At 36.6% G+C, this 139,003-nt stretch overlaps 9 protein-coding genes and 1 non-coding gene across 14 annotated transcripts; 5 read left to right on the plus strand and 5 right to left on the minus strand.

Moving 5' to 3' along the window:
- The first annotated feature begins 11,768 nt into the window (after window positions 1-11,768).
- LOC129242555 (uncharacterized) lies at window positions 11,769-17,653 on the plus strand. Its single transcript, XM_054879252.1, has 5 exons — window positions 11,769-12,320; window positions 12,380-12,519; window positions 13,199-13,580; window positions 13,653-13,789; window positions 17,318-17,653. Exons 2-5 carry the CDS (start codon window positions 12,400-12,402, stop codon window positions 17,405-17,407), a joined length of 729 nt encoding a protein of 242 aa, XP_054735227.1. The 5' UTR covers window positions 11,769-12,320; window positions 12,380-12,399; the 3' UTR covers window positions 17,408-17,653.
- Window positions 17,654-23,706: 6,053 nt separating this feature from the next.
- Window positions 23,707-23,778, plus strand: Trnaq-cug (transfer RNA glutamine (anticodon CUG)). Its single transcript has one exon. It is a non-coding gene; the product is annotated as a tRNA-Gln (tRNA).
- Window positions 23,779-26,831: 3,053 nt separating this feature from the next.
- LOC129241290 (gustatory and odorant receptor 63a-like) lies at window positions 26,832-37,858 on the minus strand. Its single transcript, XM_054877540.1, has 7 exons — window positions 37,608-37,858; window positions 31,484-31,630; window positions 30,852-31,034; window positions 30,626-30,769; window positions 27,696-27,809; window positions 27,168-27,608; window positions 26,832-27,041 (listed from the first exon to the last, which is right to left on the minus strand). Exons 1-7 carry the CDS (start codon window positions 37,812-37,814, stop codon window positions 26,832-26,834), a joined length of 1,446 nt encoding a protein of 481 aa, XP_054733515.1. The 5' UTR covers window positions 37,815-37,858.
- A 6,714-nt stretch (window positions 37,859-44,572) lies between these two features.
- Window positions 44,573-46,311, plus strand: LOC129242394 (hsp90 co-chaperone Cdc37-like). Its single transcript, XM_054879009.1, has 4 exons — window positions 44,573-44,786; window positions 44,849-45,052; window positions 45,106-45,765; window positions 45,833-46,311. The coding sequence occupies exons 1-4, from the start codon at window positions 44,754-44,756 to the stop codon at window positions 46,118-46,120; spliced, it is 1,185 nt and encodes a 394-aa protein (XP_054734984.1). The 5' UTR covers window positions 44,573-44,753; the 3' UTR covers window positions 46,121-46,311.
- A 4,706-nt stretch (window positions 46,312-51,017) lies between these two features.
- LOC129240374 (CLIP-associating protein-like) lies at window positions 51,018-63,118 on the minus strand. 2 transcript variants are annotated; one of them, XM_054876135.1, is made up of 2 exons: window positions 62,624-63,118; window positions 51,018-56,925 (listed from the first exon to the last, which is right to left on the minus strand). In XM_054876135.1, exon 2 carries the CDS (start codon window positions 56,833-56,835, stop codon window positions 52,366-52,368), a length of 4,470 nt encoding a protein of 1,489 aa, XP_054732110.1. In that variant the 5' UTR covers window positions 56,836-56,925; window positions 62,624-63,118; the 3' UTR covers window positions 51,018-52,365. The 2 variants fall into 2 exon arrangements, with proteins under 2 accessions (XP_054732110.1, XP_054732111.1); XM_054876136.1 differs by lacking the exon at window positions 62,624-63,118 and adding an exon at window positions 62,440-62,602.
- A 4,437-nt stretch (window positions 63,119-67,555) lies between these two features.
- LOC129240622 (all trans-polyprenyl-diphosphate synthase PDSS2-like) lies at window positions 67,556-79,577 on the plus strand. Its single transcript, XM_054876540.1, has 5 exons — window positions 67,556-67,877; window positions 77,397-78,256; window positions 78,317-78,506; window positions 78,566-79,112; window positions 79,169-79,577. Exons 2-5 carry the CDS (start codon window positions 77,937-77,939, stop codon window positions 79,438-79,440), a joined length of 1,329 nt encoding a protein of 442 aa, XP_054732515.1. The 5' UTR covers window positions 67,556-67,877; window positions 77,397-77,936; the 3' UTR covers window positions 79,441-79,577.
- LOC129240620 (probable asparagine synthetase [glutamine-hydrolyzing]) lies at window positions 69,394-71,629 on the minus strand. Its single transcript, XM_054876539.1, has one exon. The coding sequence runs from the start codon at window positions 71,373-71,375 to the stop codon at window positions 69,702-69,704; it is 1,674 nt and encodes a 557-aa protein (XP_054732514.1). The 5' UTR covers window positions 71,376-71,629; the 3' UTR covers window positions 69,394-69,701.
- Window positions 79,494-80,640, minus strand: LOC129240623 (methyltransferase-like protein 22). The gene has a single exon (XM_054876541.1). It carries the CDS (start codon window positions 80,472-80,474, stop codon window positions 79,614-79,616), a length of 861 nt encoding a protein of 286 aa, XP_054732516.1. The 5' UTR covers window positions 80,475-80,640; the 3' UTR covers window positions 79,494-79,613.
- A 2,220-nt stretch (window positions 80,641-82,860) lies between these two features.
- LOC129240477 (serine/threonine-protein phosphatase 6 regulatory subunit 3-like) lies at window positions 82,861-95,158 on the plus strand. 4 transcript variants are annotated; one of them, XM_054876300.1, is made up of 14 exons: window positions 82,861-83,021; window positions 83,964-84,180; window positions 84,508-84,587; window positions 84,731-84,850; window positions 84,921-85,245; window positions 85,319-85,632; window positions 85,715-85,853; window positions 86,280-86,398; window positions 86,471-87,041; window positions 87,107-87,171; window positions 87,240-87,569; window positions 87,642-87,675; window positions 88,450-89,372; window positions 92,174-95,158. In XM_054876300.1, the coding sequence occupies exons 2-14, from the start codon at window positions 84,121-84,123 to the stop codon at window positions 92,355-92,357; spliced, it is 3,264 nt and encodes a 1,087-aa protein (XP_054732275.1). In that variant the 5' UTR covers window positions 82,861-83,021; window positions 83,964-84,120; the 3' UTR covers window positions 92,358-95,158. The 4 variants fall into 4 exon arrangements, with proteins under 4 accessions (XP_054732275.1, XP_054732278.1, XP_054732277.1 ...); XM_054876303.1 differs by having other exon boundaries at window positions 88,540-89,372; XM_054876302.1 differs by lacking the exon at window positions 82,861-83,021 and adding an exon at window positions 83,620-83,801.
- Window positions 95,159-119,797: 24,639 nt separating this feature from the next.
- LOC129241951 (protein snail-like) lies at window positions 119,798-121,485 on the minus strand. The gene is made up of 2 exons (XM_054878502.1): window positions 120,804-121,485; window positions 119,798-120,699 (listed from the first exon to the last, which is right to left on the minus strand). Exons 1-2 carry the CDS (start codon window positions 121,483-121,485, stop codon window positions 119,798-119,800), a joined length of 1,584 nt encoding a protein of 527 aa, XP_054734477.1.
- Window positions 121,486-139,003: the final 17,518 nt, after the last annotated feature.

Genomic DNA, 139,003 nt, shown 5'->3' on the forward strand with positions numbered 1-139,003 from the left:
ATCGGATACTAATGAAAGTTATCGATTAATGGAAGTGATGAAGAAACGCATGCCATACCAGCCCGAATATTTGTAAATAATAACTCTAGATGGCATTGAATTCGTTGGCCAAAAGCAGAACCTCAGTATATAAAATCCAAACTCTTAAAGTCTGTCATCATAACCATTCATGCACAGGAAAATAGGCGATTTCAAACAAAAATAAGAATAGAATGGAACAAAAAACGAAGGAATACTTAATGATGGATAAGTACTCTTTAATGGCACAGATGTTGTATAGCGCATAAAAATATTCTCCGTTCCAAATATTTTAAAAACACTACATTCCACCAAAGTATCGGGAATGTTGAAATAAAACGAAACAGAGTTAAATATCACGCAAATTTTTTTTATCTCCTCCAAAATATGACCCGTCTGAAGCAACACACATGTGTCAACGTTCAACCCAGTGATGCATGCACTCCAGGTAGGCCGACGAAGGGATGGCCTTTAGCTCCTTCCTACCATTCTCTTTGATCTCCTCTCTCGACTGAAATCTCCTTCCACGAAGTGGTAAATTCAACTTAGGAAACAAAAAGAAGTCGCTGGGGGTCATATCAGATGAATACGGAGCTTTCACGATACTTAGTGTTTGGTCAAATAATCCAGCACAATTTGTGCTCAGTGCGATGGCGCGTTATCATCATGCGAAATCCGAGAATTGCTTGCTCAAATTTCCGGCCGTTTGCGACGTATAGCATCTCTCAAACGCTTCAAAACGATAAATAAATAATATTATTTATTGATTGTCTGGTAGGATGGAAGGTACTCATGGTGCACTACGCCTTGGCAATCGAAGAAAAGCGTCAACATCACCTTCCCGGTACTTTTTGATCAAAGGGTATATTAAAAAAAATTAAAATAAAACTTTGTTCTTCTACAGTGTTATTATCGCCTTCAAAGTACTCTTCACTAACAGCAACGCACTTATGCCAGCGTTTGATCCAGCTCTCGAAACATTTGTGGAATTCAAAGCCGTCTTCGACTTTTACATTTCTTTCTTCAGCTGTTAAATCATATCAAGTTAATTCGATGCCTGTTGGTTTCGTTCTTGGTTAAAAATTTACGGGTTATGATGGCTCTGTCCGCAAAATTCACTAGTTATTTTCCCACAAATCCTTTCTTCCTCAAAGCTGTTCGTTTTTCGCAAAAAATTCAGGTCCTTTGAGATCAACTTTGCAGCACAAGTTCAAATCATTAATACCAATGTCCTGAATGGATCCATAAGCAATATTGAAGTACTCTCACAGCTCTCTGATGGTTAATTTGCGATCATTGATCAACGTTTTCTCTCTTCTTTCACTTTATTGATGTTTTAATCGGTTTTCAATGTCGACGATTTGTTAGTAAGTTCGTAACCCTAGATCTTTTCTGAAGCGTAAACGGCTGTTTTTTTTTAAGAATTATTACAGAACAGGTGCAAAATTGAACCTATTTTTAATTCAAAATTTAGTACAAACTCGTTGTTTGCAAATTCAAATCCATTTTTAAAACTGTAAAAAATCGAAAACATGTGCAGAAGTAGATTTACTCAAGACGGCTTAACTTTTACAAATGACAAGCAATGGTGATACAATTTTGTTAGGAATGTGGCAATCTAAAAAAATAAAGCAGAACTCAAATCAGTTCACCTAGAGCGTCACCTGATGGTTGTTCAGAGAACTTTTTGATAAAGGTGGTATTGACAAATGTTTACTATTTATTTATATATTAATTTAAGTTATTTTATGTATATATGGGACATTCTTCGCCAACCGGACACCCCCATCTGTCCAGAACAGTTTTTATAAAAAAAATTTTTCCCTATGCCGAAATAAAAGCTTATGTCATGTACTTTAATTTGTCATGTGGCACTTTTTAAATATTCAAGATGGACCTACTTTTCTAAAGGGATTAATGCATCGATCTCTTTTCGATTTTCCCGACATTTTTTAGGCGATAATAGTTCTGAAAAGAACTGTTTGACAGGTATTAGATATTAATTTATTCTTTCAGAATTTTTTATAATAATCTCCAGACAGTTTAACGATTAAGACATATACAGAACTTGTGCTGTCAATAAAACTGTTAAACAATGTTTTACGAAGTTTAGCGATATCGACAACAGATGCGATAATAGTTCTAAAAAGAACTGTTTGACAGATTTATTTTTAATAGTTTATTCGTTTAGACTTTTCTATAATTTGTTCAAATTATTTCTGTACCGTTTGACATGTGAAATACATTAAGAACTAGTGCTGTTAATGAAACAGTCGAACGTTGCACCAGAATCTCTCTCTCTCTACTTTTCTTAACAAACTACTTCATTTTTTTTGGTGTTTTCCAACATATTTGTCAATATTCGTCGTCCATCTTGAATATTTAAAAAGTGCCACATGACAAATTAAAGTGCATGACATAAGCTTTTATTTCGGCATAGGGAAAAATTTTTTTTTATAAAAACTGTTCTGGGCAGATGGGGGTGTCCGGCTGGCGAAGAATGCCCCATATATATAATTTTTTTTTTTTGTCCATAATCTAAGTTTCGAACTTTGCATACAATTAATAAAAATTCGAGAAATTTATATCAAAATTTCAATCTTCTTAACTGGAATTAAAAAAAAAATGTGTACGCAGTTTTATAGCCCATTAAGTTTTAGTATACTTAGGTGCATATTTGAAGCGGCTCGAAATTCTCGTTGTTTTTTGATAATTTACCCCCTAGCATTATTGCGCAATTTCTCCATATAACGAATGCGCGCCATTTTGTTTTTAATGTCCATGTTATGCGTAAGGCCCATTATCGAGCAATTATCCCATCTTCTTTGTAATCGACAATGCATTTTTATAGATTTATTTTTTTAGTTACAGATCACTGGGAACCTGGAAACACAGCGCCACAAAGCCATTGCATCTAAATTTAATTGCTCCTGTGCTGCTTTATTGGATTGTTAGCGGAAACCAATGACTTTGTCCAAACCTTCCGTTTAATAAATATATAAACCATTATATCAACTACCTGTTGAATGTAATCAATTTCAATATCATTAAAATGTTATACCTTACCTTAGGAAATTCTTCTTCTTGATTGGCGCGATAGCCGCTTACGCGATTTTGGCCGAGGAAATACTTGAAAAATCTAAAATTGGAAACTTTATCAATCAGTCAGTGTTAACTATCAGGACTTGGTTAAAATTTTTTTGATGATTTCTTAATTGAAATAAGCAAAATACCCTCAAAGGTCCATTTAAAAAAAGGCGTTTACAAGCTAAAAAAAATATTTATTTTAATGATCTTTAAAATCAAGTATCATATAATCAAATGAATCGAAAATAAAAATGTCCTTAAATTTCTAGGAAGGCTTTTAAAGAAACTCTGTATATAACTTTAATTAATAAATATTTGCTAATTTTTAAAAATATACTACTATTTCGGACCACTCTGTACATAGGTGAATGTAATGCGAGTGACGAGATTAAAAATGGAATTGCGTCACTATCAAAGTGAATTCATATAAGCAGTATTCCTTCTTACATCTACCAAAAACTGGTTGTTTCATACAAACCTTTAATACTTCATCTGTGTCTCAATATTCTTACAGATTATAATACATAATTGGCTCGAGCCAATCGATATGTCTAGGTCTTCAGCAACTTCTCTAACGGTGATTCGATGATTGGCCAATACCATTTTCTTCACTTCATCAATTTTTTCGTCTGTTGTTGAAGTGCTCGGGCGTCCGGCACGCTTTTCGTCGTTCACATCTTCTCGGCCTTCTGAGAACAATTTGTACCACCGATAAACGTTGCTTTAGTCCAAATTAGCTTCTCCGTATGACACAGTCAACATTCAGAATGCATCCGCGCACTTAATTTCGTTTTGCACACAAGATTTGATACAGGTTCTTTGATCCATCTTTTTGAATAGGTAAAATCGAAGACGAGCCGAAACACGTGCAAGCAAAGCAGCTGTCAATAATTAACTAAACGTTCAAAATGACCGAACTCGTCGGCTCGACTGAGAGACATGAGTACCAACATATCGCCACAAAAAAAATCGAAATTGGAATATACGTAACTTGCGAAAATTCAAAACTCGAGATACTTTTTGAACACACATAGTTTGAAACTTTTCTTTACATAGTTTTTGTTGCAGTATAAACTATACATAGTTCTATAAAGAAAAAATAACATTAAAAAAATAGTAATAACACTAGTCTACAAGGAAAAGTATCCGAAATAATTTAAACTAATATCTGCTTCTCTGTCCATGCAAAATTCGGATTGATAACTAAAATTAATTTATTAGTTTGAGTTTTTACGATAATCGTATCTTTCGTGTTTAATGGAACTAGGCCGACAAAATTTAACCAACATTCAGACCCAGAAACCAGACTATATATTTCCGATGGTTTATGATGCGCTGAATCCAAATCTGGCCTCAGAATTGCTCTATCAGCTCTGGTTTTCGAGATATCCTAACCTAAAAGTGCAAAAAATACAAAAAAAACATGAAAATTTCAAAATGCGATATCTCTGCGAAAAAAAATGATATTTGAGCAAACAAAACGCCATTTGAAAAAAGAAGGATTGTATTTAAAGATGCCATCCTTTAATTTTGGTGAAAGAAAACATCTGCAAGGCTACATAACCTCAAATATGGCAAAAATGGGGTTTTTTGCACTTTTAGGTTAGGATATCTCAAAAACCAGAGCTGATAGAGCAATTCTGAGGCCAGATTTGGATTCAACGCATCATAAACCTTCGGAAATATATAGTCTGGTTTCTGGGTCTGAATGTTGGTTAAATTTTGTCGGCCTGTGTAATTACTCAAAACTTGTCAATATGTGATGTACACGTTCTTTTGACGCTGGCATTATATGTATTCCCTAATTCCGTTTGCACAATGAGTACCGAGAAAATATTGTACCACAACACAATCGCAAGGGCATAGAAAAGTGTTTTTTTGATATTAACTTCATCTAGTTTAACTCACACCCAGCATACTCTTGTACCGATTACCATTAACCTTTTTTTTAACAATTCAAGCATCACTATTTATGCAACCCGACCAGCTATCCAGCGCTAACAAGCATCATTTTACCGAAATGACATATCAATGCACACCTCCGAGGCATCAATACACACTGACATTATTCATCCGGAATTCGGTTGCAGTTGACTTCACAACTTTGCTACACAGAGATGGGAGTAAAGTTTCAGCCCCAGCAGTCAAGCTATTGCTTTGGGAATTTTTTTTTTTGCTTTGATGTGCATATATAGCTTTCCATTTGGTATTTTACAAGTTATTACAAAATTATTACACTTGCAGGTAACAAGAAGACGCAATAATATTGGTTGTTCATAGCGAGGAGGAACTACGAAATAAGCCTGCAAATATTTCAATGTTGCATTGCGATAATCGAAGCTGTAAATAAACGACTTGTTTTTGCCTTGACGATGTTTGCTTAATTTGTTTGGTTGAGTTTTTAATTTAAAAAGAATTATCTGCATACTTCAATCGATGTTAGTTTGATTTTTGTTTTTTATACTCTTTTTTTAATTGCTTGTTTATGAGATTATCTTGTTGTAGTGCATTTATTGGTTGCTCAATCAAAAAGAAATATTTGAGGATATACTTACATGCATACATATATACTTATATAAGTCACAGGGACTGCTAAGATGAACAGAGGGCAATTGATTTCATAATTCGGAGGAGATGCATCCATAAAATGTTTGTGAGTGTTGAATAAAAAAAAAACATTATAATATTATAAAAAGGCAGTCATTTATATGGGTCCTAACCAACAGAAAATGTTTTGTGAACCTTTTAATTTATTTTTGGCTGGTTTTTATCACTCAAATACTACAACTTTGTAGATCTACTTATATATCCAGGGCACGATGCCATCTTCACCGAGATCTCAATGCTGAACGACAACGTTGGCAGCAGTATTTACTTAGTGGAACTCTTACCAAACCTACGGCTTTCTGCCCACTGCAGCGTCTTTCAGGCTAAATCAACAGGGAAAAAATGGGTGGCTAATCCGCTCCGCAGAGTCTGAGACTTACTCTTAGCGGCCACCGAAGCCAAATAAGTTGGGGCGTAACTACCACTCGAAACCGCTGGCACGAAAGCCCATAGATAGAAAAAAAAGTTTTTCGTTATAACGGATGCCCTCGGTTTTGGCAAGCATCCGTGTATATTTCTGCATTGAAAAAGCTCCTCATAAAAACCATCTGTCGTTTTGTGTCGGCATAAAACTGTAGGCCCCTCCGTTCGAGGAAAAAAATCAATACGCGTACAACAAATAAAAGGAGGAACGTTTAAGGGTTTAACAACAAAGGGCTTAAATGCCAATTGTATCTAAATATATACGCTTATGTCACTTACTCTGACAGCCAATCTGCGCTAAAATCTTTGCAATGCAATCTCGTCATCAACAACATCATTTCCTAGTGTTCCAAGTTGGAGCATAGGACCACAATATCATCTTTCAATTCAGTGTCATAGCACCTTTTCAAAATGACCAAATAAATATGGATCTATAAACGAGCCTGTTGCAAAGTGTGCAATTAAGTTAGTAATGGTCACCGGACACAAAGGCAAATCTGGTTACAGCGCGTCAAATAAAATAGTAATGAAGGCAACTTACCTATAATTGGAACATTCTACCGAAAATATGAGCACTCCTCCATCCTCTCTTAAATCTTAGCCTTCATTCAACTAGGAATCAGAAGAGGAGATAGGGACCCCACTTGCTGAGCAGATTCTGTCAAGGATAAATTTCAAATGATCCCAATCTTTATCATCATTGCATTTGTTCGGTGGTAGGTATCTTAACAATCTGTACGCATGGTAAGCGAATAACTTTTAACGCAGTTTCCAAAATGAGATGATGGTGATTGTCCTGCTAAAACTAAAACGCTACCTCTTCTTCTTCTTAATTGGCGCGATAACCACTTACGCGATTTTGGCCGGGTTTCTCGTGCTAACCGGCGCCAATTGGACACACCAAGCGAAGCCAAGTCCCTCTCCACCTGTTCTTTCCAACGCTCGTACAGCTCATGGTTTCATCGCCTGCGATATTCGCCGTTGCCAACATGCAAAGGTCCAAAAATCTTGCGCACCAATCGTCGCTTCATCAGATGTTGTCATCGTCCACGCTTTTGTGCCATATGTTAGGACGGGCATGATGAGAGCCTTGTGGAGTGTTAGTTTTGTTCGTCGAAAGAGGACTTACAACTCAATTGCCTACTTAGTCTAAAGTAGCACTTGTTGGCAAGAGAGATTCTACGTTGGATAATAAACAGGTGGTAAGCGGAATTAGGCTTACTTATTCAAAGAAAATACCCTCAATTTGGGTTATCTACGCCAAAAACAGGTTTTGATTCGAAACTTCTCAGTTATTATTTTCAGCAATAAAATGACAACATCCTGTCCCAGCCTAGCGGGGATTAAGGTTGCAATTAAGAAACTGAACCTCAACAAAGCGGCAGGCGAAGATGGCATACAACCGGAACTAATGACTGTCGACCCTCAAATATCAGTGGAAATTCTTCATCCCCACATCACCGCCGTCTGGACCTACGAAAAGCTGCCTCCGTCCTGGACACAAGGCATCATAGTGAAGCTGCCCAAGAAAGGCGACCTGCGTGACTACGGCAACTGGCGAGGAATAACCCTACTTAACACCATCTACAAAATTGTAGCCGTAATCATGCAAAACAAGCTTAAAGATATCAAACGCTCCTTAAGAGACGAGCAAGTTGGTTTTCGCCCTCACCGAAGCTGTGTTGATCAAGCCAACACACTTCGGATTATAGTAGAAGAATCAGTTGAGTGGCGCTTCCCGCTCTAAGAAGAAGAAGGCGTTCGACACTATCAAACGAGACGCAATATGGCTGCCACTGAGTAGAAAGGGAGTTCCCGCCAAGATAATCCGACTCATCAAAGCCCTCTACGCGAACTTCGAACTGGCAGTGTTCCGCAAAGGCGATATCAGCGATCCATTCACTACCAACGCAGGCGTAAGACAAGGGTGTCCTCTGTTGCCTCTTCTCTTCTTCATCGTCCTTGATGACCTTATGAGCCAACTGATCCTGCACAAAAAAGGCATCGTATGGAGTTTCATCAGACATCTTGAGATCCTGGACTTCGCCGATGACATCTCACCAAAAACTCCCTCAGACTGGAGGTCAACATCGCCAAGACCAGGGCAATGAGAGTTAACCTCAATAATGCAAGACAGATATTAGTTGGCGGATGCCCGGTGGAATTCGTTGAAAACTTCTGCTACCTTGGCTGCATCTTGACGGCAGATGGGGGAGCAGATGAAGATGTCAACTGCTGACTAAACAAAGCAAGGGCAGCATTCGGGCGAATGCATACAATATGGGAGAGTTCGCAAATCCCCAAGCCCATTAAACTACGAATATTCGGATCATACGTGAAGTCCGTTTTGTTGTACGGAAGCGAAACATAGCTGGTCTCTAACACCATCACACAGAAGCTACAATTCTTCATCAACAAATGTCTCCGCATCATTTTTAAAATATTCTGGCCAAACACCATCATTAACGGCGCACTGTGGAGATTAACGAACGAGGAACCTATCCTTAGACATATCATACGCAGAAAGTGGCGATGGATAGGTCATTGAGAAAACCACCAGATAGTATCACGATAATGGCACTGGACTGGAACCCGCAAGGGAGTAGAGTTTGCTATCGACCAAAACACTCTGGGAGAAGGTCGATGCTGCGCGCACTAGCAGATGCCGCCATCTCATGAGACAGAACCGTGAACGATGGAAAAGTCTTGTCCAGGCCCTATGCTCCCGAGAGGAGTTAACAAGGTGAAAAAAAATTATTCTGGATTTCAAGTCGGGAAAATAATTCCGGTCTGACCAGTGGCCACCATGGTTGGAAATTTTTTAATTATGGTTTTTTATTTATTAAAAATATTTCAATGCCAAAATGTCATTCAATCTAGCGGAAAACCAATTCGATTTTTCTGCTGCCTCTATTTAAACGAAACGTAAGTGTAGGTTTCAAGAATCTCCAAAAATGTAAAGCACTAAAACATTAAAAAACAGATTAAGGTTTTAGTTTGGTCACCCTCTAGTCTAGGGGTCGGGAATCTTTTGAATCGGAAAGTCAAAAATTACAATTTACCAAATTTCAAAGTTTTTAGAGACCACAACATTTTTTCTAGCCAACAATAAATAGTACACCCCAAATTAAAGTTTTTTTGTAAAAAAAAATAGTTACATATTCATAAGAAAAAAAAGCAATTTATTCATAGGTAGTGTTTTTTCGCAGAAAATTTGATATTTAAGTTAAAAATTAAAAGAATTAAACCTTTACTTACAACGCCAACTTGCACTTCAATAACAACCATTTGAGTCAACAAATTCAATGGGAGTGTTGGCTTCGCATGGTTTTAGAAAGTTTGGATAAATTTGTCTCATTTGGCTTGTCGTTTTAAATTTCAAACACGACTCTAAATTTTCATTTGTTAGTTGGATTCGTACTTTGCTTTGTTGTTTGTAGGTATTCATGCAAGAAAACGCTTTCTCGTACGAATATCAACTAGCGCCATTTTGTTTTAAGTTGTCCACTTTTGTTGCGTTACGTACATACATTTCTGGACCTCGAACTTTTCCAACTTACTTTTCAACTCTGTAAATTTTCCACTCCACGATCAGTTGCACTTCTAGAGATCCAGTATCAATTCCAACCGACTTTCAACGTGGATCTCGTTCTTATTTGTGTTGAGGGGATTTTTTTTTCGTAGGGACAGACTAGCAAGTACAGCATTCAGACATAATTAAGTCCATTTTACCACACTCGGGTTCCCTTTTAAATTTTCTTTAAATCTATCCGACCTCCAACGAAATTTGAGTAGATCCAAGGAGCCAAGGTGGTCGCTCCTTAACTCATCAGTGTCAGAGATCTCAAACGAAGACCGGGCAGATGCATAGAAAGTGGTCGACGTCTCATCCTCCTCTCCACATGTTGGGCAGAGTGCACTGACTGAGATGCCTACCTTTTCCATGTGCTACCCATAGCAGTCCAATAAGCTGCCTACAGTCTCTTCTGCCTAATGACAGGACGATCTGCGACAGTCGGTCGGGTATGACAGGTAGTATCAGTTTTGTCCATCTGCAGCTTTTCTGGATTTAGAGCATTGAAGGGATATACTATGAGTACTAGAGTGTATTTTTAGGTTTTAAGTTGCTGAAATCTGTCACCACATTTATCTTTAATTTTTTTTTATCACTGTGCTAAGTAATTCAAGTCAACAGTTGCACTGGTTTTATAGCGATATTGCTTTAGAAATTGAAAATGAAGTAATTTACTACTCTGAATAAAATAAACAAATAATAAAATCTTATACTTCTGTTCGGGGTTTGGGCGAGCTCCTCCTCCTATTTCGGGTGTGCTTCTTGATGTTGTTCCACAAATAGAGGGACCTACAGTTTTAAGACGGCTCCGAACGGCAAATGGTTTTTATGAGGACCTTTTCCATGACGGAAATACACTAAGAGGTCTCTGAATATTTCTGCAAAATGAATATATTTTTCTTCGAAGCAAACCAATTCTTCTACAAAACATAGGCTAGGTTTCCCTTTCCTTGCAGTTTTAGATTCAGCTCATTTAATTTCGCTGTGACAACCACCATAAAATAAAATAAACCACCCTAAAAAAATAAAATGAGTACAAGAGGCTGGGGATAGAATCGGTGGCTGAGAAATAGAATAAACCTCGTTAATCGATTCAGAACAATTTTCAATTGTTTTTTTTTGTTTTTTAATTTGCATTATTAGAACTTCACAACGAAGTGGCGCAGCGGTTGTCGATCCCTGCTCTAGTCAATCTCACTAAGCTTTTATTAAATCTCTTATCCTCTGGTCCACAGAGCACAAGAAAACAAAATATAATATAAAAAAGGTCCAAAATGTTTAGAAATATTGTACATTTCATTTAAAGTGTGTTTGTTATAATTGAAACAATATCCTTAGGATCAGAGGAAGTTATAAAGCCAAGTAGTCTTACTAGAAAATATTAGTTTTAAGTTTAGTTCAATTATAATTTTGTTCAATTTAGGAAATAAATTTCTTATGCACTTTTTCACATTTTGCTGATTTGATGCCAAAATTATCATATACTTTCATTATGGGTATTATTTTTAGGTTTTATCTGTACTTGACTTATCCATTTCTCTCCATCCTTGCTTTTTCGCACAGTTTTATATACTCGTACACTTTGTTTTCTCGAACGACACGCTTTGCCTTCTCTTTTTACCGCGCAGCCTTTAGTAGCTTTTAAAAGCTTTCAAGAGAGTATTTACACAAAACATAACTGATGAAGAATGCGATAAACAGAGATAAAAATCACAACAAGGGAAATAAATATAAACAAACAAGCCGAGAATAGTATAATATTGTCCACGTATAAGTGAAAGCACGGTGAAAAGCTTTGCTGAGTAATACTTAACGCGCATGTCTTCAACAACAAAGTATTTCATAACATAAACATGAGGCTACGAACGTCAGGTAGAGTGAAGATTGTCAGTGGTGGTATTTTTAGGGAAGTAATGAGAAAAAATAATTACGCATACGACGCGCTGCTTCAGACTTCGTGCAATTGCACGACTGAGGCAGAGGCAGAGGGTAGGGCAGGAAAATTGCATTCATTCAGAAAAGCTACAGTCAAGCAACGAAAGCAAAAGTTGTCGATATGACAAATAGAAAGAAGGAAATGTAGAAGAGAAAGCAGTATACCAATAAATGTTGACAAAATCACTTACTAGCCAAAGTGTCCATGCACTTGTCGTTCACACATACTCGCTGTACAAAACCGTGTTAAGTTACAGCACAATACACTTTCTGACGAGAATGCAAGCGGTCTCCAACAAAAACATACACTAAGCTAAAAGACGCCAAACAAAGGAAATACTTAAAATCATAAAAGTGGCTAGTAGCAGCCTTGCAACGACAGCAATTAATTAAGTGCAACGCGAGCATAAAGGCGGCCACCAGACTTGTCGGTCAAAGCAATATCAAGCCAGTCATTGATAGCAATGACGGTCTAGCCAGTCCACATAAAGCAAATATATCGATTTATTATCAGCAGTGTGAGTAAACGGAACTTGTGCGGAACACAATTAAGCCAGCGCAACATCAGTTAAAACGGCAATGTGCACCGCTTTAGTAGTAGTTGACAGGATTTCGACAACAGCCACAAGTAATAGTGAAAAAATCAATTGCAATTGAATAATCAAGTTTTCAAAAGGTTTGCAAAAAATGTGTAATTTAATCTATTGTGAATTGATTGGTGATAAGTTTTAACAGTTTTAGCAAAATTAATTGAGATGTTGCTGGCTCAGAAGACACCCGCTGCGCATTGGCGGTCCTTTGTTGACCTAATGATGGCACCAGTGTCACCAAAGAATCTTCGTTTGTCGGCCATACTCATTGGCATTTACCAACTGGTGAGTATTTAATAAAGTAATTAGGAGTCAATTAAAGTCTCAAATTCGGTTTCATTTAGCCCATAATATAGTGCGAAAAACTTCAACTTATTTTGCCATCATGAGAAAATCGATATACTTGCATATACAAGTATAGGCGATACTAAAGCTCAATGGTAGTAAGTCAGAATTTTTAAATTCAACAACTGCATTTTTTAAGACTTCAAGCAAAGCAACAGTACAGCTCGTGTATATAAACCCACTAGAATCCAACTCGTATTCGACTTGACGTGGGGTACCGCCAATATCAATTATGGCACTATTTTGAGTGATCATGAAAGAACTTGGGGAAAATGTTCGTTCAATCGTCCTTTGGTTTTACTTTCTGTTTTTTTTTAATCTTTTAAAGTAATGACCATTTACTATACCCAAATCAGTACTACCAAAGTTGAGTTAACCGAGCTGGAAGGTTCTTTTACAACCCGTACATAAAAGAATATGGATACTATCCGCTTATTCCACACGAAAAAGTAGCATAAAATTGCTATGTACTAGTTTATGTTCTATGTGAGTGTGGTAGGTTGTTATACAGTCTCATATAAATCTCACATATTACACACGTATATAAATATGTACATATGTATGTCCATATAGCATAACCACTAAATTCTTATACTGCATTTCCCATTGGAATTTACAGCTTGTCGCCCATTTACTACTATTCCTGGTGCTTTTGGGCCTGGCACATGCCGAACAAATGAAAACAATGCTTGCCATGGACATTGAGGATCAGAAGGATAATGGCTTTTATGATATGTCACCATTTCGTAATCAATTGCGCCTGCGCACCGCCTCTCAGCTGGTTTCCGTTACCGAGATGTTACTTTACATTTTGACGGCAGTAGCTTCAGTATATTTGCTCAGTACAATCGCTCTGTTTGCGGGCATTTTTAAAAATCGCTCAGAATTTGTTCTTCCATGGTTGGTTGTTGAATTTATATTCATTGTATCAGCGGCGGTATTAGTGTTTTGGCTGCAGAATGAAAAATTTGTGGAGATTATTGGAGGCAAAGTGTACTATTGTGAGTCTGAGTAGTTTTTTTCATTTGAGTGTGCCATTAATTCATTGTATAATATTTTTTATAACAATTCAGTTATGATATGCTTCACTGTGCTGCTTTTCGATTGTTTGATGTGGTATATTATACACTCCTTTTACCAAAGGCTACGGACCATGAACAAGCTGCGAGAGATCGCTACGGTGGCAATACCTTGTCCGCCACCTGGATCGGTAAGTTATAGTTTAGAAGTAAGAAATTATGACGTTAGACGAGGTTTATATGTTACTATTTTTAATTTCATCAGAACTACACACATAGATTTGAGATATATATTGTAGCTTTCGCAAATCGAAAATATCAATAGTTTAAAATGTACATATAGGGAAGTATGTGAAGAAACGTTCACTTTTCACAACACTCTCCGCCTCACCATCAAAACCTCAATGAAGCAAAGAGTATACGTTACTAAAGAATCTGGATGGCTCCTAAGTAAGAGAATCCACGGTAGATGTATTACTTTTCAAGCCAGCACCGCTAAGTCCTGACTCATTTTGAAAAATTATATAAACGGCATAGTTAGGTGAAGTGCGATTAGGTTGATAGCAGAAAAGAGTTGATAGCAGAAAATCGCCGAAACACTTGTTTATGCCTTTCACAAACAAACTAAAGGTGCTATATTGCTAAAACCGTGAACATATCTTCGAGTCGAGAGTACCAACATAAAAAAAATAATAATCGGAAGTCGAATGTACGTAGCGTAAAGGGCTAGAGACAAGTAAATAAGGTAAAAAGTATGTTAAGAAAGAGCCTGGGTGGAAGACAGCTGCATTTTGATATTCAAGATTCACGGGGAGCAAATATCCAAATCTGATGGCTCTACACTGCAGGTGGTATTCGAAGTTATGCTGAGCCTGGCCGCACGGATATCCAATGGACAGTGTTTGGATAAGAATCGCCTTTAACTTATAGTATGTGGTTGCTGGTACACTCTGGCGTTCAAAGCAACAAATTAGCTGATGAATTGGCGAACTGCAGTTCTTTGAGCGTCCAATTGGGCTGAAGTCAATTTTAGGGTCAAGCATAGCGATAACAGTCAGATATTGGATCCTCGACGATCCCATTGTGTATAGTAGATATTGCTTGCAGGATGAGGACAGAACAGAGTATTATTTCCAGCTTTCGCCAAATTTATATGGTACAATTTTAAGTCGACTGTATTGAGAATGTATGAGCTGTCATCTCCGACAAATTGCTAAGATTAAAAAAATCCTTTAAATCCTATCAATAACCACACCCACCTCCCATATAAATGAATCAATGCGCGAATCCGACTTAATAAAACTCACTGGAACTTGGTACACGCATTGATCACCACCTCATTCTGATTCGACATTAAATGCAATTATATAAATTTTATTATATTGTAGAATAAGTTCGTAGCGTTTTTACCGAAGACTTTTATTTAAACAGAAAACAATAATTATATCAGTAAGTTAATCAATTACATATTCGCCCTGGCTGTTTACAACCTCTTCCCGCCTCTCGACCAAAGTCGCCTGGTCTGGTGTCAAAGAAATTGTTGAGCCAGATTTAAGGACCTCTTTGTTATCAAAGGTAAGGCCCTTCATATGGTTTGACAGGTAGTAGAAAAGATGGTAATCGGTCGGGTGCAAGGTCCGGAGAATACGCGGATGCTGTAGGGCCTCCCATTCGAGGTCTTGGAGTGCGGCTTTGACGACTTGTGCAACATGAGGCTTGGCGTTGTCCGGAAGGAGTATGGTTTGTCCATGTCCATTAGGTATTTTCAATCGAATAGTCTCATTCACGCGGTATAACTGGGCGATGTAGAGCTCCTTGTTGACCGTGACATTCCTTTCGAGCATTTCCCCGTGCACCATGCCCTACCAGTCCCACCAAACGCATATAATGATCCTCTTTGGATGAAAATCCGGCTTGACTTTCGGCTTTGGCGTATCTCCTGTAGTCAATCACTCCTTTATTTGCTTCATATTGATGCATAAGCACAATTTCTCATCTCCCGTGACGATTCGGTACAAAAAGCGCTATTTATGTCCGCGTGTTGCTCGATGGCGGGCGAGATGCCTGGAAGCAATTTGAAGGCGACTTTCTTTGTCTTTTTCGTTAAGCTCATGAGGCACCCAGTCTCCCAATTTTTCGGTAAATCCCTTAAATGAAGGTGATTGAGAGTCGTTTTATGATCGCAGTTCATTTTTTCCACCAATTCACAGCCAACAATGGTTTGGGACCGTTCTCCTTCAAAAGAGATTTGAGACGTTCTTCATGGAATTCAGAAGGCCTTCCACTGTGGAACGTGTCATCAACGTCAAAGTCGCCATTATAGAAGTTTGCAACCAATTTTCGTGCTGTAGACTCGCCTATGATACCTTCTCCATACACATCGCAAATGTCCCGCACTGCTCCGGCAGCTTTTTGACCTCGATGGAAAGCAAAGAAGAGCAGGTGCCGCAAGTGTTGATTTTTACGCCTAAAAAATTAAATAGCTCAAAAGTACAATTAACATATTGTAGCTTTCTAGAGCATAAAGAGTTCTATCGAATGAATACCTTTGCTAAATAACAAGCAAATCGTTGTAAAATAAAAAAAAACTTAAAAACTCTATGAATTTATTCACCAATCCAATATATTACGATCGAATAAAAACCTTACCAAATTTTTACACGTTAGGCTATGAGTTTGTTTGATTCTAAAAAGTGCTTCTGATTTTTTGGTGGAAATATTCGTTCGAATGATTAGGCAATTCACAGATTGGTAAAAATATTTTAAGAAACTGCTTCTATCGAGAATAAAAAACCGACTGGCAGACCAAAAACTGTATACTCTTTTGAAAATGATGCTGCTGTAACGTAAAGTATTGCTAAACAGACTTGAACATCGATATCTCGACGATCTAAACAATTAGACATTCATGATTTTTTCACATGTAATTCTTAAGTACTGTATTTTGATAGTGAAAACAGTGAAAATACATAGTAAATGTCTTATTTTAGAATAACATTTAGGCGCGTCTTTTGAAAGGCCGTTTATAAACTTTCTGTAAACTTCACATTTGCTGGGATAACGATAAAGCTATATGCATGCCATTAGTTCGAAGAGACACTAGTCATGCACTTGAATGCTGTACCCACATTCGATATTAGCGATAAGCTCTTAATCATGTTAAGTGGATATGGTACCTCTGCCCATGAAGGCAATGGCATTCCTCGGATAAAGACGAATTCATTCACCAGTTCCCTGAGGTAATGAGTTCGATTTTTCGGGAATGGTATCTAGAATAACTTACACGTACACATATGTATATCAATGAGTACTATTGGGCAAGGGTGGTTCTTGTAAACTTTATAAGAGTATAAAAACAACATTGATGATATTTAAATCTAAGCAAAACACACTTAAGGGACATTTCGACTTACGAATGGAGTATACATAAAGGATGTTTCTGCAAAAATGTAATCCTAAATCTAGTATTCAGGTACTTAGATTGACATACGAAAGAAACCTTTATAGAAATGAAAGCTATTAAAACCATTTTTTTTATTTTCATTTTCATTTCATACAAATATACTAAACACACACCTTGCGTATGTATAAATGTTCGTACTTGGAAGTAAGAAATTATAAATACAATATTATTTTTTTAACCAATTGAGTTACTTATATTATCTTTTCTTTTTAATTAGTGAAATAAATATTATATTAAAAAATGTTTGCTCCTACAGATACCCTTCCACTTCCGACGCGAGAATATGTATCTTGGCAGCAACGGGTACAAGCATATTCTCTCCGAGTCGCCAGATGGCAATTATTAAAAACCGTATTCTTTACAATTCACCGCTTAGAAGTTGAACTAGGAATACACATAACGTAGACAGCAAGGAAACCCAAGAAATCTCCAGCACCTGGGGATATGCAAAATCCCGTGATTCCTTAAGTATCAAATCGTTTTTGGCTCAGCTTCCGCCTCTGTTATCAGCAACTCAATAAAGCACTAAGATTTGTAAAAAAAAAACAAAAAAACACAATACACACACATAAATAAATGAATGAATGCAATATTTTCGGCCTTATTATCATTATTATTGTTGTTGCTGTTATTTATACACTAGTAAATGCACAGTTTGTGATATTTTGCTGAGAATTAAGTAAAGAAAAGCTTTAATGAATAAATATTTTTAGGTGCTCATTTAATTTAGTTTTAAGCTTTTAAGTTCATTTGTTTATAAATACCCAGAGATACTTACATTAGCTGTATGGAATTTTTTTATTGATGCTTAAATGCTTATTTATTTACGTAAAAGTATAATTTAAGTTTTTTAACTTATTTGGAACCACGTGTGCAGTAATTATGTACGTATATATTATATTTAGAAAAGCTATTTTATAAAAACCATTTATCTGCACTAACACACATTTATGTATCATATGTGAACAAAATGCTAATACAATACATACATATGTACATTTCTAACTGCATATAAGTACATATGCAAGTATGAAAAGTAATGTATTCATTATATATCTCCGCATCGTTACTTTAATATAGAAAGATCCTAACTCATATTTAGATCAAGTCGAGTTTTTAACGGATTTTGATGCATGACGCCTTCACTAAACAAAAATATAATGAATTATTATAACAACTAACGGTAATACGATCATTGAAAAAACTTAAAACAGAAAAACTTATCCCTATTCTGGTTAATTTTGTATGAAATTTTTTCTTTGTCCTGTAAAGTAACAAACTATTGTATGTTTACCCAAGAGTACTAATACGTTGTTGTTGTTGAAGTGGTTGAATATTTCCACAGAAATAAGTCCTAATTAGTGACCAGCACCGTTTTACTACCACTGTCTCGTGTGATGATGTCTTTTTTTTCCAAATCAGATACCTTTAGTGAGGTTCAAGTATAACAGCAAATCCTTTATCTCGATGTCTGAGATCTACTTAATTTGCTGTAAGAAAGGCTTACCGAGGGGAAGTCGTGCCCTATCCAGCCCCAGATATTCACATAAGTAGTGGAAAAGACTTTCCATCGCCCCTTCCGGTTGACAGCTTCTGCAGATGGGTTTAAAGGGGAGGTTGAGTTTGGCTGTATGCTCCCCTACTTTCCAATGAGCTGAAAGGGTTGCAGTGATGCGTGAGATGTTTAGTCAAGAGCATCCTAACAGGTGGTTCGTCCTTTGGATTTTGTATGACGGCCATGTGTTTTTTGTTGTAATGCATGTAGTTAGTTGCTTCCATCCTCCTTCGGCTAAAGCATGATAGTTTGAAGCAATGGATGCTTTTATTGTGTTCAGTGGGGTGGAGACTGCCACCGCCTCTGCTAAGTCTAGTGTCGAGCCTTTTCTTGCTAGCTCATCCGCTATCTCATTACGCCGTATGCAATTCCAGCTTCTCTCTACACTGTAAGACTAGTTTGGATGAAATGGAATTGGAGTCTAAGTCTTTCTTCTCTCCACATTACTTTTTTGCACTTAGTGCATGTAGACTTGGTCATTTGGTGATTTTTTTAATTTTAATAAAATCGTCTATTAAGCTTTTCTGAAAATCATATTTCAAACCTAAAATAACAGAACCACAAACAACAAAAATTGTTCAGCTCTAATTCGGAAACAAAATATTGCTAAAAAACGGCTGAGAGTTACCTGAATGTTAATTACTTATTAGGCGAATGGATTAACATGAACTCAACAATAACAAAAAAACAACACTCTCTTCAATAATAAGTATTATATTACAGCATACGAGTACATCAAAACATCGGCAACTGAGATTACACGAAATTTGAAAACGATTGGCGAAGTGAGAGAAAAACTGTACTACAAAATATTCGAGTCGACTAACTTGGAGTAACGATATTCATACATATACATGCATATTTAATCAATGCAATGCTAATACATGCATACGTACTTAGAATGCTAAAAGAATGCTATAGAGAATATAATTGTGTTAGGTTTATTTAAAAGAAGAAGAAAAACATTAAATAATATGCAGAGTGAAAATAATAAATTTCGTAGATATAACTAATCAGCTAAACTATGAAGAAAATTAAAAAAAATATACATGTAGATAATAGTGTTATTAATGCAAACGCATGTAAATGCTCGATTTATGCTATTTTACTCAACTCAATAAAGTTATCAGTATGTATTACAAAAACTTTTATAAATGTTTTTAAAATGTGTACTGCTCTTGAAAGTAATTTTTGTACTATTAGATCCAGAATGATAGAATAGAAGATTGCGTCGTCGACGTGCCGCTACCTTTTTTGGTTTAATGCTTGGATGTAAGGTCAAAAACGGACAGAAAACACACAAGATCAGTTCGATTTATTAAGATATTTCGTGCCACACGTTTCCAATTTGGCAACTTCTGATTACTTTTTGGTCATATATTGAAGGTATATTTATTTTTTTATTTATTATTTATTTTTTCGTAACAAACTTGTTTAATTTTTTTAAATTGTTTATTTTACCAGAGGTGGAAATAAAACTCAATAAAATAGGACGAATACCAAAATTTATTGAGGAAGTTGCGTTCAAAGAAATAGTCATGAAGAGGGTCCAATACTTATTTGAAGTGGCAGTGCTAAACCCCTCATAACGATAATAATGTGATTTTGACTAGAAAAAGTACGTCAATAGAACTTACAGGTTCTGTAGTAGGGTGGAAGATAAGACCGCCAAACACGTGCTGATATCGCGCCCATCATTAAGATTTAAGTGGGACAAACACCTGGGTAAACATATTTTACCAGAGGTGGACATAAAACTCAATAAAATAGGACAAATGCTAAAATTTATTGAGGAAGTTGGGCTCAAAAAAATACTCTGAATCTATGAAGACGCACAATAGATTTTCAGGTTGCAATACTAAACCCCTCATAATAATAATTTAATTTTGTCGTCAGAGCAAGTCTCAGGACATAATCTTCTATTCTATCAGATATGAAAGCATCAGTCAATCAATCATATAAAATTTACGCTGTATTATACAGAATGGGGCAAAAGTTAGGATGTCAAAAGAACTCCGTTGCATCGGAAACATCGATGTTTGCTATTCGATGCATCGCAAAAAATCGATATGATGACGGCATCAAATATACATACAGGGTTGCCCATATTCGATGGACCCTTGACGGATAATTCGTTGTAAAGTGGTCCGAACAATGCCCAACTGATGAGAACGGCGATTTTGTGATGTCCTTGGCGACGTCTCAACACTTTCCCGTACAAAAGCAATATTCTCATCCGATCGCCTTGGTCGGTTTTGATTTGGCCTCTTCCTTCGTACATACGTTTAATGGTGTTCTTAGAAGGCGCACTTTTGGCATTATTTAATTTATTATACGCACGTTGACTTTTCACAATTGACTTCTTTTGTTGGATGTAAATTTCAACAATTTGGGAGCGCTCGCGTGGCGTGTACTGTTCCATGGTAAAAATCTGCTTGGACTGACGCTTCCAACGCGGTATATCATTAAGCGATCTGACGTCTCTGTCAAAGGATACAGGGTTGCCAGATGGGTCCGTCGAATATTGACAACCCTGTATATCGATAGATCGGTGTGTTTTTTATGCTTACAATATGGACATTATTTTACATGCTTCAAAATTCTTTAGAGAGGAAATTCGGTAGTTATTTGTAGTTGTAAAAAGAATTTTAGAAAATGTAGGCGAATGACTTTTGTCGCAGCTGCAGGAACTAAGAGGAAGTTGAAATCTTTGAACATTTTACCTTCCACTGTCCCTCTTTTATTAGAACGCCCAAATTAGTGATATCACTAAGTGGACCCCCCTACACACTTATGGAACGTGTCAGCCACCGTAACTTGACTTAATCAACTGGAAATGCAATAGAAGTGAAGGAAGCGTATCGGACGAGCTATGTATATGTCTACTTAAGAGCAACTGTTGGTCGAGCAGATGAAAGCACATAGGAAATTTGAGAGGATTTCAAAAAAAAAAACTTAAATGTATATCATATTGATTATAAATATTTAACTATATCAACGAGTTCCGTACCTTCCTAAAGGCTTTTTTCGAGGACTTCACAAAATTTGCATGAGCAGCGCATCAAATAGCAAAGAAAATGTGTTCATAAAATTGTATTTTTACAAAGTTTGGTCAAGACAGACTGGGATTTATAATTCATGAAATCAATAAGTAGATTTCAATTGTGTGGAAATGCATACTTAAAAGATGTTTTCATTTGCTTGTGAATGTTTACTTACGTACATGTAATTGAAAAAAGTTGTTTTTTTTTCATTCGATACATCGAAAACAGCGATGCATAGTTTTTACAGGCATTCTACAAATTGCCTTAACAACCGCGCTTATCCAAACTGGATAAAGAGCAAAGCGAATGGGTCTGGTGGTGAACGATGACGTGTCGAGCAAGAAAATAATCAAAAATACATAATACCATATTGACCTTTTAAAGGAACTGCACATTCACCGGATCGCAATTCCATTGAAATCTTTGGTGTGAAATTGAGTACCGTCATTGAAAACAATGAATTTCCAACAACACATTAAGTTTTTTTCTCGGTAAATGCACTTTTAATTTACTCGCTTGAGAGGCTAAATTCGCGCCCAGCTCTTACTGATACTAGTTGCATGTACATAAATGAGTTTTATGAAAAAAGAAGAATATATAGTCGACTCTTGTTAAATCAAACCTGCGATATTTCGAACCTCTCATTAATTCAAAGTTATCACGAGTGCCCTACAAAATCTCTTTATATTTCGAATTATGTCCTTACATTTTTATGCACTCGGTAATTCATTGCTGCGACGCGGTAATTCGAACTCATATGGTCAAACACTCGACAATTCAAACTTGCAAAGTTTCTTGGTGTGTTAGTAAGAACTTTGAATTTTGGGAATCCCCTGAAAATATCTTTATCATTCGATAACTTACTATTGTAAGTTTTTGTCTACAAAACGACACTGATGAAACAACATATCAGGCACTGTTTCATCTTAAAAAATTATTGAAAAGTCTGAGCAGCAGCAATGTGCTTCGAAGCAAACCCTTATAAATGAGTTCTTTTCGAAGATTAATTTATTCACATTATAAATATGTACGACATTAGCAGTTAAATGAAAACACTTGATAATTCGAAGTTTCATTTATTTTCACTTAAAAATTTCAAACCATTTAATATTTCAAACACTCGCTAATTCGTAATATTTTAAGAGTTCCTCGAATTGCGAATTAACGACAGTCGATTACAGCGATATATAATCCCTACTTAGTAAACAACTTTCGAAGAAAAATGTTAGTTATCATTTAGTTTGCTAAGAATAAAAACTATGTCTCGGCATGGAGTGCTAAATTCGTGACCATCACTGTACTTATATGTAACATATGACTTTATTGACAAAATTCGGATGCTCGTAAAATAAAAGTGTGTTATTCCATGGGTAAATGGAAATTGGTACTGTAGCTTGTAAAATGGAAAAGATATCAACATTTTTTAATTTGAATTTTATCGGTTCATCATAAAAACAAAAAAAAAACCTAAGGGGGTACCAACGGTGCAATTATTTCTAGTACTTGTCGAAACTCAACACCTTATTTCTATTTAGCATAACTTACTTAATTAAAATAAAAATGCCGAGAAAATGAGTAATTTTGACGTAAATTTTAAGAAATTCTTAATATTATATCAAAGCAAATTACGATGCAAAATATTAAAAATCGCAAACAATTATTGTGTTTAAAAGCTACTCAAGATTAACTTACACTATATAATACAGTAATTTTTTATGTTCAGTATAAATTTAATTATACAATTTCACCTATTTTTGGCAATTTAAACAAAAAATATATTTACTTTCGACTAATTACTAACTCAAAATATTTAAATGGTCTCAAGTAAGAAAATCTTGAAACCTAGAAAGTAAGACAAAACTATGAATTTGTATCACCCTGCATTGCACTACACTTTAGTCACAATGTGCGTTGCATATAAACTTGTGTTGCATACTTTTAGGAGAGCGATGATAAATATTCGCTCTTGTTACGCCGGTTTCGTGTAGCATGCGCATAACTCAACTGCTGTGCTTAAGTAGCAACAAAATTCAAACTATAGTAGGTGGTTCCATGGTGTAATGGTTAGCACTCTGGACTCTGAATCCAGCGATCCGAGTTCAAATCTCGGTGGAACCTAAGAGATATACTTTTTATTCTTATAAATATTATATAACATTTATTTATTTTAATTTCCTACCACATCCTTACCTTTTTGACGAAGAAATCTGTACTACTTATATCTGTGGTCTCGAGTGCAAAGGCGATAAATTTGAAAATTACGTCTTATATGAAACTTATGAAATGTAGAGGAAGCAAAGAAAATGTATGGAGCAAGTTATAGAGAACACGACTCGTAGTGTGACAAGAGCTGTCCTTTGTTTAAAATAAATAAAATTAGTTTCTAAATTAGTAATAGCGCACACGTTATTGGCATGCTTTTGGTCAAATTTATGCCGCAATTTGTTTGGAAGTTTTTATGTTTGCCTAAAAATAAAGAAGGATATAATTTTATACCACCGCCGAGCGGCAGATGGCTTATAAAATTTATAATTTCTTGCCTATAGCTACATATACATATATTCAAGGTGAAGTCCAAAATAAACAAGACTGGCGTCATGAAAATGTTTTTGATGGCGCCGTATTTTTAATGAGTTAGTGCGTTAGAAGCTATTTACATCTCTAGCTGACTTCAAGTGAAAGCTTGGTGACATTCGGTTCAGTGGAAGCGAAGGTATTGCGTCTAAGTGTCGATATGTTGGTATCATCGGTACAAAAATGAGTTTAAAATCGGTATAAAGTTTACCGAAACATTTGAATTGATGAAACAAGTTTATGGCGATGATTGTCTATCTCGTGCCAGACCTCATGAGTGGTTTACACGTTTCAGAGATGATTGTGGACTCATAAATGGCAATGAACATACGGGCCGCCCAAAATTAGTAATCACCGAAAACTCCATCGAAGTTATTCGTAAATTTATCAAAAATGAACCGAAATCATCGTTGAAACTCATAGAATCGGAGTTGAATATCTCTAAAACCTCGATTTAACATTTAGCATTTTAACTGATGATTTGGACTTACGAATGGTCTCTGCACGTTTCATTCCACTCAAGTTAACTAAGGACCAAAAATTGCTCAGAATTTTACATTCGAAAGACCGCATTAAAGAGGCGAGAAAAGGCGAGAACTTCCTTTACAATATTGTAACTGGTGATGAAACGTGATGTTTCTAACATGAACCTAAAATTAAGCGTCAAAGTGCCGAATGGAAGATCCCAGAGGAGCCACCACCCAAAAAGTCGGGTTTGGAATAGTCAAAAACCAGGGCGATACTCATTTATTTTTCCGTTTCCAAGGGAATCGTCCACAAGTAGTTCGTTCCAACGGTCCAAAGCGTCATTGCAATTTTCTACCGTGGCGTTTAATGCATCGCATTCGTCGAATTCGCTCTGAATAACGTGATCCACACTTGTGACTGATTTTTTTTTTAACTAGAAATCTCATTTTAACTATCAACCATTCACCTGATACGACTCCCTGTGACTTCTACCTATTCAGAAAATTACATTTGGCCATGAGAAGAAAACGTTTTGCATCCGTAGAGGCCATCCAAAAGGCTTGTACCGACATCCTGAAGGACATTCCGGTCAATTACCTAAAACACTCTTTCGAAAAGCTTTTAGATCGCACAAAACAGTTTATCGCGGCCAGAGGGAACTATTTTGAAGAAATAAACTCGAAGTTATCAGAACAAAGCTCCTGTCGTTTATATTTTAATTAACTCAGCCTTGTTGATTCTGGACTTCACCTTGTATATGTAATTGACGCATACACCCTTTTTGGGTGTTTGGCCGTGCTCCTCCTGCTATTTGTGGCGTGCAGCCGACTCCGAACGGCAGATTTTTTTCATGAGGAGCTTTTTCATGACAGATATATGCTCGTAGGTTTCTCATTGCCTGCCGAGGGGCGGCCGCTATTATGTTTTCCTTTATTTTTGGTCTTTCGCCGAAATTCGAGTCTACGTTCTCTCTGAATTCCGAATGGCAATTACGCACCAACCCATTCGGCTACGGCGACCACCAATAGCTATAAACAAAATAAAAAGCATTTTTTTATAATTTTTATATTTAATACATTGGGTGTAAAAGGTAAAAGGGGTCGGATGTGAAGGTTTCACTTTCGACATGTCAGAGAGATATTTCCAAATTTACTGTCCCACTTCTTTCCCAATTCTGACGGAGTTAATGGTGTTCCCCATCGTAATTTTTTCACAGCCGAGTATCTCTTATCATCAAACCAAACTATCAACCATTAAATCCAACAGAGACTCGCCAACAAATGCTTTTTTGGACTAAGTAGACAATTCTAGCATATAGCAAATAATGTCCTCTCACCGTGCCCATCTTATTGTACGACGAGGAAAATGGATGGTGACAACATTAGATAAGGCTCACCTTTAAATGTACGATAGCAAGATTCTGGTAAAAGTCTTTGAGTATTGACGATGCACTATATCGCAGACGGTTTTGCTGCCCAGGTCCTAACGTACGAATTGATTCATATGATCTAGACCTGAAAGTATTCAATGCAGAGCAGGAGGAAGGTCTCTTTTGAGTTAAAAAAAAAAAACGAAAAGAAGAAGACCTTTGCTTCACTGGCGCCCGTTAGGACGTGAAAAATATGACTGGTGAGCTTTGTGGAACTCGGTTAAATCACAGCCTTCTTACTATGCCAATTAAGACGGCAGGAAGATGTAAATACATATGCATTTAAATTATAGATGATTTCCCTCTGGAAAAGAACCGTCAATATGGTAGAGACATCGAGATTTTACTCGGCCAATAATGGCAAACTTGGGATCATCAAAAAACCATCTTACGTTCGTAGGCGCCATAAAGTGCTAAGACGTCCCATTATTGAAACATATAAGTATACTCGTTTTTATAGACGCATACCAAAAACTAATAGAAGCTCGACTCAATAAAAAAAGAGGTTTACTGATTATTTTCTCTTTTCTTTGAATATTGACATTCAGAATAATTTATTGAAACTATTTTAATCACAAATCAATTTTTTATCGAAGATCGTCTTATCGACTGTAGAAGTAACTATTTTATTTAAGAAATTCCGAAATTATCAACATTTCCTTTTTAATTTTTGTTCATAATATAAAACTCTGTCTTTAATTTACCCTTTCCTACCCCGTGCTGGTGGCATTTTAGTCGTTGTAGTTTTTATTGTTGGTGTCGTACTAGTACTAGTCAACTCTGTAGTCTCCACGAACATATCAGTGACTAGCTCAGCTATTGAAACGTTCATTTGCTTACCGGAGTCACTGGGTATGCTGATCTGGAACTGCAGTAACACAACGAGATAAGTGACCATTGTAGTGAGCAACTGAAATAATAAAAAATCAATATTACTTGTATAGTATATCTGTCCTCTTAACTCTATAAATTTGTTTTTGGTACATATTTAAATAACTGTGTATGTACTTATGTATGTAATATACTTTGTACTCACTCCTTTGAAGAGGTTCCTATTTACATCGAAAAATCCGCCACAGTTAATGTTTGACGGATTCATTTCCGTAGCGCGTATAAACATATTTATCTCTGTTTGCGCATCAGAGTTCATCCAATTCAATTCAACCATTAGTAACTTTTTCTGAAAATTCGTACGCACATTGAAGGAGGCATAATGGGCCTTATCGCAAATGTAGAAAAGCAGGAATACATTCCAGATGGCTGTTATGGCCAAACCGATGTCCTTAATACCGAAACCTTCAGAAAGCTGAGACATTAGACCATAAACCGAAAGTGTGATAATGAAGAAGAGATATAGGTTGAGAAAAGTGAAGGTATAACAGGTGGCATTTCCGATATCACGTGTCAACTTGCTCAGGCGTAACCATAGGGCGCGATAATCGGCGACCATTGCGGCGGGGCCGATGTGACGTAAAGCCTTTTACCCGCCATCAGAGGGCAAAAAAAAGCAGAAACGTTTTAAAAAATTAATTTAAAATACATTTTTTTTACATGGCATGTTTACCCTTTGAAAACGTTCACCTAGAATATTTGCAGTCATACTGAGGCTTTCACAAATTATAAACCACCAGGCACCCAACATGGCAGTCAAGTTGTCTAAGATGCAGTAGGGAATTACCTAAGAAATTTATAAAATGCTTATAAATACTAAACTTGCAAAACTAATAAATATGCACACAAATTCCAATTTCTTCAAATGAGTTAACTAATATTATATTTACTTTAAAATCATGCGCTTTAAAAAGATTCCAAAATATCAATTATGCTTGCAAATTTATTTCGTTTCTCTCAAAATAGGTCCCTTAAAGTGATAGGCTTCTTCGAATGAACAATTTCATCATCATATTCCGCGATTATATTGAGTTCTTTCCAAAAATTCGCTTCCAAATATTAGTTTCGGGAAAAATAAATCTATTATTTATATATTTTATTTGGCGCAAATGGTTTAAAACTGTTTCGTGGACAATCTTTAGCTCCTGAGCGATGCTACGACTATTAACATGCCGATCAATTTAGAATATTTCTATGATTTTATCGACATTATCAACATTTTCTTTGACATCGAAAATGCCTTAACGGAATCGACGAAACCAAAATTGCACGCAATTAGCTGTTACCATACTCGGCACCATAAACACCATTTACAGTTTCAGCGGCCTGGCTTGCATTTCCCCCTTTATCATAGTAAATTCATTAAAATTTCACATTCATGCATACATATACTTACATACTTAGAATTAATTTATTCATCTCACAAGAAATAGTGTATTTGCGCATGCAATATACCGACGGCAAATAATCATGAAAGAAAAATGTACAAGTCTGCTGTTATTTTATTTTGCCTAACACCAAATCTAAGCATTTTACATTTCAATGCAAACCGTATATTTAATTCTGTTAACCACGCTCCGCTATGTTAACTCTCTTATGTTTACTTTTCCAAGGCCGTGGTGAAATAATACAAATTTCTTAGCCGCGTTTTGTTAGCATTTGACATTTAACCTGCTCATTCGTTCCTGAGCCTTCTCTATAAATTTACGTTCTCTGGTAAAACTGTAAAATGTACTGAATTTTCTCTTTCTTGACTTCCATTGTTAACATCCTGTAACTCACAACTGAATGGAACAAACAGCAAAATAATTTTTTTAGTGTGAAATGTTACGAGATATCGATCACTACAGCGATTTACCGAGAAAATAATGGATTTCTTTTCCCCCAAACTTATACATATATTCCATGCGGAAATTTGATGAATATGGAAATTGTGCGACGAATAAAAATTTAGCCAAAACTAAACATTATGTAACTTGCAAAATGGAGAGATCCTTTTGGTCAAGCATTGTGTGCTGTGTTGAACATTCGAACGAACCTTTAAGACTAACAAAGCTGTTAGCCTGTTGATTTTTTTATAATCATAACACATGGGTTGAAAAGTCTCGGGCCTAACAAAGAAAACACGTTTTTTTGTTTGTTCAAAATTAGCTTTATTCAACAACGTAATTTCCATCAAGAACAAAGCAATCATTCCAGCGCCGCTTTAACATTTCAATACCATTTTGCCTCAGTTTCAGCGATTACCTCTTCATTCGAGAGAAATTTCTTACCGGCGAGCATTTTTTTAGGTCTGCGAACAGCCAGTAGTCGCTGAGAGATAAATCTGACGAATGCATTGTTTTGATTGACTTGTGACACGGTCTTGATGAAACAACATTTTTTTCTTTGCCATATGCAGACGTTTCTTTGCAATTTCGGCATCCAAACGCTCCAATAATATTCATAGTATTTCCCATCTAAAGATAGTCGATGAATATTACACCACGCACATCCCAAAATACTGAGGTCATAACCTCTCCTACCGATTGCCGTGCTTTCGGGCGTTTTGGACGAGGCTCACCAGTTGCTGGCGACTCAGATGACGATCGTTTAATTCCAGAATGAGTGATGGATGCCTGCTTCATCCCTTATCACAAATTGATGCAAAAATTCTGGTTTTTTACATTTAAACAGCTAAACGCTGCCCAGAATCATCAACATGTTCTGTCAACAGTGGTCAACAGTGACCAAACGCGGCACCCACTTTGAATAGAGTTTTTTCATAGTCAAATTCGAAAGCAATATAAAGCCACCACGTTCTTTTGATATCTTTACGAGGTCAGCTAACTCACGCCACTTCACTTTTCGATCATTCAAAACGATTTTGTGGATTTGTTTGATGTTTTTTGGTGTTACCGCCTCATTTGAACGTCCACTGCCTTGTGCATCATTGGTGTCTCTACGACCGCGTTTGGATTCAACAAACCATCGTTTTATTATTGTTTCTGATGGAACGAAGTCCCCATAATACTTTTCAAGCCATTACTTCGCTTGGATGGTATTTTTTTCCATCAAGAAGCAGTAAGTGTAAAATTAAAACACAAAACTCTTTTTCATTCATTGTTTTGCGAATAACAAAAATATCCTTAGCAGTCACTCTTAACACAATAACTCACGAACTATTAAATAGAATATCATGAAATTTTAACAGCTGCCTTTTAAAAGTTAGTAAAAACTGAAACAGAGGGGAATGTAAGCCATCTATGTGTTAGGGCCGGGACTTTTCAGCCCATGTGTTATATTTTATTTTTCCCTCCACGTTTCCACAATGAATGAAATTAGGATTCTAGTCCAAACAGCATAACATACAAAACAACATGAAACATAAGAGAATGCGAAAAAAATGTTTCTCAGTACCTAAGCCATGTAAATCGAACAGAGAAAACAGAAAATTTTATTCAGCATTCATGCGACCATTCCTACAGGATGGTATGGTAAAATTAAAGACATGAATTACTCAATCCCCAAACCTAATTTTTAAGTAATGTCTAAGTAAATTTTTTCTAAATTAAAAAAAAATCGAAATACATATAATTTTTATACAACAACTAATACGCTTACTTGAATGAACTGAAAGTCCGCCATTGTTATATGGGTTATGACTACCGACAAAATAGATAATACCGGCAAAACCACCGCAATCATAGTGGTTTTCCGAAATAGATTCAAAGGCACACTATGGCCCGATATTTGATAATACAAAATCTGAAAATTATAAAAAGAAAGATTCATGAAAAAAAGTTAGAGAATAGGGCGGATCATTTGAAAAAGTCTTAAATTTATGTACCTCAAATTCATCCCAGTCGTTCCATAGTTTTGCGATTTTACGTGCTTCCCACCATAATATTGGAACCATTAATAGTGGTAAAATATTTACAAGAAACAGGTAAGCAATAACAGCTTCTTCGAATGGTCCACTCAATGATGTCACAATTTTTATGCGATTTTTGGCCACATAAAAAACATAGATCTAAATAAAACCATACTAAATATATATGCATATATATGTACATAACCTAATTAAGGGTATTCAAGAGTACGATTAAAAAATATGGCAAGAGCAGATTATTTGGCCGGAACACCAATAAAATACTGTTAGGTCAAATCAGCTGATTGATTACCATATTTTTCTCTCTCTTAAAAATATTGATCTGCCTAAATACCCCTATTGCATACCTTGCGTGTTTAGTGCAAGACTATCATAATTATGAACATAAATCGAAGTTCAATTCTTTATGATTCGGAACAAAATATACATAAAAACATTTTTTTGTCACAATTGAATTTTTTACGAAATAAAAGTCATTATTTGATAACAATTTTTGCTTTTATTATCATCTAGGAGCACTAAATTATAATAATCCTTCATTAAACGAACACTCCATTGAAACTTTTATTGATATTTATAAAACTTTCCGCTAAAAGAACGAAGAATACGAGTGAATAACCAAAAGCTATCGAGTTTAGGCGAAATTTAGCTTTACCGGCCGCTCGTCGCGTTATGGGTAAAACCCCAATTATATGCAAAAACCATTGAATTGGTGCAATGTTGTTGTAGAAAACATTCTACAAAAATAAAAATTCAAATATTAATTAAAATGCAACAACTTGTAAGGACAAAGAGACAATTTTGTTACAATTCCTCCTCAGATGAATTGTATATTATTTAAGTTTATTTTTTCAGTATTCAGCTCATTTTTCGCGTTAGACAGTGGCAGGATATCTGGTTGTGCGCTGAGTTTGGAACCCGCGACGTAGAAATCCTTCCCCAATGAAAACGACAACAAAGCCCCGAATGAGAACTGCTTATTCTGACCGCTGCAAACGAACTATGGACTATGATTTGAGGGCATGCGTCTGGAATGTCCGGTCGGTTAATAGGGAAGGTGACTCTGCCCGGCTGGTTGATGTCCTCGTGATAGTAAAGGCTGACATCACTGCCATTCAAGAAATGCGATGGACTTGGCAAGGCAAGAAGAGCATTGGACCTTGCAACGTCTACTACAGCTGCCATGTAAAGGAGTGCAAGTCCGGTGTTGGATTTATATTGAGAGAGAGACTTCGTCGCCGAGTACTGTCGTTCACTTCGGTGGACGAGCGTCTCGCAATAATCCGCATCAAAGCGAAATTTTTCAACATCTCGCTCATGCGCGGTCCTGCCCCGATGGAAGGAAAAGACGATGCGACCATACATTCCTTCCATGAGAGCCTGGAACGTTCCTATGAGCGCTCCCTCGCACGACATAAAAACTGTGCTTGGCGTCTTCAACGCTATAGTGGGCAAGGAGAGAATTGTTGGTCTCACAATCGCAAAGTGCAGCCTGCACAACGAAATATCCGATAACGGACAGAGGCTGATCGTCTTCGCCGGAGCTCGAAACATGGTAGTCTTCAGCACTAGATTCCAACATAAAAAATCACACCAAGCTACGTGGCTGTCTCCCCATCGAGAATCGAACAACCAGATCGATCATGTTGCGATAGATGGAAACACACACTTCTAGTATTTTAGATGTACCTATGATCCGAGGTCCATCGGCTAGAATCACTACCTTGTTGCATTCAAGCTGCGCACATGCCTCTGTGAGAGGCGTATGAGTGCGAGGAGCTTAAGATGTTGGCCAGGAAAAGAACTCCCGAAAAGTTTGCCACAAAGTTCCGCGGCTTACAGCGATCTGGTGACTGACATCCAGAGCATGCTTTAATTATGGAGGGAACACTTCGCAAACCTACTAAATAGTGGGGTGAGAATAGTGATAACGCGACTAAAGAACAACAAAGCCGCGGGTGCCGACGGACTGCCGGCTGAGCTATTCAACCATGGCGGCGAGGAGCTGGTAAGGTGCATGCATCAGCTTCTATACAAAATATGGTCGGCTGAACACATGTCTGCCGATTGGAATTTAAGTGTGATCTGCCCAATCCATAAGAAGGGCGATCCTGCAATCTGTGGGTATTAGTCTTCTAATATCGCCTGTAAGGTTCTAGCGACCGTATTGTATGAAAGTCTACCATTGACCAAATATTTACAATACGCCAAATCTTGAAAAAGACCAATGAAAGAAGAATCGACACACACCATCTTTTCGTCGATTTCAAATCTGCATTCGACAGTATGAAAAGGAGTTATCTGTATGCCGCGATGTCTGAATTTGGTATCCCCACAAAACTAATACGGCTATGCAAAATGGCGTTGATCAATACTTGCAACCCCATCAGAGTTGGGAAGGACTTCTCCGAGCCGTTTTTTACCAAACGAGGTTTCAGACAGGTGACTCGCTGTCGTGTGACTTCTTTAACCTGATACTGAAAAAGACCTTAACAACCGCGCTGTTAGTTCTGCATTCTCCAAACTGGATAAAGAGGCAAAGCGAATGGGTCTGGTGGTGAACGAGGACAACACGAAATACTTCTTTCTTCAAACAAACAGTCGGCGTACTCGCGTATCGGCACCCACGTCGCTGTTGACAGTTCTGATTTCGAGGTTGTAAAAGACTTCGTTTATTTAGGAACCAGCATTAACACCGCTAACGATGTCAGCCTTGAAATCCATTGGAGAATATCTCTTACTAACAAGTACTACCTTGGGCGGAGTAAGCAATTCTATAAGGCTCTCATAATGCCTGTCTTAAGGTATGGGGCAGAAACTTAGACGATGACAATATCCGATGCGGCTTCGCTTGGAGTGTTTGAGAGAAAAACTCTGCAGAAGGTTTTTGGACCTTTGCACGTTGGCGAGTACCGTAGGCGATGGAACAATAAACTGTATGAACTTTACGACGACATAGATATAGTCCAGCGGCTACGTTGGCTGGGTCAACGCCCCAGCTCTGAAAGTATTCAATGCCTTACCAGTTGGTGGTAGGAGAGGTAGAGGAAGGCCTGATCTACGTTGTAAAGATCAGGTGGAGAAAGACTTGGCTTCACTTGGTGTATCCAGCTGGCGCCAGTTAGCACGAGAATGAAACGACGGGCGCGCTTTGTTAAATTTGGCCAAAATCGCGAAAGCGGTTATCGCGTCAATTAAGAAGAAGAAGAGTCTTTAATTTCGCAATTTCCTATCGCTAAGTTGGGCACAAGTCCCATTTAATTCGTCCCTTTCATCCATTGAAGTTGAAGCATTTGTAGCTCGGGATTCAGTAGAGCAGGATGTAATAGTGTCCCGGTAGAAAGTTTAATCTCTCTGTGCACTCTAGGATGATTGAGGATTTTATCTTCAATGATGGCACAGCGTTTTTGAGCTGTCTGCTGAAAATGTTATCCGATGGCTGACTGACTTTGACTGACCCGTACAACTGGGAAAGATGTATAATAACCAACAAAGGTGACTCGTCTGAAAACTGCCAAGGCGAATGGTCATTAAACTGCCTTCATTTTAAAAAATATATTTGTTTTATTACAACAGAAAATGTCGATTAGCGGGGCCATTGATCCAATTTACGCGAATTTATAAAACAGGTTCATTGAAAAATGGATCTTTCGACCCGCAAAGTCGTAACGGATATTTGATCCATGTCACATTGGAAAACCCTTATACATATATGTATACATCTTCTATATATATAAAAATGAAATGATGTTCGTTTGTACGCATTTTTTTGGGCCGATACGAGGCCAATTAAATTCGTTCTTTTTTCATATTATAGGGATCCACTAGGGGAAGGTTTTTAGCAAAAAAAAATTTCTTTTAAATATTTTCTTCATATAAAAAAAAGAAAAAATCAAAATATTGTACAAAACAAAACTTGCTCGATTCTTAGATTAAAGTAAGTTTCGAATCGACATGCATTTTATGTGTACAACTTTTTTTGAATTTTTCGTTATTGTATACAGAAATTTCAAATGATTCGATTGAAAAATTTTTTTTTTTTTATTTCTTCCATAAAATATTACACCTGTCGTTAGACAATAAGTAATTTGATTTACAAAAAGATGGAATGAGAGTGATATTGAAGGGCCAATGCCCCCAAGCTCATTTAGAAGAAATATATACATATTATTTAAAAACAAGTGGTTAACAAACAATGACATATACGATTAGTTGACAATTGATTACAAGGATTTTGCAAGATCTGTTGGTGTTTGACGGTTAAGCCGACTTTGGGTAGATTTTTCTTTATTTGGTAGTCTTCTCATCATAGGATTTGTATGCGTTAATAGTCTATTTATGTGTCTTCTGCTAGCGCTTTGTATTGTTTCATCAATAGTATCGATGTCAAGGTCGCAATGAATATCTGCGTTAGGTATGTACCAAGGTGCATTAGTTAAGGTCCTAAGTATTTATGAAAATAATGTTTCAATTCAATTGAGCAATGCTTTCTTTGACCAATTCTATATGGAAATGAATGCGTTTGCAAACGATGTTTTCGGCTATGAACAAATGTTGGAATCGAATGAAAAAGGAAAGAAACGCGAAATGATAAAAAAAATTCTTGGAAAATTTAAAATGAATGGTGCTTCATTGGAAAAATTCAAAGGTAATAAGAACATACACAAGATAAAGTTAGAATTCGAATTTTTAGATTTATTTTGTTTATTTCTCATTTTTTCAGAAGTACACCACACAACAACTCATTCCAACTCTGATTTTGAAATCCTGTTGGAATTGATGATCGATAATTTTGTCACTATAATGGTCAATGGAAATTTGCGTGTATCAGATCCTGCATATTATTTACCATATCAACTTTTTATGGAACATATGGACCAAATGAACACAAAAAAATAATTTAGTTTTGTTTTGATTTTTTGCAACATTTTGGTTTTCAGTTAATACAATAAAAACAATACTGTTTTTTCGTGAACACAAAATTCTAAATTTATTACGTTGTTTGTTTAGAATTTTTTTAGAAAAAAAGTAAATTTTTTGGTTTTGAGGAAATTTGTTTATTGTTGCTATTTGTGAAAGCGTAGATATTTGTAAGTATTTGACTATAACCCTAAAAGTTAATGGAATACCACTATGACACATAGAAAACATTTTTTCAAAGGGGTGTTTTTCGAAAATTATAAAAAAAATTGTTTTCAAAAATTTTGAAGAAATAAAGTAAAATAAAAGAATTTCGAAAGCATGAAATTTTTTCAAAACCAAATTTTCCTCAAAGAGATAAAAGAAATTTCTTCGAAGAGGTGTTTTTCTAAAATTACAAAAAAAAAAAATTTCAAAAATTTTAAACAAATAAAATAAAATAAAACTTTTTCAAGGGTATGAAATTTTTTCAAAACAAAATTTTCTGAAAACCAAACAAAATTAAAAAAAAAAGGTGTTTTCAAAGCATTTCATATTCCACTATTAATAGAGAATACATTTTTTCGAGGGGGTGTTTTTCAAAGCGGAAAAAAATCTTTTTTAACAAATCAATTTAAACTTTTGCAAAAGTATGAAATTTTTTCAAGAACAAAATTTTCTCAAAAACGTTAAATTAAAAAAAATAGTTTTTTCAAAATATTTAATTTTCAGCAATTAACTGAGAAGAAATTTGTTAGAGCGAAGTGTTTTTCAAAACTTCAAAAAACACTTTTTAACCAAAAAAAATAAACCTTTTTTCAAAAACAACAGGAATTATAACATTGCCTAACAATTTTTGCACTTTTGCACAGTCTAAAGAGGCATTGATACAGAGTGTATTTACAAACATAGTTCAACATTACAAAAACCATGATTGACTCAGCGAAAGAGCAATTTTAGCTGGGAAAAATAAGGACGTCAATGATATAAATTCAGCTATTTTAGATCAAATACCTGGTGACATAGTTGCGTATAAGTCAATGGACACTATTACTGATCAAGATGAGGTCGTAAATTATCCAACTGAATTCTTAAACTCACTCGATTTGCCAGGCTTACCACCTCATAATTTACGATTAAAAATTGGAGCACCGATTATTATGCTGCGCAATAGTAATGTGCCCCGACTTTGCAACGGTACCAGACTCGCTGTGAAGAAGCTAATGGGTAACGTTATCGAAGCAACAATTTTGAAAGGGAAGTACAAAGGAAAAGACATTTGAATACCCTGAATTCCACTGATTCCGGCGGATTTACCATTCGATTTCAAACGTTTGCAGTTCCCTATTCGCCTTGCCTTCGCTATGAGAATTAATAAGGCGCAAGGACAGTCTCTACAAATGTGCGGTATTAATTTAGAATACCCAATTTTTTCTCATGGACAATTGTATGTAGCTTGCTCACGAGTTGGCAAACCATCGTCATTATTCACGCGAAAGATGAAAAAACCAAAAACGTTGTCTACCAAAAAGTGTTACAATAAAGTTCGAATGAAATTGTATCAAAGAATTTGCTTTGTTTCGTATTAATTTTATTCTCTTTCAGCAAATCATTGAATTTATCGTCTAGCGAAGCGGGCGAGGGTACGCTAGTATAATTTAAATTTGAATTTTTTTAGCTAAAGCAAAATAAATTTTTAATATGTGCTTGAGTGCAGGCCCCCTTAGATATTATTAACTGGTTCGAAAGATCAGTTTTTTTATTCACAAAATTTTAAACCCGTTTCTTCTTTTGGAACCAATATCACCCACTTACTGGTCGAAAGTTTTCATTCAATGTAGTTATAGTTCCGACTGATGCTCGACTCCCTTGACTGCTGTTGGTATTATAATATGGGATATCCTCTTTATCTAGTAGGCCAGTGGAATATTTTCGCAGTCCGCTATTCTGACCGTTAAAAGTCGGCTTTACATTTAGAAAAACTGTGTCATGTTTCTTGCGACGATTATAACTATTAAACATCTCTTTTTTAATTAAATCTTTGTAAAAGTAGCACAACAATAAAAATGAAAACCTTTCCTACTCGTAGCCAAAATTGTACTATGCCCTTGTTCATTGTCGTCTGTCGTAATGTAGAGAAAACTTGCCGATTAAAGGAGGAGGTCAAGTGTAAGCATTAAAAATGGATTAGTTACATTGGCAGTTTTGTTTGTTTTTTATACTTTTGTTTACACTTACAAAGCTCTCTTAATGTCAACAAATACATAAGTTTCATAGCCAATAGTTGAATTCCGAATAAAAATGTTGTAATGAGAAGACGATGCAACTTCCTGTCGGGCAGCAGCGTGACCTTAACCCACAATTACAAACAGACTCTACCTAAACTAGCATGCATACCTACATACCAGCAGGCGAATTAATGTTTATGTACATTTCTATACAAATGTGTACGTACATATAGTACAAAAAATTAGTTTTATTATTTAACCCGAAAAACCTGTGGCTGAATAGTAGTGCTCGAATGAAGCTCCATTGTGTTTAGGTCATTCAAAATATAATGAAGAGTAAAATCCACAGCATTACACTTATTGATTGATGTACACAGGGCTAGTATCAGATTGTTCACCTACAACGCGTGTCCAAGTAGCACCTCCACTGTTTGACGCTCGTCTCGAAAACCGTCACATTGGAAAGTAAAATGCTCTGCATCTTCGATCGTGTGAATAGTAGGGGTTATATGTCAGCTTAAAACGGTGGAGATTCGACAGAAAAAATGCATGTCCGCTAATAAACTGCGTTAAATAAAAACCAGCGTCGCCGTGCTTCCTGGACACCCATGGTGCGATTTCAGTTATAAGCTTGTGGGTCCATAGGCACCTAGGTGTGTGATGGTGTTAGTGATTGGTCTATTGGCGGGACTGCTATGCCAAATTAGAATTTTGTGAGCAAATTCTAAGATGTAGTAAAATTGTTTTATAGTCTTTAAAATTTCGAAACGAGTTGTCGAGTTATACCATTTATAACTTTTAATTCTTTAATTTTTTTGTTTTGTAAATTAAAATGAATTAAAATGCGAACTACGGAAAAAATTATTTAAAGTGTGTTTAAAAAATTCAGTTCCATGAAAAACAGTAGTTTTAAGTATTTTGTAGTCCGAAATAAATTTATATAATATAAACAAAAAGAATTGTAGTGGGTGATTATTGTTTCGTACTATTGCCAGAAGGTAAGGAAACCCTTCTTGACGTAAGACGGATGCACGTCGAAAAGAATTTGACATTCGGCATTCGGATATTATTTTAAATATTTACTAGAATCACACTTAAATAATAAAATATTTCTTTTTTTTACAAATTATCCATCACTGATGAAGACCAACTACATTACAATTGGTAAGTTATGTTGATGTACCCTATTTACAAACGTGTATATGTTTTGCAAAATAATTGAATTAATTAAAAGTTTTCAGAGGAAAAATAGTAAACATGGTAAAATGTATCGTGCGCACGCTGTCAATTGGGGGTAATTTTGTATGCATTGCTTTCATTAGGAGAAATGGTGAGGTGAGTGTTATCAGTGATATACCAAGAATGATACTCAATTCACCTTGGTGATATGCATAGTTTGTAGAGTAGAAGTATGTAGAAAGTGAGAAATTTGATTTGATTTAGTAATTTCCCCGCCAAGGAGTTACCTAGTACCCTGCAAGAAAGCTGATTAACAAATGGGTCCAGGGAAACCGAACACCCAAAAACAGTCGGTAACGCGCCTTTATTCCAACCTCACCGGTGATGTGGAAATGCAATAATAAATTTTGCAATATTAAAATGCTATAAATTAACCACAGTTTCAGGCTCTAGGTAAAACAAGTAATACTTAAAATACCAACTTTTTCTAAATTAGGAATTTATTTATTCATAATAAAAAGTTATTTAATGTATTAGTACTATTTGTTTAATGAAATGAAAAAATAAATTAATTAAAGAATAAATTACAAATATCACTGCATTTTTTTTCTTTGTCAAATATTTAAGTATAAACATCTTTATTCCATACATCCGCTTAAACTTCTTGCATTTTTACAGTATAAATTTCTGAACGAGTCGTACTTTTATATTTTTTAACTACACTGACCAATTTTATCCGATATGACCAGTATTTTGCTTTAACTGAATTTTTATTTTGCTTAACTTTAATTTCGCCGACATAAAATAACGAATTGGATATCACGTTGAATATATGTCTTGCAAAAGCTAAAAAAAACTATCACAAAACTTTAAATACATCGCACTGATCCCACTATTATTATTATTAGAAGGCCATTACGCACTGCGACCAGAGCTGATCTATTGTGAAAGGCCTATTTTGTAACCCTAGAGTTTTAGGCTTTTTAAAAATTTTAGCACAGTTTTGGGTTTGTTGTTCCAAAGATTGCATGGAGATACTACGATACCACCAAGGTGGTGAAGTCTCTGTCTGCCCAACGCAGTACATTCACAAAGCACATGTTCTGAGCTTTCTATGTCCGTTTCGCAAAAGCGGCAGACATTGGTCTCGGATAGACCAATATTATTTAGATGGTACCTCAGGCTGCAGTGACCTGTAAGGTATCCTGTTAAAAGACGCAGATCTACTCTGTTTAGTGAGAGAAGTTTGTCAGATATTCCTTTGTTGGGACTTAGGAATAGTTTGGCTTGACGCTGACCGGCACAGTTTAGCCAGTGTGCGGCAAGTTTTTTTTTCCCATTTTCTAAGGAATTCATTAATGTGGCCTTTTGTCAGTCCACAGAAAGGCTCAGGGCCAGTAAGTTGCATATTTGCTCCTTGTTTTGCAAGGTCATCAGCCATTTCATTTCCCTCATGTCCTTCATGTCCCGGAATCCAACATAGTGTTACTGTGTTGAGGTTTCCTAACGTATTTAGAAGGTTTAGGCAATCATTTACCAATTTAGAGGTGATAGTTGTTGATAGAAGGGCTTTTTGGGGCGGTTGGCTATCTGAAAGTAGGTATGTAGATGTGGGTACCTTCATTTTCCTTCTAAGGCATTCTCTCACACATATTTCAATGGCATGTATTTCTGCCTGGAATATTGTTGGGTAGGATCCCATCGGAATCGATATCTGGAATTTGGGCCCATTGATTCCTGCCCCTGTTCTACCATTTTCCAATTTGGACCCATCAGTAAACCATAGCTGGGAGCCAGGTTTGAAAGTGATAGAGTTAGTTCTCCAGTCTGTTCGTTCATTAATTATAACTTGGAAGTTCCTGAAGAGTATTGGTTTGGGTGATAGTATATCATTCCTATGAAGAATGGGACTATGTAGGAAGTCTTTCAAGATCTTTAAATGTCCTTTCATATCCCCATTTTTAAGTTCAGATATACCTTTTAATCTTAAGGCACTCGAGCGAGCTTCCCTTTCAATTAGAATTGGAAGCGGTGGTATGTTCAGGAGCAACCCAATGCATCCGTGGGACATGTTTTCATAGCCCCTGTAATACCAACACATACCAGGCGATGCAGTTTGCTTAATTCGTTTGCTGCCTTTCTTTGCTTGACCCTGGGCCACCATGCTAAGGATGCATAAGTGACTATGGGTTTCACAACTGTGGTGAATGTCCAGAAGGTCATTCTAGGGTTTAGTCCCCATGTATTACCAAAAAGCCTTGTACAGGCAAAGAATGCCCTTGTGGCTTTTGAAGTAACTCTCTCAATATGGGAATTCCACGCAAGCGTTTTGTCAAGACTGACGCCAAGATAGTTCCCTTCTGTCGAGAGTTGAAGTATTGTTCCATTAAGGGTCGGACATTTGAGATTTATGTTCCTTCTCCTAGTAAACGGTACAAGTGTTGTTTTGGATGGGTTGATGGAGAGCCCTTTTTCCGTGCACCATTTGTTTATTATTGTAAGGGCTTGCTGCATGCGATCCGAAATGGTTTCCTCATGCCAGCCAAATACATAAACTACTAGGTCATCAGCGTAACCCTGAGTGTGAAATCCTAGGATATTCAGTTTGTGGAGAAGTTCATCTATGACTAGAGTCCACAAAAGAGGAGAAAGTACGCCACCTTGAGGGCAACCTCTTGTAGCTTTAATAGATTTGATTGTTCCTCCTAGTTCGGTGCTGATCGTCCTAGATTTTAGCATGAATATTATCCATCTAGTGATGGGTTCAGGTACCTCCTTTAGATATAGGGCATTATAGATTGCCTCATAGGAAGTGTTATCAAAAGCTCCTGATATGTCAATTAATGCACATAGAGCTATCTGTTTGGACTCAATAGCCTTTTCAATAACTGTTACCAGACTGTGTATTGCAGTCTTAGTGGATTTTCCCTGTTGATAGGCAAATTGAAGTCGATGCAGTGGGAATTTAGTTAGATTGTTTTCCCTAATATACTGATCAACTATCTTTTCCATTGTTTTTAGGAAAAATGAGCTGAGACTAATTGGTCTGTATGATTTAGGCAATTGTTCGGGTTTTTTCTCTACCTTTGGAATAAATACGACCTTTACCTCAGCCCATTTTGTAGGCACTAACACGAATCCATATTAAAAACAGCGTTTACTTTAAAAGCACATACAGGCTTGATAGATTTATGTTTGATTCAAAACCGAAAAAAATTAACTCCTGTCCTTTGCATTTTCAAAAAACCACACCAGAAATTTTATTTTATGATAAGTAACTATGACAAAATACTCGTATACGTAGCGCGTTCAAAATAGTATAATTTATATTTAGATAACTTCGCATGCTACGTAACATGTAATGCAATTCGGGTTCGCTTACTATTCGCACTAAAACCAAGAGGAATTTATTAAAGGTGGTGGCACTAGACCAACAACAATGTTTTGCACGTTTGATTGTCAAAACAAAGTATTGGCAAAGTTGGAAAGAAATAATGAATTCGCCTTGTTTTATTCCGAGCTGACAGCCACATGGACACGGCGAAAGAAAAAACTCAAATTAGCTAATTTATCGATACCACCTTCAATATATTCGCCTTGACTAAAACTTTTTTCGAATTCGTTCTGACGGCTATATGCCATAATGCTGCGTCGAAAACACTAAAGTCATCTGGTGACAGGGAACTTCGTAACTGTGAAGGAAAAACAAATGCAAATTGTAAAACCTGTCACAATTTAATTACAAAACTTTTTGATACGATTTTCTATGAAATTTAATCATTTTTTACGCAGTCATGTTACAGAGAGATCGTTTTGGAATCAGGTGATATCAGCTGTGAGCAGATTTTGACGACCAGATGAAAGTGTTTTTACTTATGGATCTACTAAAGCTAACCACTAAACCATTTTTTTATTCTATTATCCTTGGTCGAAAAAATTTCACCTGATTATACGCCGACTTTACGAAAATATTGTCATACGCCCCGTATGTTGCATATTAGTTGCATATTTCATATGAGAATAAAGTAAGAAAACAGCAAAAATGCAACACTTCCACAAAATACATATTTAATATAATAATACAAAGTAAATATGAATCGGCCCACATGAATATTTTGCATTTGAAGACGATTAAGTAATTCTCAATTTTTTTATTTTCACACAATTTATTTCTAGTAAATTATTTCACAAGTTATTAAAATTAATGGTGAATACTACATAAATAATTCATAAATTAAAAATAACTGTTATTTTTTTATAAACACAACATACTTTAAAAAATCAGAATTCATTGCTCACATAAGTATTTTGTTTCTGACTTGCAGTGCTGTAGAAATACTTGTATGTGAAGTTTATGTAATATTATTTTTGAAGTTGGTCTCTATGCGCCTTGGTATACTAGATTCGACTAACTTTCGCCAAAATTCGGCGTTATTTTCCCCATTTCTTAAGCAAAACAGCCTTAATGACGGAACAGCTACAAATAAACAAACTAAATTTGTTCAAATAACGATTTCAAAAATAACAATGAAAATACTTATGTATGTAAGCACAGAATTTCACTTCCACGCACGCTTTTTGTTAGTTTCATCTTAAGATTTACCTTTAGGCTAAAGATTTCACACACATGCAGTAATGAGCAATAAATTCACGAAATTAATCTACCCGTTCACATATGACGGATTATCTGCAAAATTGACAATCAGCTGTCAATACTGTTTTGAAAGATTTTTTTTCCATAGAAATTGGTTTGGTGGACTACTTTGAAGTTTTTGGTTTGTTTAATTATTATTAACGATATGAAGTACAGAAAAGGAGAAGGAATAGTTAATTTATTTGCGCTGTTAAATGCATAATTAATAATATTTAACAAAAATTTTATTGAAACTATGTCCAGAAGTCTGTTTTCTTTGCCGGCGCGCATTTTATTTAGTTTTTCCTTTGACGTATCTCTTTACATTCGAAAAAATAGTTGTCGATAACACAGGGTTGTATGTAAAAAAAGTTAATAGGTAATCAAGGATTATTCTATGATCTCAGATTTCTTGATAGAAATTTTGTATGAGTTATGTCGATTTTTAATTACGGAATGGGAGATAAGCACGAAAAAGTAGAATAATTTGTAATTTAGGCAGGTGACTTTTAAGTGATTACATAATCTAGTTAGGAAGATTTTTATATCATAGACTGAAATAAATTTTAAATGTAATGGAGGCAAAATAACATTTACTTAATAAAAATATGGCACAATAGATCAGAACAAAACATAAAACAATTAAAATTCAATTCACAATTTTTTATTCCTTTTAATTTTCAATTACTTGTGTCACGCTGTATCAAATAACCATCATCCAAAAACTCTCTACTTTAATTTGCATTTTATATGTCATTTCATGTTTTCTTTTCAACTTCAAAATTTTTGCAAAAACGTCAAAAGAAAATTCTAGCAAATCCAGCGGTTTGTCGTGAGAGAAAAATAAATTTTCTTGCAAAGAATTGATTGCCAAGATTTTAAGCAAAACAATTTAAATATCAAAGCAAATACACAACAACGATGGTAGACTATAGTAAATGGAAAGACATTGAAGTACGTGAAATGAAAATACTATCGCCGCATTTAGATTCATCCAAATTATCCATCCGTATTAGATTTCAGATGACGAGGATGCCACACACCCCAACATCGACACTCCTTCACTATTCCGTTGGCGTCATCAGGCCCGCATCGAACGCATGGCCGAAATGGAGCACGAAAAAGAGGAGTTTAAGAAGAAAAGGCAGTCGTATCAAGCACGTTTGATGGATGTAAAAGATCGCATACAGAAGAAAGAAGGAGAAGAGGCAGAACTCAAGGTAAAAATGCACTTTTTCCTATAAAAATATCTATATAATATGTGCATATTTAGAAAGAATTGGACAAAATTGAAAAGGAAGGCAAAGAACTCGATCGGCAAGAGGAAGAACTTATCAAGAAGGAGAAAAAAGCTCCGTGGAATGTGGACACCATCAGCAAACCCGGTTTCGAAAAAACTGTTTTGAATAAACAGGCTGTTCGAAAGCCTGACGAGAATCTAACAGAAGAGGAAAAAGAAGCACGAATGAAGAAATTTGTAAAAGAAAATGAAAAATTATGCAAACAGTATGGTATGCTTCGTAAATATGATGATTCCAAACGCTTCCTGCAACAGCATCTAGATCTTGTGTGCGATGAAACTGCGAATTACTTAGTCATTTGGGCTATTAATTTGGAAATGGAAGAGAAGCACGATCTCATGGCACATGTGGCGCATCAGTGCATTTGTATGCAATACATGTTGGAGTTGGCGAAACAGTTAGAGGTTGATCCACGAGCCTGCGTGAATTCGTTCTTCTCAAAAATTCAAAACTGCGTTCCGGAGTACAAACACCAATTTGAAAGTGAAATTGAAGCATTCAAAGATCGTATTAAGAAACGAGCACAGGAGAAAATTAAAGAAGCATTAGCCGAGGCGGAGGAAGAGGAGAGAAAAGCGCGACTTGGGCCAGGTGGACTGGATCCAGCTGATGTGTTTGAGACACTACCAGAAGTAAGTTCCTATAAAATTTCTTTTCCAAAAGTAAATCAAGATGGGAAAAATATTGATTTTCACACAGAGTCTACAAAAGTGCTTTGAATCGCGCGACATTGAGCTTTTACAGAAAACAATTGCCAAAATGCCCGTCGAGGAAGCCAAATACCATATGAAGCGTTGTGTTGACTCTGGTCTTTGGGTGCCAAATGCAGGGGATGCTGAAATCGGTGCCACAGAGGAGGAAAAAGGGGAATCGGAGGCTGAAAAAGCGGACGGTGCCATAAACAAGAGTGAGCCCAGCGATGGTAAATTCGATAAAACAGTGGAAGAGCCTGTCTACACCGGCGTTAATACTAATGATTTGGATTGATTGTAGTTGAAATAATGAACTTTAAAAATAGCATTGAAAAATTATGTAAAATTTTATGCCTACAGGTGAATGAGAGTTAGATATTAATACTTAATATGTATAAAAATAGTGCATAATTTATAAATACTTGTAGGGAAAAACTGCAAATGTTACAGTAAAGTTGCTGATTTCACACACATACCTGTAATCTACTTGAAGTGGTTTTCCTAAAGTTAGAATAAAAAATATTTTGTTAATATTAAAAAAATTCAAGATATATATTGTAATGTCATATCCCAGCATCTTTACTCCGCTATGTAATTCTCAGCTGTCGTAACAAAATATTCCAATGTATTAATTTCAAGTGTTTATACACCAATTTGTACTATGCATTCATTTGTAACAAAAAGAGTCATACTGAATACATTACATTTCATGCTGCATTATTTCTTTTGACTACTTTAAATAACATTTATTTCGAGTTATTTATACGTATGTATTTAGATTTAAGTTCCTTTTGAAATCGCTCTCAATAAATTAAAATTGCTCTTAAAAAAACTAAGTTCTCAATTCAATTTTTATTATAGTGTATTTTAGACACCTAATCGAAACTCAAATCGGATTCCATAACCGCGATGAAGCAATGTCCGATGGGGTTGTTGTGGTGTCGACATAAACATTCCCCATACATGTAGGGGAACACAACTTGTAAAGAGTGATTTCGACGCTTCCAAAGAGGCAATTTCGACGTGAGTGATAAAGATCGCGAAGAGTTGGATGTTGGCAGATGAACCGTCGATAAACGTTTGCGATGGGAATGGTACAGAAAGCAGGTAACTGGGTGCCACATCAATTGAAGGAGGGATATCGAGAGACGTTTGGTGGCGTTGAGATGCTTCTTGAACAGCAGAAAAGAAAAGGTTTCCTGCATCGCATTGTCACTGGCGATGAAAACTAGATCTGTTATGACAACCCTAAGCGCCGAAAATGTTTCAGCCTGCCAGGTGAACGCACAGCAGGACCAACACAACCTCATCCGTCCCTCACTCCCCGAGTTACGACTGCACTCCGAGGAGTTTCAAGCTCCTCCAACTCAACTGCAACGGACTCATGAGTAAGATACTCGTCGACTTCATGAGCTGTCATGGAGTTAAGATAGATGCGGTCGAAAAGATGAAACTGCACGCTAACTCCTCTCTGATCACCAGGGATGGCTACAACGTGCACAGAAAGGATCGCGAGCGAGACAACGGTGGAGGCATAGCGTTCATAGTCCACCATACAGTACAGCATCGTCTCATCGATGAAGGCATCCACCGCAGGGACTGCACCTTAGAATGTCAAGGTATAGCTGTCCGGTCAGGCGATGCTGAGCTCGAAATTTTTAATATAGATATACCCCTGTCACCTGCTGCCCGGCATGATATCACTCTGATATTCTCTGCGCTTATCAGGGGTGATTGGTTGTAGGTGACTTCGATGCGCATACCGATCTTTGGCATTCAAGCCTACCAAACGATCGTAGGGCCCATCAATTGGCAGAGCAGATAGACGATTCGACATTCAGCACAGTAAACTACGACGCCCCCACCATTCCCATGGCAGCCGGTTCTACGTTACCGGAATGACTCGGGGGTTTTTCCCGACCAAGGACTGCCGCCCCAGTAAACTAGCCCTGTCTAACCTAACACCCCCCTCCCAACTTGTCGCAACAGCACGTTTCCTGGGTCTACCGTTAAATGAGTTAGACGAAGACGACTGGTACTACATCGACAGGGTTTAGTAAGCTGCTACAAAAACAAAAAAAAAAACGACGCCCCCACCAGGGTAGTGGACAATTGCATCAGCGAGCCTGACATAACAATTGCTAGCGCTGGTCTGATAAATATCATAACCTGGCGACCAATGCTATCGCTTAAATCAGACCTCTTGACCATTATCATCGAATGCAAGCGCGCATTCCGCAAGGTGTACACAGGTGCTGCAGCTCGTTACATACCTGCTGGGAAGATCCAAGACATACGTCCCAATTTCCCAGCAGAAGCAGGTGCTCTAGGGTCCATTGGGAGTAGAGTACCTCACAAGGGTTTTCAATATATCCGTATATCCGTGGCCACTCCCGTTATACCTGACAAGTGGAAATCAGGGAGAGTGGTCTCACTACTGAAACCTGAGAAACCCGCCAACCAAGGGGATTCTTATCCTCCGATAACTCTCCTATCCCCAGTAGTGAAGACTCTTCAAACCTTTCTACTCCCACTCTACACGAAACAACTGATCCAGCGTCACCCCAGCATTGCTTCCGAAGAGTGCACAGTGATAAACACTCAGATAACGCGCGGGCTCAACCAAAACCGTCCTTGCGAGAGGACTGTCCTAGTAGCGTTAGACCTAAGGCGACTATCTTCACCACCTGGGCAAAGGAGATAAAACTGTAACTTAAGGAAAAAGTCGACGACACATGAATTCCGACTGTTAATAACCCCAAAATCTTGGGAGTTACCTTCGACAGTTTGCTCTCCACTAAAGTCTAAAATCGCAACAAGGTTCTCCAATCGGTTGCCGACAGCACTTGGGGCAAAGACAAAGAAATGTCGCTATCGACATTTAAGGCAATAGGCCTGCCGGTCTTAAACTATGATGCGCCTGTCTGGTCGCCTGGAACCAATGATTCGCAGTGGGCGAAGCTACAGACTTGTCAAAACACTGCCATTAGGATTGCGACATAGTGTCTATTGATGTCTCCACTTCAACATCTACACGACGAGGCCCATATGCTCCCTGTAAAGGTGCACAATTAACTGCTCACCAAGCAGTTCTTGTTAGGGTGTTGCCGCAGGTCCCACCCATGCAGACCCCTCTTTGAGCCTGAGCATGTTAGAAGGCACCTCCTCTATTACGCGAACGTGATCCAGGACAAAACAAACCGACAACTACTGGATTGGACAGTGTACAGACAGACAATTAATGACATTCATCGGGAGATTCTTACCACCTTCTTAAGCTCTCGACCCCCGAGTGCCGTCATCGGAGTCCAACCACCACGCATTGTAGACGAAGAGCTCCAACTTCCCCCGAGTGTCCCGCGTAACCTTGGCACAATTACCTTCTGGATACTGTACCTATCCAGAATTGACCCGACATACTAAACATATTTCCGGCATGTGAAGGCTCCCCACTCATCTAACACCCCTCTTCATCTGGACCCAACCTATCGAAACAGTATGTTTCCAGGGCCTACCTTTACATGAGCCATACGAAGACAACTGGTGACTCCACTACACTGAGAGGGCAAAGTTACTGCTACAACAACAACAACATCGTTACCGCCTGCAGCTAATGCGTTTGAATCGAATTCAACGAAAAGCAGGCGGAATGGGACGGTAGGCATGACAAACTGATTTTGCTGCATGACAACGCCCGGTCCAGAAATATTTAGAGGGACTGAATTGGGAAATCTTGCCCTATCCGCCGTATTCCTCAGACAATGCACCTTAGGATTACCATCTGTTCCGATCAATCCAGTCAACCCTTATTGGAGAGCGGCTCACTTCTTAAGAGATCATCGCAAACTGGCTCAATGAATCTATCACGAACTCGTTTTTTTTCATCTGAGGAATCCGTATGCTGCCTGAAGATGAAGTAAAGTTGTAGCTTCCAATGGCACACTTTTCACATAATATCATTTTATTTATTTAACTGTTTAAATAATTCTTAACTTTGGCTAAGAAAGGACGGAAACTTATTTCCCTATCCAATAGAAAAGGTTTTTCTAATAGCGGTCGTCCCTTGGCAGCCAATGGCAAACCTCCGAGTGTGTTTCTGCCATGGAAAAGCTCCTCATAAAAAATATCCGCCGTTCGGAATCGGCTTGAAACTGAAAGTCCCTCCATTTGTGGAACAACATCAAGACGCACACGAAAAATAGGAGGAGGAGCTCGACCAAACACCTAACAGAAGTGTACGCGACAATTATTTAGTTATTTATTTTATCTCATGTTCAAGCCCACCGTGCGTTCACACAATACCCCAAGAACAAAGTAGTAAATTAGTTTTTTTTTTAATATTGTTTGTTTATTAAATTTTCAATTATTTTGAAAAACTAAGCTAGTCTAAATATTTGTTTACCTCGCATATTAATGTTTTTTTTTGTTTATTAATGATTTCTCACTTCAAATTTGTGTGTCTGAATTTATCAATTGTTATAAATAATTTCCAATTACATTAAAATGCGCTTCCTTCGTACACATGGCGCGTTAGCGTATAGTTAATTCGGTTATATGTTTGCCATTTCTACTAGAGCTTTTGTTGTTTTTACATACATATATATTGTATTTTGTTATTATTAACGTGTTGCATACTATTTAGCTTTAATTCTTGGATCTTTCGAATTACTTTCTCATGTACATACATATATATTAATATCAAGTGTATAACGAAATTTAAATACGTATTTATATATTTCTAGTTTTAATTTATTTGCATTACTTATATTGTGTATATTATCTATTACTGCTTAATTTTTCTCTATTTGTTTATATATACTATATGTATATATATTTTTTTGTTTACACTTGTGTTATTAGTATTTTTTATGAAGCACTGCATTCAAGCAAAGATCTGATGCTGCACTTATTTCAATATTTCAAGAGTATCAAGATTAAATATGCATTGCATGAATGGGAATATAAAAAACGCTACCAAGCCGGCTGAAGTAAATGATAGTAGATTCCCTTGTTCTATTACTTAGTTATAACCCTAACTTTTTCGTTTTTCTAACGCTAACACAACGCATTTTCACATTTTGGAAAACGTTTTGCTAAGCTAAAATTTTGTCCACGGGAGAGGAAAAAGTTATAGCTGAATATTTTCGGTTAAGTTACTTTTATTTACTTCTTAATAATTTTTTCTTGCAAAAAATACACGAAAGTTTCCACTTTTACTAAAATATTGTATAAGTTAATAAAGTATGCATATAACTTAGATGTAGGATTAGAGCAACTAAAAACTAAATATATTTTTATTACTTGTATGCATTTAACATCAATGTATTCGTTTGTGTAAAATGTCGAAATATAGTTTTTAGAAAATCATTAAACTTATAATTACATGTAAGACAAGTAATTAAAGAGTGTTGGTTAAAAAAAGCGCAAAATATGCAAGAAATTACGAAATCATAAAACTAAACATTTAAAACACAGTTAAAAATAGTGATGTAGGGGAAATTATAAACCAATACATACATACAGGCGTGTGAAGACGGGATTTACAAACAGATACATTTTGAGTTTAGTAGATCAAGTCCGAATGAATGGTCGCTAGGAAGAATTTGCAAATTAGTTGTCGCTTTGTTGATAGGAAATCTGATGGGCGTAGTAATGTAAAAAGTGTATAAGTTCAGGGGAGAAGAATGTGCGAGATAAATAATTTCCAGCTTAGTTGTTTTGTTGTTTTACCATTCGTATTAATTAAATATAATTATAACTAACAAATTACATTTAGTTATCAATTAATTAATAGGTTTTTGTGTGTAAATTTACATTTTTTGTTTTTTGGTTTTGTAAGCAAAAGTATGCAAATACATATTTAAATTTCAAATGCGAACTCGCCAAGGCGTCTTTTATAACATATGCCTTTACGCTTTAGCCAAAGTGGAGTCGAATATAACTCGCGAATAAATGCAATGGAATTTTGGAAAAAGACTGGCTCTTATTGTTTCAACAAATAATTTTAGTTGTTGCTTAACAATTTTGAACAAAATACGAACATTACTGCTCACTTTTTTGTGACTGACGATTTTTTAACACCTAAACTATATACACATACAGACAAATAAGTAGTACTGTAATTATCAGTTACAGTCACTTGAAATTATCCCGTCACATAAACTAACGATTGCGCTAAATACGTATACAACATTTTCAATTATATTTATATTTTTTTTGTTTTTTAAGTAAAGGCTCTGAGAAAAAATTAACTTCGCTACCAATTCCATTAACTCCACTTTGACACCACTGCAAGTTGCATTTTTTTGTGTTATAGTATTGCATTTAATGCGTTTACCTACATTAATAAAATTTCAACAAATACTATACGTACGTACACATACACACCACCCACAGTCGACGGCCCTTGGCCAAACCATAACAACGGGCTCACTGCCGTAGTGTTCTACCGTCTTCTTTTTAGTGCTGGTATTGTTATTGTTGTTGCAATTGCCGTCCGTCTGTTTCCACTTCTTCACGCGTCGTCTGTGCACGACGCAATCATGACGATGATGCTGATGAATTTTTCGTTGAACTGCCACCGCCACTGTTGCCGCGCTGCTTGTCTATATACACGTTGAGCAAGCGCACTTTGCTTGGATTTAACACCGACAACTTCGGCTTCACCTTTTCCTCGCCCATCACTATGTAGAGTTTGACAATACAAAAAACAGCAGCTTTCCGCACCATTGATTCGCTGTCATCGGTGAGGCGCGCCAGATTCGGAAAAATGCTATCTAAATGAAATTCGGTTAGCTCGGAACCGTGACGGTCTGCCAGCTCTGTGAGCAATTTGACGGCACATAAGTTCATCGGATAACAACTAGTCGCAATGACAGGATTTACAATATTGATGGTGGCGTTCAGTGGCAACGATGATACGATTCGTGGTATGATCAAATCGATTTCACGCGCTGTTTCCTTACTGTGCTGGTAGCAGTTTATTATACGCAGCAATATTAGTTCGAGGAAGTTAATCCAAGTTTCCTTCATTTTCGTGCTGCGCACTATCTTGCCGAGCACACTTATCACGGCAATCATCACATCAGCTGTTTGCGAATCCAACAGTCCTAGCAACATCTTCATGATGGCGCGGAAATGTTTGTTCGGTAACTCGCAGTTTCCACCTTTAATGCAGATCTCCAAATTGGCGAGCCCTTGCTGAAGTTGCTCCACTGGCATATCTACTTTTAGTGCACATGCCACGCGTATGATTTCACTTTCGGTTAAGCCGCTTTCGAGCACAAGTTCACCATTCGATGCGACCGTGTAATTGCAACGTGAACCGTGATGTGTCGTTCCACTTACCACAGCTGTATTGGAGTTAGTTGTTGCAGAAGAGAGTCCAACGTTTGTAGTCATACGTTGGTGCTGTTCTAACAAATTTGCGTCTAAGCGCATTGTAGTGCTTTCGGGTGTGTTCGATTCGGTTGTGGTGGCTGACTGGGTCTTTGAATTGGAAGAAGCGCACGAGTCTTGCTGGTCGTGCACGTAGCCATTGTAGCCGTTGGCATTCGAGAGCGAATGATACTGACGAGTATTATTAGAGACCGGTTCAATGCCGACACCTACACCGAAGCAATTTCGTATCTCTTCCGAAGTTTTATGGATATTATGCTGTACATCAGCTTCCGAATAGAGTTCGTGGTCGACTGACGACTGCCGCGAGCGGGGACTAGTATTAAATTGTGGCTGCAGTGACGAAAATGGACCAAGCGATGGGCTCTGTAACTTGGGACTGGCACTTGAATGTGGTGAGGATGGTGAATTTGTGCCGGAAGTGCTATTGCGTCGCAAATGTGACTGTATAATGGCCTTTGCAGTATCCTGATAACCCTTGGGTAGGCTAGACAACAACTTAGTCATCTGCGGTGTGCTGCGATTATAGAGCGCGATAAGACATTTACGCGCTTGATCACGCAGATCCTTGCTCTTAGGATCACCAGCTTGTTGAACAATTTTCAGTACAGCTTTATCAACCGCCAATGGTCCATCGTCGGAGGGAAAATCGGTGGACTTGCAGTAACTGGTCACCAAGTCAGTGAGGAATTTCAATATGGCTATCTTGGTTTTCGTGCAAGGAGTTTGCGCCGTGTCGGCGAGTATGCGGAAGACGTCCCTGAGCTGCTGATCGGTAGGGAAATATTGGTGTACTATATGTAGCGTCTTGCCGATCTTAATGTGCATTGAGTTGAGCATCTCCGTGCCAAGTTTGTTGAATAACCGCGTCAATAATATGAACAGCCAATCATGAAGCTCATTGGCATGCGTTTGTATCAGCTCGGTGACAGCATCAAGAAAGAGTGCATACACTTTAGTGTGTGGATCCATGAATAGTTTACGGAACATGTCTAAAACAGCTTGTAGTTGTTGCGCTGTCAACTGATTGCCATCGTCCAGGTACTGAGTTAGGCTGATAACGCCGTCCTTACGATCGGACCAATGCGTCGAAGCACAGTACTGTATGATAGTGTCGATGTCGTCGAATGGTGCACGTGTGCAGCTCCAGTCAAGCCGGTTACGTGAACCTGACAATGAATAGTTCGAATTGTTGCCGCGTGTCATTGACGAATCAAACGACCGCTCCGAACACACCGACGATGCCTCGGAGTCGTCGGACTCGTCGCGCGACAACAACTTTCGACCCATTCTCAAACCAGCCGTGTATCCACGCGAATACTCGCCATAATCTATAGTCCGTTCTCCTTCCGGTGAAAGCGCGTCGGCCAGTGCGTTTTCCGCCTCACGACTCTGTTGTAAAATTCGTGTCGCAGTTAGTGGACGCGAATTACTGCGCTCAGGTGTCCGTCGTGCTGAACCCATTGAGCTATTTGTCGAATAAATGCTCCGTTTCATGGCAACGCGTGTGGGACTGGTTTCCCGCGAGCTGGTCAATGAGCGCGGTATACCGGAGGCCTTTTTAGGTATAGTACCTGTTATAGGTCTATATCCGTATTGTTCTCGCAGTTTTGAACTGGGTGAGGTGGATCGAGATCCAGGCTGCGACTGCGATACTCCAGCGCGGCCACGAGTACGCGGCGAAATACCTACATTTGACTGCGCAGTTGTAGCTGCGGCTGCCGGAGTGACACCTCCCATATACCGTGGACGCGGTAAAGATCCCGTTGCTGCAGGACCTGTACTGCTGACTGTTCCAGCAGTGCTGCTAACAGTGCTTAACTTTTTACGAGGATAAAACGAGTACTGTGCGCGTGCTTTGGCACGTTGGGCAGCAGCAGTGTCTACTGCAGACACACTACGCATTCCAGCCGCTGGCTTTTGTAGTGAACCTGGTGAACGCTGGAAACGTGTTGTCGCAGCTGCAGAGCGACGCTCAGCTTCGATGAGCACATTACCACCATCTCGCTCTCGTTCCAGCGCACGTTGTGACGCAATGTCTAGCGTTGTATAGATCTGGTCAGCAAGATCGGGGAAATGCCGCCGAAATTTCCAATAAGCTCGACGTGAATGACGACGTGCCTCGTTATCTGCATCACTTATTGATCGTTTGAGCACATCACGAAGTTGCTGAGAACACCGCTCCATAGTTTTCGTCTGCCACTCATCGAACATCAAGCAAAGCATCTCACATAAAGCGGCGCGTATATCTTTCGATTTTGCTTGCAGCAGTGTCTCGGTGACGAGTTTAATTATTTTCGACGAATGGGTGTACTTGATAATGTACTTTAGAGCGATTGTCGATGATGAGGCGATTACTTTAGCCGAATTTTGAATCAAATTGATAAGTGCCTCTAAAATAGCCAAACAGAACGGCTCGAGTTTGTTGCGCAATGTCTTTGACATATATGCGATTGTAATGCACGCCTCGCGTATTACTTGTGAACGCAACTCCTCCTTCAGTATGTCGATAAATGGAATTGAAAGATCTTTTAACTGCGCCACGAATTGGGGTTGTGAATGGATATTCAGCATTAAGAGTGAACGCACTTTCTTTAGCGAATCGATGCGTTTCTCCCAATCGGCATTCTTATCACTAATAACAACGATAATATTCCTGTAAATGTCGTCCATGTCTTTTGGATGAAATATAGTTAATTGTGGCACAATTTCGAAGGAAGATTCAAATATTTCCATTGTGACGGCGCCGGCATCACCACTTGCGCTTGAATCCGCGCTACTTGGCTTATTTCGTGTTGATGCAGATATAGTACGTTTAACAATTTTCGTCGGGCGATCACGAACACTCACATTATCTGACTCATCGTGCCCATTATTGACGGATGGATTAGTTAGAAGAGCCGACTTCAACAACAGACCCTCCGCTTTGATCTGATCAAATTTTTGTTCTAGCACAGCTAATTTCGAAGCGGGCACATCATCCATTTTGCGGAGATCCACACGCAAGCGATCGCCTACATGCTTATAGATTTCTACTAATGTCTGCATAGCCGCATCCCGCACCGTTGCTGTGGGATCGCCTAGCAAAGCACTGATAGGCTGTATGTAGGTGCGCACACTCAATTGCGATGTGCCGTATTCGTTCAATGTATTCACAATGGTCTGCAAAAACTCTTCACGTACTTTAGCATTCTTATGTTTGAAGCAAGCGACCGCTAATTTATCAATGGTGGCTTGTGGTGAGATCACTTTGTATTCCATCACAATCTGTAATAGCAACTGGGCTTTCTCACGTACTGTATCCTTACTGTCGCCCAGACGATCTATCACATGTGGCAGCACGGTTGCGCTGTACGCATTAAAATCAGGTCCAAGCCTTTTGATCAGTTCTGAAAATGCTTCTAATGATTTTTGTGCTATTTTAAAATGACTGCCAGTTAACCAAGGCATCAGTCCATCCACAAGCATGCCCATATCCATGCAGACAATCGAGTTCGCCTCATCACTTAGGAATGTGACCAAGTCTTCGGCGAGCAGAGCTTTAACTCGCATATCCGCTTTTGGCATCATTTGTATAAAGCCATCTAAATCGTTAGGTTTGCGATACGCCATATTTGAGTTTTTGCAGTGTTGGGTTCTTGTAAGAGAAATAAATAGTGTGCGGCAACGGCAACGCGCCGCCTATCTCTATCTTTATTTATGCTGAAAAGATAAGTTAGAAATAATATTAGCATGATGAGTTGGAATTGTTTTAAAGAGAGTAGAACAAAATAAACAATAAAGATTGTAGTGACTGGAAAATTTGGAAGCATTTGGAAATATGTGAAGTTTAATCTTATTTCTTTGTTCACGGCATGTTTTTGAAAATATTCATTTTATTTTTTATTGAAAGCTTTACTTAATACGTTCTGAAGTGTACTAAAAAAGTGAAATCAATATCTGACCCAACCAACCAACCCAACCATCTTACCTATACTTATTTGACAATTAAAAGGTAAAAAATTCTTATATTTGTTGATTTTTGTTGAAAAATGGCACGATTAACTATGTTAGGTAAGTCGCCCGTTTAGCTAATTGAGATGAATATGATTTGTCTAAAATCGCTTAGACGTTTATAGCGCCAATCAAGAAAGGAAAAGCTTAATACTAACTAAAGTTTTCACCCTTGCAGACACCTACTTGAGCCTGAGTCGTCTCCCAGGCTGACGCGCCTCTTCAACTACGGCGACGAGATCCCGACCCCTGAACGCAGTTATCGGCATATTGGCATAACTACATTCTAAATATTGTAGCAGTTAAACTCCTACTTATCCAGAATTGACCCCGACTACACTAACCACTTTTTCATATGCACCATCAAACCACTCATCTAACACCCCTCCCCCTCTGGACCCAACCGATCGAAACGGCAAGTCTCCTGGGCCTACCGTTAGTGAGCTAGACGAAAATGTGGAGAACGGTCCGAGTCAATAACAAAGTTAAAGTTTTTTTCTATGAGGCTTAAATTATTATAGAAAGATTACGATTGAATGTATATTCTTTTTACCCAAAGATTGTCCAAGTGTCTTTAATTTCCGGCCATAAAAAAATCCTTTATCCAGCCTCTGCGCTGCTCACCGTTGACCGAAATCGCGTTTAAGGCAGCATTTTTAAATAAAAATTAGCCAATGATGCCACCGCTTTGAAATCCACACTAAACTGTCACTCTCTTAGGACTACTCTCGTGCGGATTTTCCGATCGCCAGAAGCGGCAGTTGTGCTTATTAACATAACCGCCGAGATGAAAAAGCGCTTCGTCAGAAAACATGACTTTGACTCCTTTTCACTAAACACTCGGTTTGGGTTACACAATCTTTACTTTGGAAATAAACTTGGAATATTTCTCAATGTTGTTCAAAGGTAAAGTGATTCATTTCGTTCCGCTGTAATATGTTACCGACTTTCTGTCAGCATTTCCAGCGGCAAGGAGCTGTAACTATCAAAATAACCACTATATGAGCAACTTTTAAATCTAAAGTTTCTACCAGCACTTGGATAAATGTCATGACAAAACTATTGTCGAAGACACATATTGAAAATAAATATGTTATATTTTGATTTTACTTTGTTTAATACACTTTGATCCGGATAATTTGGGTAAAATTGTCAAGATTTTATTGTTTCAAACAGATATTCATATATTTCATTATATTCATTATATATTTTATTTATTCATTATATATTATATTCTATTCAAAATATATTTTATTATATTCAATAAATATACATATGCATATACTAAAGGGTTTTCCAATAACAGGTGCTATTTTAAATAGTCCGCTATTTCAGTAGATGTCACTTTTGAAGCTGTCATTTTTTGATATTTGACAAGTTGAAACTACGCCATTAATAAAAATGAAATTATTAAAATTCGCTATAAAAATGGTGAAAATTGGCAGAGACGTTTCGTAAAACTCGAACATTTTTGGGTCATCGTGAAGCACCTTGTCGGACCGCAACACAGAAATTGGTGAAAAAATTCGAGCTATTGGCACAAGTTAGTGATGTGAAGAATAAAGCCCGTGCATGTCGCTCAAGAACAACCGAGAATATTGCTGTTGTAGCCGAAAGTGTTAAAGAAAACCAAGGTTTGTCCATTCCTCGCCGTTCTTTAGAATTAGGCATTCCACAAACGTCATTACACCGTATTTTATATAAAGATTTGGGTCTTAAGGCTTATAAAGTCCAGTTAACACAAAAACTCAAGCCGGATGATCATCAACAACGTCGTGCCCTTGCTGATCAGGTCGTTGAAATGCATGAAAATGATCCGGAATTCCATCGAAAAATCATCTTGAGGGATGAGGCCCATTTCCACCTCGGTGGTTCGACAACAAGCGAAATTGTCGGAACTGGGGCTCAGAAAATCCTAGAGTTATTGTTGAAAAGCCTCTCTATCCTCAACGTGTGACTGTTTGGTGCGGTTTATGGTCCGTCGGAGTCATTGGACCTTACTTTTTCGAAAACGAAGCTGGAGCAACAGTTACGGGGAATGGATTGCGCTATCGAGAGATGATTAACGGTTTTTTATGCCCGGAATTGGATGCATTGATCTGGACAACGTTTATTTTCAACAAGATGGCGCTACATGCCACAAAAGCAACGAAACCATTGATCTTTTACGGGAATAACACCTCTTATTGGAAAACCCTTTATCAATTGTTCAATTTATAATTGTGGAAGCTTCATTCTTCTTGCTATTTTCTCAAACGAAAAATGCAACATTTTTGCCATAGTTAGTAGTCAAAAGTTGTTCGCATTGGGAGAGGTTAAAATTTTGAACATTCGTTAAATTTTTTTTTTACAAGAAAGGCTATACACTCTTCAATAAAGATATAGTCCATGATCTAACGGTAACAAACTGAAACTCAAATAACTTGGATATTTAAACAGTTTTAAAGTATACCACATAAATATCTGATTTCCACTGGCAACTGCGAAAATGGAGTAAAATTTAATTCAACAAAGACCTACAAAATACATTTGAAAAAGTTTGCGGCTGTAAAAAGCAGAAATTAAACTCGAAGAAAGGCAAAAAACATCAGTTAAAAATTCACATGATTTGTTTAACAAATTCCTTTAATAAATAGTTTTAAGTTGGGTCATAGCCGGTTAAACCCGACTTCGAAATTTCAGCTGTCAGCAGCGCAAATACTTGGAACAAAATCACTTATGAGAAGCAGAGTACTTAACATATGTACATACGTACATAAAATCATACTCCTATGTAAGCCTATTCTCAATAAAACACACGAAGAAACTCACAACAACTCTGAATTATGACCTCATATCGTGTTACTTTTTAAATTTTTTGCAATTTTATTTCCACGACACAATGTTTACCTTATATGTATCTTTCATAAGGTTGTCCAATATCAATGCTCAAGGAGTCGAAACGACAATGGATGTTTTGAATATCTTCTTAAGCATTGAAGAATTAATTAAACATCAAAGCCTCTAAAATGACACTAATACCACATCTTACATTAATTATTACAACTTTCAGTTGTTACAAAAATAAAAGAAAACTGGTAATAGTGAGTGACAAAAATCACCTTTCCTTACATATATAACAATGCCAATGGCGTTGGAAATCACAACTTCACGTTGGTGCAACATTGAATGTGTGTCCCGTAAAATGCTTGAAGTAAAAATGTTTTTTAACATTAACACGCTTTAACTTTGACTACTACATAATACAAATAAATGTTACTAAAGCTGACATCGACCCACCAAATTGACAACCATATGACGAGAGTGTGGGAGCGGATGATTTTGGTTAGTGAATCATCTTTCTTGCGGCTCTATAGCAAAATAACAGAATATAGCAAGCAAAAAGAGAACCACCGGCTGTGGAGCAGCAATTGTCTTTAATTTTTTTATTCTCCGTCGTTGTTTTAGAGGTGGTTACAAGGTGTGTGCTCTGACGTTTTTTTTATAAACTAGGGGATATCTAAGAGTTGTACATATACATATGTACTTGCATACTCGTTCTGTTTGATATTTTCTAAAGCCGGTCTGTCTCCGCTGAGCCCCTTAATGTTTACATGTTAATTTACTTATTGAAGTAAAATAAAATTTGTATGGCGATACTCCCAGCGACAATAATCGATTTGTTTTGCACATTTGCTACGTTCCGTTTTCATTCTTCTTCATATTATTATTTTTCTTTTACTTGTATGAAAAATTATTACTGCCTGCTAGGTTAGTAAGAATAAAAGGCAGACAAGCACAATATGAGCAGTGAAATGGAAAACACTGTAAAAATCTCTATCGCAATCAACAAAACCAACCAATTGCCAAAGCAAAGGCGGCACAAATAAACGAACTAAAAACAAAGGGTAAAGACAACTTTATACCCTACAAATGCTGTTGATATAAACCTAACAATAATAAAACATAATAAAAAAATGAAAAATATAAAAGTCCAATCATATTATTGGAAACTTACATTGAATTTGTGCAAGCGATTGCGCTCCTTTTTTATTGCTTTCAACTGTATTATAAACTATTTTCGTTAATATAACCCAAGAATGATAGAATCCTCAATTCGCCTTGAATATAACCTACAAGGAGAGTTCGATTTGACTTTAACCAGGTAAATGCACCAGACCGGCGTCGAATCGATTGAACTTGAGTCGAATTCTTCCTCGTTCTGTGGCAATTTGGAATATCAAAGTCAACATTCGCCACTGAATCCGTTGAGGGTATAGGAATATAAGAGGTACAAAATGAAAACGTTGCCAGCGTTATCGACGTCACCTGCGATGATCGTCACAACTTTGCATGCATACGCAATTTTCTATTTATATTCACCGTTTTGTTAAATGGTTTCCACTTAAATTCTGTGAAAAAAATGAAAATTGGCAATCGTAGCCGGCATGTATCCCCAACTGTAGCACTGCTTGAGAGTTGGTGATTGTTGAAAGTGCAGGGAAAATATCACCGCACGCGCTGCGTTGACAATTAGCCAAAGAAATGTCAGAGTGACTCCAAATTGATTTCAATTGAACGAGCACTGAACAACATTGTTGTTATAGCCGCCAGTGAGACCCACAAGCGAATGCTTTCGTGCTAATAGAGATATATGTATATGTGCGTATATAAATGCGTGCGCCAAGTTTCACCATTGCGATGTTGTCTCATCGCCCCCACCGGTTGCTAGTCGAGAGCTTATACAAACATATTTATATCTATGACACATTAAACTCTCATAAGCATAACGATTTTCATACTTCTATTGCGCACTTTCAACAATCAATTTAATAAATTTGGCCTTAGGTGTTGGACGTAATATAATATTTTTGATTGTATTCAAACTCATCAGTACCTAAAAAGCTAAAATATGTTTATCCAGCTAATAATAATAATGTGGCAGCGGTAAAGGCTGCAAAACATCAGCAAAGAGTGCCCAACACTTTGGTGAAAAATTCTCTGGTTGGGTGGTTGCTATTTATTCTGTCGTTAAATTTTGTTACTTTCACCCTTCCCCTCAAACAATATACATATGTGTGTATAAGGAAAAATTGATTTTCCAGTAGGGCCACCGTAGAGTAGCTTTTATACGTCCGGAACCTGCAGGGCGTTTGCTCTCTTCTTGGTTGACACTTTGGTCGATTCGTCAGATTATACCTTTTCTTGAAGAATGCCTGCAAATTTTTCACTTTTACTACACACCTATTTCAAGAAATACATTTATTGCTCCAACCGGGAAAATGAAGATCACTTTCAAGACTACATTTTAATTATTGTATTAAGATTTTTTTTCCTTTTTTGATAACTTTTATGTACTTTTCTGTATCGTTATTTGCCGTATTCGATGTCTAAAACGTCTGCTGTTGCTTTTACTGTATATACTCACAATTAACAAATTCCAATGTCTTTTTCGTCTCTCTTTCACTGCTCTTCTCGGCTTCTGCTTTGCGCAGTAATTCCCTGCTCAGCTTTTCTCGATTTTGTATTTGTTTGATATCTCCTTTCTTTCCTTTTCAAGATCCGCTAATTCTTTTACCGTAGTTCAAATAGCTCACAAGCAAAAACAACACCCAACAAGCACTTACATTCACACGCACTTTATTCACTCTTTTTTGTTTTATCGCTCAATTCGTTTCTCGCTGCTTCTCTGCTCGGGCTTTCCAACGAATGACGCAGATGCAGCAGCGACACTAAACTGTTTTGCTATTAATTACCAAATTTTACTTTCTAATTCGAAGCATATGATATTTTTTTATTTCTTCACAATTTGCCATAACTTTTGCACAAATTTTCAGTTCGTTCGAGTTTTATTTTTAGTTTTAAATTCGCTGTTTCTTCACCCAAACGTAGAATCGTTGGAAGATTATTCGCTCTTCGTAGAATTATGTCATTTTCAATTTCGCCCGTCAAAATGCCAAAAAGCAAACCAGGAAGAAAGTCATGAATAAAAAAACAGAGTTGCATGTTTAGCTGCATAGGGTGCTACACAAACTTAATTATAATACTAGATGTTTAGTGTATTATTATATAGATGGGAAATATAGTGTAAAGCTTTTTTCTATATATATTATTAGCAACAATTATAATATTAGCATTTATTTCAAGTGTCACATTTTTTAGTAGAACGTAAACCGCTGTCTTCATAAGCGTTCAGTGATTCATCACAAGCGAAACAATTATCTCAGGCATTTTTTACGCGGGCCTTTCATCTTTTGTGTTACAAGAGTCTTGTCTCACTCCATTTTTTAGCAAATGAAACAAATTAATTGTAAATATCTCCATGTAACGCGAAAAAATCAAAAATATATATTATATTCTGCTCATGCGACTTATTGCCTTAGCGATGAGTGTAGACTGGCTCTGCTTATTTGGCTTCGATAACTGTCAAAAATTATTAGAACAATACTAAAATATATGAAATGAGAACAAGTGGCAGCTGTGCTTGAAGCGCCTGAAGTACGGCGAAGTTTCAAATAATTCAATGTTCTATTTGACAACGCTTTTGACATCAAGAATGATAGAATACACGATTACGCCTTACGAATTCGTTGTGTCGTAAGAGCGCAGGAAAAAACAAGCTAAAGGAAGGAGAATTCCTTATTTGTGCAGAAGAAAGCAGAGGAAACAACCAAACACAAGAAATCATATACACAGAAATTATATTGCCACGGCGTCCTCCGCATAAAAACGCAAACAAACTGAATTTGGAGGCTTTATATTAATTTTTGCTTTCACAATTTAACACACGGCACTTCGTTTTCATTAGTTTGATTAGTTTAAATCTCACAAATCACAAAACTACCAAGCCAATCTCTGAATTTTCAGAAACACGTAATTTTGTTTTGTATTGCGAACTGAGCTGACGTCAGACAAGTCAAAATCGCGAAAAATAGAGTAACTGTTTTTTAATGCAATCACCATAGGTACTCAATTCGCCTTGTTTTCGAATTAGGAATTGAACACCCCTGTCTTTAATTTATTATAGATTCATTTGTGAATTTTAGGAAAATTAAAGAGATTGTTAATTTATATGTGGGTTTTAAAAATGTTTGAAGAAATTTTAATAAATGACATTGGAAAACATAAATATATATATCATTCTTGAATTGTTTCTCGTCTCTTGCAAGCTTGTCTGCATTGGAACACTACCTTAAAGGTGGTGCCTTACAAAAATCGCTATTTTATTTTTTGCGATTTTGACAACCGACCGACGTCATCAGGTGGAATAACACAAAACAAATAAACAAAAGGAACAAAAATTACTTGTTTGTAAATATTCAGTGAATGGATTATATATATATAAATATATAATAGGCGCATACACCCATTTTGGGTGTTTAGCCGAGCTCCACCTCCTATTTGTAGTGTGCGTCCCGATATTTTTTATGAGGAGCTTTTTCATGGCAGAAATACACTCGGAGGTTTTCCATTGCCTGCCGAGGGGCGACCGCTATTAGAAAAAACATTTTCTTTATTTTGATCTTCCTCCGAGATTCGAACATAAGTTCTCTCTGAATTCCGAATGGCAGTCACGCACCAACCCACTCGGCTACGGCGGCCAGTGAATGGATTAGTAATAGTTATTTTAAGATTTTTGGCTTTTAAATTAAACAAACTAGGAGCAGACCCAAAAAAACAATAGAAGCACCCCCAGAAACACTGACTGGGATAGATTTAGAAGTGTCAAAAGATTCAACAGCATGTTTACTGTCTCGCCTTTGATTGCAATTTTCATGAGACCAAACCAAAAGTCAAGGGAACGCTCAGCGCTTCTGAAATTCAGATTTTTCTTCGGAAAGATATATTTGAGGATACCCTGTTCGATATAGTGCAAAGAGCACTGAAGCTAACGAAGAGATAGTGTGCTTGGGTGGGTCTTAGCATAAGCCTCTCCAATATGACTATCATTCTTTTCAGTAGAAGAAAATACTTATTGGAGCGAAATTATTACGAATGCGGTCGCAATGGAAATGGTCAGCGAAGTTAAATTTCTTGTTATAATCTAGGATGTTCCAGAAACTCGCCTCGCGAAGAATTATGTTGTGGATCTATTGCATGATATTTAGGTCAATGATAATCTACGAAGTGGTTGCGTGGGTATTGAGAACTACTCTGTTGATAGTACGGACAGCTCTAGCTACACGCGCAATCACATTCGTCTCATGTGGGTTCCAGGGATTAAAGGTACATACGGGAATGGTAAAGTAGATGAATTGGCTAGAGAGACTGCGGCCTCGAAAGCAATTGAATCTGAGCCCTTCTTCTAGTTACATGGGACAACATTCCATTAAGGCAGTGAAGAGGTAAGGCTACGAGACGTAAGCTGACACAAACCTGTGGGTTTACGCTACGCTAAGTCCTTACTATGAGAGTATAGTTAAAAGAGATTTAAACATCTAATATACTTCTTACTAGCATTCCCAATACTGACAGCACAGCCATTTGCACAGGTTCCGGATACGGTCAACTGCTCTTGTTTCTCGAATGCGATGCCATAGAAGAAAAGAGTAAATTACTCGGCCTTATACAACCCGACGACACATACACTCACCCATCTCAACTCCTTACTGAGTTTACTGAGAGTACTTGGTTTGGGTGAGGTATTGTGAAGAGAGGGCATAAAAGATCTTAAGATCAAAGAGGAAATATTTACTTTTTTGTATTCTATGTATTATTATATATTCAAATATTTCTAATAGTAGGGAAATATTTTGAAGGTGAAAATGAATAAATATGCATGAAATCAAAATGTTTCATATTTGTTAGGAGATTCGCTGCACTTCTTCTCCAATATGTGGAGTGGTCCTAAAGTAAGTTTGCGAAAGTTTGACATTACCTGCCGAACGGCGATCTTTTTTAAAGTTGGAGTCAAAACTTCAATCCCACTAATATTAAAAATCATGCCTAATGCTCCACTTAATAAAAGTTGTGTAAGTTTGAATTGATGCAAACGCTCAGACTCTGAAAGAGGAGAAGAACGGCTTCTCTGTGTTGGAAAGATCAGTTGCCGTCACTTGTTTTCAACTGGCGCTGGTTAGCACGAGAAAAACCCACTGGCGCGCTTTCTAAAAATCGGCCAAAACCGCTAAGCGGTTATCACGTCAATTAAGAAGTAGTATTAAAAAGTACAAACAAACTCCTAATAATGAAGTATTCATTACAGAAAAACATTATTGTACAGAAAATATATTTTTACAGTTTTATTTACAATAATATGCATTTTTTGTTTGGGCTACAAACTTCCACTCTTTATATGTTTATTTACTTCGTCTATAAAAAGTTTAAATTAGATTTTCATAAAGAAAAATCTCTAGCAGAATAATTTGATAGAAAATTAAATTATCTCAAGGTTCTTAAAATTGGTGAATTAGAATCAGAATTTCATTTATCCCTTTACTAACCCACTGCTTTTCTTTTGAGCTTACACCCCTTATTGGATGTCTGGTCCAGCTTCCCTTCTATTTGTTGTGTGCGTCTTGATGATTTTTTTTAAATAGAATTACGTACAGTTTTATGACGCCTCCGAAGAGCAGATGATTTTTTTATAAGGAGCTTCCTCATGGCAGAAACACATTCGAAGATTTACCATTGCTTGTCGAGATGCGACCGTTATCAGAAAACCCTTTTTCTATCATCTGGTGTTTCATGCTCGGGGTTTTGAGCCCGTACCCTACCGACTGGTAGTCACGCCCTAAGCCATTCTGCTTCGGCTATAAATGAATCATGAGCATGCCCTAAATACAGGAAATTCAACAGCAGGGGTCTGTGTATAGCCAAAAACAAAAAATCTCTTTATTTCAAACATTCCGAAAAAATTAGAATTTATTCATATATTTTTTTATTCATAAACAGTTAAATGGTATAATTTAAGAACAATACATAAATAATGTATTCATGAATTCAGAGCGCCTAGAAAAAATATCAAAATTTTTGTCTTTACATAATAAAGCATGTTCGGAACAAAAGGCGTGACATCTTAGCGAACAAAAAAACGTTAAAAATCAACTGTGTTCGTAGTCACTTGAAACATGCCACTACGTTAAATTCTAATTCAATCAACTTCAAAGCCCAGAAAACATCTGATCAAAACTTTGAAAGCATAGAAGAAAATATTTATTCAAAGTTTGAAACATGAAGGCTGAAGACTATGGCCTATGAAGGCCTGGTAATCTATCAAGGATGATAGAATACAAGGTTGCGCCCTCTGAATTCGCTGTGTCGCCAGACTCCATGCATAAACATGTAATTTCCCTTCCTTTTGTTTGTTTTGTATTATAAAGGAGCCTGATGTCAGACTTGTCGAAATTGCGAGAAATAAAGTAACTGTTAGTCAATTCACCTTGGTAATGTATCATCCACCGGCCATGACCCCGGTGACATCAGTCAAGCAGCTGTTTCTTTCAAATTCGGTAAGAGCCGGTTAACGGTCTGATATTGGCCACACCTTCTGATGTGTGTATAGATATAGAAGAAAAGCTAACCCGGCGCGCTTGGCTACACAATGCAAATTGAAATACAACGATTATTTAATGAAGAGACACAAATTGAACATGAGACGCGAATGCAAAGACGTGTTTTGTTACAAATTAAAAAAAAGAATTAAACCAAATTGATATAACTGTATACAGATGTGCATATATGTAAGTATAAGTGCATAAAGCATATAATTTTAAGATTTATGTAAAATAAGACTGAAATAGTTTTCCAGTGGCTTAGTCTAGTCAATGGTAGTTATTGAAGACTTTTTCCTCTAAATCGAACTTTTGATAAGTTCCTTATATATTTTTGCCAATCTTAATAATCGTGAATCATTTATCATCGAAGTACTTCTAAATTTCTTCATAATCACAACTTAAGTGCTCCGAATACACACAGAAATTGAAATTTCGTTAAATTTCCAGGTTTAGTAGCAGCTTTAGTGGTAGCATTTTGTCACTTTAACTTTAGCGCTGGCTCTAAGCTCGACTATGACCAATATACACTTTTAAATAAAGTATGCTTTAACTTATTTAGAGCCTGATCTTTGTTTTCCTATTAGCAGCGTAAACAAATAAATTGGTTGACTTGAATGACAAATACGTAGGTATCGAAGAAATTCGAGGCAGGCGTACATCTTTTCCTTTATATTTTCCAGTTATACCAGTAGCTTCGATTATATTATATAACATTATTAAATTTTATTCATTATAATTTGGTTTACATAGCGGTTTTATGTAAATTACTTTGCAAAAACCTCCCTTAAGCTCAAATTCAGGCTGCTGGACCACTGCAGGATTCCAAGTAATCAAAGACACAATTGATGTGTTGCTTACTTGTGTAACTATTGTGAGGGCGGTAAGCAATTGCTCCGACAGCCAGCGACAATTAGGGTATTGGACTCGTTGTTGGTGTGCTCAAAATTTGTCGAGGAATGTCGGATTTCTCTTTCGGCCGCATTCGAATACTTCGATATTAGGCTCATTAGGGTTCCTGAGAAAGAATTGCGGTTCGCTTAAAAAAAAAAACTTTAGTCTGCTCCTGGGAATGTAGGCTTCATGTGAACTCGGGCGCTGCGTTAGGGCATAAATGTGCAAAATCGCGAGATCGTCCTGGCCACGGGTAGAACGAGGGCGCTCGATGACTCCTTCTAAGCTTAAAAAAGCCCCGGCTCTCGAGTTTTCAGAGTGCCTTTTCTGGACATTGCCCATTAGTTATCCATGCGGTGAGACTGTGTATTATGTGAGTCCTTTCTGCAGTAGCTGTCTGTCTCTCCTCGGCTGTCCTACTCTCGCCGGGCTGTGATTCAGACACCTTAGCCCTTGCTTTTTTGCTACACCAGCGGATATAACCAGTTTAGCTATCAAACATTTGACGAATTTCTCGCTTTTAACGAATTTTTATGCTGCTTTTCAGTTTTACAGTTTTATTCTGTCTCCGAACCGCAGATGGTAAGCAATTTTTAACCAGGTATTTGAGCCGTTTATGTATCAGTGCTGGCGACGATGCCCGCACATGTTTAGTGGTTTCATCTTTGTCCCTACAGAACCTGCAAGTTGTATTGCAGTATATTCTCAGGTTAGTACAATGATAACCCAATTACAATGGCCTGCTAGAATTCCTGTGATGCTTCTAAAATTACTCTTATTTAATTCTATACAAGAGAAATAATGCCACACATGAATTTATAGCAATTTATTTATAGGCAAAACTATAATCAATACTAAATTTATATACAAAAAAGCCGGGTGTCTGCAAGTTTACAATATTTATAAAAGCGGCATATTCACGACGGTAATATGCACACCAAACATATGTATGTATGTATGTATGTATGTATATTATATATGCATATATTTAAAATTACTTCTATTGTACTGCAAGTAAAAACAAAATATTGTAAAAACAAAACAATAGGAATTGCAGCCGCCACGACGTCTGTAGATAACGCTTGTTAGCGTTCAGTCTTCACTCTTTGCTCCTGCACCTCAGTGGTGTACTTGGTGAACAGCTTGTGCGCGCCCAGATGGATCTTCGGGGCAACCCCAATCCAAACGTGGCACCCAACGCTTCACGGTTTGCGCTGCTGCTTCGCCAGGGAATTGCTCCTCGAAAATTGTACGGTAATAGAAAGCTTCTTTCGTGGTCGGTGTGTTAATGGGGAAACGTTCGGCGGCTGTCGCGAATTGCTCATCAGTAATGTGTGAGGTCGCCACACGGCGTATGCTGTCAATCCATTCATAGCCCACACCGTCGGAAAATTGCTCCTTTTGTCGCCACAGCACTTCGTTCGGCAGGTAATTGTTGGCGAACGTAGCACGTAGAATATGTTTCTCAATGCGATACTTTGTCTGATTACCCAAACAGTTGAGATCGCCTGGTATTTTATTATCCGGGCGTATTGACATCACATAGTTTACAAAGGATGTGTCGAGGAAGGGCACACGCAGTTCCAAGCCTTTGGCCATCGTCACTTTATTGGCACGCAGGCAGTCGGACACGTTGATTTGTTCGACACGCTTCACCAGCTCTTTGTGGAATTCTTCAGTATTTGGCGCCTTAAAGAAATATAAATATCCGCCGAATATTTCGTCAGCCCCTTCTCCAGATAGTATCATTTTAATGCCAGTACTTTTGATATAACGCGCCAGTATCAGCATTGGTAAACTACAGCGCACGGTTGTCACATCATATGTCTCCAAGTGGTAGATGATATCACGTATGCCGTCTAAAGCATCTTCTATTTCGAAAACTATTTCAGTATGATCACTGCCAATATAGTCAGCAACCAACTTCGCCGCCTTAAAATCAGGCGCATTGCACAGACCTACCGAAAAAGTTTTTAACCGATAGTTTGGATCACTTTCACGGCGTAGTTTTGTTGCAATCGAAGCTACTAGGCTGGAATCGACCCCGCCTGAAAGCAGCGCCCCAAACGGCACATCGCACTGCAAATGTGAGCGCACAGCCGACTCGAATTTAGAGCGCAGTATTGACAAGTCCACCTCTTGTGTGGGTATATGTTCGATCCATGACTCCTTGAAATATTTCTTACGCTGGAGGTTATTTGCTGGGCCTACACGCAGTTCACCTGGTGTAAACAGTTCCAGTTTCGGGCAAAACTCTACAAGGCATTTCATCTCTGAAGCAACCCATATATTACCATCCACATCCTCACCAATATACAACGGTATTATGCCGAAAGGATCACGCGCGATGAGTATATTTTTCGTGCGTTTATCGTAGAGCACAAAAGCAAACATACCAGTGATGTACTCCAACAGATGCTCGCCGTAGATCTCATACAATTCACCAATCACATTGCAATCACTTTTGGGCTTGTAATGTCCACGCTTCTTTGCTATTTCCGCTGATTGTTCAAGGTAGTTGTAAATTTCACCATTCGCCACCACCAGTGTATTGCCGCTTTCCGAAACTAATGGTTGATGACCAGTGTGTACGCATATAACCGCTAGACGTTCATGTATCAATACTACGCCGTCCTCGGGAAGCACCTTGACACCTGTGTCATCCGGACCGCGGTGTCGTTGCTTGCCACTTTGTCGGTAGGCTATTTCGCGCGCAGTATGCATGCTGCCGTGGTAAACTTTTGGCGCCAAGGGTTGGCCATCTCTTGAAAATATCGCAAATATGCCACACATTATACTTAACAAATCTTTTATTTTTAATTAACTTTGCTTTCATACAAACTATTGCAGAATTTCTTTAATTTAATATATTATATTTGCTTAAAAAATTCCATATGTGCTTGGCGATATGTCTGAAATACAATTGAAAAGCCGCCAACGTTTGCGTTGCCTTTTATAAACACGCTTATCATACTGCTTGCCAGCAAGTGAGAGTGCTTCAAAGTGATTAACCATTTACTCTTATTGCGTCATGCAATTTTCGCACTCAGCACTTTATAATATAAAAACTGTTTAGGTGCTCATTTATTTCCACCCTTTTATACGTTTTTTGGTTGGGAAGAAAAATTAATTTCTCATCAGCACACGACAATACTGTCTAGTTTGCGTTAGTGATTAGGGCAAGTTCAAAGACAACATTAGCTGATATAGATTTCACTTGCCTTTGTTTATATATATAAACACATATATATACATGCTGCTATAAATATTAAAAATGTTTATTTACTCAAGTAGGCAAAATTATTCGATTCGTGTGCTGGCTATCGCACGCTCTAGGTGCTCGCAACACGTGAACATCTGTGCCTTAAGCAAAGAAAGAGGTAACATATGTAGATGTGTGCGTATACTCATAAGTTGATCAGTGAGAGGCGTGCGAGAACACAGAGCAATGTACACATGTACATAACAGTGAACCACATATTTATTAAAAAAAAATGTTCTACATTTAAAACTCTATTGATTTTTTATTCATATTTTGAACAGAATATTTACTTACATAATATACGAGAATAAAAGGGACTATTTTTTTACCTACAGATAGATATTTTAAATCTAAGAATATACTATGATATACAACACGTACATAGAGAATAGCACAATATATTTATCTACCCGCGCGCACTTGTGCCTAACGATATTATAATTTTGTTAAGGCAATGGTTGTATGTCGATTCGGCCATGTCTGTCCGTCCGCGCGTATAATACTCAAGTAAACATTATTATATTACTTCTGGTCCAAGGAAGATTGGTATTGAAAGTCGGTTAATTCTTATACACACCAAGTTTTTCATTGTGTCAGACTTAATCCAGAAGAAGTAAATAAAGTAGGCTCGCCATTTTGGGCGGACATTTCTTCAACGAATTAGAAGATCTCGGCTCTGTTGAAATTAACAATCTTATGAAATTTTTGAAAAGTACACATTGGTTTCAGGAGGGATACAGGCTAGTTCCCCACGCGGCATCGCCCACTCATTAGCATGAGTGTGTCCTACAATGGACAACCGCTTCAACCTAACCTAACCGTCTCACCTTTTAAGGCATGCCGCGCGATGAAAGATAGTCACATGACCATGAGAAGAGATAAAAAAAAATCACCTGAAAATGAAAAAATTTTTAGAACATACTATATATAAAAAAAAAAAATTACAAAGTAAACAAACAGTTTCACCGCTTTCCAATAACAGCGCAATGATGATGCAATGAATGAAGGAAGTGCATGTGCAATGTCATTTTGAGAGTGCGGTTCGAAGCAAAAATTAATGGATTAAAAAAAGCTTTTTCCAGTTCTACCATATGCATGCAAGAAGAAAAATCCACCTGCCGCATTTTCCATAACTTTCATGAGAATAAAGTAGTCCGCTTAATTTCCACTTCTGTGTTTCGAAGCTTCCTCTTTAATCTCATACGTTGACGATTATTCTATACTGGTTTCCGCCAATGAAGTCGGTGGCTTGTGTTCAAAAGTGGACAATACGAGCTTTTCGGGTTTCATGTCCTGATTAAGCACATTGTTTTTATGTTATGTTTATTCAACATCATAATTCAACTAGTATTATCTTTACTTTTGTTGTTGTCCTTATGTACATATTCACTTTCATCTTTGTTCTTATATCAAGTATTAAAATTTACCTTCATCTTTGCATTTATCCTTTTCTTCATCTACATATAATATTCACCTTTAGCTTCATTCTTGTATTTCTTGAATGCAGTATCAATAACAAAGCTTCCATTTCGGAAGCCTTTGTACTCGTTCTCCCATTTGTATTGGTGTTATTTTTGAATGAATTTTTTCGCTTTATATTAAACTAGTTTGAAATTTGATTACATTTCTTTTCTCAAGCACCAATCTACCTTCCGAATGATATACAATTATTTATACCTTAAAATATAGTTTTGAAATAAAAGCTAGGTGAAGAAAATGTCTATGCGGCGCCTTTGAAAATGTCTTTGCCTAGATAAATGGTGGTGTGTTTGTTTAGTTAATAAACCAAAAACTCTAGAGAATTCTACCAAACAAATTTGTATGAAGAAAAACTTCTCAAAACAGTATTGACTGCTGACTGTCAATCTGCTAATCTGGCATACTATATGTGAACGGGGAGATTATTTTTTCTGGATTAATTGCCAATCACTGTATATGTAACTCGTTAACGAAAATCTGGAAAATCCAAATAATGATTGAACGAAACTGGTCGGAAGTTGTGAATTGTTTAAATTATAAAAAGAAGAAACGTTTTTAGTTTCATCCTGGTAAATGGTAATTAAAAACTTTACCTATTCGCATAAACTTTTGTACGCTTTAACCAATTTTCAGCAATTTCTGTAATAAAAATCTGTTACCAATTATATGGTAGATAGGTGGGGTTATTAGCCGATTATGTGCCACATATTATCAAGTTTTGTTGAGATAGCTTATTTTTTGCTCGAGAGATATCGCTGGTATAAACAGTCACAAATAAACACTGATAAATCCCATACAATTAAACCACATAAATATTTTTTCAACGCAATACTTACTTTTAATACTTTGTCTATAAATCGAAAAACGCAAAGCCTTTAAGTACTCTACTTTTTGGCATTCCCACATATGTACATGCATTCGTACATGCATATGAATTTGTAAACCCATACATATATAAATGGCGCGTACATCATTTTTTGGGTGTTTAGCTGAGTTCCTCGTCCAGTTTGTAATGTGCATGATGAAGTTGTTCCACATATGAAGAAAACTACAGTGTTACGCCGCCTCCGAACGGCAGCGCAGATGGTTTTTATAATAAGCTTTTTCCACTCGAAGGTTTGCCATTACCGCCGAGGAGGAACCGTTATTAAAACAAAACAAAAACATTTTATGTAATTTTGTGTTTCGAACCCGGGCCCCAACGAATGCTAGTCAAAAAAAAAACTGCGGCTACACTGGTGGCATATATGTATATATACATACGTACATATGTACATACTGCACACAAATTACCGCTATCAATAGCTTATAAGCTGTGTACTTATTATTAACCACTTGTCTGCATTCTGAAGTATTTAATTACATATAATCTACACAGAGCGCTTGCTATCTTAAAATAGTTAGGCTGCGAAACCAAAGCCTTTATGCCGCCAGAGGAGCTCCGCTAAGGTCTGCCAAGGCTCGACTGCTCATTTTGCAAGTTTTAAATAGCCGATACGCCATGCACATGTACAGTAATCTGGACAATTCAGGACAATTTCTGCATTTATGTTACAACTTCCTTTAATTTGTTTTTTGACAATCCAATTTCCTGTTAAGAAACCAAAGGACTAAAAAATAGTTTGAGAGTTCTCAAGATGTTAGAGCCCCAGAGCCATTCCAGTCAAAAAAACCCAAATAAGTAGCACCATTTTCTGGAGGTCTATTCGCACGCTTTACTCTACAACTCTCATGAGACAAGCGAAAAAGTGTTAAAAACAATGTCTACGATCGCCTTTTTTGTCTAGTTCAAAGGCTAAGTGTAATAAAAAATTCACTGAAATTATTTCATAAATGAATATTTTTAATTTTCTTTACGTAATCTTAGCCAACAGCCAAACCTGAAATATTTTAGCTTTTTTATTCTAAAAATAGGTTCTTTTTGAAGTGAAACTTCTTAGGCGTTGATGGCCGAGCGAGAATGGAGAGTAAAATTTCAAAATCATACAACGTTTTGAGCATTTTCGTTCAGCGGGAGAGAAAAAAGATTATAACGCAGAGGAAAAGGAGAGAGAGCTATACCTTATATACCTATATCTTAGATACACTTTAAGCTATTTTTCCTTGTGGTTGCTAATTTATAGTGAAAAGTTACACTGCCTACTTTTTGGCGCTTGCTTGTTGGTGCAAACTTGAAGGAATTATATTTTTGGTGCCTACTTATTGGCGTTAAATTTCCTTGGTGCCTACTGTTTGGAGAGTTTTTTGGTCCCAATTTTTTGGCGTTTATTTTGGTGCCTACTTTTTGACGCTTATTTCCATTTCCTGGCTCGTGCTTGTGCATACTATAAAGTGCTTCCATTCCGGCGTCGCATTTATTAGTATTGACTTGTGGTAATTAATGCCGTTGCTGCGGTCCTGGAATCGCTGCGTTTGTGCGGGTGATAAACGCTCGGAGTAGTGCGCGTTCTTGCCATGGTTTGTGTCCGACGTTTACCTACACCGGTCGACCCTTCTCCGTTTTTTTTTTAATTTTGTCTATTTGTATTCTCTGCAAATGTTGTGAATTTATTTAGATATATATTCTTTCTTTTTCTCTCTCTCTCATTCTCTCTCGGGTCTCTCCCTCTTTCTTTGCCTGCCTTGAAAGTTTCACTTCTGTTATGTGTACTACGCTGCACGCTTTTTTTTGGTTTTTTTTCGGATGTATTGGCGGAGGTCAGCTCACATAAGCCAGGTTATGCCTCTATTTGCGAAGCGATTATTTTGCAGTAACCGGCTGATTTATGCTGTAGTATTATCAGCTTTTCAGCTTGATTTATAGGTATGTTTATCCACATACATACATATATACATAAGGATGTAGTTAGTTGCGACGTGTTCCGACTTTTGTGAGGAGGTACAGCTTTTACGAATTTGCCCTGTACTTGATATTCTTGTATGTTAATTATGATGCAGTTGCTGCTTTCGATTCACCCTTTCTTTGCTCGCTAGAGAATTCCGTTGCTCGGCAAGTGAAAATAATTTATGTGGAAGCAGGAGTTGTTGCTTTGTGCTTGTGAATGCTCTGCTATTGTTTTTGTAAAACTGTCCTGTGTAAATGCCAAATTAGCCTTGCAATGAACTATCGCATGCGAGCTGTCAGTTTCATGCGGAGCAATTATCGCCGATGTATTTTTTATGTTTAAATTTTATCTCACAACTTTTCATTCAAAACAAGATTCCGTACAAAGAATTACTTGTACTTTCGGGCAAAAAAAAGGAAAATTTAAAAAATGTCAGTAAATCCATATATTTTCTACCTTTGTGCGCTAAAAATATTAAATAAGCTAATGGGGTTAGAAGAAATACTTCATTTCTAAATTTCTCTTCTGATTTTATAATGTTGACACCACAAAGCGGGCGTTCATTGCATACGATAAACTTCATGCCATAAACCCCGCGATTTATCGCATGAGACCTGCAATGAGCGGTCTCCACTCATATTATATCGACTGAGATTATTTGCATGCGATCAGCGTCTACATGTCGAGACAGCGCGTAAGAGTTAGACCAGTCTACATCTAAAGTCTGCGTGCACCTTACAAATATTTTTAAATTGATTAAAAACACAATATAAATTTATAATTGAAGACATATTTTATTCATTTATTCTTTCATTACATTCTTAAGTTACAAAAGCAAAAGAAAATAACAAGATTATACCACATGTGTCTCGAACCGTTGGGAGAACCATAGTCACATTTAAATGTTGCTTTGTGTTAAAAACTTTTTAATGGCTTAAAAGAATTACGCTACGTTTTTTGGATTATAGAATATACAGAACATATATATACTAAGTATTTTTGACCCATTTTGTCATCCGTGTCATGGACTAGAAAATTACGGTAATAACCAGTAGCAAAAATGCGTTAAATGAAAGTGAACATAAAAAATTATTGATAAATAGACTGCTTTAAGGCAGAATTAAATTAATTTATGTATGTTTATTTTCGAAATTTATAAGTAAATAAATCTTTAAAACCGATTTTAATCTATTGAACTTTTAATTTATCTTGCTAGTAGTCAAAATTAAAAATTGTTTGAATCCTTAGGTAATTCACTAAACCGTGCCGCAATATATTGTATTTGCTCTACCACTACTCCTTGTTGATGTGTCTTGCAACATTCTATAACAAACTGTGAACAGCCCAAGTTGGTGTTGATAAATATATGAAATTTCTCCGAAATCTCGTAAAAAATTTAGATTAATAAATCCAACAGAACGGCAACCTATCAATCAGCTGATTTGTTTGTTTTGTTTTTTGTTTAAAAAAGCGCTATAAATTTCAACAAACCGGTTTCGGTTGTAAAGAATGTGTAAAAGGTGTATGATACTAATTCGCGTATAGACTCACAAGGCAAAGCATCAAGTAAACAAACCGAATTTCTCAACAAAAAGGCAACAGATTGATTGCGTGTGCTGTCTTTCTAACTAACAGCAACGACGACTTGAGTTTCACTTCGCAGCAAGTGAAGTTGACGCATAGTCGTTGAAGAAAATTTAAAGTAAACTGGCACAAAGAGCTTATGCCAAAGTATAACTTCTTGAGTTAATCCTTAACTTTTGGCGAAAAAAATATATATAGTGCAAAATGTGGAAACGTATATCTATCCAAACAGGCCTCCTACAGGTTGGCAGAGGCAAATATCAGTTTCGCTTGCGCTCTTTGGCACCTGCTTTCACTTTAACTTTTACGCAACCCAATTTACGTGCATTAACGTCAACGTCAGCAGCGAAGCCAACGCCTCCGAAACATGACTGGAATCGTGCTGTCAGCGAGGCAGAACGTATTGTAGGCTACCCCACCTCATTCCTCAGTTTACGATGGCTTTTGAGTGATGAAATCGCGAATGTAGCTTTACATCTGCGGAAACTAGTGGGTAGCAATCATCCTCTACTTAAGACGGCAAAGTAATTATGCTCAAACCATATTATATTGGTTTAATCTTATTATTTTTTGTATACTTCCAGGCATTTACTTTATAATGGTAAAAACACAATGCAAGCCTGGGGCCTAATTGTGCTTTTGATATCAAAGGCCGCTGGTCATGCACCTTCAGTACCAGATATGGAGCAAGATAAAAGCGCCGGAGTGCTGCATTCCCAACGCGCTTTGGCTGAAGTCACAGAAATGATTCGAATCTCCCATTTAGTGCACAATGTGAGATGATGATTTGATATTATTGCATATAATTTATTATTACATATATGTAATTACAGAGCTTGGTAAATTTGCAACCATCATCAGAGGCGGGGAAGGATACCGCCTCTTATGAAGACATGGCATTTGGTAACAAAATCGGTTTACTCACTGGGGACTATCTACTTGGTCACTCAAGCGCTGAATTAGCTAACCTACGCAATCAAGAAGTGGTGGAGTTAATTTCCTCCGCAGTTCGTGATTTTTCGGAGTCGCAATTCATTGGAGAGCGTGACGAACAAAATAATCCATTACCAAAAAAACCTGGAACTGAAACACCTAAAGCGAATGGCACAGCAACAACAGAAAGCATAGATTTCGACGTGAATGATGTTATGATACCTATGAATATCTCTAAAGTTATGGGCATTCCAGAAAAAGAATGGGAATGTCGAAATATATTAAACGCAGGCAGTCTGCTTGGTAAAGCATGTCAGGGTGCTCTAAAATTGGCCGGACAAAGCGAAGATATGCAACGACAAGCATATCTTTTTGGCAAGCATTTGTCGTTGGCATGGCAGGCATGTTTAGATGCCGAGCCCTTTCAGAGTAGTACACTACCGATGGGTAATACATTTTTGTTCCATCTAATACATACATTTTATGACTTATATCATTTTCAGATACCACATTTAGTCTGGTAAGCGCGCCAGTTCTATTTCATCTTGAATACGACCCTTCACTGTATGAGGAAATTGAAAAAGGGCGAGTATCAGTAGAAAATATCGACTACGCCAAGATACACAAATCAATTCTAGCTGGACCGGGTCTGGAAAAGACCAAAGCTTTACAGCGCAAACATACGACGGCAGCAATGGAAGTGTTAAAAAAATTCCCTCCTACTGATGCACGCACAGCTTTGGAAAACATTATTTTAGCAATGCAGGACTTGTAATTAGAGATAAAAATGCACAAAACAATTTGACCGATAACAAATAAAGTCGGATATTTAGTTTTTGTACTATCTTATATAATATTTATTTAACCTCTTCGGTTATTGGCTCATTACAATTGTTGTTTTTTACTCTATGTTAAGCAAATATATACTTAATTTTCTATTTTCTTTGTTCATTTTATATGCACTACTTTTATCAGTACGAGATGTCTGCGACGATCATAATCGAAATATTGTGGAAAATCGGTTTCAATATATTCAAACAACCACGGTTTATTCAGTGTCTGCTTCAAGAAATATTCGAACATTGGCGCCACCGTGTCCATCTCCGACAGTGTAAAAACATATCGCTTTTCTAATGCTATATAAGCTGTTTTATCTTTTCCTGATAGTTTTCCGCGCTCAAACAAAACATCTAAAACACGTATAAATGCATCGGTTAGGTTATCATCATAAATAACATCAGCTGCAACCACCACATCACAATTGTCAATAGCCTCCAAAAGTGCAGGAGAATATTCTTGGACAGGCTTTAGAAAATCAAATTCCAAGACATCTATGTTATTAGGTTTGTGAAGCAGTACTGAATTGTGTTTTATGTTTTCGCGTATTAAGTCTAAAATACCGCCAACATTCACATCTGTGCATACCACCTTTTTCGCATAGATCGCTGCAGCAATACTTGTTAAACCAACACCTGCACCCAGTTCAAGCACAACCTTGTCACGAAATTCATTTCTTTTATGAAAAATATAATCAGCTAATAGCAATGCACCACGCCAAACTTGCAGCCCTACCAAACGCAATTCGGTAGCTTCAGAATGTTCAATCTTAATCAACCCTCCTGGACCAGAAACTGATTTTCGTCGCACAACTAAGTCACCATCCTCGTCGGCAATGACTCCATTATAAGCCGTTGTATCATCATCTTCTGGCGGATATTTAAATTGGAATTTGGACAATACTCTACCGTTGTCAGCCTTGACTGGGTTGTAGTTGGTCTCCTCATAGATTTCACTGGTCACTTTGTACATTCTTCTTCGTACCACTAACTACCTTATATAATAATCTGTGCTTTCACTACCGCAAGCCCTTATTAAATGACAAAAAAGTATATTTTTTGATTTTGCACATTATATTTAATGCCCCGGTACTGATTTGCTGTGTTTCGTTATAAATAACTCTGAACTTGGCAATCAATCAGAGTTGTTCGCATAGTTTTGGAAATGTGCAAAGTATATCGACTTAATCGATTTCTGATTCAGAATTCGAGCAGCTTATCATCACACTGTTAACAGTTACACTATTGCTCGCGGTTTTGGGAAGTCTGACGTCAGATCCCTTTCCAATACAAAACAAACAAAAGAAGGAGAATAAATTGCATGATTGTGAAAATTCAATGAATGTGAATTCAGTTAAGTTAAACGAAGTGCCGTGTGCTAAATTGTGAAAGTAGTTTTTTCTGCGTTTTTAGGCGAAAGACGCCGTAACAAGAAAGTGTGTTTGGGTGCGTATAATATCTTGTGTTTGACTGTTTCCATTTGCCTACTTTTCCTCTTCACAAACAGGGAATTCCCTTCTTTTTGCTTGTTTATTCATGGGCTCTGACGACACGGACGAAACATCAGTGGTATGTGGGACATGCTCCAACTACTGCTACGCCTCTTCTATTCACTACTTCTCTGCTCGACTAACTTGACGAAAAATGTGCATGCGAAAGCAACAAAAAAAAAGGCGCTTCTATTCGCCACTTCTCTGCTGGATTAACTTGCCAAAAACTTTGCTTGTGAACGCAATACCAAAGTTATCGAGTAAGATTTGCCGCTAGCGATGGTTATACCTCATTAAACTGGTATAACTCATTATCTTACAAACACATGTAATTTAAGGCAATCTACTTCAGCGTTACCAAGATATGTTCATTTATACCAGTTCCTTCATCTATTCGTCACTTACTAACGCATAGCAATATAGGAGGCCTACTATAACATTCCTTTTCCTCGGTTACTGTCCACCATGGTACCGCTTTAATATTTTTTCAGGGTGGAGCCGTGTTTATGTCTATTGACACAACATGTTCCTAGGTTCCTTTTCTGTGGGTGTATGGAGAGTATATCATCGATAGTATACTCTTCCCCCATGCGTTCATAAGTGGTTCTGGAGCAAGTGAAACTTCGCAAAATGTGTAATAGTCCGAAAATGTCCGGTGAGTATCTGAGTTAGGTATTAGTCGATACACAGCTCACTTTTTATCTGCCCTTGGAGATTTTACTGTTCTTCTTTGGCATTCGACCATCAATGCGCTCTTTCTGTACCTTTTTCTGTTACCGTAGTTTTCACTCCTTAAACTCCATATAGATGATACAGCTTCATCGCATAGTTTCCAACTGGTATTTTTTTGGCGCAACGTATATTGCGTCGCCCGATTTCGTTCTAAAAGCGCATGCGATGCGTTGCTTACTGCATCTATGGATACGGATCAACTCTCGCATATGACTACATATGTTTGGCCTCAGCCCATATCGCAGCTGTGTATAACACCATAGAGTCGGCCACAGTTGATATAAGTCGTTTCCTTGGCAGCCGCTGCTTTAAAATCAACTGTTGCCAAATATTGCCTTGTTTGGAGCATAACTCTGAGATATTTAATCACCTCCTGTGAAAATATTTCGTACCCATCAACCATACTTCTCATAGCCCTTTTTTGCCCTCGTGCATTTATAGGCACCGCCTCCGTTTTCAAGATTGCTAGCTGCAGGCCCGCATTACATTGGGGGGTTTGATGGTGCTCTGATAATATCCGGGGAGGCTTAGATGTTCCGATTGTGGGCTTGATGAAGGCACCGGCACATGATGTGAAGTAGAGAGCGCCTGATGGCGAGAACAACATTGATTACATCTAACCGAAGTTTAGTTCGAGCCATCCGGTATGTTTCATTTCAGTTCGATAATTTCGAACGCTGCATGCTCTCTAGTTATGCTAATACCTATAAAAACGATTGTGTTCAGTGAATTCATGATATTCGTTTCTTAAATATATATACAATTTTTTAAACAGAATAAACTATCGATACCCGACGCTGATAAATAATCAACACCCTCTTTCGACTTCTCTGCTTTATAGCAACTTACAGTTGTGTATTGGCCTCGGGTGACGGTCAAGCATTGTTTGACAAGAACTTTATATGTGTGCGTGTCGGCTGATTGACGCTAATATCTAAAATTTTTGATTTTCATCATTCAAAAGCCGACAACAAGTATGTGTGACACGACGACACCCGACTGCACTAACACACACAAAGCTCAGTCAAGCATGCTGGATCGTCTCCCGAGGCCATATGACAAATATGTGTGAGCAGGTAGACATGATTGCTATATCGAAAGTCAAAGAATAAAAAGGAGGAATAAATGAACTGTCAAACGGAGAAAATACTTTGCAAAGAAACGAAAACTTTCGCCGTGGCGACGTTATAGTTGCAGATTTCCTAATGAAGCGAAGAGAAATAAAATATTTAATTCACTAATAGAACTGTAGGTAAACACACGAAAGTGCTACTAGACTTCGTTGACTAAAGTGTGGGGTGAGTTACAAAGCTGATAAATGTGATGCCAATGGACAAGGATATATCTCGTGGAGATGACCTCACAAGTTCCATCTTAAACGTGGAGACGTGTTGGACTGTGTGTTGTGTTTATTTAGTTTTCTTTACGGGTTAAAAAACGTATTAATAAAATGCTACATTGTGATAGTTCCATTAATGTTCCTTGCCCTATTAAACATATTTGTTAAAGGTTAATATCTGTTCTTTGAGTTGGCATAATGAAAGCAAATGTTAGGGATGTGATTTGGGTTACTGCGAAATATATATTTATATGGTTACTCAGAATCAATTGTGTAAAAGAAGTGGAAGTAACTTTCTGAATGCTGAAACGAATAAAGATTTATTTTTGCGATTTATTTGTCACTTAACTTCCATGTAGAATATTTTATGTAAATATTATTTCGTTTATTAGTAAATAACCGCGGAATGGAAGAAACCCGGTTGTTATTAAACCCAAATATAAGCAACAAGTACTGAACCTTCAATCAACACTATTTTCAGTTGGATTTTATAGCTAATTTGACAGTTAAAAATCACTTGTATATGAGCGAAAGAGTGCGTTGTTGTCATACTTTTTCTTGCAGTTGAGCTGTCAAAGTGAAGAAATGAAAAAAAATTTTCAGCAGCTCATTGGAATAAAAATCTTATTAGAAATCATTAAAAACTTCTATTTTTATTGAGAAAAAGACTTGGAAATAGTTTCGAATTGTTTGCGCAGAGTGTTTTGTGAAAAATATGTGAAACAATATAAATACTCGGGTGATACATCAAATGCATTTCTGTAAATCTGTGTAAAAAATGCTGTGGTGAAGGAGAGGTTGAAAGTCAATCGACAGCAAGAAATAAAACGTCTCTGAAAGGCTGCTCGGAGTCCATATTTATGATTTGAAATTAAAATATTTAATTGATCTCTTCTTCCAGTGCTGTGCCAGACGTGTTTTAAATATTATTAAATATTAAAAAAAATAAGTCTTCAGAATTATTTTGTACAAAAAAAAAAGTTTCAAAGTATCAGTAACTAAACAAACGAACGACGTAGAAAATTCAAAGTAGGACGTGGATAAAAGGTGAATCAAAAATGTTTTGGGACAAAAGCTATACACCGTCACAGAATATAGAGGCGCTGCTGGAGAAAGAGGTGAGTTGCGTATGTACATATATACTCGTTTGTATGTGTCGAATGGCAATTACTTCACGTATGTTGTGTGGCTTGATGAGCTTTGGAGGGAGTTGGAAATAATCAAGATATTATGTTTCCATGCTAGTGCACACGCAACAGTGCCCAATCATTGGTACATACTCTAACTCCATTATGAGTATGAGTATGTTGTTGTTGTACCAGTGTGCCTTTCCACATAGCCGACAAAGATGTGAAGACATCAACAAATAAACTAATGAATACATTTCATTAAAAATAAAGTTTCCGTAGAAGTTCCGTTATTATTATATTTTATGTTATTTGCAGAACGTTACAGTGGAAGAATTTCTGGACGATGATGACATATTACTGGAGTGTAGATCACAAAAAAAAACTATTGTTAATTAGTAAGTTTTAACTTATTTATTATTTGAGTTTAGTGATTTCTTTGGAAGAGAATTATTGCACACATTATAAATGTTATATATTTATAGCAGCACTGATTCAAGATTGTGATAATATGCAAGCACTTATTTTTTCGCTTTTGTAGTTTCACTCGTCCTGATGTAATAAAGCGCCTTGTTGAACTCATTACAACAGAACCATCTGAGAATCTACCTTTGGCACAAAGATATCGACATGCAAATATGGCTTGTGAAATTTTAACGTTGTATGTATTAAAAATTTAATAATTTACCATGCGAAAATGGCTGAAAAACTAACATGTTTGTAATTCTCAGTGGTTTACCGTCCCTAGATGAGAAGCTTTTGTCAGATGAAGATATATTAAAAACACTTTATTCATATCTGGAAAACGAACCACCGCTGAATCCTTTGCTATCGTCATTTTTTAGCAAAACATTTAGTATGCTCTTCACAAAAAAGGCTGAACAAGATTGGTTTTTGTATCAACAAATGTGCCTAAAACTCTTGGAATACATTAAGTCGCAAAATAATTTTTTGGATTTGATTTGTAAGCATTTTTTCACACCCGTCATACCCGATCTAATAATGCAAATGATGAGGGATGTAGAAGGTGGTCAAATGAAAAGGAATTTATATGAAGTAAGTTACACCTTCGCTATATACATACAATAAAACAGCTTCCTTATTAATACATACATGCTTTAAATTACAGTGGCTCACTGGAGATAAACTTGTAGAGAGACTGATTGCAATAATTGGTAATCCTCAAGAAACCGACAAACATACAAATGTTGCGGAATTCCTCTGTGATTTAATACAGCAAGGTCGTTCCATGCGTTACTTGGAGCAGGAGAACGACACTTTTGAGCCCACATTCGATGGTTCGAATCCAATTTTGAAATCCATCGAGAGTGAGCGAAATGTTGAAGCCTTGTTGAATGTGATTTTGGAACCAAACGCGCAAGAGAGCGCAATCGTATCAGGAATATCGGTTGTACTTATTCTTCTAAAACCTGTGGTGTTTACGTAAGTATATATGTACATACTTCATTTCAATGTTTAATTATATATCTTAATCGCTTATTAACTTAATGCACTGTTATTTTAGTGAAGAACCTAATTCAGATCGTATGAAAATCATACAAGATCGTGAAAAGGAGTGTAGTGAACAAATACTCTCTACTGTGATCCGTGTCATTGCACCACGTCTTAAAGATTTCAATGAGCTACTCAGAAACCCGCCAAATGTAAGTATCAATACAACAAAAAGTGACTACATTATCCGCGCATCCTTATTATAAGAAGATATTCTGTATTACGGAATAAATTTAGGAATTAAAAATAATAGTATTGCTGAAGCTGAAGTATTTTCGGTATTATCTTCTCGAAAGGTAAACAACTTAATCAGTAATTTTTTTTACATTCCATGATTTCCGACACTCGTAGGAATTGCGAAGTTATGCGAAATATCATACGAAACCGATATGATATGGTTAATTAAATTGGTCTCTTTTTTGTTGGTAAAAATATATATGAGGGCTACCAATACCAAACGGTTTGAGAAAGTAATAAAATATAGTAACTGAATGTAAATGTGAATGCCTTGAGACATAAATATGTATTTCTAGTTGTCATTCATAGTAATTTATTTTTTTATCCATAATAATTTCCAGAAACCAGAAATAGTGACTACAGCAGCTAAGCTATCACAGCCTTTTGGGATGACACGTTTGCAAATCTGCCGTATTTTTACAGTATTATTGCAAACAAAAAACGAAGAGATTTTGAATACGTAAGTTCATTAAGTAGTCTTTTGAATGCTACTGTGTGTTAATAACACAATTTAATTTTTGGTTTACTTAAGCGTCTGTGAAACGGATTTTTTTGAAACTCTGCTCACCCTCTTCAAGCAATATTGTTGGAATAATTTTTTGCACAGCGAAGTTGAAAAGTGTCTTCAAATAGTATTTTATACGCAACTATCAAAAAACAATAATTCAATGCAAGGCAGTACAATAGGAAATGATGGATCTTTCAATAAAACGGAAAATAATATCGAACATACCTCGTTTTTCGATTTCGTTTTCAAGTCTGATAATAGAAAAGACGTTGATAACAACGAAGCTACTGATGAAAGCGACACTGTTGAAAAGGAAGATGAAAAGTCTTCAGAAAAAGAAGATATTGAAATGAAAACGGATGAACAAATTCCCGATGATAAAGGCGAAACAATAAACGAAGATAAATTAGAAAACAGTGATACCACATCGAATGTTAACGCCATGGAAACGGATGATGGTACTGTAGAAAAGGCGGCAGAAAATGTAGAAAAGCCGCCTGTTCCAGATTTCGTTGGTGACAGAGAAAGTGCAGAAAACAAGCAGAACAAAACCAAAGTTGACACCGATACTGGTCCGTCCGTATTACAAATACACGTGCGTACTATTCATATGCAAATTATAAAAAACAAACGAAAAAGAAACGTATTTGATTTTTTCAGGTGATTGAAAAGTGCAAGCTAATTTCAAAATTAATTGACTGCTGGAAACAAAACACAGACATGGAGTAAATGCTTTGGAATTTTTTATTGCTGAACGTTTCTTTCAATGTAACATAACTTTTTCTTTTAATAGATCAACCGAAAAGGGCCGTCGCCTCGGCTATATGGGACATTTAATAAAAATATTCAAACATATTACGAATAGTATATCAGAATCTAAACATATCGGTGCCTTAATTGAGAGTAATTTAAGTGATGAGTTTGAGTTAAAATTGTGGCAATCAATAATAAATCCAACCGATGGTGATCTTACAAAGGCCTTAGCCACACAAAGTAAAATGTTAGCGAATTGTAACGCTCATGAAGCGGGTGACTACAGTCAACATTTACCAAAAGATTTTCTGGGTGATAATAGTACTTGGGATTACATAATGTCATCAAATGTGATGTCAACGAATATGATGTAAGTTCTTTATACTGCATACCTAATCATTGTTATAATTTATGCTTATTTCTTACTAATAATTAATTGCAGCAATAACCTTGGCTTCAGTGATTCCGGCTCAAACGTAAGTTATATCTAATTGGTGCAAATGTCATGAGTGCTAATCATGTACGTAGACATATTTAGTGTGTATAAGAGGATTGCGTACCATAAATAAGCCATACATGTTGAAAGTTTGTAATTGTATTGCATAGTTAAGTCGCAAATTACAGTTTTGTGTTCAACTCTAATTGGTTTAAGCAAATCGATAAAAATTATATCAGAATAAATGTTCATTTCAACTAGCAACTATTTTAGTAGCATTTGCATGTAAAGTTAGTTATATTGTTTATTTGAAAGATTATTTCTATTAAGGTACAAAAATCCATTTGCGACTCAGAGTATGCAATGCACTCAGCATTTGTAAAATAGTATTTTAGACAAGAGTTTTGTAATTATGCACAGGCACAGTTAACACATATTAACACTTCATTTTCATATCATTTTGTAATGTCACTTAAAACATTTTTCACAAGATGCTTTTTTAATAGTCAATAAAAACGCTTAAACATTTGTAAACATAAAAGCTATTGCCATTTTAAACCATTTATTCTCAAGTGTCCGGTTTGTTGTTAATACACTATTTTTTTAAACACCAATTAACATTGTTTTCGTTATTGAGAAAAAGTGGAGAGAGTGAGAGTAGTAGTTTATCCAATTTATAGTCACAGTAGTTCTATGTATGTAGTTCTGTGTATTCATTTCACTTTCATCACTTTCTGCTATCTTTGTCTATTTGTCGTGTCCTGAACGCAATTCGAAAATGTGCGCCAACCACCATCACCCAATCTAAAAAAAGGACATAGTTTTTGCGCTTGAACATGACATCTATCGCAATAATCTGCTCGAAAACGATCATAACGCCGAAAACGACCTTAATTTGTTTCAGTTTGGTCGCAATATAGACGACGATGATGACGACAACGATGAAAACAATGCTGGCTGTGACAGCAGCGGCGGCGGCGGCGGCAGTGGCAGCGGTTCATCACTCTTCGGCAAAAATGCCATTTCAACATCAGCACTACAAGCATTCGGTGTAACCAACAACCCGTGGGATCACATGGATCCATTCAGCGATCTAACTGCGAATAGCAATTCTACACCTTGGGCAACCGACTTTAGCTCGGATAATTTTGCTGATTTCGATTCGCATTTTAGTTCGTTCACCAATGATTTAGGGGAGAGTTTGATTAGTGCGGCAACCACAACATCTGGAACTGCTGCGATTAAAGAGAATAGCAACGACGATGATGACGATCGCAACAATAGTGGCAGCGGCGTTGGAGTTGGTAATCAGCAACAGCAGAATACGACTGACAACGGTACAGCCTTGAGTGGCACTGGTCGACCCGTTGCAACAGGGAGTAAATCCGAAACAGGCTATGATAATAACGCAAATGTAGAGAGAAATGAAACGTTGGTAACGCAAGAAATTGGCGAATTTGCTGATGGTACGGATGCTGTTGATGACGACGATGTAGATGTGTCGAATGAGAAGGCCATGGCCACTTCGCTTGTGCGTACACTGCAATCGGTCATGCAGGATTCAGAGGATGACTATGAGGATGATGAAGGCATGTGGACAAAACCGCTGGGCGGTAGCGCGGTGGATGCGTCCGATGACAAGTGTGATGATGAATGCGAGTCGCAAACTAATAAGCTGCGCTTCACCAACGGCCCAAGTAGCAAAGATGTTCACGAAAATGAAAATACACATAAATTGTAAGCGCTTTTCCGTCTCCTTATTTCACTTTCTTCGAATGCTCTATCATTGATCGCAACAATGCCTGTGCCAACTCCAACTATATATTCAATAACACACGCACTCGTTGCTTTACAAGATTAGATCATTGTGTGTTTAGGGCTTTTCTATCGAACAGGCAAGGCATAGTTCCAATTAGTTATGTAATAAAGTGTTTGGTGGTATATGTACTCGAAAGCTAATGATAGAAAATCAGAGAGTAATATTGTTTCTGTTTGATTATTACAATTAAAAAAGGAATTCGATTTTTGATTCCTTATGGTACTACAACCATTATTCGCTTTGGGCGCTTAGAGTTTGTGATTCAGACTCTCGCAGAGTTTAGTATTTCTAAATATTATTATTTTTACTTTCCCATTATTGCAAGGCGAAATGGTTGAAGTACCAGTCTGGCGCTTCCCAAATAGTACAATTATTATAAGTAAAATTTCAATAGCATACTGGTCTGACTGTTAGTGCTGAGTCGAATGCTTCCAAATAGAATTCTAACCTAATTAAATTTAAAAAAATAAATTTGTTTAATTAGTTTTGTTTTTAATTTAAAAAAATTAGTTTTAAATTAAAAAAAATATAAATTTGTTTATTTAGTTTATAATTCTATTTGGAGGGATAGGGATTAGCTTGGATTTAATTCATACAGCCATTTTGATTTCGTTCAAAAATATTCTGAACAAAAAGTTATTAACCAATACTTCAAATTTGGTTGGCTATGTTTCTGCTAACTGAGGCCTAAGAGATCCATAGGCATTTGCAATTACAAAATTAAATAAAAGCAAATACAACAAGTATGGCAGCGACTAAGTTCGAATATACCCGGCGCACATTTTATCTTCAAATAAAACAGATTTTTTAAAATTTACTTGAAAAGTGCAGTCTATTTGCACAACTTTTTTTGTGCTCTATATCCCTTCTATGATATGATTACTCGTATTAAATCTCAGCACTGTTTCGTTAAAAGTTACAGAAATATTTGAATTTTTTTCAATTTTTAAAACCGCCGTTAAATGGAAGGTGAGCGTAGCTATTGACCGTTTTTCCTATTTCAAATGGAAGCTTGTTTCATGTCACTAATAAGTGTACTAAATTGCCCTAAGATATCTCAGGTAGCAAATACAGCCGAAAAGATGACAATAAAAATTTCATTGTATGGCAGAGGGGTGAGGTTTTTGTCAAATATCAATAACTTTCAAAATCACATTTGATAAGGCCAAAGGCGATGTGTGTACTATAGGATAGTTTGATAAAGTGGTATCATAGATAAATGTAATCATTCCCATTTTCCACTTTTTTCAAATAAGCATATTTATTTCTTTGGTCAACCCGTTTATTAATTTTGGTCAAATTTGCTTTACGAATTAGTGCAAATTCTGCTAATTTTTAATACCAGCCTAAGTTGAATGAAGGGCAAGATATGAAAATTCGTTCAGATATCTAAATTTTAACTCTAGTTGTCGTATGCAAAGCGCGCAGGCGGATGCATAAAAAGAAAAGACTAAATCGAATTCTTTCGGCATTATGATAATTTTGGAAAACATATTTTTATATCTATCTCGATTTTGGTAGACTTTTACAAGCAACAAACATAAAACTCGTGAAATAAAATTTTAACAGAGTTTAAAACAATATAAAAATTTGTCTTTAAGTAAGCAGATAGCCATTTTTCTAACAAAATTTCTACGCATAAATTTGATAAATGGCAAATTTTTTAAGCAAACATCTAATTAAATCTAAAAAATAAAAATAAATATATAATTGGCGTGTACACTTGTGTTAGGTGTTTGGCCGAGCCCTTCATCCTATTTGTCTGGTTTGTCTTGATGTTGTTCCACAAATGGTGGGACCTACATTTTTAAGCCGACTCCGAACGGCAGATATTTTTATGAGGAGCTTTTTCATGGCAGGAATACACTCGGAGGTTTGCCATTGCCTGCCGAGGGGCGACCGCTATTAGAAAAATGTTTTTATTAATTTTGGTTTCACCGAGATTCGAACCAACGACCTCTCTTTGAATTCCGAATGCTAATCACGCACCAACCCATTGGGCTACGGCGGCCGCGAAGTACTTAGTGTACGTAAAAATAAAAATAAATATATAATTGGCGTGTACACTTCTGTTAGGTGTTTGGCCGAGCCATTCATCCTATTTGTCTGGTTTGTCTTGATGTTGTTCCACAAATGGTGGGATCTACATTTTTAAGCCGACTCCGAACGGCGAATGGTTTTTATGAAGAGCTTTTCCATGGCAAAAATACACTCGGAGGTTTGCCATTGCCTGCCGAGGGACGACCGCTATTAGAAAAAACTTTTTATTGTACATACATTGGTAAAAGTTACCAGGGCAGCATAGGTCAAACGTAAATTACAAATTGCCCGTCAAAGCTAGTAATGAGAGTTAAAAAACCACAAAGCTTTTCAAGTAAGGTGTGCATCCAAAACCTGCATACCTGCATATCTTAATATCAAAACCAAGTTGGCACACATGTAATTATAGGCCTTATCTATGTGAACACTCAGCTCTCATAGGTATAATAGAAATGTTGAAAGCCAAAAATGAAATTGATATTTCGTTCGCTAATGTTCGATTCCGTCCAAACTTAAATATTTCTATACTTTAAATTAATAAAAAAAAATCTTCTATTTACGGTTTTTTGGTTTCTGGTTTTAAAATGTTAAAAAAAAAAATCAATTGGAACTGGTGCTTTGTCTCTGTAGAAACGTTCGATAGTTTTTAACATGATTTATCTGCATTCATTGCTTTCAGAAACAAAACTGATGATGATGATTCCAACACAATTGCAACGGCGAATATTAATGATATCGAAGGTATTGAGAGTATTAAAGGTGCTGCTGTGGTTGGTACTACAAAACGTACAGGCAGTTTCACATCGTCGGACGGCGTCAATGATGTGGGGTGCAATGCTACAGCGATGACCAACACAACATAGGCCAGTAATGCTGTTGAGATTGCGCCAACAACAACAACAACATAAGTGAATTGTGCTGGTACATGAATACAATACAAGAAACACATACATGCATATGTACATACGTATGTCATACGCATCTACTTACATACCTATAAATACATATATATTATAGTACGAGTATATATATATAAGAAAACGCTCAAAGACACGCATCGCACTGCAAGCGAAACACTTCATTTGACGCGCCAAAAAGCGTCATGCCAAAGGTTGAGGTACCGCCCATGTATAAACTTAGAATTAAAACTATACCAATCAATATACATACATACTATACATATACATAAACATACTCAAACATAAGCACGCAAATGCACTAACGCATGGTCGCTGTACGCAGACAGGTATTCTACATATAACAAATAGTCATACACACATAAATAAATGCAAAAAAAAAAAAAAAAAAACAAAAAAAAAGCAACAACAGTTAGCCATTCGTATAAACTGGAATAAATGTATATATATGGAGTGTGATTAGAAACAGAAAATAGTAGTGAATGAAAAGCGAAGGGAAGAAGAACAACAACAACAATATAATGTAAATACATACATACATATATGTCAATAAGAGCGCATGTTGCAACGTCTATGCATATACAGGAGGGTTTGTCGGATCAAATTGCACCTATAGAAAAATACAATGTTGCATGAATGTTGATGAAGAGCGCGCAACACGGCATTGCAACATTCGTAAGCAAGCTTCCTTGTTTGAAACGATGTAACGAAATGTAACCTTTTGAAGTATTGAAATACAATATTTCCAAAAACCAAAAAAAAAAAAAAACATTATAATAAATAAAAAATTTATTGGAATTATGAAAAAAGAGCAACACACGATTTTGTATAGAATAATTAAACGAAAAACAAGGGTTTGTTCGTAAACGCAGTATTATAGGTAGTTGCATTGCGCGATTGACGTTAGCAAAAAGGCCTTTCGCGCGGCTGTTTGAATAAAAAGTATTTTAATAATAGGATTTCTGGAGCCAGTGCAGTAAGTATTTTGCTGTTGCGAAAAATCGAAGCCAAGTTTAAAAGTCAATCATGGGGTGCAATTATAATACTGCCCCAAACAAACAAGCCCCAAGGTTGAAATTATTATATTTAAATCTGCTGATACAGTAATGCAAAGAAAAGAAAAAATGTAAACAAGCCAATATGAGTATAATTTATATTCTTTGCATTATATTTACTTTATATGTTTTTGCGTAGAGGTGAAATTAACGAAAGTGCGTACGCATATGCAAGTAACAATAAAGGGTGTGTGCAGAGTTGAATAGTTGTGTTAAATGTTTGTGGCGAAATGTGCTGCGACGAGTTTAGAAAATCCAACTTCACGTCACTAGTAGACAATTTTCGGTCTTGAAGCACTTTTGTGAGCCTCTTCGTGCAATAAGTGACAACTACATTAGCAACAACAATTAGATATACCGAAATTTGGAAAATATAATTTATGGCTAAAACAGTTTGAGGCATATAAAATATTGAGTGAAACTTTCCACTATGAATTATATATTAAAATGAGCTAATATCTTATTTCTTTAAAAACAGATACGCAAACAAATACGATAAAATACATTTCTTGAGCCAAATTTTGAACAAAATTTTTTTTTTCATCTACACAATCCCATACAAACATACATCTTTATGCATCATAAGCTGTTTTTTCGTCCAACGCGCTTTATAACTGCATACACCCTGTATGCACTTGGAATATGTAGTTGTGTCGTTACTACTAGTAGCATATAAAATTATATCGTGTATTAACACCATACATATATACATATGTATATGTGTATAAACATACCCGCCCAAAATGAATTAATGTACTATTACTGAAATAAAATGTAGCTATTTAAGAAGGGAATTACAATAAAGGACGAACAACGAACGGACTGCTCAAAACGAACAGACCACTACGAAATGAATACGTAGTAGTGAATAATACATTTAAAATAAATAAAAAAAAATAAAATAGCATTGAAGTAATTGAAGCAAAATCAATGGAAATAAAAATTAAGGAATAATATAAAATTCCAAGAGAAATAACCTAAGCATAAGTGACGAAAGACACGAACACTAACACTTACACATACATATACAACAGAGGAAACACCACCCTCGCTCTATATGCCAATTATCTATTTACGTTTTTCTTACTTTTTATTATCTACTACTTTTTATCTACTATAAAACTTATGCTTTTTATCATACATACATATTAAATATTTGTATACTTTAAAGCAAATGAACCAAGTGCAAAAAACAATTAAAACTATTTTATAGGGAACTAAAGAAAAGTTAACTAGATTTGCAACAAAAAGATTAATTAAAAATAAATAATACAAAATAGATAACGAAGACGATAAGTGCTGAGAAATCAAAAGTTTAAGAGATTTACTTAAAAATGCCAAATTATGTATTTTAATTTGCTTAGAAATTATTGTAAAATTTATTAATAACCTGGAAAATGGGGAGAGGCATGGAAATTGATATAAAATTGTTTTTGTTCAAACTTAATGAAGAGTGAAAAAGTTGTGGTTGTAGTAGCCACAATGGAAGTAGGCCTATAATTTGGTTGCCAATTAACTTAAATATTGTTTTAAAATTGTAAATAACTAAGATGACCAAATCGGCAAAACGAACAACCACTGTACGTAAAATAGTTGCTAGAGAGTGAAAAAATAATTACAATTAGTTGAAGTGCACTCAACTGCAAACTGCATATCAAATTTTTACGGCTGCGGAATTGTGGCAAATTTCTAAACTCGTCACTTTTTTAGCTATATTCTCTATAGTGGTCGTTCCCGCTTGCGCTGATATAAACATTTCTTTTTTTTTCGTAAACCAAAAATATATTAGCTCTACTGGGATTTATTTGTGTTGGTTGTTTATTCCCTCAATAGCCGCTAAGGCTTGCAAGCTTCTATTCTGTTCCACTTTTTTGCTTGCATGCTTTGCACAATTTTATATATATAAATAATTATCCTTAAAGGCCAAATCAAATCTGCGTGCATTTTTCCTACCGCCAAAAAATTACAAAAAAAGCATTCACTTTTAAACGAATTGAAGTCATTTAAATACTAATGAATTACTAAGAGTATGTGAATTGAAATGAAGTTTGTCAAAAAGTACAAAATCACATTCAAATGCAATTTAAGTAATAATACAAATCAGTTAGTACTATTATAGAATTTATTACAAAAACAAAAAAAAAAAAATAAAAAAAAAATTAAAATTAATTAAAATAATCGTAAAGGTTCAACTGAAGATCTTTTTTAACAGACATTTTCTTTCGTTATTTACTTGCCCTTAAGTGCTAATGCTAGCGATATTTTTTCAATGGCAACTAACTATTAATAACTTTTATTAAATATACACACAGTGACTCACTGCTTATTTCGTAACGTCTTCTTGATTGGTACGATGAACGCTTAAGCGATTTTGGCCGAGCTTAACAAAGCGCGCCAGTCGTTTCGTTCTCGTGTTTACTAGCGCCAATTGAACACACCAAGTGAAACCAAGTTCTTATCCACCGGATCTTTCCAATGCAGAGGAGGTCTTCCTCTTCCTCTGCTACTAGCAGCTGATATCACATCGAATACTTTAAGAGCCGGAGCGTTTGTATCAATTCGAACGACTTGACCTAGTCAACGAAGTCGCTGGATCTTAATTCACTGCACTATGTCTATGTGTCGTAAAGCTCATACAGCTCATCGTTCAATTGCCTGCGATACTCTATGTTGCCGAGGTGCACTCCAAGGGACTCCGTCATCGTCCAGGCTTCTGCGTCATACGATAGGACGGGAATGATGAGAGCCTTATAAAGCCAAAAAATCATCAAATAAATTCAAAGTAAGTTTAATTTAAGAAGAATATTTACAACAAAAACAAAATACAGCGAAAACGACTTTGTAGCTTATTTCGTGTGTTTGGGTAAATTTAAAAATTTATATAAATTTTATAAATATTTTACTAACTAATATTTTATATGGTAGTCATTTTATTTTAAAACTGATTTTAGCCGAGACTGTATATTCGGGTGTTACTCTCTCACTTTTTTTGGTACGCCGCTTTTAAAGTCTTGTCGGTTGTGTATGCGATATTTTCTTATATATATTTCGCTTAAGAAAACTCCACAAATTTTCAGTTACATTGAGCTCGGGTAATTGCGCTGGTGTTCCATCCCATATGGCGACATCTTCAGATAAGCCTTAATTGCGCAATATTCGAGCAATATTTGGGGTCGATGTCTTGATGGCAACGAAATATGTAGATCCCGAATACCTAATTTTTCAGTACTTCGCAGCCGCAGCTGCAGCCGTGTAGCAGCCATCAGACTAAGTTTGCTTTCATCAACGAAAATAACAATCATTCCAAAAGTTTTCGTTATTATTAGCATAATTTTTAGCAAATTGCACTCGCGCACTAACAAATGGTTTGTTTCGAGCTGTTCTTCACTAAAAATTGGCTTTGTGGTGAATTTTTCTTATAGTTTTCGGATTATAGTACAAGACTTTCGAGTATCAGCTGAAATTCTTTTATCGACACTGTTACACTTATGGTTGAGTCTTTCTTGATTTCCCTTAATATGCATCTTTCGTCAAATTATGAAAAAATTATATTTGGGTCTTTGCTACTTTTGAGGAACTAACTTTTTCACCGACAAAGCTTTGTATTATGTACTTAACTGTTGTATTATGCTTAAACTCACATTTTTTTTCTTCGAATTAGCATTTTTAAAGAACTAAATCACTGTCTCACCTCTGGTTTCTCACAATGAAAATAACTCGTAATTCTTCTTCTTAATTGGCTCGATAAACGCTTACGCGATTTTGGCCGAATTTAGCAAAGCCAATCATTTCTTTATTATTTTTGTTGTTCTTTGTGTTAACCAGCGCCAGTTGGACACAGCAAGTGAAACCAAGTCCTTCTCCACCTGATCTTTCCAACGCAGAGGAGGCCTTACTCCTCCTTTGCTACCACCAGCTGGTACTGCATCGAATACTTTCAGAGCCGAAGCGTTTGTATCCATGACCCAGCCAGCGTAGCCGCTGGATCTTTATAAGTTGCACTATGTCTATGTCGTCGTAAAGCTTATAGCTTCATCGTCTGCGATGTTCGCCGTTGCCAACGTGCAAAGATCCAAAAATCTTACGCAGAATCCAAATAAAAATAAAAATGAAAAGAAATCTGAGAAACAACTCTAAGAAATGATTTATAGTAGGATTCAACAAAATTTGCGTAGTTTGCAAGTGGTAATATTGACGCCAATAACGGTAAAAGCTCGCACACGAAACAATATGTGCGGTCGTTTTACGCCGTACTCTGTTTTTGTTGTAAATATTCTTCTTAAACTAAAATTACTTTGCATTTATTTGTCCGTGTTTATAACTTATAATAAATATAAATTTAATTTTTTTGAAAATGTAACTTAAATAAAAAATATCATACATTTTCTTTTATACTCGTACGAAATAAGCTGAGAGCCACTGTATATAAAAGAACACATATCTGTGGATTTTTGATAAAACAACTTAAATCGACTTAGCACATTCTTAAGTATTCGTGCGCTAAATTGTTGAATTTTCAATCGATATTTAAACAATTAACTATTCACAACCGTAAGAAATTGCGTCCAGAAACTAAGTCCATAATTTATTGAAATCTGAAAGCAAAAATTGCTTAAGTAAAATAAGTTCTGCTGTCAAAAGTCCTCAAATATGTTTATACTTTATTGAAGTGAGTGTAAAATATTAGTTTATATATTTTTATTTTCTTCTCAAATTCCTGCTGTAAACGCAAAGTGTTCCAAATACATATTACGTACTTTTGTAATTATAAATTAATACTTATCTACCTACATACATGAATGCCATGCACTATATGCAATGTGTTATACTCTCATACTCATAACTGTGTATTATTTGTTTGTATTCTAGAAAAAAAAGAAAAGCTAAACTATAATATGCACATTTGCGTTAAAAATACAAAAATTAATTGTATATACATACATAAGAACGTGTATATGTATTGTATATAAGACAGTTGTAGCAAAGTGTAATTGCTTGGAGTTTTATTTTGTTCACATCACACATCAAAAACAAATAAAAAACGATAAAAAATGTTTGCCTCAGTCGCATTCTACGTACAACTGCATACATACATACATACATACGATTTATTCTCTTTTAGTTTGTTTTAATCGTTGATGACTTGCAGTTGTTACAGCGACTCTAAAGCTTAGAATCTTAAGAATTTCATACAGACTGCAAGTATGAAAACTTCATGAAAGCAGATTTAATGAATCGTCTAATCGTTGTCATAATCTGCAAACTTATCATAATTTGCAACGTTCTCAAGTATGTATTTGTTTATTATGCAAGCTATATGCGTTGAATTGTTAGCTTTTATATTAGCGACTGTTAAAATGATTAAGCAAAAGCAAAAAGAAAAAAAAAACCAAAAAAAAAAACGAAGGAAACAATTTAAGTTTATACCTGCATACAAAGGAAGTTATGTGACACAAATGTATGAGTTTGTAAAGGATTTCAATCAAAAGTTTTGTAACATAAACAACAAAAACTATTGTTTTATTTTTATTTACTTACACCAACGTTTACAATTTTACAATTTTCTTTTGCCCAGTTACAATAAATTTGCATTCGATACCGCATTCTCAGACACGTTTGTAGGAAATTGAATGAGCTCATCTGATAAAATAACGACAGTCATTAAAAGGACTTATGCCGATAATTGCTATACAAAGCGACGAGGATTTGTGAAGTATCCACAACAACAAAAACCACCACTCCAAAATCCTTCTCAAACTGTCTCGCTGTGCTGTTGCTTTGCTTTCTCGATAATCGCGAGCGGGTTTACCGATCTCATCAAGCGACCGACATACATAAATCTTGTGTTTGTTGCGGCCGGTGTAGCTGAGTGCGTTACTACTATTTGGTGGGTCCGGATTTGAAGCTTATTGTGGACATGAAACATCAAATTATTTAAAATTTTTTGACACAAAAAAAAATATGAATTCTAAGTTTTGTATACACTGTGCATATCTTCTACATAATTAATATTTGATATCATTGACTATTTAGTATACATTTAAATGTTAAAATTACTATACATATACCTATATGTATGTATGAAGCAAAACAAGTCAAGTGAACCCTTCTAAGAACTTGGTTGTTTCACTTTCGATGAAATCTGATGTGAATTGAATTTTGGTGCCGTGAAAGCTTGGTTGGCTTTCAATATGAATTAGTAAAGCCCTTCAGGTGCAAAGCACAACTAATAGAATTCCCACCAATGAAATTGAAAAATTGTGCTTGATAGCGACATGAAGAACTGATTACCGATTGATTATTAAAATAAATGCTCGTTTACTATAAAGATATTCGCACTCGAGATACACACTTCTCACCTGGTATCCCTTTGAATGGCTGATTAAAGGGATCGTTTGAGAATTACTAGTGTTTGAGCTTAATGCACAGCGTTTACACTTCATACAGAAGTTCGTATTCTTTGTCAAGAATAGAGAAATGAAACTGGAAGCGTGAAAGAAAATTGATGACATGATCCTGGATGTTGCGGATTGTCTCTAATTATTCATTTAATCAAGACCCGCTAAAAAAAGTTATAAAGCTAGGAATAAATGAAGCTAGAATTGTTTAAATCCACATTAAGGATAATATAGAATCATAATACTCTTAAAGTAAACTGTGTTTTTTATTTAGCTTAGCACTACTGATACAATTCTCAGCAAGCTTATGAAATAATTTCTATATTGCGCTTTGGAAATGATTAGGAGACTCTTCTCCGCAGTAATGAGGTCTCTCAGGCATAGAGCTGTAAACTATTGAGCTTATGTTTGGACTATCGATACTATCGAATAATAACACAATTAATTATTTTGACTGTGCATGCATATTTATTAATGTTATTGTATTTACTGTCAATCAAATCTCATTTAATTTTTGTAAGAAAAATTACCGCATCAACGGTTTTAGGCTTCAAGCAGCTTACTTATAATTAAGCCCGCCTTACTTAAAATTCCCTCAAACTTAATTGCCTTGACAAAATCGGCAGTAGCTGTAATTGACTTCGCGTCATCTAGAATAACACTTTTTATTTATTTATAACATAATGTTATAATTTTAACAAAGTGTATAACTTTCAATAAGGAAGAGGGTAATCATCTGGCCTGGGATGCATGTATTCGAAATTGATGTCAAGTAAACAAATTTGGCATAATAGCAGCGGCAGTCACAAAAACCATCGATATAGCATGAAATAACAACTACTATCGGCGATAGTTTGACAGCTCTGATAAATAAAAGTGTAAAAGATCAGCAACTGATCGCGTCTGGCTAAAAACTAAACACCTTTAATAAAGTTTTCGCTATTTTTGAATATGGCTGAATAACTTTCAAAGCGCTCACTCTGCAGAAACCATGCCCTGATCCTGCTCACTCCAGATACTGTTACTGCAGATATTTAATTCGAAGCTGCGAAGAATTTCCAGTTACTCGTGCTTTCAGTTGATCCTATCATATATAGTTCTCAAGAATGATAGAATTCAAGACTTGCTGTTTTGAAGTAGAATTTGAGACTAATTTTCCCGTCATCTCATTTTAGATTTTCACAGGCCTCCTTAAAACCTTCTCATCTAACACTCCTCTCCCTCTGGACCCAACCTGTCGAAGCAGCATGTTTCCTGGGCCTACCTTTAAAAGAGTTAGACGAAGACGACCTGTGATATACCTTGCACTGACGGGGCCTGTATTACTGCTACAATAACAACAACAGTAGAAAGAAAAGAATAGAGTAGCGTTACCGCAATATGCACGCAGAAGGTCTCTCAACTGCCAGCAAAACTAGATGTTGCCTAAAATGTGTATATGTAAAAAATGTATTTGACCCGAAGAGCTCTACTGCATCCAGTAAAATTATCTTCTCTAATTGTCGAACCTCAGTGACGTATTTTTTTCAGATCCAATTGCCTTGACAAAATCGGCAGTAGCTGTAATTGACTTCTCGTCATCTTCAATAGAAAATGTAAACAAATAAGAAATAAGATATTTTACGGTTATAATCATCTTCTCTGTTCTTTTTGTATGCAAAAGCTAGTATGGCTTTTAACGCTGAAGTCTTTAGGTGGGTACACTTGACATTTATTTTGCTCAGTACGTATATAAAAACGATATTCACACATTTTCCTTGCCTTAAAATAATTTCTCATAATTTTCCTTTTTTTAAATTACATAAAATTATCTATTAAAACTGTGATATTAAGTGAAGTTGCAGGGTATTTCATAAATAAATTAAAATAAATGAATTTAAAAAAAATTAATTAATGAAAACACGAAAATAAAATATTTTCCAACACATACAAGTGCATTACAAGAAAAAAGTAAAAATAAAACAATAACTTGACTTATTCTACGTCACATGCGTACTTACATATGTAAATACATACATACATGCATGTGTGTGCGTGTTTCACAGGAAATTAATTTCGCCAAGGTAAATCAACGATTAAAAGCTCACTGGATACCCACCCAAAAGACATAGCAGAACTTACATAGCTCCATACAAACGTATTGCTAATCTACCTTTTTGCCTTCAATTGAATTTGTAATGAGGCGCATAAACTACAAACAAACAATACTTATACATATACTTAAAAACACGCAACTACATACACATGCCATTATGGATGAAAAAAGATTTACCGATACGTACACAAACAACCGCTAAAGAGGCCACATGAAAGAAAATACCAAGTTACTAATGTGAAATCTAAATATTTTCTGAAAAATTAATAAAAACATAAACGCAAACATCGCACCGAAAGCAGGTTAGAATAAAAAATCAAAAAGAGAAATACGTACATATGTACATACATATGTATATTATACTTGCATACCACTTACAGTTGTACAAAGGTATAGCAAACAATAAAATTAGAAGCAATATATTTGCGATGCAATGAAAACGAAAGCTGAAAATCGCACTTTTATTTAAAAATCATACACAATTCAAAAGCTCTTAAAACTGAAATCATGCACAAGTTGTAAAAAAACAACCAAAATAATAACTATAAACGATCACAACGCCAATACTTATGTACATTTAAAGGATATTGTAGATATGAAATTCAATATTGACAGTAAAAACTAAAATGGACTCAAACGTAATCAAATCTTTAATTGACAACTAAATAGAAATTCTTAAACCAAGGTTTCCTTTAATTATATGCGTATTTGTGTGTTACATGAACTCGTTGTTGAAAACTTTAACTGAAGAAATATTTGTGCGTACGAGTGCAAATAAAATAAATTTCAATGGCAGGCTATCAATCCACATGTGTATTTCTATAGATATTATAAAATATAATATTGAATAAACAAAAGTGAAAAATGAATAGAAACACCCATTGTATAACTTATAAGCACATTAAGGATTTAAATTTCTAGTTTTGAGTATCATTAAATTATCCCTTTGATTATCTTATCCAAGTTAGCTTGAAAAGCCAAAATGCGGAAATGTCTATACACAAATCAGAGAAAACCATTTCCGTTACACAAGTATATATATATTTAAAGAGATTTGTTTTCAAATCATTTGTATTGCTACGGATATTAGACTGGTGCATGCATCCTTGCAAGAATACTCCGACAAAGTTTCTCCAATTTGGGGGCTTCAATATGTTGCACCAATCAACTTTGGCTATTCAGCTAATGTACTCGTATATATTCGTATTCAGGAAATTCAATGTCCAAGTTCATTCTTCAAAAGTACTCCCCATAAACTGCATCGCACTTATGCCAGCGTTTGATTCAGCTCTCGAAACATTTCTGAAACTCTATTTCCGGTATAGTCATCAAAGTCGCTTTCGATTTTTTAGTACTTCCTTTCGTAGTGTACCGTGAGCATCGCTTTCTTTTTTGACTGGAAAATACGTATTTTTTTTATGTTGGTTCATTCAGAGTATCGTACTTATCAACCCATTTCTCGTCTCCAGTCGGGTTGGGTCGGATTTCGCCTTCGAAATCATGTCTTTGGCGACATCAAAGCGATCCTTTTTTTGCATGAAATTCAGGATCTTCGGGACCAACTTTGCAGCAAGACGGCGTAAGCCTAAGTCATTAACTACAATTTCCTGAACGGATCTAAAAGTAATGTTCAAGTGCTCTGCCAGCTCTCAAATGGTTATTTTGCGGTTGCTGAACAATTTTTCTTTCACTTAGAAATGTTAATCACAGATGTGAACTCCTAACAAGAGGAATTTCTTCAGGAAAATCGTTGACTCATGTGACTCAACTTCAAGCTTAGACGCCTTTACCTGCAGATCGTCATAACGTCAATTTTATTCAGAATTTCCTGTGTGCAGACATTAATTGGGTAACCAAAACGTTTGGTGCCACTTGGTACGATCGCACCGCCATGTTCATAATACTATTCCAGTCTTTCGGTTTGCGCGGTGCTAAAAAGACCAAATAATATCCTTCCGTAACTAGAACGACTTTCCCGGTAACTCTATACTCGTATATAAGACATTAAAATAATTTATAAGCGTCTTTCTGGACCACATTTAAAAGTTACTTGAAATGCACAGAATACTAACTAGAAACAAAGAAATAAGTATTAAGTTGTGGTGAATATGACAAGAATGGCAACAACTTTTAAAGGAACAATTTTTGTAGCGCTGTGACTGGAAAAAATTAGAACGGCTGCTTAATAGCCTTCAGCTGAAGTAGAACGTAGTGATGAGTTACTCAATGCACCTAAGTATTGGCAATTGAATCTGTGCTTTCTCTACATAGCTTCTGCCTAGTTTTAGAAGTTGCTGTTATTGCACCGTTGTGACAGAACAAGATGAAGATTTCGTTAGCTAAACGCCAATCCTAAACAAGTCCAATACGAGCTATTCGGAAAATTTTCAGCCGCTTCAACTGATCAAGCGTCTTCCCTTTTCGAGCTAATTTTATATTGTACGAGTAAAATCCCACATATCTACGAAAAATTCTCTGTAATGTAGACTAAGAGACTCCAATGAATGACGTAGAGTTATCTATAATAATTTGGCTCTTTTTGGAGCACTTACGACTGCGAAATTGTCGATTTTTCGACTGGCGTGTGGTCTTACTAGCAATAGTGAATTTTTACTCAAATTTATGCTTGTAAGTATATTGGAATCGCCATAGCACGTAATCCAAGAGACAACCATTTAATATTTACGAGTTATCGCGCTTTTCAAGTTAGCGGAATTATGAGTTGTAAGACACTATCAACTGTGATTTCAAGTAAGAAAGTTATAGTTTTGCAAAATCTAAAGTAAAAGTAACGGTTAAAAGTTATTTACAATGTTTTACTATATCGTCAATTACGAGTAATATGAATAAAGACTATGAATTGTATAGTATTTTCGTCAGACTCGAACGAGTGGAGAAAAATTAACGAAGCTGTTCGATAGAGAAAAAGTACCAGTTATCGAGGGGACCAAATTAGACACGTTTCGTACGAGTTATCCACGAAAGGACTTCCCCATCAACTCAAGTTCACGCCACCGGACTACTGCAGTGTATTCCAAGCAGAGGTAGTGGCGATTAAAAAATCAGTTGATTGAGTGTTTACCTGTGCAATAACTGTCACGAAGGTTAATATCTACTCTGACAGACAAGCGGCAATCATGGCCCTGGCCTCGATAATGGTGCACTTGAAACTGGTTAGGAAATGCCTGACTTCACTTTCGATCGCATCCGACATTGCAGGAAACTGCGAGGCAGATGAGGCACACTAGATAGGGCTAGTTTACTGAGGCGGCATCCCTTGCTCCGGAAAAACTCGAGTCATTCCAGTAACGTAGAACCGGCTGCCATGGGAGTGCAGACGAAGAGCTCCAACTTCCCCGAGAGTCCCGCGTAACCTTGGCACAATTACGTTCTGGATACTGTAGCAGGTTAAACTCCTTGCTATCCACAATCGACCCCGACATACTAAACACAGGTCCGGCATGTGAAGGCACCCCGCACGACACTACCACCTTTTCATATGCCCCATCAAACCCACTCATCTAATACCCCGCTCCCTCTCGACCCAACCTGTCGAAACAGCAAGTTTCCTGGGCCTACAGTTAGATGAGCTAGACGAAGACGGCCGGTGATAACACTACACTGACAGGGCAAAGTTACTGCTACAACAACAACAACATTATATTAATAGTCTAATAATAGTTGTTTAAATGGCGTTTCTTTGATTTGTGGGTATTGCCGTATTGAAGAAATAAAGAATAGATTTCTTTATAAATTAACTTACTTCTTCTTTTGATTTTATGATCCAATCACTTCCTCTGATTTTTATATACTCGTATCTATTATTCCGCAACAACTAATAAAAGCGCACAAAGTTTTAAATATGTTCTTTTTTTACAAAACCTATATAAATAATAAATCTATGTATAAATGTAAGTAGCTCACCATATAACACTGTGGAGATGCTTCCAAATATATTTGAGCATCGCATGATAACTTCCCGAAGCCCACAAACACCAACCCCAAAGTCTTCCCCATTAAGTTGCTATTTAACGGCATTCCAAATGCAATGCCCACAAAGTTTCAGCCAATTTAAAATTACATTGAAGTGGTATACGTATGGAATGTAGAACTTGAAATATGCAAAATAAAAATCAGAATCTAAAAAAATAATAATAATAAAAATTAAGAGAAAGCTTTAATTTAAGCGCAGAATAATAAACAATAGTGAGTCTACTGTAATGGTAATTATATTTACGCGTGTGTCTTGTAATTAATAAGCTCTAAAGTACACGAATATGTATAGTGTTCCCTCCCTACAACATAACTTTCCTTGCCACAGTCAACACATACCTATGCATACACAAGTATGTCCTTTTGTTGTTGGCTATAGTAATAATAATTATTATTATAATAAGATTGAAAGCAAAAATAAAAATCGATGAAAAACTCAACAAAATAGGAAGAAGAGCTTATGTAAAAGCCGAATTTCCAGTGATGAAAATTTATTTGCCTCAATATTGGTTAGAAAATTGTTAACGAATATAATTAATACAAAATATTTGAATAAAAAATACAAAAAATTAATAAAGAAGACCTTCAATTAAATTAAACATTCAATCTTTGCTGATATTGATTGAAAAAAAAAACTTAAAAATAAATACTTAAGCTTTAAAATTAATTTTTAAGTAAAGGTAAAAGACAATTTAGTTTGATTGAATTATTGTTCAATTGAAAAAAAAGAAAAAAATATCTTACCGAAAAATGAGTAATAAGCAAGATTAAACCTAAAACGTCCAATTAGTTTGCATTATACTGAAAATCATAAGTGAGATTTAACAAGTAATAAATTTAAAGTATTTTTTACACTATAATTAAAAGTCGTAAAACGTACTTATTAAACAAAAAATCATTATATGGTTTAAAGAAAAAACAAAAAACAAAAAAAAAATTAAAAGAGAAAAATCATTTTTGTCATAACATTATTTAAGTTTTGTTGACACATAAAAACTAATTCTAAACAAAAAGCGCGCTGTACAAATTAATTTAAAATTTTGCTGAAAATGAGTTTAAATAATAATGGAAAAATGTACATATGCCTACATATATTAGAGAGTCTATTTAGTGAGTTAACGTTTTGTCTAGCGGGTTGTTGTACCTAAATGTCAAAGCAGAAAAATTGCGCTATTAATTTTTAGAAACGTTAACTTAGTTGGAATTATAAGTTAATATAAAAAATGCCTGCACATTTACTAAACTACATATATACAGCGTATATGTATGTATGTGTACGCAATAAGGTCGTAGACATGAGTTCAAATGCAGACGGTGTTCAATTGCAGTATTTCAACTAAGCCAAAATAAAGAAAAAAAAGTATCAAATTGATTAATATTCATTTCATATGTGGGCGTTTGAAGTGCCAAAACTGTTTGGTGACTTATAACAGCTTAATATTATAATGTATATAATAAAATAATTGGTATACACTTGAAGTTCTAACAAAAGAATACAAATTTAATTAAGTGTTTTGGCGTCATTTGTGTTTTTTTGCTTTAAAAACATTAGGTGAAAAATTTTGTAGCCGCAATTTAACATCGTTTTGGATATCTTCGTTAGCAGTGAGCACTTCTAATAATTGGTGATGAAAAAAAGAATTTTATAAATTGGCGAACGTGTGCTTCATTTCAAAAAAATTTTCTTTAATTGCTCTTTTTTTAATTTAAACTGATTGGTTATGATATTCCTTAAAATAATTTTTGAGCATATTTGGAGGTAATGCTTTAGGCAGCCATAAATTCTGTTACAAGCTAAGTCCGCTATGGATATGAAACTATAATATAATATATTTTTTTAATGAAATTAGTTTTATTTAATTATTTAAATATTAAAGAAACAATTTTAAATTTGCATTCGAAATGGTAATCATTTGCTTTTACATAAGCCTTCAAACGATTACGCCATTCAGCTATTGCAGCACGCACGGTTTCCAAAGATTGTTTGAGACTCTCCAAATTTCTGTGAGGTCTTCGATAGGTCAAGTTCTTCATTTCTGACCACAAGCTGTAGTTCAAAGGACTCCGATCTGGACTTCCAGATGGCCAGTTCTCTGTTATGAACTCCTATGAACCCAGGAATATTGATTTTTAGCCACTGCGGAATCTTAATGGAAGATTCAACGCTCTCCATTGATAAGAGTACTGCTCAACTGCTTCACCATGCCTTCTAAGACATTCTCCTGGTAAAATTTTGTCCCGGTCGTAGTCCCTTTTTCGCAGAAATGAAAAGATGTAACAAGACACTCCCCACGAAACCATTACGGAGGATGGGTAGTGGCCACGCTGAGCCCTTGGAACAACATTTTTTGCGTCTTTAGGTATTTCAGCATAGATTTTGTCGTTTTAGTTGTTGAAAGCTTTTTCAACAGTGAAAATTTGCTTATTTGTGAAAAGAATATTTTTATGACCGTTGACCGCGCACCTGCTTGCATCTGTCGAGTATAATTTTCTTCCAGAGCGTCGTCAAAAGATGACCAGTTGAGCGACGGAAGTCTCTCATAAGGAGATCATCTCTAATTAATATTGTCATGGATCCGGTCGATATATTCATTTCCCTGGTCATGATTTTCTGCTTTCTAAGGGAATTGCTGCGAATTCTTTCTCGAACGTGTTTTATGGCTGCACTGGTTCGAACCACGCGAGGACGATTACTTCTTTTTCTGTCTGTCACCTCAGACGTTTGGGAAAAACGATTGATCGTGCGGAAAACAAACTTTCAGAAATTCGTAAATCTCACTTGCACTTTTACCACTCCTTTTTTTTCAGAAATTCTTAAATCTCACTTGCACTTTTACCACTCCTTTTTAGTGCAATCACGGCAATGCGATTTTCCTTAGCTCCCCACTCCATTGTTAACAAGCGCAATTTGCCACGAAACTGAGTATAATTTATGAGTAGACAATGCCTACGAACAAAAGCAAAAATAACGCAATTTTTTTCTGCAAATTTGCTCTCGCCGTATGCATAGTAAACTTTGTCACAGAATTTATGGCAAGACTAAGTACATAGCATTTATATTCTCTCATACTTTTAATTTTTTCTTCGAATTAAAATACATCCTTTTGGCTCAAAACACTAACTTTCGCAATTTTTGCAATTTTGAAACTTCAAAAAACCATTTTTACAACAAAAACCTTTTTATCTCTGTCATATATGTACATAGGAGTATGTGCCCATAATTATGAAAGTGGTGTAATGAATGAATTAATGAGCATTTGATAATTAAACTAATGAGCATTTATTAATTAATTTATAGTTTCTATTTTATTTTGAGATTTTAAGATTCTTAAAATGTTCTTGAAAAACTAGAGGGATTCATGTTAGTAAACACATTTTTTTTTCGGAGCAACAAGCAAGTACAGCATGAAGTCTATTATACCGCATCCACTGTTTGAGATGCCCACCTTTTCCATCTGCCTCACGCATCGAAAGTGGTCCGCCATCAGTCTAACCAGCTGTGGGGACCTTTCAGAGAAGGAGAACATTTTTTCTGTAAATGTCCGGGCTTGGCAGCTAGACGACTAAGGTCACTGGGAGCTCCTTTCTTCGACAGCCTGGGGCAGTGCGCCCACCTAAATCTAATCAATCTTCTCCAGCTCGGTGTTTTGGTGCTACTTAAGGAGTGCCAGGTGGACTTCAACCATTTCACTTACCTACCTACCTACCAACCAGCTGCCTACAGTCCCATCTGCTTAATGACAAGAGGGTCGGCGACAGTCGGTCGGACATGACAGATAACATCCATTGTCCATTTTATCCATCTGCGACCTCTCTCAGCCTGCCAAGCTCGCTTGTGGGTTGCTAACGGTGGCTTTCATGGCTGTAGAAGGGAGTGGCAGAACGGACTTCGGGCCAAAAAATTGGCCTCATTACAAGAGTTCCACTAAGTACCAATAGGTCTATGTGATAGATTCAGCAATTCATGTCAACATAACCTAACCTAATGTGCTGTGAAATAACTGATAAATAAACTTTTTTTTATTTTGACAGATACCGCCTTCATAATTATGGGCATATACCTATGTATTTGTATATGTATGTCGGTTAGTTCGGTATTCGGAGTGATGGTTAGTTGCCGCGATCGTATAACGCTGAAGACATCCTTCTTTCCGTCTTATTCAGAAAATCTGTTGGCCTTTTCCTTCAATAGTGTGATCAAAAATCTTTTATAAATATATATATATATATACTTAAATATATATGTATGTTTGGGGAAAAAGGAATTCATTAACATTTAACACTCAAACATTTTAAAGTTGATAATTGTTGCCAAGGTGACATTTCGCACTAAAAAAATCGTTTGCTGTTTTTTGCTTGTTCCATTCAGTTGTGAGTTACAGGGTGTTAGCAATGGAATTTGACAAACAGGCAGGTCTTTGGCCGAGTTCCTCCTTCTATTTTAGGTGTACGTCTATGTAAATGTTCTATGTAAAATTTGAATCACGCTGAAATCTCTTGATGTTCATGTACATTCACTCGCGAACCTTCCGTTGAGAGACCATCGATACCATATGGTCACGTGTACTGGTATGATCGTCATCCAAAAGCACCATTGTGCTTTCAACTTTTATTGTTTCGCTTTATTTTTGTCGTTCAAAATAAATTTTTTTATGAGCACACGAAATTCATGCTTTTCCATTTTTACGAAAATATTCGTAGGCGTCTAATTCATTTAATTTGAGAGAAACCTTTCCAATATATTTGGAACTTTTGTGCCATGATTTTTTACCAAAAATTTCGAGTATATAAATTTTAAGAATTTAAATTTAAATACAACGATACGGTGCATTTGATAAAAGTAGAATTTTCCATGTAATGTGTGCATATTTGTGTAATGTGTTAAACGAAAAATGTATTTCAAAAACATTGAATAACGCAATGAAAACTGAAAACTACCTTATTGGGAGAAACAACGATTGTAATAGTCAAAACTGTAATATGAGATGTACACTTTTTGAAAAATAAAAACAAAAATAAAAATTTAATGAAATTATAAAACCATACATAAAATTAATTGTTAAGAAAGAGGAAACATAGTGCATATTTTGTTCTACACAAAACAGATAAAATTGAAAAAAAAAAAATTTGAGCAAATCCTGAAAACTATTAAATAAATGTAGTAGTAGACCAACCCAAGTGTGCTTCAAGTGGAATTTATGTTATATTGTATAAAAACTCATACATACATACAAACATATTAAAATCGAACTAAACATAGTAAGATGTCACAGACAATTCTAAGTTATGACTAAATTAGTTGTAAGCTTTTCAAAAATCAACATATGATTATTAATCTTGAAATGAAAATATTAACAACAATCAAAAATGTTAACTTTATTATTGGTGTCTATTTAAGCATCTAAAATTAATACATAAAAATTAAATGAAATCTGGGGAAAAATTTAAAATTTTCTCATATAACTACCTTTAACAATTTATATGTGTACCAATTTTTAGATAATCCAGTTATAATATACATACATATATGCATAATTGCATACAAACGTACATATACATATGTATAACCAATGTGTTACTTGAAAGCCCACTTATATATTTAAGTAGTACTTACTTGAATAAAGAGGGGTAATGTTTTACAGCTCAAATGTATACTCGATTAAATGACTTAATGTTGATAGAACTTTGAAACAAATATGAAAGACTTTCACAAGAAAACGCGAATATCCATAAGTACATATTTTCCTCGAAGCAAAAATGAAAAATAATAAATAATTAAAAAAAAACGAAACAAATCTAGAGGTGAACAAAAACAGAAACTATCAGTACAGCAAAAATTGTTGGAAAAATGTATGAGGAGAAGTACGGCGATTCCTGCATATATTTGTATGTACACAGTATGGAAGTTGCAAAATCTACCTGCAATTAAGTGTTATGTAACAGGAGTTTAGCATTTTTCCATCATCATTGAAAGTGTGAAATGAATATTTAGCTTTAAACCATTACAAAAAAATACCACTTTTTTAAACAAATCAAAGACGAAAATTAGATCGGAGTATCCACATAACCACATACTCATGCAAGCATGATCCATACATACCTACATACTCGTACATATTATGTGGTTATACTAATATTATTAAACTATGTGTGTTAAGCTTTTAGGGAATATTTTCGAAGAAAAAAATGTTATTCTATGAGTTTTTACATACACATGTATATATATCATTATGTACTTATATGTTTATGAAAATAATGGCGTTTATTTTGTTGTTGATTAAGTTCGAACAATATAAAAGTTAAGATGAATAAGATATGCAATAAATATCGAAAGGAATTTTTTTAATGTGAAAAATCTGCTTCATACTATAGAGTTAATAAGGGTGAGCAGCATTGTTTTGAGCTGTTCCTAAATAGGCAACTTTAATTAAAAACTGAGTTACATTGCTTGAAGATTTGCAATTATGTGCGCTGCTGGGAAATGAGTGGTTTTGGGCGAGTGATTTGAAAATTCATACGAGGTGCATCTCTTGTCTATAACTGCACATCTATATCTGCAATTGTCGATCGCATACGAACTGTCAGTTTTCTCGTATACGAAACAGTCAACTAAAGAGATAATCTTTTCGTGGGCATTTCATCACATACGATTTTATATTAAATATGTCGTGGAACAAAGCACTTCGCTTCCTTATTGCAATCAAACATTGCAAAATGTTCAGACGACGAGCTAAATAGAGGCATCTATTGTAGTGAAGGGCAAAATTAAGTATTGTATGTTCGGATTGCATATGTTGCAGAAAAAAATTAATTCGACAAGATTAAACGAATTTCACTTGAAAATTATTGTAAGTATTACAAAAAAAAAATCAAAAAAATATTGAATATCCAAATGTCGCTCTTCCGACAGAATGCCCGCTAAGAATGTAACTCTTTCCCGCTTCATCGACTTCAAAGTAAGTTTGATGAACTTGCTGTCAATCCCTGAATTTGATAGTGCATAGCATGCGATCATAAGCAAAGCTCACCAGTAATTTTTTTTCTCGTGCTAACCGGCGCCAGTTGGGTACACCAATTGAAGTCAAATCCTGCTCAACCTGATCTTTCCAAGGCCTTCTCTTATCCTCTGCTACACCGGCAACCTTTATTGACTTAGCACTTTCGCTCTTTGAAATATATTGTAATACTATCTGGTTAGGCGATGGAGACCAACACAGGTTAACTTTCAATCACTTGGGTACCCAGCAGCATAAACTCCGCCGATATTTGTATTGGCGAAGGCGAATTTATTATAATAAATAATAACAGTAAATCCACCTTGGCTTATTCTGTAATTGTATGTACTTCGAGTTGCTTCACGAGCGAAGAGAAGTTTAAATCCTGTCAGATACAGAATTAATGCAATTACTTAGCAGATCCTGAAGCAATAAGTGTTGGGTGGCAGAGAGTAAAAGAGAGAGAGATAGAGGGAGAGAGAGATAGAGGGAGAGAGAGAGTGAGTGAGAGAAAGATGTTATGTATAGGTATATATATTCTGTCAAAAAAATATCGGGAATTGTTCATTTAAAAAGCGCGCGTTACGCATATGCCTAAATTTTTTTTGCTGGAATGTTGGTGCAACTATAGAGGACAGTGTCGCAGAGTTTGAGCGTGATCTGTAAATAAGCTTGTTTTTGCCATTTAATTATATCAGTCAACCGCAGGTGCGCTCTGCCATTTTCACCATGGATAAAAATATCGAACAAAGAATTTGTCTTAAATTTTGTGTTTTGAACGAAATTTCGTATGCCCAAACGTGAAAATGTTGCAGAAAGCCTATAGCGAGTGTGCTTTATCAAAAACACGGTACACGGGCCTACGAGTGGTATAAGGCTTTTGCAGAGGGTCGAGAAGTCGTGGAAGATTGCCCCGATCTGGTCACCCATCAACGTCTTCAACGGATGAAAACGTCGACAAAGTCAAGGAAATGGTGCTGGAAAACCATCATTTAAGTTTGAAAGAAGTAGCGTATGACTTTAGCGTGTCTCACGAATCAATTCGCAACATTTTACACCTTTAATTGGGCATGACACGTCTGGCTGCTCGACTCGTTCCTGAGAGTTGAAGTTCTTTAAAAAAATTCATCGGATGAAGGTGTCGGAAGATAATCTTGAGCAAGACCCAACGTTTATCCAGCGCATCATTGTATCATAACAGGTGATGAGACGTGGGTATATGAGTTTGACATGCAAAATATTCAACTGGCGGCTGATTGGCGCTATCCATATGGCCCGAAACCCAACGTGCCGAAATCACGTCAAAGTCGGTCAAAAGTGAAAGTCATGCTACTCGTATTCTTTGATTATCATGGTGTTGTGCACTCGAAATTCCTTCAAAATGGTTCTACTGTAAATGAAGAATATTTTTTAGAAGTTATGCGACGTTTGACAGAGAATGTGCGCAGGATACCGCCCAATTTGTGGAAAGAAAACTCATGGATCTTGCACCATCATAACGCACCGTCTCACAAGACTCATATTGTAAACACCTTTTTGACGAAAAACTCGACAAATATCATCAAAGAACCATCTTATTCACCGGATTTAACCCCCTATGATTTTTTCATTTTCCCGAAACTTAAATTGCCACTCCGCGGACGCCGCGCTGAGTCAATAGAGGCCATTAAGAAGAATTCGCTGAAGGAGCTGAAGAAGATCTCTTCAAACGCATTTAAAAGGTGCTTTGATGACTGAACTAATCGTTGGCATAAGTGTATAGCTTCGATTGGAGCTTATTTTGAAGGCGACAATTTTTGATGATTACAAAAATTATTTTGCGTTTTATTGAACAATTCCCGGTACTTTTTTGACAGAATGTATATATAATTGGCTCTTACACCCTCTTTGGGTATTTGACCAAGCTCCTCCCCCTATTTGTGGAGTGCGTCTTGATGTTGTTTCACAAATGGAGGGATCTATAGCTTTAAGCCGACTCCGAACGGCAGATATTTTTTGTGAGGATCTTTTTCGTGGCAGAAATGCACTCGAAGGTTCGTCATTGCCTACCGAGAGTCGACCGCTATTAGAAGAAAGTTTTTCTTCATTTTGTTGTTTCACGGATATTTGAAGCTACGTTCTTCGAACTCCGAATGGTGGTCACGCACCAATCCATCCGGCGACGGCCAGATAATATAATGACTGCAAAAAAAGGAAAAAAAACATAAAAAAGTTATATTTTCGAATCGGTATGACCAGCGAACACGTGGCACCTTCTTTATTTTTGGCGAATTTAACAATTGAGCGATGTCAGTACAGAAAATAAACAAACCTTTTTGTGCAAATGAATGCAAATGCGGATGTATATGTGCATGATTTATTCTATGATTCTTGACTTTCCATTTTTGCCCTATTCTTTTTGTTTGTTTATTTTCTGAACTGACGTCACGGCACTTGAGAATGTGCAATTTGGTATTCTATATTACTAGACCCGAGAAGTATAAACTGGAAAACCACCTTTTGATCACAGTGTATGCGCAGCTGAGCTTTCCGCGCGGAACTGTTAAGGGAGTTTTTTCATACTTAGGGCGAGTACGCACAGCTTTGCCAGTGAGTACTGTAAGTCATACAAGTCACTCTATATGGTATGCATTTTTTCCTGAATGCGAAGTGTCTGCCAATTACAATTATCTAACGGCATCCACTTCTAAATCTAGCCAAACTTCACGAAGGAGGTATTGAGGAAAATTGATTTATGGTTTATTAATACGCATATGCATACACATATGCAAGAAAATTGTGCAGGCGTATATATATGTATAAGTACATATGTATATATATACACAAACATACAAGCACATAAATATGAACAAATTTCTGAATAAAGTGCCTTATTCTGCAATACAAAAAACCGCAATCTAAATTTCAATTTCCTATAAATAATTACTACTACATACACATGCAAATACATACATAAACGTCTACATACATCTATACATATGCAATTAAACGAACAGAAAGGCTCATTGAACAACAAAAATACGTACACATTCGCATTTACATACATACATTCATACATTCATACATATATACAAACATACGTAGCTACTTGATACAACAGTTACTCAGACATGCAGCTGAAATACTATATTAAACTACCGTCTACTAAAGTTCTTTGTTAAAAAATGAGAAAATAACAAAAAAAAGTCTTATATGCATATACATTTTTGTGAAGCGGCTAGAAATTCAGAATAAGTCACTATAAAAAAGTAAATAGTATGTACAATGGAGGTTAAAGTAATTGAAAATTAAGAATAGAATAAGATAACACAATCTTGAGAAATAATTTATCTTCTTGATTTTGAAAAAAAAAAATTTATTTCACGTAATAGCAAACTCATGCAAATATAATAAACGTATACAAACGCATTTATGCATACGGATGTATGTATGTATTGTATATTGCTGACATACTGATGTATTTAAATCAATTGTAATATGTAAGAAGTTAAGAAATACAAAAGAAAATCTGCAATTACTTATTACCGTACATGTTTCTAAATATCAGTGTTTCAAATATTTTTGCTCAATCTCTATTGAAAATCTACCTACTTCTTAATGAAAATATACATACATACATATTAAATGAATTACATAGAGATGCATTAAAAAATAAATAACTAAGAAACACCTTAACTACCTACCAGCCTCCCATTTAACTAAAGTACATAACTAAATAGTTACGAACGTACAATGTAACTGTAATCAACTGCAAAAATTTGCATACGTACAGACATATTCATAAGCTGTTTTTCAAGCTGCAGCCAATAAATTAGTAAGCACCGATAAATGAACAAAGGCCGTAACCAGCATTTTTTTAACAATTTTAGGCAATCCATTCTAAAATAAATTTTTACGAAAACAATTAAACTATAAAAGTCAGAACCAATAGAGCAATTCACAATTAAATGTAAGCCCGACATCAAGATATTTGGAAATTCTAGTGACATATACTCGTATATACATTAAACCGTTTGCACCTAATTCAGGACAGCCCTAATGATTTTCTAGTTAATACAAAAAAGCTAATAACAAATTGCTTTATTTTAATTTTTATAATAAAGATATTTAGGAAGAACTTTTGCACCTAGTATTTGTTTTTGTAAAACTGTACTATATTGTTCAATAAGTTTTGCGGTTCGATAAGTAAAACACAATTTTATGGTTTGAAATACACTTAATTATTCAGTGCAGTCTCCCCGAACATCAATACACTTGTTCCAACGCGACGGAATTTATGCATTCCATCTCTGTTGAGAGAATCTGGATGGGCTGAAAAATACGCTTTCACAGCTGTTATGACCTCATCATTTGATGAAAAACGCTATCCATGCATGCACTTTTTTAGGTCTGAAAGTTGCTAGGGGCCGAATCTCTGGAATGCAAGAACAATTCGAAATTTTATTCATGATTTTTAGCCATTGTTAAAATGCTTTTGTGGCATTGCCCTGATGAAAAATTATGTTTTTCTTTTGCAAACTGGGTCTTTTTGCACGAACTTTTTTCTTCAGCTAATTTAAAAGGAGCCGAAGCACTCAGTTTACACCGCTCTCTAGTCTCCTATTTTGATTTAGGATCATGGTGATATACCCAAGTCTCATCCATAGCGATTCTCTAAGTCCACTTTATCCTGTCGAAAACGCTTTAAATGTTGCTAAGAAAGTCCAATTCGAATGTGTTTTTGTTCGTTTCTTAGCGAATGCGGCACCCATTGTGCACACAGCTACTATCTGAAACTCAATAGTTCCGTAAAAATATTGCTTATACGGCCCAATGAGATGCCTAGGGCTTTTAATTCATTCAGTTACTCAACAATTTTCCAATACGATATCCTGTATGTTTTCCGATTTCTGGTGTTGTTACTGTTTTTGGTCGCGCTTGGTGTGCATCGTGGTTAAGGCTTGTACGACCATGTTTAAATTCAAGAAACCCATTTTTCTACTCTACTAATTGATGGTGAAAAGACCTTATACATTTTCAACATTCGTTCATAAATTTCCTTTGTTTTTAAACCTTCCAAAAATAAAAATTCAATCACTACACGGAACTTGATTTTTTCCACTGTAGAAAATACTGTGACACGTCAATACTAAATGGCTGGTAAACAAAGAATGAATTCGCAGATTGAAATGGAAGTTTATACACGTTCATTTGAAGAGTGTACCAACAAAAAAAAAATTAAGCTAGTAGCAACTCCTAGTAGCTTTCTCTTATTGAACCGCAAAACTTATTGAACAACCTAGTATATTTAGTAAATTGCACTTATTTGAGAACTGCGCTAATGATTTCCTAGTTTTACCAAAAGGCTAATAAGAAATTGCTTTAGTTTAATTTTTATAATAAAGTTACTCAGACTGAACTTTTTCACTTAGTATTTGTTTTTGTAAAACTGCATCTTTACCGGTTTTCTGATTGGCCATGAAGCATTGAAAATTTAACAAGTCAACTGAAATTCTAGTTCATGACTGGTATTTAGATCGGTAGCAAGCTTGACAATTTTTATGGCAGTAGCTATACCGCAAACAACTTTCGGCCTGTATTTAATTGAAATTTTTTTGTAACTTATTTTAGTTTTCATTATTGACATCGTAATTTTTAGCTGCTTTTCACACCTTAAAATTAGTGAAATGTTTTTGAATACCTCTAATGTTTTTTGATACTTTTGCAAAATTTCTGAAATGTTGGTTAGGGTCTTTTGGCAATTTGGTAATGATTTTTTTTATATTTTTCCTTCAGCCATCTATTATTAACAAGTATTAGATACATATATACCTTGCCCAATGGGCCACGAAATTGCAAAAAATTAAATTAAATGAAAGATTTAGTTATTGTCTCTTGACTGTTTCGCAGAATTTATAACATAAGTTTGAATTTCCTAATGATTCTTGCTAAAAAAAAATAATTAAAGGGCGCAGATTGAAACAAAATGTGGTTTAAAGCTAATAAACTGAAAAGGTTATGCATACATATGTTCATGAAGAAGAAAAACGATATACAATGCGATATTATTACTATACCTATAAAATATATGTGGAATTTGTATTAGAAATAATTATAAAGCAATGTAAATTACCTTCATACATATAACTAACTATTAATATAAATAAATTCAATTAATAAACATTTTTGGTTTGATTTGCGAAATCGGTTGTAAACCACCAAAACTGTCAAATGCCGAGTGAGCCGGAAAACTTCCTAATCCGATGTTGCTTTGCGTTCACCATAACTTTTCGTAAAATTGTTATATATATATATATATTTTCCCGTGGTTCCTAGGTGGAACAAAGGGCCTCAAATTGTTATAGCTCGCTCAATTTTGCCCCGATTAGCCTGAAATTTCGGCAGATCATTGCCAAAGCGTCAGGCTTTCTAGGCATGTAAAAATGATAAAAAATCTGTCGTAAACTACCAAAACTGCCAAATGCTGAGTGAGCCGGAACTCTTCCTAATCCGATGTTGCTTTGAGTTCACCATAACTTTTCGTAAAATTGCTATAACTCGCTTAATTTTGCCCCGATTAGCTTGAAATTGGGTGCCAATTCGTAGCGGGCTTGTTCTCTTTGTTTGCGTAAAAAAAATGTATGCCTTTCTTTTGAATATTTAACACAAAACAAAAAAAAACTCTGTCTAAAATTATAGATTCTCAATTTACACTTATAATATATTTTTACAGTTGTGTTGTTTTCCTTAATTATCTACAAACGTTTTTGTTTTATCAGTATTGTCTTCGACGTCTTATTTCTAATATCACAAAAATTCCCAGAGTGATAGGTAACATCTGATTCTAAAACCACTACTATAAAATGCTATATCAGGTGCTTCCCACATCACCCGCATGCCGCGATTCTATGTGACGTTGGAGGTCTCGCCGTCGAGCCAACGTCTTGTTGCACAGCGTACACTTATATCCTTCGATGGGAGTGCTGCCCACATTCGATTGCATATGTAGACGAACATGTTTATTTAGATTACTCGGGTCACCAAAAGGACGTAAGCAGAATTTACATTTAAGTGGTTTGAAGCCCGTGTGAGTGCGTATATGAATTTTCAGGCCATATTTCCTAGAGTATACTTTGCCACAGTAGATGCAGAGGTGTCCCTGCTTGGAGGCGCCCATATTGCTAACGATCGCTTCGATTTGAGCGGCAGCGTTGAGTGAATTTGCTGCATCAATACCTCCTACGCCAGTGGCCGGTTGTAATAAACGCATATGTGGCAAAGCGCCACTAACTGATGCGATAGGTGGCAGATATGAAAGTGCGGTGCTTGGAGTTACTGCAGTACTGGCGCTGTGCGCATTTGGATTGCTAAACGAGCTCGTTGTAACAGCGGCGGTGAAGGCTATGGAAGGTGAGACAGGTTTAAATGCAGAGAAGCGGTGTAGTTGTTGTAGGTGGTGGTGGTGGTGGTGGTGTTGTTGTGGTTGTGTGGATTGTTGTGTTGATGCGGCGGGTTGTGGTGATGAAGCAGGTGAAATTGAGGATGTGCTCGAAGGGGCTGCTGTTGGAGAAGGTAGCGCGGGTTGGGTTAATGTTGCTGTTGTTGCAAGCAGCTGTTGTTGTTGTGTGTAGCTGGAAGCTTTAAGTGCGTAGTGTAGACGAATCCAGAGAATATCCATGGAGTGACGTCCGCAGCCTAGAGCCAAATGGATTTTTAGCGGATTTGGTGTTTCGAAAGTTAGTTGACAGAGGTGACAAGTGTAACGTTTATTGCCTTAAGTAATTGAAGTAGGAGAAATTGTAGTTGTAGGTAATTATTTGTTTTTTCCTTTATTTACTATTTACAGAAAATTGGAAAAAAAACGTAATGACACTCACCTTGTATATTAAGTGGTGTGAGAAATGGTATGGCCATTAATAATGAAATCTCCTCACCAAACCACGCGACAAGCTCTTCATCGCGTCCTATATCACGCGCAGTTCGCACATGCACCATACCGCCTGCTTGCAACTCGAACAGTGCATTGTAACTGTGTATATCCTCTGAGAGCTTAATACGTCTAAATAGTTCTGGACTCATGCGCAGCACATTGTCAGAGAGTGTGCAGTAAGCAGTAATGGATTGCTCAGCGGCCGCCGACCTGTTGTTTGAGCTCATTAGTGCGTATGTTGGTATCGCTTCGGACACAATGTCTTTTGGTGTGAATTGAGACAAGAGTACGCCTGTACATGTGGCACGTATTTTTGAACGTTTAGCGGTTGTCGCAGTGGAAGTGGTACTACGGGTACTAGCGCTGGTCGCAATTGCAGGTGGAGGCGAGTGAGTGCCTTCCAAAATAGGGGCTGTTCTTGTTATTGGTGCTGTAGCCGTCGATCCTCTGCTCGTGCTCGGTAGGAGGTGTTCAATGCGAAATATCATGTTGGTGCTGCGTTTGATGGAGCGGTATTGCTGTTGTTGTTGGTGCTGGGAGTGCTGTAATGTCGGCTGTTGCTGCGTACTAATATTACTGTTATCCAAGTGTAGTTGATGTGTGCTGTTGCCCGATAACGTTGGCAACATTTTTATAAAATAACTTTCTTGTAAGTTCACCAAAATTATATTATTAAAAGCAAAAATTTGTTTACTTTAACCAATTTATCTGTGCACTTTCGTGCGTTCTATTTGCACTCTGATTTGATTCTGCGTTCCAATTGGGAATGTCCTTGGCTTTTATATCAACGTCAGCCTTCCTCAATACCGACTGCTCATTTTGCCCTGCAACCACGTGTTCATTGAGACTCATTGAGACACATTTGCGACCCTTCGTAGCAAACAATACAGAAAAGCTAAACGCTCGCCAATTGGCCTTATCCTGCGCGCCGCTGCTATCGAACATTTCTGCTTAGAATTATTGCTTCTAGGATTGTTGGTGGCAAATTCTAAAGAACACCAATTTCTGTTCTCTCAATCTGTGCTTCTGCTACGGCCAGCGCCAGCGCATCGTTTTAGTTCCGCAGTTGGTGACAAGTGCAAGAATTCCCAGCATTTGAATGCTTACTGCGGCATACCCAAACATTCATATACGACACTATATCCACATCTACATGCACAATAACAACAAAATCCGCCGCACCAAACAACACCAAACACCGAATGTCAGTCAGTGCGGCAATCGCTCAATCCGCACAACGACATGGTCCAGCGGTGGTTGTTTGGCAGCAAGCAGCAAGTGCAACATTATGTTGTGCCACACTCTAAGCCATACGTACAGCAAGTGTTGCACGCCTCTGCTCCAAGTTCACCACTTACTTTCACTATCTGCCCAACGCAATCATTTGTCGCTACTTATGTGTAGATGTTGTTGTTGTTGCACATACATTTTTTTGTTGGTTGAGCCTTTTTGGCTTTTCGCATTTGATGCTATCGTTCCTCCCCTAGTTATCACTCCGTGAAACGCTTAGTTGCGAGCGTAAAAAGGTTTTTAATTGAAATTAAACGATCGAGTGTCAATGTTATTGCAGTTTTTGTTTTTGTAGTATATTATTGTATGCATGTATACAATTTTTTTGTTGTTTCTATAATATGCTTTACTATGCTATACAAATCGCGCTCTTAACACATAGGTATGCACATACATGCACACGCACAAACATTGACATGCAACCCCTCCCTGTACATAAACCATCTAATACCTTAATTTTCGCATTTGTTTGTGGTTAAGTTTAGGGTTGGTCGCGATTTTCAGGAGCGCTGACGAGCGAGAACGGTTTAAGGCGAAGGCCTCGAAAAAAGATTTAAAATAAAAAAAATTAATTTGAATTCAAGGAATTCCGCGGTTGTCGCAGTGGAAGTGGACTCAGTGTTTTGACTGTTAGCCAATTGCTAAGATTTTCTAAAACGGCTTGGCACTTTTAGGTCCAATTATCAAGAAGCAAAGTTGCAAAGCCATGACCCTTCTCATTTAAGGCGCTTAGCCCTAGTCTAACAGAAAAGCTCTGTTGTTTAAAGCCATGATATGAATTGTATAATATAACTGTAAGTATAAAAACGTTTCTTTTGGTTGGCCCAATGCTGATGCTTCGTTATAATAATTAGCTGTCGAGATGTTAGGTGCTTATACGAGTACCGGCATGTTGAAGTTTTCAAGATTTGCCTTCGCGCAATTTTTGATGCCACAGTATTCTATAAACTTATTATTGTAGTTTTATTTTCTCAAATGCCAAAGCGCATTTTAAAAGTCTGAAACACTTTATAATTTAAAAAAGCCCATATAAATATAATTGGTGTCTATCTCCATAAAGCTTCATGCGAATCTTGCATTATTCGTGTGTGCTGTAGGTATCTTTCCGTAAGCTCCTTAAAGTTCTCAACTGTTCTTTTATAGCTTCAACAGAATTAAAGCTTGTTTTCAAAGTGAATTTCTATATTACGAAACATATAGAAGTCAAAAGGGACAAAGTACCAGCCGTTAAAATGTAAGGGAATACGGAGACACTGAGCATGGCTTAAAACCTCTTGACACACAATGGTGCGCATTGTCTTGGAGAAGCACTTATGGCTTGTTTTTTGTTTTTTGGGGCGCTTCGAACGACTCCTACTCTGGCGCGAGCTCGGCGAGCTTCTTAGGTTGACAAAATATCAGCTCTCGGAAGTGAGACTTGGAATTATCTCGAGTTATTTTTGCGTTGGATGTATGGAGGATGAGGTGGAACCATCTCGGTACCTTCTCCTTAGCTGCCCTGCTTTGGCGGGGTTAAGATCCAAGCATTGTGGCTCTTACTTCTTTGTTACGCCTGCTGATATCGCTGGCGTTGACATTAAAAATGTGATGAATTTCATCAGCAGCACAGATCGATTAACGCAAACGTAGCACAGTCATCGTTCATAATCCACACACTCTGACACCCATCCTCCTAACCATCCCACCGCCACCTCCCCCCGCCCTCTCCTTTCATCCCATCGGGGTTCTCTTTCACCTCACCTCCTTCACAATAGTATCACAAAGGACGAAACCGTTTATCTTCGCCCAAGTGTTCTCATTCCTTGGGCAACCATTCCAACTTGACCTAACTTAACTTAACTTATGGCTTGTCCTTTCACAATTCGGATCGGTTTTCATTATTCTTTCATGAAGTTTAGTAAGAAAGTGAACAGTTTCAGTAGCGGATTTCCAAGTCTTCGTTGCTGAATTGTTACATTAGACATTTTTCCAGCGAAATAACAACTTTAATGCGAGCCTATGCGCGGCTGTGCCAATAAGGAATTGTTTACAGAAGGAGATATATTGTATTCAGGAGAAAAGGTCTCACACTAAACAGATAAGGCCATACAAATTTCAGCCTCAACCGCCCCTGTACTACAAACAGATTTTGGCGTACTTTATTGCCAACACGTTTTCATAACACATCTAATAATGTAACGTCGCTATCGTCGTAAATGTTGTTGTATGCATGAACTATTTACTAGCTTTGCAAACTTTGCATTCAACTAGGATGAAGCACAAGCGCGAATGCAACCATTGCAACCGCAATGGTTATAAGTGCCAGTATCATTTGAAGACCGCGCGGCGATCAACATTCATTTACAGTATAGCAAAAAGAGCACAAGAATCATAAAGCGTTTACCTTCCAAATCACTGTATCATCGATGGCTCGTGCCCTTTTCCATCGTCGACACTGCGCTGCTGTTATTGTGGGTAAATCTGTAAATCTCGAAAAACATGTGTTTCAGGTCACACCGCATACGCCACTCGCTCACTTTCATCATATGCCTACTTGTGTGGCTCGTGCTAGTAGCGTTGGCAGGGATGAAGTGAGTTGGTTGTGATTGTTTTGGTATTTGCTTGTTTTATAATATTTTTGTTGGGTAGAAATTGTTTTGGCATTACGAGTACATCTGGTTGGGTTTATTTAGATTTTTAATTAAGTGCTTAAGGGGCTTTTGAAGGTTTGCAGGTGGAAGATTGTGTGGTGCGCATCGTTGGTAGCGCTGGTGTATTCATTTAGGGGCGGTGATGGAGACCAATGTCTGCATATTGGTGTATGCATGCAAGGCAGCTGCATGCTGTAGGTGTAGGAAAGTGAATTTAGAAGAAAGCGTGTGAACCCACGTTGTTTTACAAATTGGTGCAATTTTAAAAAATTAAAATTCGATATAATTATTTATGTTCATTTAAATATACGAGTAGGAAATACCACCTTGATCAAAAATTGTTTCGGAACAACCGCCAGGTGACTCTCTAAACCAACCGATTTGAGTTCTGTTCTGCTACATCTGCGATCAACATTACTACCAAAAATTTACGGTCATTGCTTGGCATTTATAAAAGTAATATCGTCTTGAGAAAATCTACATCTTCACGTGTTTTCGATTTTTTACAGTGTTAAAAAGGCAATCACGGGCTTCAATTTCTGACATCGTCGTTTATTATAACGCGATAGCCTTCGCCATTCACTGTTACATTGGCTTCAGCCCATCTTTGAAGAAATATGGGCCGATGATTTCTCCAGCCCATAGGCCTCCCCAAACTGTTGTTTTCAATAGATGTAATGGCTGTTCTGGAATAGCTGCGGGTCCCCTCAAATACGGAAATATTGCTTATTGACGTAGCTATTAAGTCAAAAATGGGCCTCATAATTTTTTACACAGCGTCGATTTTCGAAATATAGTTGTACGATTTGTAAACGTTGTTGAGGCGTAAGTCTTTCTATGATGAAATGTGAACGAACACTGAAAAAATTATGTATTTAGTTTGACAGCAGTCACGCGGGGTCTGCCAAAAGAATCCTATTGGAAAAAGTACACTCCAATCTGATCACGCTTTATATTGAATAACTTTAACCAAATTCTTCTTGTGGATGATTTCTGGTACTATCTTAAAAATTTACTATATCAATATGTGCCTAAGGGCCTAAACCGGTTTTGAATTGTCCGCTTAAAATCGCTTTCAGTTTTAAATCTCACCAACTGTGTGGATTGCTCAGTCCCCCTGTTGAAATTAATGATATCCATGTATAAATAAATAAAAATTTCTACTCATCAAAATTCGGTAAATATCGCTCTGTAGGTAGGTAGGTAGGTAGGTAGGTAGGTAGGTAGGGTGGTTGTCGTAAGACACACTTAGACCTTCGGCAGGTCCATTGTGATACCACTGGAGCTTATCCTTACTCTACGTGTTCCTTTTCGAACCATCCGGTTGCTTTAATAAACGAGCAGAGCTTCGTTAGTTTTAGATGGGCTATGTCCGTTACATCGGTTAGAAATGCTGTATCGAGAGTGCGCAGCCTTCTCATAGCTAGGCTTTCACACTCACATAAAAGGTGTCTGACTGTTTCCTCTTCTTCTGTATTAAGACAGCTTCTACAGAAATCGAAGTAAGTGAGTCCTAACCTTTTAGCGTGGCTGCCTATTAAACAATGACCAGTTAAAACACCTATCATTTTTCTTATAGATTCTCTGTTGAATCTTAGCAAGATCTTCGATCGACCGCTGTTCCAGTTCGGCCATGTCTGTCTGCTTAGTTCGCATGTTGTGAGGTTTTGCCAGATTGTATTTACCTGTTTTCCCTGTCTATAAGTAATTTACAAGTGGCTATGGGCATGGGTATCAGCGCCTAACCGAAGTATTAAAAAAAGGCTCAGTGTCATCACTTCGAGACCTGAAACCAAATGTCTCCCTTCCTGCGAATACATTGGCTTCTCGACAATGATTTGTCGCTTTTCGATATCTGAATGTTTGTTTGTTAACATCCCATAATGTGCTTCGTTAGAAACTGCAAACTGCTATAGAGCCAATACCCAGAAGACATAAGAGGGGCCTCCAATTCGACTACGTAAGCGAATTATCTGAAATCTTAATTGTCCTATCTGATCGCCCGCTAATGATATGATTGTTTGAAATGCTATATATGTACATAATACTCACATATGTATATGTAATTCAATACATTAACTAACTGATGTACTTGAATAATACAAAGTTATAAAATAATTCAAGTAATTTATCAGTCAATGATATCAGTGGAAAATATATAAATCTATTTCGTATGCTAATCGCTTTTCGCTACTTGACACAAGTACTTTACGAGTATTTCTAAGCATTCAGTAGCTATACATTCGATTGCTATCAAGATGCTGGGCAAATATGCACAATATGTTGGTGCAGCACAGTTGTTGCTTTTCGCATGCTGCTGATGCAGATGTTGCAAGTATTACGATTCCATTCTACAATAATAGGTGAATAAAATCTATGCACGGCTGCTGTGTTATTTTTTTGTTTTTCGCTTTGCGCATATTGTGATTGCCAACATTTGTTTGAGGGGTGTCATCAAGCTAATTTATCATTTTTCGCATCTAATGGCTAGTGGCCATACACACATCCATTCATAAATGGTTTCAAATATGAGTGCGCCAAGTGCATTTGCTGGCTTTTGTTTATTTAACAACAACTTAATCTGTTCGCAACCACAATTACCAACATGAATACACCACACCCGTATAGCGCTCACCCTCAACCAATATGCAACAGCGCAATCTGAGCTATTTTAGCCACTCAGCGCTGTCTAGGCGGTGAAGCTGATACGCATCGAATTTGCTTTTACATTAAATGCGCGTACAAATACTTAATAATGGTCTTTCCGTAAAATTCCAACAAAATTAAAAAATATATATATATGAAGCAAAAGTAACAACAACAACAGGCTTTTATCAATACTAGCTGTAGATGTGCATAACGGAATATGACAGCTTGTGCGGCGTTGCAACGAGTGCGTGCAAAATTTCGAAAATGAATTTTTTTTGGGACCAACAATTGTTGGTTTCTCGGCCGGTGATGTTGGTATGTAGCAAGTGTACAAACACCGACTTTACCATTTTGCTGAGGGTGTTTACTTGTTTCGGCTTTCGTTTGGAATGACTTGTGCGCCGTTGATGTTGTTGTTAGTTGTTCGGCTGATGTTGGTGTTGCAGGGTACTTGCTGGGTGGTGTTTTAGATCTTAGACCTCGGTGTGGGGTTGGAAATTGATGTAAAGTGCGTAACAGAGTTTTGCACTGTCAGGGCAGCAGGACGTCAGTTGGGTGAATTCCCGTGACGATTAGTGTTTTAGGATAGCGTTGACATCATTTAGCACTGTTTCATTTAGCGAAGAAGGGAAGTGAGATAGGCAAGATATGAAAAACATTAGTTAATAATTTTAAAATGTAGTTAAATTAATGTAGTTAATTTCTGGGGGATAAGATCCTTCTCAATATTATTGGCAGTTATGTTTATTTGTTTCAGAGTCAACACAAAGCAATTTTCAGCAGAATCATCAAAAAAAGGTTTCAAGTACGGTGGCCCCCATGGCCATTTACTTGCTGTCCCCGTAGCTACTCCATTCGCTCTGATCACTTCACAACTACGTACCATACACCCGGAAAAGGAAACTTTCTATGATAGAGATAACTCTATGGAGTACAAAGATCAGTTTTCATAAAGGAGACAACATTTCCGGCTGTTTTGGTTGGTGCTTGACATAACCTTCCCTTGGAAAGTTTGCTTGGATTCTGTTACCATCTCTGGCGTCCTACCCACATCCGTTTTTTTCATAAAACATGAGGCCTGTCCCTCCAAACGCCTTACTGCACATTTATTATTGCTATATAATATTCGCTTATGCTTAGAACACAGATGCTCAATGCACTTGTAGGAATATCTCTCTTCCATATCATGATAAAGATGGAGGCTCTCCTAGAATAACTAAGACTTAACAGTATTTCTGACAACATAATCGAAAATTTCTCAGGACATATGGAAGTCGCAATGCATAATAAATCCTGTAGTGTAATTGCAAGATGCAATGATTCCTTCGCTAAAGATTTTTGTAAAATATAAGATACATATATTACAGTGTCCGATACTCGAAGTGCAACCAAAGATAAAAATTACTTTTATTCAATTCAAAGTAAAAAATGTGTGAAAATAATACAAAATTAAGAACCAATTTACTTTTGCTCGATATGATTATGGCCTTGAGACGGTCCAAAAACGAATTGCAAGCTGTCTGAATATGACTTGCAGGTATTTTGGCCCACTCGCGGACAATGGCTTTTTTCAGCGCCTCTAGACTGGTGAATCTTTTAGTTCGGACCTTGCTCTCCAAAATGGCTCAAAGAGAATAATCCATCGTATTCGCATCTGGTGTATTTGAGAGTCATTGAGTGGACATTATGAAGTTCGGAAAGTTGTTTTTTTAGCCATTCTTTAGCCATTTTACTCGAGCTTTGTGGGACGGTGCCCAGTCTTGTTGGAACATTCATAGTCTGCCACCGAAATGTTTGTCTGCCCACGACTTCAAGGCAACCTCCACAAAACTTTCCCGATAATATTTCACATTTACCTTGACGGCAGGCTCGATGAAAACGATTGGAGATCACCCATCTGCGGTTACAGCGGCCCAAACCAGGTGCCGCCTCCTGGTGGCCAATCGATAACTCAAATTCTCGTATGAACAGTCGGTCAAATAAACCCTATCGTTTTGGGAGTTACGAAATATTCTGAATTTGACCGCATTCGGCCAAGCAAAGCAACTTCTTCGCTCTCTCAGGTTGTTGTTGTTGTTGTAGCAGCAGCATAAAAATTCCCTATACATATACTGGGAATGCTGCTGATGTGACAGTCAAGTGGCCGGATATATAATAAATCCGGGTCGTTCCGGTTACGTACAACCGACTGTAGTGGGAGCGACAAGTCTGACTTGTTGCTGCTTTGGTGTGAGATCATGCGTCTTTTGGATCTTGTAAGGCTTGGCTTTGTCAGTTCTTTCGCCATTTGATTTTTACTTCGTCGGGGATTTCGCTCAAGTCGCTTCTTCACTTTTTGAACCATTTCACGTGACGTTGCAGTCTTTTGATGATCACCTCCATGACGTTTCACGTTGCTACCAGCATCATTGTAACGAGTAATAGTGCGATAAATAAAAACTTTATTTGCTTTAAGGTGCTAAGGTCACGAACAATCGTTGGTTGTGATTTTGCATCCAAATATAATGCAATCACACTATTACATTTGAAATCCATTACTGATTTCCTTTTTTCGCGTTTACTCTCGGAAAAATGCTTCCGTGCACTGGTAAACAATGCTCTGGACGGTCATTTAGCCAACTAACAGACAGCTGATGCCCGTGTATCCGTGTGGTCTGAAGTTGGTTACATTTCGAGTGCCGAACTCTGTAGATAGGCCGCTCTGGGAGCTGGTAATCCATATATTCAGCCTGAAACAGGAACTTTGTACACAGATGGGTTGCAGTCTACGGGCATCTTTTGCGCCGAACTTTAAAATACCAATATAAAGACCGCAAGCATTTCAAGCGGAGATCCATGTCATAGGAAAATGTAGTAGGTAATTCCGAGGAAAAGCAAAGACTTCGAAGCACATTTGTATTTTGTCAGACAGCCAGGCACCCCTTTGTGCACTGCATTCTGACACAACAACATCTAAGCTCGCTGCGGAATGCTTCACTCTCTTCAATACCTCGGAAGCAAGCAACACCATCTTTTTGGCCTAGGTCCAGAATATTAAGCCCATGACAACAACGGAAGGCGGACTGCCTAGCGCAATTAGGTGATGCATCGAAATTCAGTGAACCATGCGGGCTTACCAAAGTTCACTTAAAATAAATTATTAACAGATGGAAAAACACAAAATTCATACCACATCTTTTGGGAATGTATAGCTCTCGCAAGATAAATACTAACTCACCTAGGTAGTGTGACTCCAAATATGACACAAAAAACCCAAGGATAATAGACCATACCAGATGTACCAGTACTTCATAATCCAATAAAATAAAAATAGTATGACTGCTAAAAGAAAGTTTCGGGTCTGGCTCTTTGATCTTTCATTTCGCTCACAGTATGCAGAACAATATTCAAAATGACATAAGATCTATTGCGAACATTCGAAGTCTTCGCTTACGTCGTTTTAATGCATTTGTTTATATTTAAAGATATCCGGGATCTCAAGCGCTGCAAATGTAGGGCGTCAATATCACGTTGAATTCTAACCTCATCAAATAAGGTTTTGATAACAGCAAATACCTTATCTTCATAAAGAACAAATAGAGGATCTTGCAGGAGCTCTGAAGAAGCCATATCATCTATCTACTAATGGAAACTACACAGCATTAGTTGGATAAGTAGGTTTTTATCCACCCCATAAAGTAAGAACGAAAACTAAAATAGGTAAGTTTTCCTATTAGTATACTGTAAGGACTTTGTCCAAGGCTTTCATGAAGCCTGTAAAAACACAGTCCACCTAGAATCCAGTAGGGACCGCCGTTATGCAGTAGTTAGGGAAAACAGCTCAGTTCGAGCCTGTAGACCGTCCGAAGCAAAGGCATGGTAAAAAAGGCAAATAATAGATTTAATATAGTATGAATGTTTCTTTTACTATGCACTCGAAAATATCAGAATTAGTTGAAAGCAAGGGCTTATGATTCCCATAATTGTTTTTCTTACCACTTTTAAGAATAGAAGTTATGGAAGTTACTTTCCATTCACCATCCGATCGTTGGCGCGCTCAATAATTTCAGCAAAAATGTATATTTGAATCAAACTTGGTAAGTACATATAGTAATACTCTTATGTAAGTACATATAGTATTACTCTTTGTCCAAGGTAAGTTTCTATTTGCAACTGGCACAAGATATTTCGTTGCATGGTGAATCTAATTCTCCAATTCTCTAATTCAATAGAGTTCACTCCAGGCCACCTTTGTTTGTTGTTTTCCCAATTGCGCAATTTTTATGTTTTAATAAATCAGTTACTTCATTGAAGGGTTCTCTCCAAAATGGCTCAAAGAGAATAATCCATCGTATTCGCATCTGGTGTATTTGAGAGTCATTGAGTGGACATTATGAAGTTCGGAAAGTTGTTTTTTTAGCCATTCTTTAGCCATTTTACTCGAGCTTTGTGGGACGGTGCCCAGTCTTGTTGGAACATTCATAGTCTGCCACCGAAATGTTTGTCTGCCCACGACTTCAAGGCAACCTCCACAAAACTTTCCCGATAATATTTCACATTTACCTTGACGGCAGGCTCGATGAAAACGATTGGAGATCACCCATCTGCGGTTACAGCGGCCCAAACCAGGTGCCGCCTCCTGGTGGCCAATCGATAACTCAAATTCTCGTATGAACAGTCGGTCAAATAAACCCTATCGTTTTGGGAGTTACGAAATATTCTGAATTTGACCGCATTCGGCCAAGCAAAGCAACTTCTTCGCTCTCTCAGGTTGTTGTTGTTGTTGTAGCAGCAGCATAAAAATTCCCTATACATATACTGGGAATGCTGCTGATGTGACAGTCAAGTGGCCGGATATATAATAAATCCGGGTCGTTCCGGTTACGTACAACCGACTGTAGTGGGAGCGACAAGTCTGACTTGTTGCTGCTTTGGTGTGAGATCATGCGTCTTTTGGATCTTGTAAGGCTTGGCTTTGTCAGTTCTTTCGCCATTTGATTTTTACTTCGTCGGGGATTTCGCTCAAGTCGCTTCTTCACTTTTTGAACCATTTCACGTGACGTTGCAGTCTTTTGATGATCACCTCCATGACGTTTCACGTTGCTACCAGCATCATTGTAACGAGTAATAGTGCGATAAATAAAAACTTTATTTGCTTTAAGGTGCTAAGGTCACGAACAATCGTTGGTTGTGATTTTGCATCCAAATATAATGCAATCACACTATTACATTTGAAATCCATTACTGATTTCCTTTTTTCGCGTTTACTCTCGGAAAAATGCTTCCGTGCACTGGTAAACAATGCTCTGGACGGTCATTTAGCCAACTAACAGACAGCTGATGCCCGTGTATCCGTGTGGTCTGAAGTTGGTTACATTTCGAGTGCCGAACTCTGTAGATAGGCCGCTCTGGGAGCTGGTAATCCATATATTCAGCCTGAAACAGGAACTTTGTACACAGATGGGTTGCAGTCTACGGGCATCTTTTGCGCCGAACTTTAAAATACCAATATAAAGACCGCAAGCATTTCAAGCGGAGATCCATGTCATAGGAAAATGTAGTAGGTAATTCCGAGGAAAAGCAAAGACTTCGAAGCACATTTGTATTTTGTCAGACAGCCAGGCACCCCTTTGTGCACTGCATTCTGACACAACAACATCTAAGCTCGCTGCGGAATGCTTCACTCTCTTCAATACCTCGGAAGCAAGCAACACCATCTTTTTGGCCTAGGTCCAGAATATTAAGCCCATGACAACAACGGAAGGCGGACTGCCTAGCGCAATTAGGTGATGCATCGAAATTCAGTGAACCATGCGGGCTTACCAAAGTTCACTTAAAATAAATTATTAACAGATGGAAAAACACAAAATTCATACCACATCTTTTGGGAATGTATAGCTCTCGCAAGATAAATACTAACTCACCTAGGTAGTGTGACTCCAAATATGACACAAAAAACCCAAGGATAATAGACCATACCAGATGTACCAGTACTTCATAATCCAATAAAATAAAAATAGTATGACTGCTAAAAGAAAGTTTCGGGTCTGGCTCTTTGATCTTTCATTTCGCTCACAGTATGCAGAACAATATTCAAAATGACATAAGATCTATTGCGAACATTCGAAGTCTTCGCTTACGTCGTTTTAATGCATTTGTTTATATTTAAAGATATCCGGGATCTCAAGCGCTGCAAATGTAGGGCGTCAATATCACGTTGAATTCTAACCTCATCAAATAAGGTTTTGATAACAGCAAATACCTTATCTTCATAAAGAACAAATAGAGGATCTTGCAGGAGCTCTGAAGAAGCCATATCATCTATCTACTAATGGAAACTACACAGCATTAGTTGGATAAGTAGGTTTTTATCCACCCCATAAAGTAAGAACGAAAACTAAAATAGGTAAGTTTTCCTATTAGTATACTGTAAGGACTTTGTCCAAGGCTTTCATGAAGCCTGTAAAAACACAGTCCACCTAGAATCCAGTAGGGACCGCCGTTATGCAGTAGTTAGGGAAAACAGCTCAGTTCGAGCCTGTAGACCGTCCGAAGCAAAGGCATGGTAAAAAAGGCAAATAATAGATTTAATATAGTATGAATGTTTCTTTTACTATGCACTCGAAAATATCAGAATTAGTTGAAAGCAAGGGCTTATGATTCCCATAATTGTTTTTCTTACCACTTTTAAGAATAGAAGTTATGGAAGTTACTTTCCATTCACCATCCGATCGTTGGCGCGCTCAATAATTTCAGCAAAAATGTATATTTGAATCAAACTTGGTAAGTACATATAGTAATACTCTTATGTAAGTACATATAGTATTACTCTTTGTCCAAGGTAAGTTTCTATTTGCAACTGGCACAAGATATTTCGTTGCATGGTGAATCTAATTCTCCAATTCTCTAATTCAATAGAGTTCACTCCAGGCCACCTTTGTTTGTTGTTTTCCCAATTGCGCAATTTTTATGTTTTAATAAATCAGTTACTTCATTGAAGGGTTCTCTGAGCGACTTATGGAGCAGAAGGTATTTTATTAAAGTCGAGTAACTCACACCGTACAAAGGGGTATAATTTCTTGGCCGAAGTGTTTGTTGATTTCGACTTGAGTTGCTTAGAGCAAGAATGCAAACGGAGGTAAGTTTAGCTAGATGAGCTACTCGTACAAATATTATACCTAGGGACTCATTACGATGCCCAGAGAGATAACAAATGCGCTGAAAAGTCCCGGGCCTAACACATAGCTGCCACTAGTTTTATTGCATGCTTTTTCAGTTAGTACTAACCTTAAAAAGTCAGCTGTTTAAGTTTCATGGTATTCTATTTATTAGTTCCTGTGTTTTTGTGCTAAAAGTGACCAATAAGGCTACTTTTGTTATTTTCAAAACAATGGGTCAAAAAGAATTTTGTGTTTTAATTTTACACTGCCTTTTGATGGGGAAAAATACCGTTCAAGGGAAGTAATGACTTGAAAAATTAATGGGAACTCCGATCCATCAGAAACAACAATAAAACGATGGGTTGCTCACTTCAAACATGGTCGTAGAGACACCGATGATGTGGACGTCAAAATGAGGCGGTAACATTAGAAAACATCAAAAAAGGATGTTTTGGCTATATGTTGCATGAGCATTTGGCTATAAGAAGGCTCTGTTCAAAGTTGGTGGCGCGTTTGTTCATTGTTGACCAAACATAAGAACGTGTTGATGATTCTGAGCAGCGTTTAGCCATGTTTGAATGTAATAAACTCGAATATTCGGGTCGATATGTGACAATGGATGAAACAGGCATCCATTAGTTCACTCCGGAATTAAAACGATACTCATCTGAGTGGCCGGCAACAGGTGAATCTCGTCCAAAACGCCCAGAAGCGCAACAATCGGTAGGAAAAGTTATGGCTTCGGTAATTTGGGATGTGCGTGGTGTAATATTCATCGACTATGGAAATACTATCAACAGTGAATATTAGACAACGCACCGTATCACAAGTCATTCAAAGCAATGACAAGACTACATGAATTGAACTTCGAATTACTCCCACATCCACCCTTTTCGCCAAATTTGGCTCCCAGCAACTACTGCCTGTTCGTAGAGCTAAAACAAAAGGTCGCCGGTAAGCAATTTCGCTCGAATAAAGAGGTTCTCGCCAAAAAAAATCGCCCAAATTATGTTGATGACTAAAACTTATTCTTAACAAGGCCTGGGACTTTTCAGCTCATGTGTTACATAATTAAGGAACATTTTAGAAACTGAATGACAGAAAAACAATTTCACGAACTTTGGATGTAATGTCGAACCAGCAAATGTAAAGCGAAGACGGTACAACTACCGCTTAGTAATACGTATATTTCAAATTACTAATGTGGAGTGCTTTTGGGAAAACTTTATAGTCTAGGAAGCTGATTTAAATACCACGGTATTATTGAAATTGTATAATTTGTTTAAAAAAACGGAATATTATGAGAATCATGAAGAAGGAAAATTTATGTAAGTAGCTCATCGTGACCTATAACACCTTCTAAACTATTTAGGTGATAGATGGTTTCCGGATTTTATGTAGAAATCCTGGTAAGATTTTTCACATGGAATAGTTCGATTTGTTTAAAAAATGCTGCATTTAAATAATTATGTACGTACATTCATGCGTCTGGCAATTTCACTTTTTTACACTAGCCTAATCTCAATATCTGCCTTGTGGTAATCTGGGAAAGAGTCAGCTGCTTTCTTGTGCTACAAGTAAGTAGGACAAGTTCGTCATGTCATCATTACTTATTTCGACTCACTGAGTTTCTTCTGCTATGTGCTTCATCTGCTTATACGATGCCGCTTTGTGCGTTTACAGAAACAAACGAACAAATACGATTTCAAATTGGCCAGCTAAATGTGGAATCTACATACTACCTTTGAAAAAACAAGAAGGAACTTGTAATACATAGTCAAGGACTCGACAACGCACGCTGACATGCTGGCAAAAAGTTAATAGGCGTTCATTGGTTTACTGCACCCTTGTTCGATACTCGTACCTATAAGGCGCAGTGCAAGTGTGGAAATTACATTCATTGTGCATTAGCAGTGCGTACCGAGGATGATGAGTTAAACAATGGAGGGAGTGGTCTTGTTGCTTCCGTGGTGGTTATTCGGATCTACGCATAATACAATTAAGGACAGGAATAAGCACACACACAAATATATCCTTATATGTGTGTATGCACTCTGAAGGTTCTTGCGAGCAGTATAGTAGAACATGCTACGTTGCAGGTGTTGCCGATGTTTTGTTGTTGGTGGTTTGATTGCTTGATTCTTCAACTTCATTGAGAGTTGCCATATTGCTGCTCTATATACAGTGGATTTTTATTTGGAAACCTCAAACTATTTCGCTTATTGTGTTGAATCGAATGAAATGAAAATTCAGTTAGAAAAACATCGTCAAACTCAGCTATCCGTGAAAAATACATTCAAATCATCTTTGCAAACATTGCCTCAGATATGCCATGTATATTATAATCTTGATATTAAAAACTAAGATAATATGAATTTATAGAAGAATTTGAGGATTCATCTTTTCGCTTTTGATGCGAGTTTCGGTTGTGTTCTATTTTAGGATGGCATCGCTACGCCCGAAGAAGTTCGCTCAGTGATTTAATTACCAGTACTTTGGGTGTTTAAACTATAAGAGGAGAAGCTAATTATAAGGTTAGAGATATTTCCTATGAATGTGATGGAATACATGAGCTCCTTATTTATGTGTTCATAATGAAACGCTGTTCCACTGTATCGAAACTTTATAGTAGAAATGACCAGTTTCGGAAATGTTGCAAGTTTTGCCAGAATTGATTAGTTTTTAGAAGATTTACTGCAATATAAATAAATCTCTGTTAGGTTACAGGTTTTAATTAACTAATGTAGCATTTGCCGAAATACCCATATTCAGATGTTGATATTTTCGGAGTGAATCTGTTACTTTCGGTGCTCGTCTAAAGTCATATTGATTTACTAGTTTCGCTTATTTGATAAATCCCAAAGCTGTACTTTTCTCGGCGCGTATAACGAAGCAAGAACAGTGACCAGGTACCCATTTGAGTTATATCTGGTTCATAGATGGGATGTTTATTAATAGTTGAAGACAATTCCATATCAACTTGGACTTGTGCAGGACATGTGTTTGTTCAGCATCAAATGGGACGTTGTAAGAGCGTTTGCGATCTCAATCATGACGAAACTGCAATACATTGATTGGGAAAGTAAAGCTCAACGGCGACAATAGCAGCAGCATACCACGGGCGACGAACAGCTTCAGACAGGCAAACAATCGAACAGACGCTTGAGATAAGCACTCACTACAGTATCAGATAGATGACAAGAGCATATACCATTTACTCCAAAATCACTGGGGAAGAAATGGATATTATCGAAGGCGTAGGAGGAACCTGGGCGTAGGTATCTGTTATGTTAGCAGACATAAGCGTGGCACAACTCTGATGTAACCCGGAGTGGAATTTAGCCAAGGTGGAGGGTTGTTATAGCATTAGTGGAAGCATGCCCCACATTCCACTGGTGCGACGGTGCCTTTGATGATGTTTCTGACATTTTGACTTAAACCTCTTTCCAAAAAAAAAAAGCAAAAAAAAGGCATATTTAGCAATCTACTCCAGCAGAGCAGAGATGTCCTGCTTCCGTGGACATCTGTTCCGTTGCGGTAAAATATATTATATTAAACTCTCATCAACAGCATCAAAACCAATTAATGGCTCAGAACCATATAAAGTATGGTATCAGGTTTTTTCTTAAAATAATTTAAAATTGTAAGAGTTAAACAATGCAGATTTATTTCCCAGCATATCCCAACTTTTGCAGCCATTTCTACTTTGTTTTTATTCCCTATATTTCAAATTCCAAATTGTGAGAAAAAATTTGAAAATTTTATTCTCTTGCAACCTGCAAAATCTTTACAAGGAATATTAAAGTTTCAGCAAATATTAATGAATGGACCTGATGAGACATATTAAACAAGCTTTTGCATAAGATGCAAATAAATAGTCGTGAAAGAAGTGACCTCCTAGAAATTTTAAGCGCATTCTTAAAAGAGTAGAGAATTCGCGCAGAAAGTGCCGAATGGATTCTGTTCCTTCTTGATTTCTTCAGACCCCATAGAAATCATTATGGGGGACCCTGAATATGGGAGTCATATGACCAATAAACCAATAAGAATTCTTTTGTTAATTTTGAAATATACCATGGCTCTTAAATTTTCAATCTGCGAATATCTAATTTTCTAATCAATAAATGCCCCACTTAATAACTTAATGCATTTCAAATATTGAAGCTGGCAGCACTTTTCGTTTTATCAACTAAATGCGCTATTTTAAATGATTTTTAATTAAAATTAGAGTTTACTTGTGGCCCAGCGGGTTTTGTTGTTTTAAGCGATTAAGTAAGGCGTCCTGTAGGTAAAAATTTAGGGTGAGTTTAGATGGAGTTGAAAAGGTAGGAGAATTTGTGTTGATATCTATTTATCAGTATTTTATCATTTGTTAGAATTAGTGAAAAGAGATTTCCTATTGCAATGAATAATCTTTGCTCAATTTATTCCACGATAAT

Source organism: Anastrepha obliqua, chromosome 3 (assembly GCF_027943255.1).
Source record: "Anastrepha obliqua isolate idAnaObli1 chromosome 3, idAnaObli1_1.0, whole genome shotgun sequence".
Lineage (NCBI taxonomy): Eukaryota > Metazoa > Arthropoda > Insecta > Diptera > Tephritidae > Anastrepha > Anastrepha obliqua.

Bases quoted from the DNA above. Each gene is read 5' to 3' on its own strand.
- LOC129241290 (XM_054877540.1), bottom strand. From the start codon at position 37,814: ATGTTTAATAGTTATAATCGTCGCAAGAAACATGACACAGTTTTTCTA. The intron at 31,631-37,607 runs GTAAGTGGGTGA...TTATTTTTGTAG, and splicing joins TGAATGAAAACTTTCGACCA to AATGTTTTCTACAACAACAT. The intron at 31,035-31,483 runs GCGGAAAGTTTT...GGTTTTATTTAG, and splicing joins TCGTATTCTTCGTTCTTTTA to ATCTATGTTTTTTATGTGGC.
- LOC129242555 (XM_054879252.1), top strand. From the start codon at position 12,400: ATGTTGCTGGCTCAGAAGACACCCGCTGCGCATTGGCGGTCCTTTGTT. The intron at 13,581-13,652 runs GTGAGTCTGAGT...ATAACAATTCAG, and splicing joins TGGAGGCAAAGTGTACTATT to TTATGATATGCTTCACTGTG. The intron at 13,790-17,317 runs GTAAGTTATAGT...TTGCTCCTACAG, and splicing joins CTTGTCCGCCACCTGGATCG to ATACCCTTCCACTTCCGACG.
- LOC129241951 (XM_054878502.1), bottom strand. From the start codon at position 121,485: ATGTTGCCAACGTTATCGGGCAACAGCACACATCAACTACACTTGGAT. The intron at 120,700-120,803 runs GTGAGTGTCATT...CAATTACTTAAG, and splicing joins CACACCACTTAATATACAAG to GCAATAAACGTTACACTTGT.
- LOC129240374 (XM_054876135.1), bottom strand. From the start codon at position 56,835: ATGGCGTATCGCAAACCTAACGATTTAGATGGCTTTATACAAATGATG.
- LOC129240623 (XM_054876541.1), bottom strand. From the start codon at position 80,474: ATGTACAAAGTGACCAGTGAAATCTATGAGGAGACCAACTACAACCCA.
- LOC129240477 (XM_054876300.1), top strand. From the start codon at position 84,121: ATGTTTTGGGACAAAAGCTATACACCGTCACAGAATATAGAGGCGCTG. The intron at 87,570-87,641 runs GTAAGTTCTTTA...AATTAATTGCAG, and splicing joins GTGATGTCAACGAATATGAT to CAATAACCTTGGCTTCAGTG. The intron at 89,373-92,173 runs GTAAGCGCTTTT...CATTGCTTTCAG, and splicing joins AATGAAAATACACATAAATT to AAACAAAACTGATGATGATG.
- LOC129240622 (XM_054876540.1), top strand. From the start codon at position 77,937: ATGTGGAAACGTATATCTATCCAAACAGGCCTCCTACAGGTTGGCAGA. The intron at 78,257-78,316 runs GTAATTATGCTC...GTATACTTCCAG, and splicing joins CCTCTACTTAAGACGGCAAA to GCATTTACTTTATAATGGTA. The intron at 79,113-79,168 runs GTAATACATTTT...TATCATTTTCAG, and splicing joins GAGTAGTACACTACCGATGG to ATACCACATTTAGTCTGGTA.
- LOC129242394 (XM_054879009.1), top strand. From the start codon at position 44,754: ATGGTAGACTATAGTAAATGGAAAGACATTGAA. The intron at 44,787-44,848 runs GTACGTGAAATG...CATCCGTATTAG, and splicing joins GTAAATGGAAAGACATTGAA to ATTTCAGATGACGAGGATGC. The intron at 45,053-45,105 runs GTAAAAATGCAC...GTGCATATTTAG, and splicing joins GAGAAGAGGCAGAACTCAAG to AAAGAATTGGACAAAATTGA.
- LOC129240620 (XM_054876539.1), bottom strand. From the start codon at position 71,375: ATGTGTGGCATATTTGCGATATTTTCAAGAGATGGCCAACCCTTGGCG.